The sequence below is a fragment of the Podarcis pityusensis genome, assembly GCF_964106645.2.
Source record: "Podarcis pityusensis genome assembly, chromosome: 5".
NCBI lineage: Eukaryota > Metazoa > Chordata > Lepidosauria > Squamata > Lacertidae > Podarcis > Podarcis pityusensis.
In genome coordinates this window covers 85,004,397-85,147,392 of record NC_138032.1, presented here as the reverse complement: position 1 = coordinate 85,147,392, position 142,996 = coordinate 85,004,397, and the positions used below count along the sequence as shown (strand labels likewise).

General features: G+C 43.8%; 2 protein-coding genes and 2 long non-coding RNA genes across 9 annotated transcripts; 2 read left to right on the top strand and 2 right to left on the bottom strand.

Annotated features, from left to right (window-relative positions):
• The first annotated feature begins 80,995 nt into the window (after nt 1-80,995).
• On the top strand, nt 80,996-101,895 carry VDAC2 (voltage dependent anion channel 2). Of its 3 annotated transcripts, XM_081007678.1 has the most exons (10): nt 85,754-85,911; nt 87,136-87,194; nt 89,602-89,673; nt 92,110-92,159; nt 93,597-93,749; nt 93,838-93,890; nt 94,953-95,180; nt 97,737-97,887; nt 99,903-99,960; nt 101,329-101,895. In XM_081007678.1, the coding sequence occupies exons 2-10, from the start codon at nt 87,161-87,163 to the stop codon at nt 101,418-101,420; spliced, it is 891 nt and encodes a 296-aa protein (XP_080863804.1). In that variant the 5' UTR covers nt 85,754-85,911; nt 87,136-87,160; the 3' UTR covers nt 101,421-101,895. The 3 variants fall into 3 exon arrangements, with proteins under 3 accessions (XP_080863803.1, XP_080863804.1, XP_080863805.1); XM_081007677.1 differs by lacking the exons at nt 85,754-85,911; nt 87,136-87,194 and adding an exon at nt 80,996-81,137; XM_081007679.1 differs by lacking the exon at nt 87,136-87,194.
• LOC308478246 lies at nt 92,583-111,757 on the bottom strand. Of its 4 annotated transcripts, none has more exons than XR_013986958.1 (4): nt 111,573-111,757; nt 104,552-104,949; nt 102,935-103,903; nt 92,583-93,486 (listed from the first exon to the last, which is right to left on the bottom strand). It is a non-coding gene; the product is annotated as an uncharacterized lncRNA (long non-coding RNA). The 4 variants fall into 4 exon arrangements; XR_013986959.1 differs by lacking the exon at nt 102,935-103,903 and adding an exon at nt 96,373-96,647 and having other exon boundaries at nt 111,573-111,722; XR_013986960.1 differs by lacking the exon at nt 102,935-103,903 and having other exon boundaries at nt 111,573-111,722.
• Nucleotides 111,758-117,997: 6,240 nt separating this feature from the next.
• Nucleotides 117,998-129,803, bottom strand: COMTD1 (catechol-O-methyltransferase domain containing 1). The gene is made up of 7 exons (XM_081007681.1): nt 129,600-129,803; nt 127,419-127,546; nt 125,845-125,950; nt 123,726-123,844; nt 120,240-120,294; nt 119,818-119,951; nt 117,998-118,264 (listed from the first exon to the last, which is right to left on the bottom strand). The coding sequence occupies exons 1-7, from the start codon at nt 129,679-129,681 to the stop codon at nt 118,112-118,114; spliced, it is 777 nt and encodes a 258-aa protein (XP_080863807.1). The 5' UTR covers nt 129,682-129,803; the 3' UTR covers nt 117,998-118,111.
• On the top strand, nt 120,301-125,661 carry LOC308478279. Its single transcript, XR_013987014.1, has 2 exons — nt 120,301-120,582; nt 124,951-125,661. It is a non-coding gene; the product is annotated as an uncharacterized lncRNA (long non-coding RNA).
• Nucleotides 129,804-142,996: the final 13,193 nt, after the last annotated feature.

The window sequence follows — 142,996 nt, the reverse complement described above, 5'->3', positions numbered from 1 at the left end:
TGAAAAAATCCCTAAGCCCCGGGGGTCACAATTTCATCAAAAATCTGACTTTCGGCAATTCACTCAGAAATGGTGCCAAACGGTTGCAAGTGCTCCCCTGAGAGGTTTGGCGGTCGAAACAGAAGGCTTTTTATCACAGGAAAAGAAATCAGCCCTCGACACCTTAACCGGCAGAAAAAGATTTTTTTGAAAAAATCCCTAAGCCCCGGGGTCACAATTTCATCAAAAATCTGACTTTCGGCAATTCACTCAGAAATGGTGCCAAACGGTTGCAAATGCTCCCCTGAGAGGTTTGGCGGTCGAAACAGAAGGCTTTTTATCACAGGACAAGAAATCAGCCCTCAACAACTTAACCGGCAGAAATTTTTTTTTTTGAAAAAATCCCTAAGCCCCGGGGTCACAATTTCATCAAAAATCTGACTTTCGGCAATTCACTCAGAAATGGTGCCAAACCGTTGCAAATGCTCCCCTGAGAGGTTTGGCGGTCGAAACAGAAGGCTTTTTATCACAGGAAAAGAAATCAGCCCTCGATAACTTAAACGGCAGAAAAAGATTTTTTTGAAAAAATCCCTAAGCCCCGGGGTCACAATTTCATCAAAAATCTGACTTTCGGCAATTCACTCAGAAATGGTGCCAAACGGTTGCAAATGCTCCCCTGAGAGGTTTGGCGGTCGAAACAGAAGGCTTTTTATCACAGGAAAAGAAATCAGCCCTCGACAACTTAACCGGCAGAAAAAGATTTTTTTGGAAAAAATCCCTAAGCCCCGGGGTCACAATTTCATCAAAAATCTCACGTTCTCTAATTCACTCAGAAATGGTCCCAAACGGTTGCAAAAGCTCACCTGAGAGTTTTGGCGGTCGAAACAGAAGGCAGTTTATCACAGGAAAAGAAATCAGCCCTCAACATCTTAACTGGCAGAAAAATATTTTTTTGAAAAAATCCCTAAGCCCCGGGGTCACAATTTAATCAAAAATCTGACTTTCGGCAATTCACTCAGAAATGGTGCCAAACGGTTGCAAATGCTCCCCTGACAGGTTTGGCGGTCGAAACAGAAGGCTTTTTATCACAGGACAAGAAATCAGCCCTCAACAACTTAACCGGCAGAAATTTTTTTTTTTGAAAAAATCCCTAAGCCCCGGGGTCACAATTTCATCAAAAATCTGACTTTCGGCAATTCACTCAGAAATGGTGCCAAACGGTTGCAAATGCTCCCCTGAGAGGTTTGGCGGTCGAAACAGAAGGCTTTTTATCACAGGAAAAGAAATCAGCCCTCGACAACTTAACCGGCAGAAAAAGATTTTTTTTGAAAAAATCCCTAAGCCCCGGGGTCACAATTTCATCAAAAATCTCACGTTCTCTAATTCACTCAGAAATGGTGCCAAACGGTTGCAAAAGCTCCCCTGAGAGGTTTGGCGGTCGAAACAGAAGGCAGTTTATCACAGGAAAAGAAATCAGCCCTCGACATCTTAACCGGCAGAAAAAGATTTTTTTGAAAAAATCCCTAAGCCCCGGGGTCACAATTTCATCAAAAATCTGACTTTCGGCAATTCACTCAGAAATGGTGCCAAACGGTTGCAAATGCTCCCCTGAGAGGTTTGGCGGTCGAAACAGAAGGCTTTTTATCACAGGAAAAGAAATCAGCCCTCGACAACTTAACCGGCAGAAATTTTTTTTTTTGAAAAAATCCCTAAGCCCCGGGGTCACAATTTCATCAAAAATCTCACGTTCTCTCATTCACTCAAAAATGGTGCCACACGGTTGCAAATGCTCCCCTGAGAGGTTTGGCGGTCGAAACAGAAAGCTATTTATCACAGGAAAAGAAATCAGCCCTCGACACCTTAACCGGCAGAAAAAGATTTTTTTGAAAAAATCCCTAAGCCCCGGGGTCACAATTTCATCAAAAATCTCACGTTCTCTCATTCACTCAAAAATGGTGCCTCACGGTTGCAAATGCTCCCCTGAGAGGTTTGGCGGTCGAAACAGAAGGCTATTTATCACAGGAAAAGAAATCAGCCCTCGACACCTTAACCGAAGAAAAATATTTTTTTGAAAAAATCCCTAAGCCCCGAGGTCACAATTTCATCAAAAATCTGACTTTCGGCAATTCACTCAGAAATGGTGCCAAACGGTTGCAAATGCTCCCCTGAGAGGTTTGGCGGTCGAAACAGAAGTCTTTTTATCACAGGACAAGAAATCAGCCCTCAACAACTTAACCGGCAGAAATTTTTTTTTTTGAAAAAATCCCTAAGCCCCGGGGTCACAATTTCATCAAAAATCTGACTTTCGGCAATTCACTCAGAAATGGTGCCAAACGGTTGAAAAACCTCCCCTGAGAGGTTTGGCGGTCGAAACAGAAGGCTTTTTATCACAGGAAAAGAAATCAGCCCTCGACAACTTAACCGGCAGAAAAAGATTTTTTTTGAAAAAATCCCTAAGCCCCGGGGTCACAATTTCATCAAAAATCTCACGTTCTCTAATTCACTCAGAAATGGTGCCAAACGGTTGCAAAAGCTCCCCTGAGAGGTTTGGCGGTCGAAACAGAAGGCAGTTTATCACAGGAAAAGAAATCAGCCCTCGACACCTTAACCGGCAGAAAAAGATTTTTTTGAAAAAATCCCTAAGCCCCGGGGTCACAATTTCATCAAAAATCTGACTTTCGGCAATTCACTCAGAAATGGTGCCAAACGGTTGCAAATGCTCCCCTGAGAGGTTTGGCGGTCGAAACAGAAGGCTATTTATCACAGGAAAAGAAATCAGCGCTCGACACCTTAACCGACAGAAAAAGATTTTTTTGAAAAAATCCCTAAGCCCCGGGGTGACAATTTCATCAAAAATGTGACTTTCGGCAATTCACTCAGAAATGGTGCCAAACGGTTGCAAATGCTCCCCTGAGAGGTTTGGCGGTCGAAACAGAAGGCTTTTTATCACAGGAAAAGAAATCAGCCCTCGACAACTTAACCGGCAGAAAATTTTTTTTTTGAAAAAATCCCTAAGCCCCGGGGTCACAATTTCATCAAAAATCTCACGTTCTCTCATTCACTCAGAAATGGTGCCACACGGTTGCAAATGCTCCCCTGAGAGGTTTGGCGGTCGAAACAGAAGGCTATTTATCACAGGAAAAGAAATCAGCCCTCGACACCTTAACCGGCAGAAAAAGATTTTTTTGAAAAAATCCCTAAGCCCCGGGGTCACAATTTCATCAAAAATCTGACTTTCGGCAATTCACTCAGAAATGGTGCCAAACGGTTGCAAATGCTCCCCTGAGAGGTTTCGCGGTCGAAACAGAAGGCTTTTTATCACAGGAAAAGAAATCAGCCCTCGACAACTTAACCAGCAGAAAAAGATTTTTTTGAAAAAATCCCTAAGCCCCGGGGTCACAATTTCATCAAAAATCTGACTTTCGGCAATTCACTCCGAAATGGTGCCAAACGGTTGCAAATGCTCCCCTGAGAGGTTTGGCGGTCGAAACAGAAGGCTTTTTATCACAGGAAAAGAAATCAGCCCTCGACACCTTAACCGGCAGAAAAAGATTTTTTTGAAAAAATCCCTAAGCCCCGGGGGTCACAATTTCATCAAAAATCTGACTTTCGGCAATTCACTCAGAAATGGTGCCAAACGGTTGCAAGTGCTCCCCTGAGAGGTTTGGCAGTCGAAACAGAAGGCTTTTTATCACAGGACAAGAAATCAGCCCTCGACACCTTAACCGGCAGAAAAAGATTTTTTTGAAAAAATCCCTAAGCCCCGGGGTCACAATTTCATCAAAAATCTGACTTTCGGCAATTCACTCAGAAATGGTGCCAAACGGTTGCAAATGCTCCCCTGACAGGTTTGGCGGTCGAAACAGAAGGCTTTTTATCACAGGACAAGAAATCAGCCCTCAACAACTTAACCGGCAGAAATTTTTTTTTTTGAAAAAATCCCTAAGCCCCGGGGTCACAATTTCATCAAAAATCTGACTTTCGGCAATTCACTCAGAAATGGTGCCAAACGGTTGCAAATGCTCCCCTGAGAGGTTTGGCGGTCGAAACAGAAGGCTTTTTATCACAGGAAAAGAAATCAGCCCTCGACAACTTAACCGGCAGAAAAAGATTTTTTTTGAAAAAATCCCTAAGCCCCGGGGTCACAATTTCATCAAAAATCTCACGTTCTCTAATTCACTCAGAAATGGTGCCAAACGGTTGCAAAAGCTCCCCTGAGAGGTTTGGCGGTCGAAACAGAAGGCAGTTTATCACAGGAAAAGAAATCAGCCCTCGACATCTTAACCGGCAGAAAAAGATTTTTTTGAAAAAATCCCTAAGCCCCGGGGTCACAATTTCATCAAAAATCTGACTTTCGGCAATTCACTCAGAAATGGTGCCAAACGGTTGCAAATGCTCCCCTGAGAGGTTTGGCGGTCGAAACAGAAGGCTTTTTATCACAGGAAAAGAAATCAGCCCTCGACAACTTAACCGGCAGAAATTTTTTTTTTTGAAAAAATCCCTAAGCCCCGGGGTCACAATTTCATCAAAAATCTCACGTTCTCTCATTCACTCAAAAATGGTGCCACACGGTTGCAAATGCTCCCCTGAGAGGTTTGGCGGTCGAAACAGAAAGCTATTTATCACAGGAAAAGAAATCAGCCCTCGACACCTTAACCGGCAGAAAAAGATTTTTTTGAAAAAATCCCTAAGCCCCGGGGTCACAATTTCATCAAAAATCTCACGTTCTCTCATTCACTCAAAAATGGTGCCTCACGGTTGCAAATGCTCCCCTGAGAGGTTTGGCGGTCGAAACAGAAGGCTATTTATCACAGGAAAAGAAATCAGCCCTCGACACCTTAACCGAAGAAAAATATTTTTTTGAAAAAATCCCTAAGCCCCGAGGTCACAATTTCATCAAAAATCTGACTTTCGGCAATTCACTCAGAAATGGTGCCAAACGGTTGCAAATGCTCCCCTGAGAGGTTTGGCGGTCGAAACAGAAGTCTTTTTATCACAGGACAAGAAATCAGCCCTCAACAACTTAACCGGCAGAAATTTTTTTTTTTGAAAAAATCCCTAAGCCCCGGGGTCACAATTTCATCAAAAATCTGACTTTCGGCAATTCACTCAGAAATGGTGCCAAACCGTTGCAAATGCTCCCCTGACAGGTTTGGCGGTCGAAACAGAAGGCTTTTTATCACAGGAAAAGAAATCAGCCCTCGATAACTTAAACGGCAGAAAAAGATTTTTTTGAAAAAATCCCTAAGCCCCGGGGTCACAATTTCATCAAAAATCTGACTTTCGGCAATTCACTCAGAAATGGTGCCAAACGGTTGAAAAACCTCCCCTGAGAGGTTTGGCGGTCGAAACAGAAGGCTTTTTATCACAGGAAAAGAAATCAGCCCTCGACAACTTAACCGGCAGAAAAAGATTTTTTTTGAAAAAATCCCTAAGCCCCGGGGTCACAATTTCATCAAAAATCTCACGTTCTCTAATTCACTCAGAAATGGTGCCAAACGGTTGCAAAAGCTCCCCTGAGAGGTTTGGCGGTCGAAACAGAAGGCAGTTTATCACAGGAAAAGAAATCAGCCCTCGACACCTTAACCGGCAGAAAAAGATTTTTTTGAAAAAATCCCTAAGCCCCGGGGTCACAATTTCATCAAAAATCTGACTTTCGGCAATTCACTCAGAAATGGTGCCAAACGGTTGCAAATGCTCCCCTGAGAGGTTTGGCGGTCGAAACAGAAGGCTATTTATCACAGGAAAAGAAATCAGCCCTCGACACCTTAACCGACAGAAAAAGATTTTTTTGAAAAAATCCCTAAGCCCCGGGGTGACAATTTCATCAAAAATGTGACTTTCGGCAATTCACTCAGAAATGGTGCCAAACGGTTGCAAATGCTCCCCTGAGAGGTTTGGCGGTCGAAACAGAAGGCTTTTTATCACAGGAAAAGAAATCAGCCCTCGACAACTTAACCGGCAGAAAATTTTTTTTTTGAAAACATCCCTAAGCCCCGGGGTCACAATTTCATCAAAAATCTCACGTTCTCTCATTCACTCAGAAATGGTGCCACACGGTTGCAAATGCTCCCCTGAGAGGTTTGGCGGTCGAAACAGAAGGCTATTTATCACAGGAAAAGAAATCAGCCCTCGACACCTTAACCGGCAGAAAAAGATTTTTTTGAAAAAATCCCTAAGCCCCGGGGTCACAATTTCATCAAAAATCTGACTTTCGGCAATTCACTCAGAAATGGTGCCAAACGGTTGCAAATGCTCCCCTGAGAGGTTTCGCGGTCGAAACAGAAGGCTTTTTATCACAGGAAAAGAAATCAGCCCTCGACAACTTAACCAGCAGAAAAAGATTTTTTTGAAAAAATCCCTAAGCCCCGGGGTCACAATTTCATCAAAAATCTGACTTTCGGCAATTCACTCCGAAATGGTGCCAAACGGTTGCAAATGCTCCCCTGAGAGGTTTGGCGGTCGAAACAGAAGGCTTTTTATCACAGGAAAAGAAATCAGCCCTCGACACCTTAACCGGCAGAAAAAGATTTTTTTGAAAAAATCCCTAAGCCCCGGGGGTCACAATTTCATCAAAAATCTGACTTTCGGCAATTCACTCAGAAATGGTGCCAAACGGTTGCAAGTGCTCCCCTGAGAGGTTTGGCAGTCGAAACAGAAGGCTTTTTATCACAGGACAAGAAATCAGCCCTCGACACCTTAACCGGCAGAAAAAGATTTTTTTGAAAAAATCCCTAAGCCCCGGGGTCACAATTTCATCAAAAATCTGACTTTCGGCAATTCACTCAGAAATGGTGCCAAACGGTTGCAAATGCTCCCCTGAGAGGTTTGGCGGTCGAAACAGAAGGCTATTTATTACAGGAAAAGAAATCAGCCCTCGACACCTTAACCGGCAGAAAAAGATTTTTTTGAAAAAATCCCTAAGCCCCGGGGTCACAATTTCATCAAAAATCTGACTTTCGGCAATTCACTCAGAAATGGTGCCAAACGGTTGCAAATGCTCCCTTGAGAGGTTTGGCGGTCGAAACAGAAGGCTTTTTATCACAGGAAAAATAATTAGCCCTCGACACCGTAACCGGCAGAAAAAGATTTTTTTGAAAAAATCCCTAAGGCCCGGGGTCACAATTTCATCAAAAATCTGACTTTCGGCAATTCACTCCGAAATGGTGCCAAACGGTTGCAAATGCTCCCCTGAGAGGTTTGGCGGTCGAAACAGAAGGCTTTTTATCACAGGAAAAGAAATCAACCCTCGACAACTTAACCGGAAAAAAAAGATTTTTTTGAAAAAACCCCTAAGCCCCGGGGTCACAATTTCATCAAAAATCTGACTTTCGGCAATTCACTCAGAAATCTTGCCAAACGGTTGCAAATGCTCCCCTGAGAGGTTTGGCGGTCGAAACAGAAGGCTTTTTATCACAGGACAAGAAATCAGCCCTCGACAACTTAACCGGCAGAAAACGATTTTTTTGAAAAAATCCCTAAGGCCCGGGGTCACAATTTCATCAAAAATCTCACGTTCTCTAATTCACTCAGAAATGGTGCCAAACGGTTGCAAAAGCTCCCCTGAGAGGTTTGGCGGTCGAAACAGAAGGCAGTTTATCACAGGAAAAGAAATCAGCCCTCGACACCTTAACCGGCAGAAAAAGATTTTTTTGAAAAAATCCCTAAGCCCCGGGGTGACAATTTCATCAAAAATCTGACTTTCGGCAATTCACTCAGAAATGGTGCCAAACGGTTGCAAATGCTCCCCTGAGAGGTTTGGCGGTCGAAACAGAAGGCTTTTTATCACAGGAAAAGAAATCAGCCCTCGACAACTTAACCGGCAGAAAATTTTTTTTTTGAAAAAATCCCTAAGCCCCGGGGTCACAATTTCATCAAAAATCTCACGTTCTCTCATTCACTCAGAAATGGTGCCACACGGTTGCAAATGCTCCCCTGAGAGGTTTGGCGGTCGAAACAGAAGGCTATTTATCACAGGAAAAGAAATCAGCCCTCGACACCTTAACCGGCAGAAAAAGATTTTTTTGAAAAAATCCCTAAGCCCCGGGGTCACAATTTCATCAAAAATCTGACTTTCGGCAATTCACTCAGAAATGGTGCCAAACGGTTGCAAATGCTCCCCTGAGAGGTTTCGCGGTCGAAACAGAAGGCTTTTTATCACAGGAAAAGAAATCAGCCCTCGACAACTTAACCAGCAGAAAAAGATTTTTTTGAAAAAATCCCTAAGCCCCGGGGTCACAATTTCATCAAAAATCTGACTTTCGGCAATTCACTCAGAAATGGTGCCAAACGGTTGCAAATGCTCCCCTGAGAGGTTTGGCGGTCGAAACAGAAGGCTTTTTATCACAGGAAAAGAAATCAGCCCTCGACACCTTAACCGGCAGAAAATGATTTTTTTGAAAAAATCCCTAAGCCCCGGGGGTCACAATTTCATCAAAAATCTGACTTTCGGCAATTCACTCAGAAATGGTGCCAAACGGTTGCAAGTGCTCCCCTGAGAGGTTTGGCGGTCGAAACAGAAGGCTTTTTATCACAGGACAAGAAATCAGCCCTCGACACCTTAACCGGCAGAAAAAGATTTTTTTTTAAAATCCCTAAGCCCCGGGGTCACAATTTCATAAAAAATCTGACTTTCGGCAATTCACTCAGAAATGGTGCCAAACGGTTGCAAATGCTCCCCTGAGAGGTTTGGCGGTCGAAACAGAAGGCTTTTTATCACAGGACAAGAAATCAGCCCTCGACAACTTAACCGGCAGAAAAAGATTTTTTTGAAAAAATCCCTAAGGCCCGAGGTCACAATTTCATCAAAAATCTGACTTTCGGCAATTCACTCCGAAATGGTGCCAAACGGTTGCAAATGCTCCCCTGAAAGGTTTGGCGGTCGAAACAGAAGGCTTTTTATCACAGGAAAAGAAATCAACCCTCGACACCTTAACCGGAAGAAAAAGATTTTTTTGAAAAAATCCCTAAGCCCCGGGGTCACAATTTCATCAAAAATCTGACTTTCGGCAATTCACTCAGAAATGGTGGCAAACGGTTGCAAATGCTCCCCTGAGAGGTTTGGCGGTCGAAACAGAAGGCTTTTTATCACAGGACAAGAAATCAGCCCTCGACAACTTACCCGGCAGAAAAAGATTTTTTTGAAAAAATCCCTAAGGCCTGAGGTCCCAATTTCATCAAAAATCTGACTTTCGGCAATTCACTCAGAAATGGTGCCAAACGGTTGCAAATGCTCCCCTGAGAGGTTTGGCGGTCGAAACAGAAGGCTTTTTATCACAGGAAAAGAAATCAGCCCTCGACAACTTAACCGGCAGAAAATTTTTTTTTTTGAAAAAATCCCTAAGCCCCGGGGTCACAATTTCATCAAATATCTCACGTTCTCTAATTCACTCAGATATTGTGCCAAACGGTTGCAAATGCTCCCCTGAGAGGTTTGGCGGTCGAAACAGAAGGCTTTTTATCACAGGAAAAGAAATCAGCCCTCGACAACTTAACCGGCAGAAAAATATTTTTTTGAAAAAATCCCTAAGCCCTGGGGTCACAATTTCATCAAAAATCTGACTTTCGGCAATTCACTCAGAAATGGTGCCAAACGGTTGCAAATGCTCCCCTGAGAGGTATTTCGGTCGAAACAGATGGCTATGTATCACAGGAAAAGAAATCAGCCCTCGACACCTTAACCGGCAGAAAAAGATTTTTTTTAAAAAATCCCTAAGCCCCGGGGTCACAATTTCATCAAAAATCTGACTTTCGGCAATTCACTCAGAAATTGTGCCAAACGGTTGCAAATGCTCCCCTGAGAGGTTTGGCGGTCGAAACAGAAGGCTATTTATCACAGGAAAAGAAATCAGCCCTCGACATCTTAACCGGCAGAAAAATATTTTTTTGAAAAAAACCCTAAGCCCCGGGGTCACAATTTCATCAAAAATCTGACTTTCGGCAATTCACTCAGAAATTGTGCCAAACGGTTGCAAATGCTCCCCTGAGAGGTTTGACGGTCGAAACAGAAGGCTATTTATCACAGGAAAAGAAATCAGCCCTCGACACCTTAACCGGCAGAAAAAGATTTTTTTGAACCCGGGGTCACAATTTCATCAAAAATCTGACTTTCGGCAATTCACTCAGAAATGGTGCCAAACGGTTGCAAATGTTCCCCTGAGAGGTTTGACGGTCGAAACAGAAGGCTATTTATCACAGGAAAAGAAATCAGCCCTCGACAACTTAACCGGCAGAAAAAGGTTTTTTTTGAAAAAATCCCTAAGCCCCGGGGTCACAATTTCATCAAATATCTCACGTTCTCTAATTCACTCAGATATTGTGCCAAACGGTTGCAAATGCTCCCCTGAGAGGTTTGGCGGTCGAAACAGAAGGCTTTTTATCACAGGAAAAGAAATCAGCCCTCGACAACTTAACCGGCAGAAAAAGGTTTTTTTTGAAGAAATCCCTAAGCCCCGGGGTCACAATTTCATCAAAAATCTGACTTTCGGCAATTCACTCCGAAATGGTGCCAAACGGTTGCAAATGCTCCCCTGAAATGTTTGGCGGTCGAAACAGAAGGCTTTTTATCACAGGAAAAGAAATCAACCCTCGACACCTTAACCGGCAGAAAAATATTTTTTTGAAAAAATCCCTAAGCCCTGGGGTCACAATTTCATCAAAAATCTGACTTTCGGCAATTCACTCAGAAATGGTGCCAAACGGTTGCAAATGCTCCCCTGAGAGGTATTTCGGTCGAAACAGATGGCTATGTATCACAGGAAAAGAAATCAGCCCTCGACACCTTAACCGGCAGAAAAAGATTTTTTTGAAAAAATCCCTAAGCCCCGGGGTCACAATTTCATCAAAAATCTGACTTTCGGCAATTCACTCAGAAATTGTGCCAAACCGTTGCAAATGCTCCCCTGAGAGGTTTGGCGGTCGAAACAGAAGGCTTTTTATCACAGGAAAAGAAATCAGCCCTCGATAACTTAAACGGCAGAAAAAGATTTTTTTGAAAAAATCCCTAAGCCCCGGGGTCACAATTTCATCAAAAATCTGACTTTCGGCAATTCACTCAGAAATGGTGCCAAACGGTTGCAAATCGTCCCCTGAGAGGTTTGGCGGTCGAAACAGAAGGCTTTTTATCACAGGAAAAGAAATCAGCCCTCGACAACTTAACCGGCAGAAAAAGATTTTTTTGGAAAAAATCCCTAAGCCCCGGGGTCACAATTTCATCAAAAATCTCACGTTCTCTAATTCACTCAGAAATGGTGCCAAACGGTTGCAAATGTTCCCCTGAGAGGTTTGGCGGTCGAAACAGAAGGCTTTTTATCACAGGAAAAGAAATCAGCCCTCGACAACTTAACCGGCAGAAAAAGATTTTTTTTAAAAAATCCCTAAGCCCCGGGGTCACAATTTCATCAAAAATCTGACTTTCGGCAATTCACTCAGAAATTGTGCGAAACGGTTGCAAATGCTCCCCTGAGAGGTTTGGCGGTCGAAACAGAAGGCTATTTATCACAGGAAAAGAAATCAGCCCTCGACATCTTAACCGGCAGAAAAAAAATTTTTTGAAAAAAACCCTAAGCCCCGGGGTCACAATTTCATCAAAAATCTGACTTTCGGCAATTCACTCAGAAATGGTGCCAAACGGTTGCAAATGTTCCCCTGAGAGGTTTGACGGTCGAAACAGAAGGCTATTTATCACAGGAAAAGAAATCAGCCCTCGACACCTTAACCGGCAGAAAAATATTTTTTTGAAAAAATCCCTAAGCCCCGGGGTCACAATTTCATCAAAAATCTGACTTTCGGCAATTCACTCAGAAATGGTGCCAAACGGTTGCAAATGCTCCCCTGAGAGGTTTGGCGGTCGAAACAGAAGGCTTTTTATCACAGGACAAGAAATCAGCCCTCAACAACTTAACCGGCAGAAATTTTTTTTTTTGAAAAAATCCCTAAGCCCCGGGGTCACAATTTCATCAAAAATCTGACTTTCGGCAATTCACTCAGAAATGGTGCCAAACCGTTGCAAATGCTCCCCTGAGAGGTTTGGCGGTCGAAACAGAAGGCTTTTTATCACAGGAAAAGAAATCAGCCCTCGATAACTTAAACGGCAGAAAAAGATTTTTTTGAAAAAATCCCTAAGCCCCGGGGTCACAATTTCATCAAAAATCTGACTTTCGGCAATTCACTCAGAAATGGTGCCAAACGGTTGCAAATGGTCCCCTGAGAGGTTTGGCGGTCGAAACAGAAGGCTTTTTATCACAGGAAAAGAAATCAGCCCTCGACAACTTAACCGGCAGAAAAAGATTTTTTTGGAAAAAATCCCTAAGCCCCGGGGTCACAATTTCATCAAAAATCTCACGTTCTCTAATTCACTCAGAAATGGTGCCAAACGGTTGCAAAAGCTCACCTGAGAGTTTTGGCGGTCGAAACAGAAGGCAGTTTATCACAGGAAAAGAAATCAGCCCTCGACACCTTAACCGGCAGAAAAAGATTTTTTTGAAAAAATCCCTCAGCCCCGGGGTGACAATTTCATCAAAAATCTGACTTTCGGCAATTCACTCAGAAATGGTGCCAAACCGTTACAAATGCTCCCCTGAGAGGTTTGGCGGTCGAAACAGAAGGCTTTTTATCACAGGAAAAGAAATCAGCCCTCAACATCTTAACCGGCAGAAAAATATTTTTTTGAAAAAATCCCTAAGCCCCGGGGTCACAATTTAATCAAAAATCTGACTTTCGGCAATTCACTCAGAAATGGTGCCAAACGGTTGCAAATGCTCCCCTGAGAGGTTTGGCGGTCGAAACAGAAGGCTTTTTATCACAGGACAAGAAATCAGCCCTCAACAACTTAACCGGCAGAAATTTTTTTTTTTGAAAAAATCCCTAAGCCCCGGGGTCACAATTTCATCAAAAATCTGACTTTCGGCAATTCACTCAGAAATGGTGCCAAACGGTTGCAAATGCTCCCCTGAGAGGTTTGGCGGTCGAAACAGAAGGCTTTTTATCACAGGAAAAGAAATCAGCCCTCGACAACTTAACCGGCAGAAAAAGATTTTTTTTGAAAAAATCCCTAAGCCCCGGGGTCACAATTTCATCAAAAATCTCACGTTCTCTAATTCACTCAGAAATGGTGCCAAACGGTTGCAAAAGCTCCCCTGAGAGGTTTGGCGGTCGAAACAGAAGGCAGTTTATCACAGGAAAAGAAATCAGCCCTCGACATCTTAACCGGCAGAAAAAGATTTTTTTGAAAAAATCCCTAAGCCCCGGGGTCACAATTTCATCAAAAATCTGACTTTCGGCAATTCACTCAGAAATGGTGCCAAACGGTTGCAAATGCTCCCCTGAGAGGTTTGGCGGTCGAAACAGAAGGCTTTTTATCACAGGAAAAGAAATCAGCCCTCGACAACTTAACCGGCAGAAAATTTTTTTTTTGAAAAAATCCCTAAGCCCCGGGGTCACAATTTCATCAAAAATCTCACGTTCTCTCATTCACTCAAAAATGGTGCCACACGGTTGCAAATGCTCCCCTGAGAGGTTTGGCGGTCGAAACAGAAAGCTATTTATCACAGGAAAAGAAATCAGCCCTCGACACCTTAACCGGCAGAAAAAGATTTTTTTGAAAAAATCCCTAAGCCCCGGGGTCACAATTTCATCAAAAATCTCACGTTCTCTAATTCACTCAGAAATGGTGCCAAACGGTTGCAAAAGCTCACCTGAGAGTTTTGGCGGTCGAAACAGAAGGCAGTTTATCACAGGAAAAGAAATCAGCCCTCGACACCTTAACCGGCAGAAAAAGATTTTTTTGAAAAAATCCCTCAGCCCCGGGGTGACAATTTCATCAAAAATCTGACTTTCGGCAATTCACTCAGAAATGGTGCCAAACCGTTACAAATGCTCCCCTGAGAGGTTTGGCGGTCGAAACAGAAGGCTTTTTATCACAGGAAAAGAAATCAGCCCTCAACATCTTAACCGGCAGAAAAATATTTTTTTGAAAAAATCCCTAAGCCCCGGGGTCACAATTTAATCAAAAATCTGACTTTCGGCAATTCACTCAGAAATGGTGCCAAACGGTTGCAAATGCTCCCCTGAGAGGTTTGGCGGTCGAAACAGAAGGCTTTTTATCACAGGACAAGAAATCAGCCCTCAACAACTTAACCGGCAGAAATTTTTTTTTTTGAAAAAATCCCTAAGCCCCGGGGTCACAATTTCATCAAAAATCTGACTTTCGGCAATTCACTCAGAAATGGTGCCAAACGGTTGCAAATGCTCCCCTGAGAGGTTTGGCGGTCGAAACAGAAGGCTTTTTATCACAGGAAAAGAAATCAGCCCTCGACAACTTAACCGGCAGAAAAAGATTTTTTTTGAAAAAATCCCTAAGCCCCGGGGTCACAATTTCATCAAAAATCTCACGTTCTCTAATTCACTCAGAAATGGTGCCAAACGGTTGCAAAAGCTCCCCTGAGAGGTTTGGCGGTCGAAACAGAAGGCAGTTTATCACAGGAAAAGAAATCAGCCCTCGACATCTTAACCGGCAGAAAAAGATTTTTTTGAAAAAATCCCTAAGCCCCGGGGTCACAATTTCATCAAAAATCTGACTTTCGGCAATTCACTCAGAAATGGTGCCAAACGGTTGCAAATGCTCCCCTGAGAGGTTTGGCGGTCGAAACAGAAGGCTTTTTATCACAGGAAAAGAAATCAGCCCTCGACAACTTAACCGGCAGAAAATTTTTTTTTTGAAAAAATCCCTAAGCCCCGGGGTCACAATTTCATCAAAAATCTCACGTTCTCTCATTCACTCAAAAATGGTGCCACACGGTTGCAAATGCTCCCCTGAGAGGTTTGGCGGTCGAAACAGAAAGCTATTTATCACAGGAAAAGAAATCAGCCCTCGACACCTTAACCGGCAGAAAAAGATTTTTTTGAAAAAATCCCTAAGCCCCGGGGTCACAATTTCATCAAAAATCTCACGTTCTCTAATTCACTCAGAAATGGTGCCAAACGGTTGCAAAAGCTCACCTGAGAGTTTTGGCGGTCGAAACAGAAGGCAGTTTATCACAGGAAAAGAAATCAGCCCTCGACACCTTAACCGGCAGAAAAAGATTTTTTTGAAAAAATCCCTCAGCCCCGGGGTGACAATTTCATCAAAAATCTGACTTTCGGCAATTCACTCAGAAATGGTGCCAAACCGTTACAAATGCTCCCCTGAGAGGTTTGGCGGTCGAAACAGAAGGCTTTTTATCACAGGAAAAGAAATCAGCCCTCAACATCTTAACCGGCAGAAAAATATTTTTTTGAAAAAATCCCTAAGCCCCGGGGTCACAATTTAATCAAAAATCTGACTTTCGGCAATTCACTCAGAAATGGTGCCAAACGGTTGCAAATGCTCCCCTGAGAGGTTTGGCGGTCGAAACAGAAGGCTTTTTATCACAGGACAAGAAATCAGCCCTCAACAACTTAACCGGCAGAAATTTTTTTTTTTGAAAAAATCCCTAAGCCCCGGGGTCACAATTTCATCAAAAATCTGACTTTCGGCAATTCACTCAGAAATGGTGCCAAACGGTTGCAAATGCTCCCCTGAGAGGTTTGGCGGTCGAAACAGAAGGCTTTTTATCACAGGAAAAGAAATCAGCCCTCGACAACTTAACCGGCAGAAAAAGATTTTTTTTGAAAAAATCCCTAAGCCCCGGGGTCACAATTTCATCAAAAATCTCACGTTCTCTAATTCACTCAGAAATGGTGCCAAACGGTTGCAAAAGCTCCCCTGAGAGGTTTGGCGGTCGAAACAGAAGGCAGTTTATCACAGGAAAAGAAATCAGCCCTCGACATCTTAACCGGCAGAAAAAGATTTTTTTGAAAAAATCCCTAAGCCCCGGGGTCACAATTTCATCAAAAATCTGACTTTCGGCAATTCACTCAGAAATGGTGCCAAACGGTTGCAAATGCTCCCCTGAGAGGTTTGGCGGTCGAAACAGAAGGCTTTTTATCACAGGAAAAGAAATCAGCCCTCGACAACTTAACCGGCAGAAAATTTTTTTTTTGAAAAAATCCCTAAGCCCCGGGGTCACAATTTCATCAAAAATCTCACGTTCTCTCATTCACTCAAAAATGGTGCCACACGGTTGCAAATGCTCCCCTGAGAGGTTTGGCGGTCGAAACAGAAAGCTATTTATCACAGGAAAAGAAATCAGCCCTCGACACCTTAACCGGCAGAAAAAGATTTTTTTGAAAAAATCCCTAAGCCCCGGGGTCACAATTTCATCAAAAATCTCACGTTCTCTCATTCACTCAAAAATGGTGCCACACGGTTGCAAATGCTCCCCTGAGAGGTTTGGCGGTCGAAACAGAAGGCTATTTATCACAGGAAAAGAAATCAGCCCTCGACACCTTAACCGAAGAAAAATATTTTTTTGAAAAAATCCCTAAGCCCCGAGGTCACAATTTCATCAAAAATCTGACTTTCGGCAATTCACTCAGAAATGGTGCCAAACGGTTGCAAATGCTCCCCTGAGAGGTTTGGCGGTCGAAACAGAAGGCTTTTTATCACAGGACAAGAAATCAGCCCTCAACAACTTAACCGGCAGAAATTTTTTTTTTTGAAAAAATCCCTAAGCCCCGGGGTCACAATTTAATCAAAAATCTGACTTTCGGCAATTCACTCAGAAATGGTGCCAAACGGTTGCAAATGCTCCCCTGAGAGGTTTGGCGGTCGAAACAGAAGGCTTTTTATCACAGGAAAAGAAATCAGCCCTCAACATCTTAACCGGCAGAAAAATATTTTTTTGAAAAAATCCCTAAGCCCCGGGGTCACAATTTAATCAAAAATCTGACTTTCGGCAATTCACTCAGAAATGGTGCCAAACGGTTGCAAATGCTCCCCTGAGAGGTTTGGCGGTCGAAACAGAAGGCTTTTTATCACAGGACAAGAAATCAGCCCTCAACAACTTAACCGGCAGAAATTTTTTTTTTTGAAAAAATCCCTAAGCCCCGGGGTCACAATTTCATCAAAAATCTGACTTTCGGCAATTCACTCAGAAATGGTGCCAAACGGTTGCAAATGCTCCCCTGAGAGGTTTGGCGGTCGAAACAGAAGGCTTTTTATCACAGGAAAAGAAATCAGCCCTCGACAACTTAACCGGCAGAAAAAGATTTTTTTTGAAAAAATCCCTAAGCCCCGGGGTCACAATTTCATCAAAAATCTCACGTTCTCTAATTCACTCAGAAATGGTGCCAAACGGTTGCAAAAGCTCCCCTGAGAGGTTTGGCGGTCGAAACAGAAGGCAGTTTATCACAGGAAAAGAAATCAGCCCTCGACATCTTAACCGGCAGAAAAAGATTTTTTTGAAAAAATCCCTAAGCCCCGGGGTCACAATTTCATCAAAAATCTGACTTTCGGCAATTCACTCAGAAATGGTGCCAAACGGTTGCAAATGCTCCCCTGAGAGGTTTGGCGGTCGAAACAGAAGGCTTTTTATCACAGGAAAAGAAATCAGCCCTCGACAACTTAACCGGCAGAAAATTTTTTTTTTGAAAAAATCCCTAAGCCCCGGGGTCACAATTTCATCAAAAATCTCACGTTCTCTCATTCACTCAAAAATGGTGCCACACGGTTGCAAATGCTCCCCTGAGAGGTTTGGCGGTCGAAACAGAAAGCTATTTATCACAGGAAAAGAAATCAGCCCTCGACACCTTAACCGGCAGAAAAAGATTTTTTTGAAAAAATCCCTAAGCCCCGGGGTCACAATTTCATCAAAAATCTCACGTTCTCTCATTCACTCAAAAATGGTGCCACACGGTTGCAAATGCTCCCCTGAGAGGTTTGGCGGTCGAAACAGAAGGCTATTTATCACAGGAAAAGAAATCAGCCCTCGACACCTTAACCGAAGAAAAATATTTTTTTGAAAAAATCCCTAAGCCCCGAGGTCACAATTTCATCAAAAATCTGACTTTCGGCAATTCACTCAGAAATGGTGCCAAACGGTTGCAAATGCTCCCCTGAGAGGTTTGGCGGTCGAAACAGAAGGCTTTTTATCACAGGACAAGAAATCAGCCCTCAACAACTTAACCGGCAGAAATTTTTTTTTTTGAAAAAATCCCTAAGCCCCGGGGTCACAATTTCATCAAAAATCTGACTTTCGGCAATTCACTCAGAAATGGTGCCAAACCGTTGCAAATGCTCCCCTGACAGGTTTGGCGGTCGAAACAGAAGGCTTTTTATCACAGGAAAAGAAATCAGCCCTCGATAACTTAAACGGCAGAAAAAGATTTTTTTGAAAAAATCCCTAAGCCCCGGGGTCACAATTTCATCAAAAATCTGACTTTCGGCAATTCACTCAGAAATGGTGCCAAACGGTTGCAAATGCTCCCCTGAGAGGTTTGGCGGTCGAAACAGAAGGCTTTTTATCACAGGAAAAGAAATCAGCCCTCGACAACTTAACCGGCAGAAAAAGATTTTTTTTGAAAAAATCCCTAAGCCCCGGGGTCACAATTTCATCAAAAATCTCACGTTCTCTAATTCACTCAGAAATGGTGCCAAACGGTTGCAAAAGCTCCCCTGAGAGGTTTGGCGGTCGAAACAGAAGGCAGTTTATCACAGGAAAAGTTGCAAAATTTGGCACCATTCTGAGTGAATTAGAGAACGTGAGATTTTTTGATAAAGACCCCGGGGTCACAATTTCATCAAAAATCTGACTTTCGGCAATTCACTCAGAAATGGTGCCAAACGGTTGCAAATGCTCCCCTGAGAGGTTTGGCGGTCGAAACAGAAGGCTATTTATCACAGGAAAAGAAATCAGCCCTCGACAACTTAACCGGCAGAAAATTTTTTTTTTGAAAAAATCCCTAAGCCCCGGGGTCACAATTTCATCAAAAATCTCACGTTCTCTCATTCACTCAGAAATGGTGCCACACGGTTGCAAATGCTCCCCTGAGAGGTTTGGCGGTCGAAACAGAAGGCTATTTATCACAGGAAAAGAAATCAGCCCTCGACACCTTAACCGGCAGAAAAAGATTTTTTTGAAAAAATCCCTAAGCCCCGGTGTGACAATTTCATCAAAAATGTGACTTTCGGCAATTCACTCAGAAATGGTGCCAAACGGTTGCAAATGCTCCCCTGAGAGGTTTGGCGGTCGAAACAGAAGGCTTTTTATCACAGGAAAAGAAATCAGCCCTCGACAACTTAACCGGCAGAAAATTTTTTTTTTGAAAAAATCCCTAAGCCCCGGGGTCACAATTTCATCAAAAATCTCACGTTCTCTCATTCACACAAAAATTGTGCCACACGGTTGCAAATGCTCCCCTGAGAGGTTTGGCGGTCGAAACAGAAAGCTATTTATCACAGGAAAAGAAATCAGCCCTCGACACCTTAACCGGCAGAAAAAGATTTTTTTGAAAAAATCCCTAAGCCCCGGGGTCACAATTTCATCAAAAATCTCACGTTCTCTAATTCACTCAGAAATGGTGCCAAACGGTTGCAAAAGCTCACCTGAGAGTTTTGGCGGTCGAAACAGAAGGCAGTTTATCACAGGAAAAGAAATCAGCCCTCGACACCTTAACCGGCAGAAAAAGATTTTTTTGAAAAAATCCCTCAGCCCCGGGGTGACAATTTCATCAAAAATCTGACTTTCGGCAATTCACTCAGAAATGGTGCCAAACCGTTACAAATGCTCCCCTGAGAGGTTTGGCGGTCGAAACAGAAGGCTTTTTATCACAGGAAAAGAAATCAGCCCTCAACATCTTAACCGGCAGAAAAATATTTTTTTGAAAAAATCCCTAAGCCCCGGGGTCACAATTTAATCAAAAATCTGACTTTCGGCAATTCACTCAGAAATGGTGCCAAACGGTTGCAAATGCTCCCCTGAGAGGTTTGGCGGTCGAAACAGAAGGCTTTTTATCACAGGACAAGAAATCAGCCCTCAACAACTTAACCGGCAGAAATTTTTTTTTTTGAAAAAATCCCTAAGCCCCGGGGTCACAATTTCATCAAAAATCTGACTTTCGGCAATTCACTCAGAAATGGTGCCAAACGGTTGCAAATGCTCCCCTGAGAGGTTTGGCGGTCGAAACAGAAGGCTTTTTATCACAGGAAAAGAAATCAGCCCTCGACAACTTAACCGGCAGAAAAAGATTTTTTTTGAAAAAATCCCTAAGCCCCGGGGTCACAATTTCATCAAAAATCTCACGTTCTCTAATTCACTCAGAAATGGTGCCAAACGGTTGCAAAAGCTCCCCTGAGAGGTTTGGCGGTCGAAACAGAAGGCAGTTTATCACAGGAAAAGAAATCAGCCCTCGACATCTTAACCGGCAGAAAAAGATTTTTTTGAAAAAATCCCTAAGCCCCGGGGTCACAATTTCATCAAAAATCTGACTTTCGGCAATTCACTCAGAAATGGTGCCAAACGGTTGCAAATGCTCCCCTGAGAGGTTTGGCGGTCGAAACAGAAGGCTTTTTATCACAGGAAAAGAAATCAGCCCTCGACAACTTAACCGGCAGAAAATTTTTTTTTTGAAAAAATCCCTAAGCCCCGGGGTCACAATTTCATCAAAAATCTCACGTTCTCTCATTCACTCAAAAATGGTGCCACACGGTTGCAAATGCTCCCCTGAGAGGTTTGGCGGTCGAAACAGAAAGCTATTTATCACAGGAAAAGAAATCAGCCCTCGACACCTTAACCGGCAGAAAAAGATTTTTTTGAAAAAATCCCTAAGCCCCGGGGTCACAATTTCATCAAAAATCTCACGTTCTCTCATTCACTCAAAAATGGTGCCACACGGTTGCAAATGCTCCCCTGAGAGGTTTGGCGGTCGAAACAGAAGGCTATTTATCACAGGAAAAGAAATCAGCCCTCGACACCTTAACCGAAGAAAAATATTTTTTTGAAAAAATCCCTAAGCCCCGAGGTCACAATTTCATCAAAAATCTGACTTTCGGCAATTCACTCAGAAATGGTGCCAAACGGTTGCAAATGCTCCCCTGAGAGGTTTGGCGGTCGAAACAGAAGGCTTTTTATCACAGGACAAGAAATCAGCCCTCAACAACTTAACCGGCAGAAATTTTTTTTTTTGAAAAAATCCCTAAGCCCCGGGGTCACAATTTAATCAAAAATCTGACTTTCGGCAATTCACTCAGAAATGGTGCCAAACGGTTGCAAATGCTCCCCTGAGAGGTTTGGCGGTCGAAACAGAAGGCTTTTTATCACAGGAAAAGAAATCAGCCCTCAACATCTTAACCGGCAGAAAAATATTTTTTTGAAAAAATCCCTAAGCCCCGGGGTCACAATTTAATCAAAAATCTGACTTTCGGCAATTCACTCAGAAATGGTGCCAAACGGTTGCAAATGCTCCCCTGAGAGGTTTGGCGGTCGAAACAGAAGGCTTTTTATCACAGGACAAGAAATCAGCCCTCAACAACTTAACCGGCAGAAATTTTTTTTTTTGAAAAAATCCCTAAGCCCCGGGGTCACAATTTCATCAAAAATCTGACTTTCGGCAATTCACTCAGAAATGGTGCCAAACGGTTGCAAATGCTCCCCTGAGAGGTTTGGCGGTCGAAACAGAAGGCTTTTTATCACAGGAAAAGAAATCAGCCCTCGACAACTTAACCGGCAGAAAAAGATTTTTTTTGAAAAAATCCCTAAGCCCCGGGGTCACAATTTCATCAAAAATCTCACGTTCTCTAATTCACTCAGAAATGGTGCCAAACGGTTGCAAAAGCTCCCCTGAGAGGTTTGGCGGTCGAAACAGAAGGCAGTTTATCACAGGAAAAGAAATCAGCCCTCGACATCTTAACCGGCAGAAAAAGATTTTTTTGAAAAAATCCCTAAGCCCCGGGGTCACAATTTCATCAAAAATCTGACTTTCGGCAATTCACTCAGAAATGGTGCCAAACGGTTGCAAATGCTCCCCTGAGAGGTTTGGCGGTCGAAACAGAAGGCTTTTTATCACAGGAAAAGAAATCAGCCCTCGACAACTTAACCGGCAGAAAATTTTTTTTTTGAAAAAATCCCTAAGCCCCGGGGTCACAATTTCATCAAAAATCTCACGTTCTCTCATTCACTCAAAAATGGTGCCACACGGTTGCAAATGCTCCCCTGAGAGGTTTGGCGGTCGAAACAGAAAGCTATTTATCACAGGAAAAGAAATCAGCCCTCGACACCTTAACCGGCAGAAAAAGATTTTTTTGAAAAAATCCCTAAGCCCCGGGGTCACAATTTCATCAAAAATCTCACGTTCTCTCATTCACTCAAAAATGGTGCCACACGGTTGCAAATGCTCCCCTGAGAGGTTTGGCGGTCGAAACAGAAGGCTATTTATCACAGGAAAAGAAATCAGCCCTCGACACCTTAACCGAAGAAAAATATTTTTTTGAAAAAATCCCTAAGCCCCGAGGTCACAATTTCATCAAAAATCTGACTTTCGGCAATTCACTCAGAAATGGTGCCAAACGGTTGCAAATGCTCCCCTGAGAGGTTTGGCGGTCGAAACAGAAGGCTTTTTATCACAGGACAAGAAATCAGCCCTCAACAACTTAACCGGCAGAAATTTTTTTTTTTGAAAAAATCCCTAAGCCCCGGGGTCACAATTTCATCAAAAATCTGACTTTCGGCAATTCACTCAGAAATGGTGCCAAACCGTTGCAAATGCTCCCCTGACAGGTTTGGCGGTCGAAACAGAAGGCTTTTTATCACAGGAAAAGAAATCAGCCCTCGATAACTTAAACGGCAGAAAAAGATTTTTTTGAAAAAATCCCTAAGCCCCGGGGTCACAATTTCATCAAAAATCTGACTTTCGGCAATTCACTCAGAAATGGTGCCAAACGGTTGCAAATGCTCCCCTGAGAGGTTTGGCGGTCGAAACAGAAGGCTTTTTATCACAGGAAAAGAAATCAGCCCTCGACAACTTAACCGGCAGAAAAAGATTTTTTTTGAAAAAATCCCTAAGCCCCGGGGTCACAATTTCATCAAAAATCTCACGTTCTCTAATTCACTCAGAAATGGTGCCAAACGGTTGCAAAAGCTCCCCTGAGAGGTTTGGCGGTCGAAACAGAAGGCAGTTTATCACAGGAAAAGAAATCAGCCCTCGACACCTTAACCGGCAGAAAAAGATTTTTTTGAAAAAATCCCTAAGCCCCGGGGTCACAATTTCATCAAAAATCTGACTTTCGGCAATTCACTCAGAAATGGTGCCAAACGGTTGCAAATGCTCCCCTGAGAGGTTTGGCGGTCGAAACAGAAGGCTATTTATCACAGGAAAAGAAATCAGCCCTCGACAACTTAACCGGCAGAAAATTTTTTTTTTGAAAAAATCCCTAAGCCCCGGGGTCACAATTTCATCAAAAATCTCACGTTCTCTCATTCACTCAGAAATGGTGCCACACGGTTGCAAATGCTCCCCTGAGAGGTTTGGCGGTCGAAACAGAAGGCTATTTATCACAGGAAAAGAAATCAGCCCTCGACACCTTAACCGGCAGAAAAAGATTTTTTTGAAAAAATCCCTAAGCCCCGGTGTGACAATTTCATCAAAAATGTGACTTTCGGCAATTCACTCAGAAATGGTGCCAAACGGTTGCAAATGCTCCCCTGAGAGGTTTGGCGGTCGAAACAGAAGGCTTTTTATCACAGGAAAAGAAATCAGCCCTCGACAACTTAACCGGCAGAAAATTTTTTTTTTGAAAAAATCCCTAAGCCCCGGGGTCACAATTTCATCAAAAATCTCACGTTCTCTCATTCACACAAAAATTGTGCCACACGGTTGCAAATGCTCCCCTGAGAGGTTTGGCGGTCGAAACAGAAGGCTATTTATCACAGGAAAAGAAATCAGCCCTCGACACCTTAACCGGCAGAAAAAGATTTTTTTGAAAAAATCCCTAAGCCCCGGGGTGACAATTTCATCAAAAATCTCACGTTCTCTCATTCACTCAAAAATGGTGCCACACGGTTGCAAATGCTCCCCTGAGAGGTTTGGCGGTCGAAACAGAAGGCTATTTATCACCGGAAAAGAAATCAGCCCTCGACACCTTAACCGGCAGAAAAAGATTTTTTTGAAAAAATCCCTAAGCCCCGGGGTCACAATTTCATCAAAAATCTCACGTTCTCTAATTCACTCAGAAATGGTGCCAAACGGTTGCAAAAGCTCCCCTGAGAGGTTTGGCGGTCGAAACAGAAGGCTATTTATCACAGGAAAAGAAATCAGCCCTCGACACCTTAACCGGCAGAAAAAGATTTTTTTGAAAAAATCCCTAAGCCCCGGGGTCACAATTTCATCAAAAATCTGATTTTCGGCAATTCACTCAGAAATGGTGCCAAACGGTTGCAAATGCTCCCCTGAGAGGTTTGGCGGTCGAAACAGAAGGCTTTTTATCACAGGAAAAGAAATCAGCCCTCGACAACTTAACCGGCAGAAAATTTTTTTTTTGAAAAAATCCCTAAGCCCCGGGGTCACAATTTCATCAAAAATCTCACGTTCTCTAATTCACTCAGAAATTGTGCCAAACGGTTGCAAATGGTCCCCTGAGAGGTTTGGCGGTCGAAACAGAAGGCTTTTTATCACAGGAAAAGAAATCAGCCCTCGACAACTTAACCGGCAGAAAAAGATTTTTTTGAAAAAATCCCTAAGCCCCGGGGTCACAATTTCATCAAAAATCTGACTTTCGGCAATTCACTCCGAAATGGTGCCAAAGGGTTGCAAATGCTCCCCTGAGAGGTTTGGCGGTCGAAACAGAAGGCTTTTTATCACAGGAAAAGAAATCAGCCCTCGACAACTTAACCGGCAGACAAATTTATTTTGGGAAAAAATCCCTAAGCCCCGGGGTCACAATTTCATCAAAAATCTCACGTTCTCTAATTCACTCAGAAATTGTGCCAAACGGTTGCAAAAGCTCCCCTGAGAGGTTTGGCGGTCGAAACAGAAGGCTATTTATCACAGGACAAGAAATCAGCCCTCGACACCTTAACCGGCAGAAAAAGATTTTTTTGAAAAAATCCCTAAGCCCCGGGGTCACAATTTCATCAAAAATCTGACTTTCGGCAATTCACTCAGAAATGGTGCCAAACGGTTGCAAATGCTCCCCTGAGAGGTTTGGCGGTCGAAACAGAAGGCTTTTTATCACAGGAAAAGAAATCAGCCCTCGACAACTTAACCGGCAGAAAATTTTTTTTTTGTTAAAATCCCTAAGCCCCGGGGTCACAATTTCATCAAAAATCTCACGTTCTCTAATTCACTCAGAAATTGTGCCAAACGGTTGCAAAACCTCCCCTGAGAGGTTTGGCGGTCGAAACAGAAGGCAGTTTATCACAGGAAAAGAAATCAGCCCTCGACACCTTAACCGGCAGAAAAAGATTTTTTTGAAAAAATCCCTAAGCCCCGGGGTCACAATTTCATCAAAAATCTCACGTTCTCTCATTCACTCAAAAATGGTGCCAAACGGTTGCAAATGCTCCCCTGAGAGGTTTGGCGGTCGAAACAGAAGGCTTTTTATCACAGGACGAGAAATCAGCCCTCGACAACTTAACCGGCAGAAAAAGATTTTTTTGAAAAAATCCCTAAGCCCCGGGGTCACAATTTCATCAAAAATCTCACGTTCTCTAATTCACTCAGAAATGGTGCCAAACGGTTGCAAAAGCTCCCCTGAGAGGTTTGGCGGTCGAAACAGAAGGCTATTTATCACAGGACAAGAAATCAGCCCTCGACACCTTAACCGGCAGAAAAAGTTTTTTTGAAAAAATCCCTAAGCCCCGGGGTCACAATTTCATCAAAAATCTGACTTTCGGCAATTCACTCAGAAATGGTGCCAAACGGTTGCAAATGCTCCCCTGAGAGGTTTGGCGGTCGAAACAGAAGGCTTTTTATCACAGGAAAAGAAATCAGCCCTCGACAACTTAACCGGCAGAAATTTTTTTTTTTTGAAAAAATCCCTAAGCCCCGGGGTCACAATTTCATCAAAAATCTCACGTTCTCTAATTCACTCAGAAATGGTGCCAAACGGTTGCAAAACCTCCCCTGAGAGGTTTGGCGGTCGAAACAGAAGGCAGTTTATCACAGGAAAAGAAATCAGCCCTCGACACCTTAACCGGCAGAAAAAGATTTTTTTGAAAAAATCCCTAAGCCCCGGGGTCACAATTTCATCAAAAATCTCACGTTCTCTCATTCACTCAGAAATGGTGCCAAACGGTTGCAAATGCTCCCCTGAGAGGTTTGGCGGTCGAAACAGAAGGCTTTTTATCACAGGACGAGAAATCAGCCCTCGACACCTTAACCGGCAGAAAAATTTTTTTTTGAAAAAATCCCTAAGCCCCGGGGTCACAATTTCATCAAAAATCTCACGTTCTCTAATTCACTCAGAAATTGTGCCAAACGGTTGCAAATGGTCCCCTGAGAGGTTTGGCGGTCGAAACAGAAGGCTTTGTATCACAGGAAAAGAAATCTGCCCTCGACAACTTAACCGGCAGAAAAAGATTTTTTTGAAAAAATCCCTAAGCCCCGGGGTCACAATTTCATCAAAAATCTGACTTTCGGCAATTCACTCAGAAATGGTGCCAAGCGGTTGCAAATGCTCCCCTGAGAGGTTTGGCGGTCGAAACAGAAGGCTTTTTATCACAGGAAAAGAAATCAGCCCTCGACAACTTAACCGGCAGAAAAAAATTTTTTTTGAAAAAATCCCTAAGCCCCGGGGTCACAATTTCATAAAAAATCTCACGTTCTCTAATTCACTCAGAAATGGAGCCAAACGATGGCAAAACCTCCCCTGAGAGGTTTGGCGGTCGAAACAGAAGGCAGTTTATCACAGGAAAAGAAATCAGCCCTCGACACCTTAACCGGCAGAAAAAGATTTTTTTGAAAAAATCCCTAAGCCCCGGGGTCACAATTTCATCAAAAATCTCACGTTCTCTCATTCACTCAGAAATGGTGCCAAACGGTTGCAAATGCTCCCCTGAGAGGTTTGGCGGTTGAAAAAGAAGGCTTTTTATCACAGGACGAGAAATCAGCCCTCGACAACTTAACCGGCAGAAAAAGATTTTTTTGAAAAAATCCCTAAGCCCCGGGGTCACAATTTCATCAAAAATCTCACGTTCTCTAATTCACTCAGAGATGGTGCCACACGGTTGCAAAAGCTCCCCTGAGAGGTTTGGCGGTCGAAACAGAAGGCTATTTATCACAGGAAAAGAAATCAGCCCTCGACACCTTAACCGGCAGAAAAAGATTTTTTTGAAAAAATCCCTAAGCCCCGGGGTCACAATTTCATCAAAAATCTGACTTTCGGCAATTCACTCAGAAATCGTGCCAAACGGTTGCAAATGCTCCCCTGAGAGGTTTGGCGGTCGAAACAGAAGGCTTTTTATCACACGAAAAAAAATCAGCCCTCGACAACTTAACCGGCAGAAAAAGATTTTTTTGAAAAAATCCCTAAGCCCCGGGGTCACAATTTCATCAAAAATCTGACTTTCGGCAATTCACTCAGAAATGGTGCCAAGCGGTTGCAAATGCTCCCCTGAGAGGTTTGGCGGTCGAAACAGAAGGCTTTTTATCACAGGAAAAGAAATCAGCCCTCGACAACTTAACCGGCAGAAAATTTTTTTTTTTGAAAAAATCCCTAAGCCCCGGGGTCACAATTTCATCAAAAATCTCACGTTCTCTAATTCACTCAGAAATGGTGCCAAACGGTTGCAAAACCTCCCCTGAGAGGTTTGGCGGTCGAAACAGAAGGCAGTTTATCACAGGAAAAGAAATCAGCCCTCGACACCTTAACCGGCAGAAAAAGATTTTTTTGAAAAAATCCCTAAGCCCCGGGGTCACAATTTCATCAAAAATCTCACGTTCTCTCATTCACTCAGAAATGGTGCCAAACGGTTGCAAATGCTCCCCTGAGAGGTTTGGCGGTCGAAACAGAAGGCTTTTTATCACAGGACGAGAAATCAGCCCTCGACACCTTAACCGGCAGAAAAAGATTTTTTTGAAAAAATCCCTAAGCCCCGGGGTCACAATTTCATCAAAAATCTGACTTTCGGCAATTCACTCAGAAATGGTGCCAAACGGTTGCAAATGCTCCCCTGAGACGTTTGGCGGTCGAAACAGAAGGCTTTTTATCACACGAAAAAAAATCAGCCCTCGACACCTTAACCGGCAGAAAAAGATTTTTTTGAAAAAATCCCTAAGCCCCGGGGTCACAATTTCATCAAAAATCTGACTTTCGGCAATTCACTCAGAAATGGTGCCAAACGGTTGCAAAAGCTCCCCTGAGAGGTTTGGCGGTCGAAACAGAAGGCTTTTTATCACAGGAAAAGAAATCAGCCCTCGACAACTTAACCGGCAGAAAAAGATTTTTTTGAAAAAATCCCTAAGCCCCGGGGTCACAATTTCATCAAAAATCTGACTTTCGGCAATTCACTCAGAAATGGTGCCAAGCGGTTGCAAAAGCTCCCCTGAGAGGTTTGGCGGTCGAAACAGAAGGCTTTTTATCACAGGAAAAGAAATCAGCCCTCGACAACTTAACCGGCAGAAATTTTTTTTTTTGAAAAAATCCCTAAGCCCCGGGGTCACAATTTCATCAAAAATCTCACGTTCTCTCATTCACTCAGAAATGGTGCCAAACGGTTGCAAAACCTCCCCTGAGAGGTTTGGCAGTCGAAACAGAAGGCAGTTTATCACAGGAAAAGAAATCAGCCCTCGACACCTTAATCGGCAGAAAAAGATTTTTTTGAAAAAATCCCTAAGCCCCGGGGTCACAATTTCATCAAAAATCTCACGTTCTCTCATTCACTCAGAAATGGTGCCAAACGGTTGCAAATGCTCCCCTGAGAGGTTTGGCGGTCGAAACAGAAGGCTTTTTATCACAGGACGAGAAATCAGCCCTCGACACCTTAACCGGCAGAAAAAGATTTTTTTGAAAAAATCCCTAAGCCCCGGGGTCACAATTTCATCAAAAATCTGACTTTCGGCAATTCACTCAGAAATGGTGCCAAACGGTTGCAAATGCTCCCCTGAGAGGTTTGGCGGTCGAAACAGAAGGCTTTTTATCACAGGAAAAGAAATCAGCCCTCGACAACTTAACCGGCAGAAAAAAATTTTTTTGAAAAAATCCCTAAGCCCCGGGGTCACAATTTCATCAAAAATCTCACGTTCTCTAATTCACTCAGAAATTGTGCCAAACGGTTGCAAATGCTCCCCTGAGAGGTTTGGCGGTCGAAACAGAAGGCTTTTTATCACAGGAAAAGAAATCTGCCCTCGACAACTTAACCGGCAGAAAAAGATTTTTTTGAAAAAATCCGTAAGCCCCGGGGTCACAATTTCATCAAAAATCTCACGTTCTCTAATTCACTCAGAAATGGTGCCAAACGGTTGCAAAACCTCCCCTGAGAGGTTTGGCGGTCGAAACAGAAGGCTTTTTATCACAGGACGAGAAATCAGCCCTCGACAACTTAACCGGCAGAAAAAGATTTTTCTGAAAAAATCCGTAAGCCCCGGGGTCACAATTTCATCAAAAATCTCACGTTCTCTCATTCACTCAAAAATGGTGCCAAACGGTTGCAAATGCTCCCCTGAGAGGTTTGGCGGTCGAAACAGAAGGCTTTTTATCACAGGACGAGAAATCAGCCCTCGACAACTTAACCGGCAGAAAAAGATTTTTTTGAAAAAATCCCTAAGCCCCGGGGTCACAATTTCATCAAAAATCTCACGTTCTCTAATTCACTCAGAAATGGTGCCAAACGGTTGCAAAAGCTCCCCTGAGAGGTTTGGCGGTCGAAACAGAAGGCTATTTATCACAGGACAAGAAATCAGCCCTCGACACCTTAACCGGCAGAAAAAGATTTTTTTGAAAAAATCCCTAAGCCCCGGGGTCACAATTTCATCAAAAATCTGACTTTCGGCAATTCACTCAGAAATCGTGCCAAACGGTTGCAAATGCTCCCCTGAGAGGTTTGGCGGTCGAAACAGAAGGCTTTTTATCACAGGAAAAGAAATCTGCCCTCGACAACTTAACCGGCAGAAAAAGATTTTTTTGAAAAAATCCCTAAGCCCCGGGGTCACAATTTCATCAAAAATCTGACTTTCGGCAATTCACTCAGAAATGGTGCCAAGCGGTTGCAAATGCTCCCCTGAGAGGTTTGGCGGTCGAAACAGAAGGCTTTTTATCACAGGACAAGAAATCAGCCCTCGACAACTTAATCGGCAGAAAAATTTTTTTTTTGAAAAAATCCCTAAGCCCCGGGGTCACAATTTCATCAAAAATCTGACTTTCGGCAATTCACTCCGAAATGGTGCCAAACGGTTGCAAATGCTCCCCTGAGAGGTTTGGCGGTCGAAACAGAAGGCTTTTTATCACACGAAAAAAAATCAGCCCTCGACACCTTAACCGGCAGAAAAAGATTTTTTTGAAAAAATCCCTAAGCCCCGGGGTCACAATTTCATCAAAAATCTGACTTTCGCCAATTCACTCAGAAATGGTGCCAAACGGTTGCAAAAGCTCCCCTGAGAGGTTTGGCGGTCGAAACAGAAGGCTTTTTATCACAGGAAAAGAAATCAGCCCTCGACAACTTAACCGGCAGAAAAAGATTTTTTTGAAAAAATCCCTAAGCCCCGGGGTCACAATTTCATCAAAAATCTGACTTTCGGCAATTCACTCAGAAATGGTGCCAAGCGGTTGCAAAAGCTCCCCTGAGAGGTTTGGCAGTCGAAACAGAAGGCAGTTTATCACAGGAAAAGAAATCAGCCCTCGACACCTTAACCGGCAGAAAAAGATTTTTTTGAAAAAATCCCTAAGCCCCGGGGTCACAATTTCATCAAAAATCTCACGTTCTCTCATTCACTCAAAAATGGTGCCAAACGGTTGCAAATGCTCCCCTGAGAGGTTTGGCGGTCGAAACAGAAGGCTTTTTATCACAGGACGAGAAATCAGCCCTCGACAACTTAACCGGCAGCAAAAGATTTTTTTGAAAAAATCCCTAAGCCCCGGGGTCACAATTTCATCAAAAATCTCACGTTCTCTAATTCACTCAGAAATGGTGCCAAACGGTTGCAAAAGCTCCCCTGAGAGGTTTGGCGGTCGAAACAGAAGGCTATTTATCACAGGACAAGAAATCAGCCCTCGACACCTTAACCGGCACAAAAAGATTTTTTTGAAAAAATCCCTAAGCCCCGGGGTCACAATTTCATCAAAAATCTGACTTTCGGCAATTCACTCAGAAATCGTGCCAAACGGTTGCAAATGCTCCCCTGAGAGGTTTGGCGGTCGAAACAGAAGGCTTTTTATCACAGGAAAAGAAATCAGCCCTCGACAACTTAACCGGCAGAAAAAGATTTTTTTGAAAAAATCCCTAAGCCCCGGGGTCACAATTTCATCAAAAATCACACGTTCTCTAATTCACTCAGAAATGGTGCCAAACGGTTGCAAAACCTCCCCTGAGAGGTTTGGCGGTCGAAACAGAAGGCAGTTTATCACAGGAAAAGAAATCAGCCCTCGACAACTTAACCGGCAGAAAAAAATTTTTTTGAAAAAATCCCTAAGCCCCGGGGTCACAATTTCATCAAAAATCTCACGTTCTCTAATTCACTCAGAAATTGTGCCAAACGGTTGCAAATGGTCCCCTGAGAGGTTTGGCGGTCGAAACAGAAGGCTTTTTATCACAGGAAAAGAAATCTGCCCTCGACAACTTAACCGGCAGAAAAAGATTTTTTTGAAAAAATCCCTAAGCCCCGGGGTCACAATTTCATCAAAAATCTGACTTTCGCCAATTCACTCAGAAATGGTGCCAAGCGGTTGCAAATGCTCCCCTGAGAGGTTTGGCGGTCGAAACAGAAGGCTTTTTTATCACAGGAAAAGAAATCAGCCCTCGACAACTTAACCGGCAGAAAATTTTTTTTTTGAAAAAATCCCTAAGCCCCGGGGTCACAATTTCATCAAAAATCTCACGTTCTCTAATTCACTCAGAAATGGTGCCAAACGGTTGCAAAACCTCCCCTGAGAGGTTTGGCGGTCGAAACAGAAGGCAGTTTATCACAGGAAAAGAAATCAGCCCTCGACACCTTAACCGGCAGAAAAAGATTTTTTTGAAAAAATCCCTAAGCCCCGGGGTCACAATTTCATCAAAAATCTCACGTTCTCTCATTCACTCAAAAATGGTGCCAAACGGTTGCAAATGCTCCCCTGAGACGTTTGGCGGTCGAAACAGAAGGCTTTTTATCACAGGACGAGAAATCAGCCCTCGACAACTTAACCGTCAGAAAAAGATTTTTTTGAAAAAATCCCTAAGCCCCGGGGTCACAATTTCATCAAAAATCTGACTTTCGGCAATTCACTCAGAAATGGTGCCAAACGGTTGCAAAAGCTCCCCTGAGAGGTTTGGCGGTCGAAACAGAAGGCTATTTATCACAGGAAAAGAAATCAGCCCTCGACACCTTAACCGGCAGAAAAAGATTTTTTTGAAAAAATCCCTAAGCCCCGGGGTCACAATTTCATCAAAAATCTGACTTTCGGCAATTCACTCAGAAATGGTGCCAAGCGGTTGCAAATGCTCCCCTGAGAGGTTTGGCGGTCGAAACAGAAGGCTTTTTATCACAGGAAAAGAAATCAGCCCTCGACAACTTAACCGGCAGAAATTTTTTTTTTTGAAAAAATCCCTAAGCCCCGGGGTCACAATTTCATCAAAAATCTCACGTTCTCTAATTCACTCAGAAATGGTGCCAAACGGTTGAAAAACCTCCCCTGAGAGGTTTGGCAGTCGAAACAGAAGGCAGTTTATCACAGGAAAAGAAATCAGCCCTCGACACCTTAACCGGCAGAAAAAGATTTTTTTGAAAAAATCCCTAAGCCCCGGGGTCACAATTTAATCAAAAATCTCACGTTCTCCAATTGACTAAAAAAATGGTGCCAAACGGTTGCAAATGCTCCCCTGAGAGGTTTGGCGGTCGAAACAGAAGGCTTTTTATCACAGGAAAAGAAATCAGCCCTCGACAACTTAACCGGCAGAAAAAGATTTTTTTGAAAAAATCCCTAAGCCCCGGGGTCACAATTTCATCAAAAATCTCACGTTCTCTAATTCACTCAAAAATGGTGCCAAACTGTTGCAAATGCTCCCCTGAGAGGTTTGGCGGTCGAAACAGAAGGCTTTTTATCACAGGAAAAGAAATCAGCCCTCAACAACTTAACCGGCAGAAATTTTTTTTTTTGAAAAAATCCCTAAGCCCCGGGGTCACAATTTCATCAAAAATCTGACTTTCGCCAATTCACTCAGAAATGGTGCCAAGCGGTTGCAAATGCTCCCCTGAGAGGTTTGGCGGTCGAAACAGAAGGCTTTTTATCACAGGAAAAGAAATCAGCCCTCGACAACTTAACCGGCAGAAAATTTTTTTTTTGAAAAAATCCCTAAGCCCCGGGGTCACAATTTCATCAAAAATCTCACGTTCTCTAATTCACTCAGAAATGGTGCCAAACGGTTGCAAAACCTCCCCTGAGAGGTTTGGCGGTCGAAACAGAAGGCAGTTTATCACAGGAAAAGAAATCAGCCCTCGACACCTTAACCGGCAGAAAAAGATTTTTTTGAAAAAATCCCTAAGCCCCGGGGTCACAATTTCATCAAAAATCTGACTTTCGGCAATTCACTCAGAAATGGTGCCAAACGGTTGCAAATGCTCCCCTGAGACGTTTGGCGGTCGAAACAGAAGGCTTTTTATCACAGGACGAGAAATCAGCCCTCGACAACTTAACCGTCAGAAAAAGATTTTTTTGAAAAAATCCCTAAGCCCCGGGGTCACAATTTCATCAAAAATCTGACTTTCGGCAATTCACTCAGAAATGGTGCCAAACGGTTGCAAAAGCTCCCCTGAGAGGTTTGGCGGTCGAAACAGAAGGCTATTTATCACAGGAAAAGAAATCAGCCCTCGACACCTTAACCGGCAGAAAAAGATTTTTTTGAAAAAATCCCTAAGCCCCGGGGTCACAATTTCATCAAAAATCTGACTTTCGGCAATTCACTCAGAAATGGTGCCAAGCGGTTGCAAATGCTCCCCTGAGAGGTTTGGCGGTCGAAACAGAAGGCTTTTTATCACAGGAAAAGAAATCAGCCCTCGACAACTTAACCGGCAGAAATTTTTTTTTTTGAAAAAATCCCTAAGCCCCGGGGTCACAATTTCATCAAAAATCTCACGTTCTCTAATTCACTCAGAAATGGTGCCAAACGGTTGAAAAACCTCCCCTGAGAGGTTTGGCAGTCGAAACAGAAGGCAGTTTATCACAGGAAAAGAAATCAGCCCTCGACACCTTAACCGGCAGAAAAAGATTTTTTTGAAAAAATCCCTAAGCCCCGGGGTCACAATTTAATCAAAAATCTCACGTTCTCCAATTGACTAAAAAAATGGTGCCAAACGGTTGCAAATGCTCCCCTGAGAGGTTTGGCGGTCGAAACAGAAGGCAGTTTATCACAGGAAAAGAAATCAGCCCTCGACACCTTAACCGGCAGAAAAAGATTTTTTTGAAAAAATCCCTAAGCCCCGGGGTCACAATTTCATCAAAAATCTCACGTTCTCTCATTCACTCAAAAATGGTGCCAAACGGTTGCAAATGCTCCCCTGAGACGTTTGGCGGTCGAAACAGAAGGCTTTTTATCACAGGACGAGAAATCAGCCCTCGACAACTTAACCGTCAGAAAAAGATTTTTTTGAAAAAATCCCTAAGCCCCGGGGTCACAATTTCATCAAAAATCTGACTTTCGGCAATTCACTCAGAAATGGTGCCAAACGGTTGCAAAAGCTCCCCTGAGAGGTTTGGCGGTCGAAACAGAAGGCTATTTATCACAGGAAAAGAAATCAGCCCTCGACACCTTAACCGGCAGAAAAAGATTTTTTTGAAAAAATCCCTAAGCCCCGGGGTCACAATTTCATCAAAAATCTGACTTTCGGCAATTCACTCAGAAATGGTGCCAAGCGGTTGCAAATGCTCCCCTGAGAGGTTTGGCGGTCGAAACAGAAGGCTTTTTATCACAGGAAAAGAAATCAGCCCTCGACAACTTAACCGGCAGAAATTTTTTTTTTTGAAAAAATCCCTAAGCCCCGGGGTCACAATTTCATCAAAAATCTCACGTTCTCTAATTCACTCAGAAATGGTGCCAAACGGTTGAAAAACCTCCCCTGAGAGGTTTGGCAGTCGAAACAGAAGGCAGTTTATCACAGGAAAAGAAATCAGCCCTCGACACCTTAACCGGCAGAAAAAGATTTTTTTGAAAAAATCCCTAAGCCCCGGGGTCACAATTTAATCAAAAATCTCACGTTCTCCAATTGACTAAAAAAATGGTGCCAAACGGTTGCAAATGCTCCCCTGAGAGGTTTGGCGGTCGAAACAGAAGGCTTTTTGTCACAGGAAAAGAAATCAGCCCTCGACAACTTAACCGGCAGAAAAAGATTTTTTTTAAAAAATCCCTAAGCCCCGGGGTCACAATTTCATCAAAAATCTCACGTTCTCTAATTCACTCAAAAATGGTGCCAAACTGTTGCAAATGCTCCCCTGAGAGGTTTGGCGGTCGAAACAGAAGGCTTTTTATCACAGGAAAAGAAATCAGCCCTCAACAACTTAACCGGCAGAAATTTTTTTTTTTGAAAAAATCCCTAAGGCCCGGGGTCACAATTTCATCAAAAATCTCACGTTGTGCAATTGACGCAAAAATGGTGCCAAACGGATGCAAATGGTCCCCTGAGAGGTTTGGCGGTCGAAACAGAAGGCTTTTTATCACAGGAAAAGAAATCAGCCCTCGACAACTTAACCGGCAGAAAAAGATTTTTTTGAAAAAATCCCTAAGCCCCGGGGTCACAATTTCATCAAAAATCTCACGTTCTCCAATTGACTAAAAAAATGGTGCCAAACGGTTGCAAATGCTCCCCTGAGAGGTTTGGCGGTCGAAACAGAAGGCTATTTATCACAGGAAAAGAAATCAGCCCTCGACAACTTAACCGGCAGAAAAAGATTTTTTTGAAAAAATCCCTAAGCCCCGGGGTCACAATTTCATCAAAAATCTGACTTTCGGCTATTCACTCAGAAATGGTGCCAAACAGTTGAAAATGCTCCCCTGAGAGGTTTGGCGGTCGAAACAGAAGGCTTTTTATCACAGGACGAGAAATCAGCGCTCGACAACTTAACCGGCAGAAAAAGATTTTTTTGAAAAAATCCCTAAGCCCCGGGGTCACAATTTCATCAAAAATCTGACTTTCGGCAATTCACTCAGAAATGGTGCCAAACGGTTGCAAATGCTCCCCTGAGAGGTTTGGCGGTCGAAACAGAAGGCTATTTATCACAGGACAAGAAATCAACCCTCGAAACCTTAACCGGCAGAAAAAGATTTTTTTGAAAAAATCCCTAAGCCCCGGGGTCACAATTTCATCAAAAATCTCACGTTCTCCAATTGACGCAAAAATGGTGCGAAACGGATGTAAATGCTCCCCTGAGAGGTTTGGCGGTCGAAACAGAAGGCTATTTATCACAGGAAAAGAAATCAGCCCTCGACACCTTAACCAGCAGAAAAAGATTTTTTTGAAAAAATCCCTAAGCCCCGGGGTCACAATTTCATCAAAAATCTGACTTTCGGCAATTCATTCAGAAATGGTGCCAAACGGTTGCAAAACCTCCCCTGAGAGGTTTGGCGGTCGAAACAGAAGGCTTTTTATCACAGGACAAGAAATCAGCCCTCGACAACTTAACCGGCAGAAAAAGCTTTTTTTGAAAAAATCCCTAAGCCCCGGGGTCACAATTTCATCAAAAATCTCACGTTCTCTAATTCACTCAGAAATGGTGCCAAACGGTTGCAAAACCTCCCCTGAGAGGTTTGGCAGTCGAAACAGAAGGCAGTTTATCACAGGAAAAGAAATCAGCCCTCGACACCTTAACCGGCAGAAAAAGATTTTTTTGAAAAAATCCCTAAGCCCCGGGGTCACAATTTCATCAAAAATCTCACGTTCTCTCATTCACTCAAAAATGGTGCCAAACGGTTGCAAATGCTCCCCTGAGAGGTTTGGCGGTCGAAACAGAAGGCTTTTTATCACAGGACGAGAAATCAGCCCTCGACAACTTAACCGGCAGAAAAAGATTTTTTTGAAAAAATCCCTAAGCCCCGGGGTCACAATTTCATCAAAAATCTCACGTTCTCTAATTCACTCAGAAATGGTGCCAAACGGTTGCAAAAGCTCTCCTGAGAGGTTTGGCGGTCGAAACAGAAGGCTATTTATCACAGGAAAAGAAATCAGCCCTCGACACCTTAACCGGCAGAAAAAGATTTTTTTGAAAAAATCCCTAAGCCCCGGGATCACAATTTCATCAAAAATCTGACTTTCGGCAATTCACTCAGAAATGGTGCCAAAGGGTTGCAAATGCTCCCCTGAGAGGTTTGGCGGTCGAAACAGAAGGCTTTTTATCACAGGAAAAGAAATCAGCCCTCGACAACTTAACCGGCAGAAAAAAATTTTTTTGAAAAAATCCCTAAGCCCCGGGGTCACAATTTCATCAAAAATCTCACGTTCTCCAATTGACTAAAAAAATGGTGCCAAACGGTTGCAAATGCTCCCCTGAGAGGTTTGGCGGTCGAAACAGAAGGCTTTTTATCACAGGAAAAGAAATCAGCCCTCGACAACTTAACCGGCAGAAAAAGATTTTTTTGAAAAAATCCCTAAGCCCCGGGGTCACAATTTCATCAAAAATCTCACGTTCTCTAATTCACTCAAAAATGGTGCCAAACTGTTGCAAATGCTCCCCTGAGAGGTTTGGCGGTCGAAACAGAAGGCTTTTTATCACAGGAAAAGAAATCAGCCGTCAACAACTTAACCGGCAGAAATTTTTTTTTTTTGAAAAAATCCCTAAGCCCCGGGGTCACAATTTCATCAAAAATCTCACGTTCTCTAATTCACTCAGAAATTGTGCCAAACGGTTGCAAATGGTCCCCTGAGAGGTTTGGCGGTCGAAACAGAAGGCTTTTTATCACAGGAAAAGAAATCAGCCCTCGACAACTTAACCGGCAGAAAAAGATTTTTTTGAAAAAATCCCTAAGCCCCGGGGTCACAATTTCATCAAAAATCTCACGTTCTCTAATTCACTCAAAAATGGTGCCAAACGGTTGCAAATGCTCCCCTGAGAGGTTTGGCGGTCGAAACAGAAGGCTTTTTATCACAGGGGAAAAAATCAGCCCTCAACAACTTAACGGACAGAAAAAGATTTTTTTGAAAAAATCCCTAAGCCCCGGAATTTCATCAAAAATCTGACTTTCGGCAATTCACTCAGAAATGGTGCCAAACGGTTGCAAATGCTCCCCTGAGAGGTTTGGCGGTCGAAACAGAAGGCTTTTTATCACAGGAAAAGAAATCAGCCCTCGACAACTTAACCGGCAGAAAAAGATTTTTTTGAAAAAATCCCTAAGCCCCGGGGTCACAATTTCATCAAAAATCTCACGTTCTCCAATTGACTAAAAAAATGGTGCCAAACGGTTGCAAATGCTCCCCTGAGAGGTTTGGCGGTCGAAACAGAAGGCTATTTATCACAGGAAAAGAAATCAGCCCTCGACAACTTAACCGGCAGAAAAAGATTTTTTTGAAAAAATCCCTAAGCCCCGGGGTCACAATTTCATCAAAAATCTCACGTTCTCTAATTCACTCAGAAATTGTGCCAAACGGTTGCACATGCTCCCCTGAGAGGTTTGGCGGTCGAAACAGAAGGCTTTTTATCACAGGAAAAGAAATCAGCCCTCGACAACTTAACCGGCAGAAAAAGTTTTTTTGAAAAAACCTCTAAACCCCGGGGTTACAATTTCATCAAAAATCTTACTTTCGGCTATTCACTCAGAAATGGTGCCAAACAGTTGCAAATGCTCCCCTGAGAGGTTTGGCGGTCGAAACAGAAGGCTTTTTATCACAGGACGAGAAATCAGCCCTCGACAACTTAACCGGCAGAAAAAGATTTTTTTGAAAAAATCCCTAAGCCCCGGGGTCACAATTTCATCAAAAATCTGACTTTCGGCAATTCATTCAGAAATGGTGCCAAACGGTTGCAAAACCTCCCCTGAGAGGTTTGGCGGTCGAAACAGAAGGCTTTTTATCACAGGACAAGAAATCAGCCCTCGACAACTTAACCGGCAGAAAAAGCTTTTTTTGAAAAAATCCCTAAGCCCCGGTGTCACAATTTCATCAAAAATCTGACTTTCGGCAATTCACTCAGAAATGGTGCCAAACGGTTACAAATGCTCCCCTGAGAGGTTTGGCGGTCGAAACAGAAGGCTTTTTATCACAGGAAAAGAAATCAGCCCTCGACAACTTAACCGGCAGAAAAAGATTTTTTTGAAAAAATCCCTAAGCCCCGGGGTCACAATTTCATCAAAAATCAGACTTTCGGCAATTAACTCAGAAATGGTGCCAAACGGTTGCAAATGCTCCCCTGAGAGGTTTGGCGGTCGAAACAGAAGGATTTTTATCACAGGAAAAGAAATCAGCCCTCGACAACTTAACCGGCAGAAATTTTTTTTTCTGAAAAAATCCCTAAGCCCCAGGGTCACAATTTCATTAAGAATCTCACGTTCTCTAATTCACTCAGAAATTGTGCCAAACGGTTGCAAATGGTCCCCTGAGAGGTTTGGCGGTCGAAACAGAAGGCTTTTTATCACAGGAAAAGAAATCAGCTGTCGACAACTTAACCGGCAGAAAAAGATTTTTTTGAAAAAATGCCTAAGCCCCGGGGTCACAATTTCATCAAAAATCTCACGTTCTGCAATTGACGCAAAAATGGTGCCAAACGGATGCAAATGCTCCCCTGAGAGGTTTGGCGGTTGAAACAGAAGGCTATTTATCACAGGAAAAGAAATCAGCCCTCGACACCTTAACCGGCAGAAAAAGATTTTTTTGAAAATATCCCTAAGCCCCGGGTTCACAATTTCATCAAAAATCTGACTTTCGGCAATTCACTAAGAAATGGTGCCAAACGGTTGCAAATGCTCCCCTGAGAGGTTTGGCGGTCGAAACAGAAGGCTTTTTATCACAGGAAAAATAATCAGCCCTCCACACCGTAACCGGCAGAAAAAGATTTTTTTGAAAAAATCCCTAAGCCCCGAGGTCACAATTTCATCAAAAATCTGACTTTCGGTAATTCACTCAGAAATGGTGCCAAACGGTTGCAAATGATTCCCTGAGAGGTTTGGCGGTCGAAACAGAAGGCTTTTTATCACAGGAAAAGAAATCAGTCCTCGACAACTTAACCGGCAGAAATTTTTTTTTTTAAAAAAATCCCTAAGCCCCGGGGTCACAATTTCATCAAAAATCTCACGTTCTCTAATTCACTCAGATATTGTGCCAAACGGTTGCAAATGCCCCCCTGAGAGGTTTCGCGGTCGAAACAGAAGGCTTTTTATCACAGGAAAAGAAATCAGCCCTCGACAACTTAACCAGCAGAAAAAGATTTTTTTGAAAAAATCCCTAAGCCCCGGGGTCACAATTTCATCAAAAATCTGACTTTCGGCAATTCACTCCGAAATGGTGCCAAACGGTTGAAAAACCTCCCCTGAGAGGTTTGGCGGTCGAAACAGAAGGCTATTTATCACAGGAAAAGAAATCAGCCCTCGACACCTTAACCGGCAGAAAAAGATTTTTTTGAAAAACTCCCTAAGCCCCGGGGTCACAATTTCATCAAAAATCTGACTTTCGGCAATTCACTCAGAAATGGTGCCAAACGGTTGCAAATGCTCCCCTGAGAGGTTTGGCGGTCGAAACAGAAGGCTTTTTATCACAGGACAAGAAATCAGCCCTCGACAACTTAACCGGCAGAAAAAGATTTTTTTGAAAAAATCCCTAAGCCCCGGGGTCACAATTTCATCAAAAATCTGACTTTCGGCAATTCACTCAGAAATGGTGCCAAACGGTTGCCAATGCTCCCCTGAGAGGTTTGGCGGTCGAAACAGAAGGCTATTTATCACAGGAAAAGAAATCAGCCCTCGACAACTTAACCGGCAGAAAAAGATTTTTTTGAAAAAATCCCTAAGCCCCGGGGTCACAATTTCATCAAAAATTTGACTTTCGGCAATTCACTCAGAAATGGTGCCAAACGGTTGCAAATGCTCCCCTGAGAGGTTTGGCGGTCGAAACAGAAGGCTTTTTATCACAGGACAAGAAATCAGCCCTCGACAACTTAACCGGCAGAAAAAGATTTTTTTGAAAAAATCCCTAAGCCCCGGGGTCACAATTTCATCAAAAATCTGACTTTCGGCAATTCACTCAGAAATGGTGCCAAACGGTTGCAAATGCTCCCCTGAGAGGTTTGGCGGTCGAAACAGAAGGCTATTTATCACAGGAAAAGAAATCAGCCCTCGACAACTTAACCGGCAGAAAAAGATTTTTTTGAAAAAATCCCTAAGCCCCGGGGTCACAATTTCATCAAAAATCTGACTTTCGGCAATTCACTCAGAAATGGTGCCAAACGGTTGCAAATGCTCCCCTGAGAGGTTTGGCGGTCGAAACAGAAGGCTATTTATCACAGGAAAAGAAATCAGCCCTCGACAACTTAACCGGCAGAAAAAGATTTTTTTGAAAAAATCCCTAAGCCCCGGGGTCACAATTTCATCAAAAATCTGACTTTCGGCAATTCACTCAGAAATGGTGCCAAACCGTTGCAAATGCTCCCCTGAGAGGTTTGGCGGTCGAAACAGAAGGCTTTTTATCACAGGAAAAGAAATCAGCCCTCGACACCTTAACAGGCAGAAAAAGATTTCTTTGAAAAAATCCCTAAGCCCCGGGGTCACAATTTCATCAAAAATCTCACGTTCTCTAATTCACTCAGAAATGGTGCCAAACGGTTGCAAAACCTCCCCTGAGAGGTTTGGCGGTCGAAACAGAAGGCAGTTTATCACAGGAAAAGAAATCAGCCCTCGACACCTTAACCGGCAGAAAAAGATTTCTTTGAAAAAATCCCTAAGCCCCGGGGTCACAATTTCATCAAAAATCTCACGTTCTCTCATTCACTCAAAAATGGTGCCAAACGGTTGCAAATGCTCCCCTGAGAGGTTTGGCGGTCGAAACAGAAGGCTATTTATCACAGGAAAAGAAATCAGCCCTCGACAACTTAACCGGCAGAAAAAGATTTTTTTTAAAAAATCCCTAAGCCCCGGGGTCACAATTTCATCAAAAATCTGACTTTCAGCAATTCACTCAGAAATGGTGCCAAGCGGTTGCAAATGCTCCCCTGAGAGGTTTGGCGGTCGAAACAGAAGTCTATTTATCACAGGAAAAGAAATCAGCCCTCGACACCTTAACCGGCAGAAAAAGATTTTTTTGAAAAAATCCCTAAGCCCCGGGGTCACAATTTCATCAAAAATCTGACTTTCGGCAATTCACTCAGAAATGGTGCCAAACGGTTGCAAATGCTCCCCTGAGAGGTTTGGCGTTCGAAACAGAAGGCTTTTTATCACAGGACAAGAAATCAGCCCTCGACAACTTAACCGGCAGAAAAAGATTTTTTTGAAAAAATCCCTAAGCCCCGGGGTCACAATTTCATCAAAAATCTGACTTTCGGCAATTCACTCAGAAATGGTGCCAAACGGTTGCAAATGCTCCCCTGAAAGGTTTGGCGGTCGAAACAGAAGGCTATTTATCACAGGAAAAGAAATCAGCCCTCGACAACTTAACCGGCAGAAAAAGATTTTTTTGAAAAAATCCCTAAGCCCCGGGGTCACAATTTCATCAAAAATCTGACTTTCGGCAATTCACTCAGTATTGGTGCCAAACGGTTGCAAATGCTCCCCTGAGAGGTTTGGCGGTCGAAACAGAAGGCTTTTTATCACAGGAAAAGAAATCAGCCCAAGACACCTTAACAGGCAGAAAAAGATTTCTTTGAAAAAATCCCTAAGCCCCGGGGTCACAATTTCATCAAAAATCTCACGTTCTCTAATTCACTCAGAAATGGTGCCAAACGGTTGAAAAACCTCCCCTGAGAGGTTTGGCGGTCGAAACAGAAGGCAGTTTATCACAGGAAAAGAAATCAGCCCTCGACACCTTAACCGGCAGAAAAAGATTTCTTTGAAAAAATCCCTAAGCCCCGGGGTCACAATTTCAACAAAAATCTCACGTTCTCTCATTCACTCAAAAATGGTGCCAAACGGTTGCAAATGCTCCCCTGAGAGGTTTGGCGGTCGAAACAGAAGGCTATTTATCACAGGAAAAGAAATCAGCCCTCGACAACTTAACCGGCAGAAAAAGATTTTTTTTAAAAAATCCCTAAGCCCCGGGGTCACAATTTCATCAAAAATCTCACGTTCTCTAATTCAATCAGAAATGGTGCCAAACGGTTGCAAATGCTCCCCTGAGAGGTTTGGCGGTCGAAACAGAAGGCTTTTTATCACAGGAAAAGAAATCAGCCCTCGACAACTTAACCGGCAGAAAAAGATTTTTTTTCAAAAAATCCCTAAGCCCCGGGGTCACAATTTCATCAAAAATCTGACTTTCAGCAATTCACTCAGAAATGGTGCCAAGCGGTTGCAAATGCTCCCCTGAGAGGTTTGGCGGTTGAAACAGAAGGCTATTTATCACAGGAAAAGAAATCAGCCCTCGACACCTTAACCGGCAGAAAAAGATTTTTTTGAAAAAATCCCTAAGCCCCGGGGTCACAATTTCATCAAAAATCTGACTTTCGGCAATTCACTCAGAAATGGTGCCAAACGGTTGCAAATGCTCCCCTGAGAGGTTTGGCGGTCGAAACAGAAGGCTGTTTATCACAGGACAAGAAATAAGCCCTCGACACCTTAACCGGCAGAAAAAGATTTTTTTGAAAAAATCCCTAAGCCCCGGGGTCACAATTTCATCAAAAATCAGACTTTCGGCAATTCACTCAGAAATGGTGCCAAACGGTTGCAAATGCTCCCCTGAGAGGTTTGGCGGTCGAAACAGAAGGCTATTTATCACAGGAAAAGAAATCAGCCCTCGACAACTTAACCGGCAGAAAAAAATTTTTTTTGAAAAAATCCCTAAGCCCCGGGGTCACAATTTCATCAAAAATCTCACGTTCTCTAATTCACTCAGAAATTGTGCCAAACGGTTGCAAATGCTCCCCTGAGAGGTTTGGCGGTCGAAACAGAAGGCTTTTTATCACAGGACAAAAAATCAGCCCTCGACAACTTAACCGGCAGAAAAAGATTTTTTTGAAAAAATCCCTAAGCCCCGGGGTCACAATTTCATCAAAAATCTGACTTTCGGCAATTCACTCTGAAATGGTGCCAAACGGTTGCAAATGCTCCCCTGAGAGGTTTGGCGGTCGAAACAGAAGGCTATTTATCACAGGAAAAGAAATCAGCCCTCGACACCTTAACCGGCAGAAAAAGATTTTTTTGAAAAAATCCCTAAGCCCCGGGGTCACAATTTCATCAAAAATCTGACTTTCGGCAATTCACTCAGAAATGGTGCCAAACGGTTGCAAATGCTCCCCTGAGAGGTTTGGCGGTCGAAACAGAAGGCTTTTTATCACAGGAAAAGAAATCAGCCCTCGACAACTTAACCGGTAGAAAAAGATTTTTTTGAAAAAATCCCTAAGCCCCGGGGTCACAATTTCATCAAAAATCTGACTTTCGGCAATTCACTCAGAAATGGTGCCAAACGGTTGCAAATGCTCCCCTGAGAGGTTTGGCGGTCGAAACAGAAGGCTATTTATCACAGGAAAAGAAATCAGCCCTCGACACCTTAACACGCAGAAAAAGATTTTTTGGAAAAAATCCCTAAGCCCCGGGGTCACAATTTCATCAAAAATCTGACTTTCGGCAATTCACTCAGAAATGGTGCCAAACGGTTGCAAATGCTCCCCTGAGAGGTTTGGCGGTCGAAACAGAAGGCTTTTTATCACAGGAAAAGAAATCAGCCCTCGACAACTTAACGGGCAGAAAAAGATTTTTTTGAAAAAATCCCTAAGCCCCGGGGTCACAGTTTCATCAAAAATCTGACTTTCGGCAATTCACTCAGAAATGGTGCCAAACGGTTGCAAATGCTCCCCTGAGAGGTTTGGCGGTCGAAACAGAAGGCTTTTTATCACAGGAAAAGAAATCAGCCCTCGACACCTTAACCGGCAGAAAAAGGTTTTTTTGAAAAAATCCCTAAGCCTCGGGGTCACAATTTCATCAAAAATCTCACGTTCTCTAATTCACTCAGAAATTGTGCCAAACGATTGCAAATGGTCCCCTGAGAGGTTTGGCGGTCGAAACAGAAGGCTTTTTATCACAGGAAAAGAAATCAGCCCTCGACAACTTAACCGGCAGAAAAAGATTTTTTTGAAAAAATCCCTAAGCCCCGGGGTCACAATTTCATCAAAAATCTGACTTTCGGCAATTCACTCAGAAATGGTGCCAAACGGATGCAAATGCTCCCCTGAGAGGTTTGGCGGTCGAAACAGAAGGCTATTTATCACAGGAAAAGAAATCAGCCCTCGACACCTTAACCGGCAGAAAAAGATTTTTTTGAAAAAATCCCTAAGCCCCGGGGTCAAAATTTCATCAAAAATCTGACTTTCGGCAATTCACTCAGAAAGGGTGCCAAACGCTTGAAAATGCTCCCCTGAGAGGTTTGGCGGTCGAAACAGAAGGCTATTTATCACAGGACAAGAAATTAACCCTCGACACCTTAACCAGCAGAAAAATATTTTTTTGAAAAAATCCCTAAGCCCCGGGGTCACAATTTCACCAAAAATCTCACGTTCTCCAATTGACGCAAAAATGGTGCCAAACGGTTGCGAATGCTCCTCTGAGAGGTTTGGCGGTCGAAACAGAAGGCTATTTATCACAGGAAAAGAAATCAGCCCTCGACACCTTACCCGGCAGAAAAAGATTTTTTTGAAAATATCCCTAAGCCCCGGGGTCACAATTTCATCAAAAATCTGACTTTCGGCAATTCACTCAGAAATGGTGCCAAACGGTTGCAAATGCTCCCCTGAGAGGTTTGGCGGTCGAAACAGAAGGCTATTTATCACAGGAAAAGAAATCAGCCCTCGGCACCTTAACCAGCAGAAAAAGATTTTTTTGAAAAAATCCCTAAGCCCCGGGGTCAAAATTTCATCAAAAATCTGACTTTCCGCAATTCACTCAGAAATGGTGCCAAACGGTTGCAAATGCTCCCCTGAGAGGTTTGGCGGTCGAAACAGAAGGATTTTTATCACAGGAAAAGAAATCAGCCTTCGACAACTTAACCGGCAGAATTTTTTTTTTTTGAAAAAATCCCTAAGCCCCGGGGTCACAATTTCATCAAAAATCTCACGTTCCCTAATTCACTCAGAAATTGTGCCAAACGGTTGCAAATGGTCCCCTGAGAGGTTTGGCGGTCGAAACAGAAGGCTTTTTATCACAGGAAAAGAAATCAGCCGTCGACAACTTAACCGGCAGAAAAAGATTTTTTTGAAAAAATCCCTAAGCCCGGGGGTCACAATTTCATCAAAAATCTCACGTTCTCCAATTGACGCAAAAATGGTGCCAAACGGATGCAAATGCTCCCCTGAGAGGTTTGGCGGTCGAAACAGAAGGCTATTTATCACAGGAAAAGAAATCAGCCCTCGACACCTTAACCGGCAGAAAAAGATTTTTTTGAAAAAATCCCTAAGCCCCGGGGTCACAATTTCATCAAAAATCTGACTTTCGGCAATTCATTCAGAAATGGTGCCAAACGGTTGCAAATGCTCCCCTGAGAGGTTTGGCGGTCGAAACAGAAGGCTTTTTATCACAGGAAAAGAAATCAGCCCTCGACAACTTAACCGGCAGAAAATTTTTTTTTTGAAAAAATCCCTAAGCCCCGGGGTCACAATTTCATCAAAAATCTCACGTTCTCTAATTCACTCAGAAATGGTGCCAAACGGTTGCAAAACCTCCCCTGAGAGGTTTGGCGGTCGAAACAGAAGGCAGTTTATCACAGGAAAAGAAATCAGCCCTCGACACCTTAACCGGCAGAAAAAGATTTTTTTGAAAAAATCCCTAAGCCCCGGGGTCACAATTTCATCAAAAATCTCACGTTCTCTAATTCACTCAGAAATTGTGCCAAACGGTTGCAAATGCTCCCCTGAGAGGTTTGGAGGTCGAAACAGAAGGCTTTTTATCACAGGACAAAAAATCAGCCTTCGACCACTTAACCGGCAGAAAAAGATTTTTTTGAAAAAATCCCTAAGCCCCGGGGTCACAATTTCATCAAAAATCTGACTTTCGGCAATTCACTCTGAAATGGTGCCAAACGGTTGCAAATGCTCCCCTGAGAGGTTTGGCGGTCGAAACAGAAGGCTATTTATCACAGGAAAAGAAATCAGCCCTCGACACCTTAACCGGCAGAAAAAGATTTTTTTGAAAAAATCCCTAAACCCCGGGGTCACAATTTCATCAAAAATCTGACTTTCGGCAATTCACTCAGAAATGGTGCCAAACGGTTGCAAATGCTCCCCTGAGAGGTTTGGCGGTCGAAACAGAAGGCTTTTTATCACAGGAAAAGAAATCAGCCCTCGACAACTTAACCGGCAGAAAAAGATTTTTTTGAAAAAATCCCTAAGCCCCGGGGTCACAATTTCATCAAAAATCTGACTTTCGGCAATTCACTCAGAAATGGTGCCAAACGGTTGCAAATGCTCCCCTGAGAGGTTTGGCGGTCGAAACAGAAGGCTATTTATCACAGGAAAAGAAATCAGCCCTCGACACCTTAACACGCAGAAAAAGATTTTTTGGAAAATATCCCTAAGCCCCGGGGTCACAATTTCATCAAAAATCTGACTTTCGGCAATTCACTCAGAAATGGTGCCAAACGGTTGCAAATGCTCCCCTGAGAGGTTTGGCGGTCGAAACAGAAGGCTTTCTATCACAGGAAAAGAAATCAGCCCTCGACAACTTAACGGGCAGAAAAAGATTTTTTTGAAAAAATCCCTAAGCCCCGGGGTCACAGTTCCATCAAAAATCTGACTTTCGGCAATTCACTCAGAAATGGTGCCAAACGGTTGCAAATGCTCCCCTGAGAGGTTTGGCGGTCGAAACAGAAGGCTTTTTATCACAGGAAAATAAATCAGCCCTCGACACCTTAACCGGCAGAAAAAGGTTTTTTTGAAAAAATCCCTAAGCCTCGGGGTCACAATTTCATCAAAAATCTCACGTTCTCTAATTCACTCAGAAATTGTGCCAAACGATTGCAAATGGTCCCCTGAGAGGTTTGGCGGTCGAAACAGAAGGCTTTTTATCACAGGAAAAGAAATCAGCCCTCGACAACTTAACCGGCAGAAAAAGATTTTTTTGAAAAAATCCCTAAGCCCCGGGGTCACAATTTCATCAAAAATCTGACTTTCGGCAATTCACTCAGAAATGGTGCCAAACGGTTACAAATGCTCCCCTGAGAGGTTTGGCGGTCGAAACAGAAGGCTTTTTATCACAGGACAAGAAATCAGCCCTCGACAACTTAATCGGCAGAAAAAGATTTTTTTGAAAAAATCCCTAAGCCCCGGGGTCACAATTTCATCAAAAATCTCACGTTGTGCAATTGACGCAAAAATGGTGCCAAACGGATGCAAATGCTCCCCTGAGAGGTTTGGCGGTCGAAACAGAAGGCTATTTATCACAGGAAAAGAAATCAGCCCTCGACACCTTAACCGGCAGAAAAAGATTTTTTTGAAAAAATCCCTAAGCCCCGGGGTCACAATTTCATCAAAAATCTCACGTTCTCCAATTGACGCAAAAATGGTGCCAAACGGATGCAAATGCTCCCCTGAGAGGTTTGGCGGTCGAAACAGAAGGCTATTTATCACAGGAAAAGAAATCAGCCCTCGACACCTTAACCGGCAGAAAAAGATTTTTTTGAAAAAATCCCTAAGCCCCGGGGTCACAATTTCATCAAAAATCTGACTTTCGGCAATTCATTCAGAAATGGTGCCAAACGGTTGCAAATGCTCCCCTGAGAGGTTTGGCGGTCGAAACAGAAGGCTTTTTATCACAGGAAAAGAAATCAGCCCTCAACAACTTAACCGGCAGAAATTTTTTTTTTTGAAAAAATCCCTAAGCCCCGGGGTCACAATTACATCAAAAATCTCACGTTCTCTAATTCACTCAGAAATTGTGCCAAACGGTTGCAAATGCTCCCCTGAGAGGTTTGGCGGTCGAAACAGAAGGCTTTTTATCACAGGAAAAGAAATCAGCCCTCGACACCTTAACCGGTAGAAAAAGATTTTTTTGAAAAAACCTCTAAACCCCGGGGTTACAATTTCATCAAAAATCTGACTTTCGGCTATTCACTCAGAAATGGTGCCAAACAGTTGCAAATGCTCCCCTGAGAGGTTTGGCGGTCGAAACAGAAGGCTTTTTATCACAGGACGAGAAATCAACCCTCGACACCTTAACCGGCAGAAAAAGATTTTTTTGAAAAAATCCCTAAGCCCCGGGGTCACAATTTCATCAAAAATCTCACGTTCTCTAATTCACTCAGAAATTGTGCCAAACGGTTGCAAATGCTCCCCTGAGAGGTTTGGCGGTCGAAACAGAAGGCTATTTATCACAGGAAAAGAAATCAGCCCTCGACACCTTAACCAGCAGAAAAAGATTTTTTTTTAAAAATCCCTAAGCCCCGGGGTCACAATCTCATCAAAAATTTGACTTTTGGCAATTCACTCAGAAATGGTGCCAAACGGTTGCAAATGCTCCCCTGAGAGGCTTGGCGGTTGAAACAGAAGGCTTTTTATCACAGGAAAAGAAATCAGCCCTCGACAACTTAACCGGCAGAAAAAGATTTTTTTTGAAAAAATCCCTAAGCCCCGGGGTCACAATTTCATCAAAAATCTGACTTTCGGCAATTCACTCAGAAATGGTGTGAAACGGTTGCAAATACTCCCCTGAGAGGTTTGTCGGTCGAAACAGAAGGATTTTTTTCACACGACAAGAAATCTGCCCTCGACGACTTAACCCGCAGAAAAAGATTTTTTTGAAAAAATCCCTAAGCCCCGGGGTCACAATTTCATCAAAAATCTTACTTTGGGCAATTCACTCAGAAATGGTGCCAAACGGTTGCAAATGCTCCCCTGAGAGGTTTGTCGGTTGAAAGAGAAGGCTTCTTATCACAGGACAAAAAATCAGCCCTCGACAACTTAACCGGTAGAAAAAGATTTCTTTGACAAAATCCCTAAGCCTCGGGGTCACAATTTCATCAAAAATCTGACTTTTGGCAATTCACTCAGAAATGGTGCCAAACGGTTGGAAATACTCCCCTGAGAGCTTTGTCGGTCGAAACAGAAGGCTTTTTATCACAGGACAAGAAATCAACCCTCGATAACTTAACCGGCAGAAAATGATTTTTTTGAAAAAATCCCTAAGCCCCGGGGTCACAATTTCATCAAAAATCTCACTTTCTCCAATTCTCTCAAAAAATGGAGCCAAACCGTTGCAAATGCTCCCCTGAGAGGTTTGTCGGTCGAAACAGAAAGCTTTTTGTCACAGGACAAGAAATCAGCCCTCGACAACTTAACCGGCAGAAAAAGATTTTTTTAAAAAAACCCCTACGTCCCGGGGTCACAATTTCATCAAAAATCTCACGTTCTCCAATTCTCTCAAAAATGGAGCCAAACGGTTGCAAATGCTCCCCTGAAAGGTTTGGCGGTCGAAAAAGAAGGCTTCTTATCACAGGAAAAGAAATCAGCTCTCGACAACTTAACCGGCAGGAAAAGATTTTTTTGAAAAAATCCCTAAGCCCCGGGGTCACAATTTCATCAAAAATCTGACTTTCGGCAATTCACTCAGAAATGGTGTGAAACGGTTGCAAATACTCCCCTCAGAGGCTTGGCGGTCGAAACAGAAGGCTTTTTATCACAGGAAAAGAAATCAGCCCTCGACAACTTAACCGGCAGAAAAAGATTTTTTTGAAAAAATCCCTAAGCCCCGGGGTCACAATTTCATCAAAAATCTGACTTTCAGCAATTCACTCAGAAATGGTGCCAAACGGTTGCAAATGCTCCCCTGAGAGGTTTGTCGGTTGAAAGAGAAGGCTTTTTATCACAGGACAAAAAATCAGCCCTCGACAACTTAACCGGTAGAAAAAGATTTTTTTGACAAAATCCCTAAGCCTCGGGGTCACAATTTCATCAAAAATCTCACTTTCTCCAATTCTCTCAAAAATGGAGCCAAACCGTTGCAAATGCTCCCCTGATAGGTTTGTCGGTCGAAACAGAAGGCTTTTTATCACACCACAAGAAATCAGCCCTCGACAACTTAACCGGCAGAAAAAGATTTTTTTGAAAAAATCCCTAAGCCCGGCGTCACAATATCATCAAAAATCTCACGTTCTCCAATTCTCTCAAAAATGGTGCCAAACGGTTGCAAATGCTCCCCTGAAAGGTTTGGCGGTCGAAACAGAAGGCTTTTTATCACAGGACAAGAAATCAGCACTCGACAACTTAACCGGCAGAAAAAGATTTTTTTGAAAAAATCCCTAATTTCAGGGTCACAATTTCATCAAAAATCTCACTTTCTCCAATTCTCTCAAAAATGGAGCCAAACGGCTGCAAATGCTCCCCTGAAAGGTTTGTCGGTCGAAACAGAAAGCGTTTTGTCACAGGACGAGAAATCCGCCCTCGACAACTTAACCGGCAGAAAGAGATTTTTTTGAAAAAATCCCTAAGCCCCGGGGTCACAATTTCATAAGAAATCTGACTTTCAGCAATTCACTCAAAAGTGGTGCCAAACGGTTCCAAATGCTCCCCTAAGATGTTTGGCGGTGGAAACAGAAGTCCTTATATAACAGGAAAAGAAATCAGCCCTCGACAACTTAACCGGCAGAAAAACATTTCTTTGAAAAAATCCCTAAGCCCCGGGGTCACAATTTCATCAAAAATCTGACTTTCGGCAATTCACTCAAAAATGATGCCAAACGGTTGCAAATGCTCCCCTGAGAGTTTTGGCGGTCGAAACAGAAGGCCGTTTATCACAGGACAAGAAATCAGCACTCGACAACTTAACCGGCAGAAAAAGATTTTTTTGAAAAAATCCCTAAGCCCCGGGGTCACAATTTCATAAAAAATCTGACTTTTGGCAATTCACTCAGAAATGGTGCCAAACGGTTGGAAATGCTCCCCTGAGAGGTTTGTTGGTCGAAACAGAAGGCTTTTTATCACAGGACAAGAAATCAGCCCTTGACAACTTAACCGGCAGAAAATGATTTTTTTGAAAAAATCCCTAAGCCCCGGCGTCACAATTTCATCAAAAATCTCACGTTCTCCAATTCTCTCAAAAATGTAGCCAAACGGTTGCAAATGCTCCCCTGAAAGGTTTGTCGGTCGAAACAGAAAGCTTTTTGTCGCAGGACAAGAAATCAGCCCTCGACAACTTAACCGGCAGAAAAAGATTTTTTTAAAAAAATCCCTAAGCCCCGGGGTCACAATTCCATCAAAAATCTCACGTTCTCCAATTCTCTCAAAAATGGAGCCAAACGGTTGCAAATGCTCCCCTGAAAGGTTTGGCGGTCGAAAAAGAAGGCTTCTTATCACAGGAAAAGAAATCAGCTCTCGACATCTTAACCGGCAGAAAAAGATTTTTTTGAAAAAATCCCTAAGCCCCGGGACCACAATTTCATCAAAAATCTCACGTTCTCCAGTTCTCTCAAAAATGGAGCCAAACGGATGGAAATGCTCCCCTGAGAGGTTTGGCGGTCGAAACAGAAAGCTTTTTGTCACAGGACAAGAAATCAGCCCTCGACAACTTAACCGGCAGAAAAAGATTTTTTTGAAAAAATCCCTAAGCCCCGGGACCACAATTTCATCAAAAATCTCACGTTCTCCAGTTCTCTCAAAAATGGAGCCAAACGGATGGAAATGCTCCCCTGAGAGGTTTGTCGGTCGAAACAGAAGGCTTTTTATCACAGGACAAGAAATCAACCCTCGACAACTTAACCGGCAGAAAAAGATTTTTTTGAAAAAATCCCTAAGCCCCGGGGTCACAATTTCATCAAAAATCTCACGTTCTCCAATTCTCTCAAAAATGGAGCTAAACGGTTGCAAATGCTCCACTGAGAGGTTTGGCGGTCGAAACAGAAAGCTTTTTGTCACAGGACAAGAAATCAGCCCTCGACAACTTAACCGGCAGAAAAAGATTTTTTTGAAAAAATCCCTAAGCCCCGGGGTCACAATTTCATCAAAAATCTGACTTTCGGCAATTAACTCAGAAATGGTGCCAAACGGTTGCAAATACTACCCTGAGAGGTTTGGCGTTCGGAACAGAAGGCTTTTTATCACAGGAAAAGAAATCAGTCCTCGACAACTTAATTGCCAGAAAAAGATTTTTTTGAAAAAATCCCTAAGCCCCGGGGTCACAATTTCATCAAAAATCTCACGTTCTCCAATTCTCTCAAAAATGAAGCCAAACGGTTGCAAATGCTCCCCTGAAAGGTTTAGCGGTCGAAACAGAAGGCTTTTTATCACAGGACAGAAAATCAGCCCTCGACAACTTAACCGGCAGAAAATGATTTTTTTGAAAAAATCCCTAAGCCCCGGCGTCACAATTTCATCAAAAATCTCACGTTCTCCAATTCTCTCAAAAATGTAGCCAAACGGTTGCAAATGCTCCCCTGAAAGGTTTGTCGGTCGAAACAGAAAGCTTTTTGTCGCAGGACAAGAAATCAGCCCTCGACAACTTAACCGGCAGAAAAAGATTTTTTTAAAAAAATCCCTAAGCCCCGGGGTCACAATTCCATCAAAAATCTCACGTTCTCCAATTCTCTCAAAAATGGAGCCAAACGGTTGCAAATGCTCCCCTGAAAGGTTTGGCGGTCGAAAAAGAAGGCTTCTTATCACAGGAAAAGAAATCAGCTCTCGACATCTTAACCGGCAGAAAAAGATTTTTTTGAAAAAATCCCTAAGCCCCGGGACCACAATTTCATCAAAAATCTCACGTTCTCCAGTTCTCTCAAAAATGGAGCCAAACGGATGGAAATGCTCCCCTGAGAGGTTTGGCGGTCGAAACAGAAAGCTTTTTGTCACAGGACAAGAAATCAGCCCTCGACAACTTAACCGGCAGAAAAAGATTTTTTTGAAAAAATCCCTAAGCCCCGGGACCACAATTTCATCAAAAATCTCACGTTCTCCAGTTCTCTCAAAAATGGAGCCAAACGGATGGAAATGCTCCCCTGAGAGGTTTGTCGGTCGAAACAGAAGGCTTTTTATCACAGGACAAGAAATCAACCCTCGACAACTTAACCGGCAGAAAAAGATTTTTTTGAAAAAATCCCTAAGCCCCGGGGTCACAATTTCATCAAAAATCTCACGTTCTCCAATTCTCTCAAAAATGGAGCTAAACGGTTGCAAATGCTCCACTGAGAGGTTTGGCGGTCGAAACAGAAAGCTTTTTGTCACAGGACAAGAAATCAGCCCTCGACAACTTAACCGGCAGAAAAAGATTTTTTTGAAAAAATCCCTAAGCCCCGGGGTCACAATTTCATCAAAAATCTGACTTTCGGCAATTAACTCAGAAATGGTGCCAAACGGTTGCAAATACTACCCTGAGAGGTTTGGCGTTCGGAACAGAAGGCTTTTTATCACAGGAAAAGAAATCAGTCCTCGACAACTTAATTGCCAGAAAAAGATTTTTTTGAAAAAATCCCTAAGCCCCGGGGTCACAATTTCATCAAAAATCTCACGTTCTCCAATTCTCTCAAAAATGAAGCCAAACGGTTGCAAATGCTCCCCTGAAAGGTTTAGCGGTCGAAACAGAAGGCTTTTTATCACAGGACAGAAAATCAGCCCTCGACAACTTAACCGGCAGAAAAAGATTTTTTTGAAAAAATCCCTAATTTCAGGGTCACAATTTCATCAAAAATCTCACTTTCTCCAATTCTCTCAAAAATGGAGCCAAACGGCTGCAAATGCTCCCCTGAAAGGTTTGTCGGTCGAAACAGAAAGCGTTTTGTCACAGGACGAGAAATCCGCCCTCGACAACTTAACCGGCAGAAAGAGATTTTTTTGAAAAAATCCCTAAGCCCCGGGGTCAGAATTTCATAAGAAATCTGACTTTCAGCAATTCACTCAAAAGTGGTGTCAAACGGTTCCAAATGCTCCCCTAAGATGTTTGGCGGTGGAAACAGAAGTCCTTATATAACAGGAAAAGAAATCAGCCCTCGACAACTTAACCGGCAGAAAAACATTTCTTTGAAAAAATCCCTAAGCCCCGGGGTCACAATTTCATCAAAAATCTGACTTTCGGCAATTCACTCAAAAATGATGCCAAACGGTTGCAAATGCTCCCCTGAGAGTTTTGGCGGTCGAAACAGAAGGCCGTTTATCACAGGAAAAGAAAGCAGCCCTCGACAACTTAACCGGCAGAAAAAGATTTTTTTGAAAAAATCCCTATGCCCTTGGGTCACAATTACATGAAAAATCTTACTTTCGGCAATACACTCAGAAATGGTGCCAGACGGTTGGAAATGCTCCCCTGAGAGGTTTTGCGGTCGAAACAAAAGCCTTTTTATTAAAGGAAAAGAAATCAGCCCTCGACAATTTAACCAGTAGAAAAAGATTTTTATGAATAAATCCCTAAGCCCCGGGGTCACAATTTCATGAAAAATCTTACTTTCAGCAATTCACTCAGAAATGGAGCCAAACGGTTGCAAATGCTCCCCTGAGAGGTTTCGTGGTCGAAGCAGAAGGCTTTTTATCAGAGGAAAAGAAATCAGCCCTCGACAACTTAACCGGTAGAAAAAAATTTTTTTGAAAAAATCCCTAAGCGCCGTCTCCCCCTGCAAACACTCCCCTGAGAGTTTGGGTGGTCGAAACAGAAGGCTTTTTATCACAGGATAAGAAATCAGCCCTCAACAACTTAACCAGCAGAAAAGGATTTTTTTGAAAAAATCTTTAAACCCCGGGGTCATAATTTCATCAAAAATCTGACTTTCGGCAAGTCACTCAAAAATGGTGCCAAACGGTTGCAAATGCTCCGTTGCAAGGTTTGGCGGTCGAAGCAGAAGGCTTTTTATCACAGGAAAAGAAATCAGCCCTCGACAACTTAACCGGCAGAAAGAGATTTTTTTGAGAAAATCCCTAAGCCCCGGGGTCACAATTTCATAAAAAATCTGACTTTCGGCAATTCACTCAGAAATGGTGCCAAACGGTTGCAAATGCTCCCCTGAGAGGTTTGGCGGTCGAATCACAAGGCATTTTATTACAGGAAAATAAATCAGCCCTCAACAACTTAACCGGCAGAAAGAGATTTTTTTGAAAAAATCCCTAAGGCCCGGGGTCACAATTTCATCAAAAATCTCACGTTCTCCAATTCACTCAAAAATGGTGCCAAACGGTTGCAAATGCTCCCCTGAGAGGTTTGGCGGTCGAAACAGAAGGCTTTTTATTAAAGGAAAAGAAATCAGCCCTCGACAATTTAACCGGCAGAAAAAGATTTTTATGAATAAATCCCTAAGCCCCGGGGTCACAATTTCATGAAAAATCTTACTTTCAGCAATTCACTCAGAAATGGTGACAAACGGTTGCAAATGCTCCCCTGAGAGGTTTGAGGGTCGAAACAGAAGGCATTTTATCACAGGACAAGAAATCAGCCCTCGACAACTTAACCAGCAGAAAAAGATTTTTTTGAAAAAATCCCTAAGCCCCGGGGTCACAATTTCATCAAAAGTCTCACGTTCTCCAATTCTCTCAAAAATGGAGCCAAACGGTTGCAAATGCTCCCCTGAGAGGTTTGGCGGTCGAAAGAGAAGGCTTTTTATCACAGGAAAAGAAATCAGTCCTCGACAACTTAATTGGCAGAAAAAGATTTTTTTGAAAAAATCCCTAACCCCCGGGGTCACAATTTCATCAAAAATCTGACTTTCGGCAATTCACTCAAAAATGGTGCCAAACGGTTGCAAACGCTCCCCTGAGCGGTTTGGCGGTTGAAACAGAAGGCTTTTTATCACAGGAAAAGAAATCAGCCCTCGACAACTCAACCGTCAGAAAGAGATTTTTTTGAAAAAATCCCTAAGCCCCGGTGTCACAATTTCATCAAATATTTGACTTTGGCAATTCACTCAAAAATGGTGCCAAACGGTTGCAAATCCTCCCCTGAGAGGTTTGTCGGTCGAAACAGAACGCCTTATATAACAGGAAAATAAATCAGCCCTCAACAACTTAACCGGCAGAAAAAGATTTTTTTTGAAAAAAAACCTAAGCCCCGGGGTCACAATTTCATCAAAAATCTGACGTTCTCCAATTGACTCAAAAATGGTGCAAAACGGTTGCAAATGCTCCCCTGAGAGGTTTGGCGGTCGAAACAGAAGGCCTTTTATCACAGGACCAGAAATCAGCCCTCGACAACTTAACCAGCAGAAAAAGATTTTTATGAATAAATCCCTAAGCCCCGGGGTCACAATTTCATCAAAAATCTGACTTTCGGCAATTCACTCAAAAATGATGCCAAACGGTTGCAAATGCTCCCCTGAGAGTTTTGGCGGTCGAAACAGAAGGCCGTTTATCACAGGACAAGAAATCAGCACTCGACAACTTAACCGGCAGAAAAAGATTTTTTTGAAAAAATCCCTAAGCCCCGGGGTCACAATTTCATAAAAAATCTGACTTTTGGCAATTCACTCAGAAATGGTGCCAAACGGTTGGAAATGCTCCCCTGAGAGGTTTGTCGGTCGAAACAGAAGGCTTTTTATCACAGGACAAGAAATCAGCCCTTGACAACTTAACCGGCAGAAAAAGATTTTTTTGAAAAAATCCCTAAGCCCCGGCGTCACAATTTCATCAAAAATCTCACGTTCTCCAATTCTCTCAAAAATGTAGCCAAACGGTTGCAAATGCTCCCCTGAAAGGTTTGTCGGTCGAAACAGAAAGCTTTTTGTCGCAGGACAAGAAATCAGCCCTCGACAACTTAACCGGCAGAAAAAGATTTTTTTAAAAAAATCCCTAAGCCCCGGGGTCACAATTCCATCAAAAATCTCACGTTCTCCAATTCTCTCAAAAATGGAGCCAAACGGTTGCAAATGCTCCCCTGAAAGGTTTGGCGGTCGAAAAAGAAGGCTTCTTATCACAGGAAAAGAAATCAGCTCTCGACATCTTAACCGGCAGAAAAAGATTTTTTTGAAAAAATCCCTAAGCCCCGGGACCACAATTTCATCAAAAATCTCACGTTCTCCAGTTCTCTCAAAAATGGAGCCAAACGGATGGAAATGCTCCCCTGAGAGGTTTGGCGGTCGAAACAGAAAGCTTTTTGTCACAGGACAAGAAATCAGCCCTCGACAACTTAACCGGCAGAAAAAGATTTTTTTGAAAAAATCCCTAAGCCCCGGGACCACAATTTCATCAAAAATCTCACGTTCTCCAGTTCTCTCAAAAATGGAGCCAAACGGATGGAAATGCTCCCCTGAGAGGTTTGTCGGTCGAAACAGAAGGCTTTTTATCACAGGACAAGAAATCAACCCTCGACAACTTAACCGGCAGAAAAAGATTTTTTTGAAAAAATCCCTAAGCCCCGGGGTCACAATTTCATCAAAAATCTCACGTTCTCCAATTCTCTCAAAAATGGAGCTAAACGGTTGCAAATGCTCCACTGAGAGGTTTGGCGGTCGAAACAGAAAGCTTTTTGTCACAGGACAAGAAATCAGCCCTCGACAACTTAACCGGCAGAAAAAGATTTTTTTGAAAAAATCCCTAAGCCCCGGGGTCACAATTTCATCAAAAATCTGACTTTCGGCAATTAACTCAGAAATGGTGCCAAACGGTTGCAAATACTACCCTGAGAGGTTTGGCGTTCGGAACAGAAGGCTTTTTATCACAGGAAAAGAAATCAATCCTCGACAACTTAATTGCCAGAAAAAGATTTTTTTGAAAAAATCCCTATGCCCCGGGGTCACAATTTCATCAAAAATCTGACTTTCGGCAATTAACTCAGAAATGGTGCGAAACGTTTGCAAATACTAGCCTGAGAGGTTTGGCGGTCGAAACAGAAGGCTTTTTATCACAGGAAAAGAAATCAGTCCTCGACAACTTAACGGGCAGAAAAAGATTTTTTTGAAAAAATCCCTAAGCCCCGGGGTCACAATTTCATCAAAAATCTCACGTTCTCCAATTCTCTCAAAAATGAAGCCAAACGGTTGCAAATGCTCCCCTGAAAGGTTTAGCGGTCGAAACAGAAGGCTTTTTATCACAGGACAGAAAATCAGCCCTCGACAACTTAACCGGCAGAAAAAGATTTTTTTGAAAAAATCCCTAATTTCAGGGTCACAATTTCATCAAAAATCTCACTTTCTCCAATTCTCTCAAAAATGGAGCCAAACGGCTGCAAATGCTCCCCTGAAAGGTTTGTCGGTCGAAACAGAAAGCGTTTTGTCACAGGACGAGAAATCCGCCCTCGACAACTTAACCGGCAGAAAGAGATTTTTTTGAAAAAATCCCTAAGCCCCGGGGTCAGAATTTCATAAGAAATCTGACTTTCAGCAATTCACTCAAAAGTGGTGTCAAACGGTTCCAAATGCTCCCCTAAGATGTTTGGCGGTGGAAACAGAAGTCCTTATATAACAGGAAAAGAAATCAGCCCTCGACAACTTAACCGGCAGAAAAACATTTCTTTGAAAAAATCCCTAAGCCCCGGGGTCACAATTTCATCAAAAATCTGACTTTCGGCAATTCACTCAAAAATGATGCCAAACGGTTGCAAATGCTCCCCTGAGAGTTTTGGCGGTCGAAACAGAAGGCCGTTTATCACAGGAAAAGAAAGCAGCCCTCGACAACTTAACCGGCAGAAAAAGATTTTTTTGAAAAAATCCCTATGCCCTTGGGTCACAATTACATGAAAAATCTTACTTTCGGCAATACACTCAGAAATGGTGCCAGACGGTTGGAAATGCTCCCCTGAGAGGTTTTGCGGTCGAAACAAAAGCCTTTTTATTAAAGGAAAAGAAATCAGCCCTCGACAATTTAACCAGTAGAAAAAGATTTTTATGAATAAATCCCTAAGCCCCGGGGTCACAATTTCATGAAAAATCTTACTTTCAGCAATTCACTCAGAAATGGTGACAAACGGTTGCAAATGCTCCCCTGAGAGGTTTGACGGTCGAAACAGAAGGCATTTTATCACAGGACAAGAAATCAGCCCTCGACAACTTAACCGGCAGAAAAAGATTTTTTTGAAAAAATCCCTAAGCCCCGGGGTCACAATTTCATCAAAACTCTCACGTTCTCCAATTCTCTCAAAAATGGAGCCAAACGGTTGCAAATGCTCCCCTGAGAGGTTTCGTGGTCGAAGCAGAAGGCTTTTTATCAGAGGAAAAGAAATCAGCCCTCGACAACTTAACCGGTAGAAAAATTTTTTTTTGAAAAAATCCCTAAGCGCCGTCTCCCCCTGCAAACACTCCCCTGAGAGTTTTGGTGGTCGAAACAGAAGGCTTTTTATCACAGGATAAGAAATCAGCCCTCAACAACTTAACCAGCAGAAAAGGATTTTTTTGAAAAAATCTTTAAACCCCGGGGTCATAATTTCATCAAAAATCTGACTTTCGGCAAGTCACTCAAAAATGGTGCCAAACGGTTGCAAATGCTCCGTTGCAAGGTTTGGCGGTCGAAGCAGAAGGCTTTTTATCACAGGAAAAGAAATCAGCCCTCGACAACTTAACCGGCAGAAAGAGATTTTTTTGAGAAAATCCCTAAGCCCCGGGGTCACAATTTCATAAAAAATCTGACTTTCGGCAATTCACTCAGAAATGGTGCCAAACGGTTGCAAATGCTCCCCTGAGAGGTTTGGCGGTCGAATCACAAGGCATTTTATTACAGGAAAATAAATCAGCCCTCAACAACTTAACCGGCAGAAAGAGATTTTTTTGAAAAAATCCCTAAGGCCCGGGGTCACAATTTCATCAAAAATCTCACGTTCTCCAGTTCACTCAAAAATGGTGCCAAACGGTTGCAAATGCTCCCCTGAGAGGTTTGGCGGTCGAAACAGAAGGCTTTTTATTAAAGGAAAAGAAATCAGCCCTCGACAATTTAACCGGCAGAAAAAGATTTTTATGAATAAATCCCTAAGCCCCGGGGTCACAATTTCATGAAAAATCTTACTTTCAGCAATTCACTCAGAAATGGTGACAAACGGTTGCAAATGCTCCCCTGAGAGGTTTGAGGGTCGAAACAGAAGGCATTTTATCACAGGACAAGAAATCAGCCCTCGACAACTTAACCAGCAGAAAAAGATTTTTTTGAAAAAATCCCTAAGCCCCGGGGTCACAATTTCATCAAAAGTCTCACGTTCTCCAATTCTCTCAAAAATGGAGCCAAACGGTTGCAAATGCTCCCCTGAGAGGTTTGGCGGTCGAAAGAGAAGGCTTTTTATCACAGGAAAAGAAATCAGTCCTCGACAACTTAATTGGCAGAAAAAGATTTTTTTGAAAAAATCCCTAACCCCCGGGGTCACAATTTCATCAAAAATCTGACTTTCGGCAATTCACTCAAAAATGGTGCCAAACGGTTGCAAACGCTCCCCTGAGCGGTTTGGCGGTTGAAACAGAAGGCTTTTTATCACAGGAAAAGAAATCAGCCCTCGACAACTCAACCGTCAGAAAGAGATTTTTTTGAAAAAATCCCTAAGCCCCGGTGTCACAATTTCATCAAATATTTGACTTTGGCAATTCACTCAAAAATGGTGCCAAACGGTTGCAAATCCTCCCCTGAGAGGTTTGTCGGTCGAAACAGAACGCCTTATATAACAGGAAAATAAATCAGCCCTCAACAACTTAACCGGCAGAAAAAGATTTTTTTTGAAAAAAAACCTAAGCCCCGGGGTCACAATTTCATCAAAAATCTGACGTTCTCCAATTGACTCAAAAATGGTGCAAAACGGTTGCAAATGCTCCCCTGAGAGGTTTGGCGGTCGAAACAGAAGGCCTTTTATCACAGGACCAGAAATCAGCCCTCGACAACTTAACCAGCAGAAAAAGATTTTTTTGAAAAAATCCCTAAGCCCCGGGGTCACAATTTCATCAAAAATCTGACTTTCAGCAATTCACTCAGAAATGGTGCCAAACGGTTGCAAATGCTCCCCTGAGAGGTTTGTCGGTCGAAACAGAAGGCTTTTTATCACAGGACCAGAAATCAGCCCTCGACAACTTAACCGGCAGAAAAAGATTTTTTTGAAAAAATCCCTAATCCCCGGCGTTACAATTTCATCAAAAATCTGACGGTTCTCCAATTGACTCAAAAATGGTGCCAAACGGTTGCAAATGCTCCCCTGAGCGGTTTGGCGGTCGATACAGAAGGCCTTTTATTACAGGAAAAGAAATCAGCCCTCGACAACTTAACCGGCAGAAAAAGATTTTTTTGAAAAAACCCTTAAACCCCGGGGTCACAATTTCATCAAAAATCTGACTTTCGGCAAGTCAATCAAAAATGGTGCCAAACGGTTGCAAATGCTCCGCTGCAAGGTTTGGCAGTCGAAACAGAAGGCTTTTTATCACAGGAAAAGAAATCAGCCCTCGACAACTTAACCGGTAGAAAAAGATTTTTTTGAAAAAATCCCTAAGCCCCGGGGTCACAATTTCATCAAAAGTCTCACGTTCTCCAATTCTCTCAAAAATCGAGCCAAACGGTTGCAAATGCTCCCCTGAGAGGTTTGGCGGTCGAAAGAGAAGGCTTTTTATCACAGGAAAAGAAATCAGTCCTCGACAACTTAATTGGCAGAAAAAGATTTTTTTGAAAAAATCCCTAACCCCCGGGGTCACAATTTCATCAAAAATCTGACTTTCGGCAATTCACTCAAAAATGGTGCCAAACGGTTGCAAATGCTCCCCTGAGAGGTTTGGCGGTTGAAACAGAAGGCTTTTTATCACAGGAAAAGAAATCAGCCCTCGACAACTCAACCGTCAGAAAGAGATTTTTTTGAAAAAATCCCTAAGCCCCGGTGTCACAATTTCATCAAATATTTGACTTTGGCAATTCACTCAAAAATGGTGCCAAACGGTTGCAAATCCTCCCCTGAGAGGTTTGTCGGTCGAAACAGAACGCCTTATATAACAGGAAAATAAATCAGCCCTCAACAACTTAACCGGCAGAAAAAGATTTTTTTTGAAAAAAAACCTAAGCCCCGGGGTCACAATTTCATCAAAAATCTGACGTTCTCCAATTGACTCAAAAATGGTGCAAAACGGTTGCAAATGCTCCCCTGAGAGGTTTGGCGGTCGAAACAGAAGGCCTTTTATCACAGGACCAGAAATCAGCCCTCGACAACTTAACCAGCAGAAAAAGATTTTTTTGAAAAAATCCCTAAGCCCCGGGGTCACAATTTCATCAAAAATCTGACTTTCAGCAATTCACTCAGAAATGGTGCCAAACGGTTGCAAATGCTCCCCTGAGAGGTTTGTCGGTCGAAACAGAAGGCTTTTTATCACAGGACCAGAAATCAGCCCTCGACAACTTAACCGGCAGAAAAAGATTTTTTTGAAAAAATCCCTAATCCCCGGCGTTACAATTTCATCAAAAATCTGACGGTTCTCCAATTGACTCAAAAATGGTGCCAAACGGTTGCAAATGCTCCCCTGAGCGGTTTGGCGGTCGATACAGAAGGCCTTTTATTACAGGAAAAGAAATCAGCCCTCGACAACTTAACTGGCAGAAAAAGATTTTTTTGAAAAAACCCTTAAACCCCGGGGTCACAATTTCATCAAAAATCTGACTTTCGGCAAGTCAATCAAAAATGGTGCCAAACGGTTGCAAATGCTCCGCTGCAAGGTTTGGCAGTCGAAACAGAAGGCTTTTTATCACAGGAAAAGAAATCAGCCCTCGACAACTTAACCGGTAGAAAAATTTTTTTTTGAAAAAACCCCTACTCCCCGGGGTCACAATTACATGAAATTTCTTACTTTCGGCAATACACTCAGAAATGGTGCCAGACGGTTGGAAATGCTCCCCTGAGAGGTTTTGCGGTCGAAACAAAAGCCTTTTTTTTAAAGGAAAAGAAATCAGCCCTCGACACCTTAACCGGCAGAAAAAGATTTTTTTGAAAAAATCCCTAAGCCCCGGGGTCACAATTTTATCAAAAATCTGACTTTCGGCAATTCACTCAAAAATGGTGCCAAACGGTTGCCAATTCTCCCCTGAGAGGTTTGACGGTCGAAACAGAAGGGCTTTTATCAAAGGAAAAGAAATCAGCCCTCGACAACTTAACCGGCTGAAAAAGATTTTTTTGAAAAAATCCCTAAGCCCCGGGGTCACAATTTCATCAAAAATCGGACTTTCGGCAATTCACTCAAAAGTGATGCCAAGCGCTTGCAAATGCTCCCCTGAGAGGTTTGGCGGTCGAAACAAAAGGCTTTTTATTACAGGAAAAGAAATCAGCCCTCGACAACTTAACCGGCAGAAAAAGATTTTTTTGAAAAAATCCCTAAGCCCCGGGGTCACAATTTCATCAAAAATCTGACGTTCTCCAATTCACTCAAAAATGGTGCCAAACTGTTGCAAACGCTCCCCTGAGAGGTTTTTCTGTGGAAACAGATGGGTTTTTATCATCGGAAATAGAATTAGCCCTTGATGTCTGAACATGCGGAAAAACCTTTTTTAAAAAAAAATCCCTAAGCCGCGCGTTTACAATTTCAGCCAAAATGTGACGTGCTGCAATTCACTCAGAAATGGTGCCAAACTGTTGACAATGCTCCCCTGAAAGGTTTTTCGGTTGAAACAGATGGGTTTTTATCAGCGGAAACAGAATTAGCCCTCGGCGTCTGAACTTACAGAAATTTTTTTTCTAGAAAAAATCCCTAAGACGCGCAGTCACAATTTCACAAAAATCTGACGTTCTGCAATTTACTCAAAAATGGTGCTAAACTGTTGCAAATGCTCCCCTAAAAGTTTTTTTTGTTTTTTCCATGCTGTTTGGAACCAGACGATGCCGGTTGCAATGGATCGAACCCGGTTGGAACCGCTTTAGGCCAGTTTGTACCGGTCGAAGAAGGTTGGAGCCGATCTAAACCGCTTGGAACCAGTTTAGGCCACTTGGAACCGGTTTAGGCTAGTTTGAACCAGTCAAAGCTGCTTGGGACCAGTCCAGATCAGTTGGAACTGGTCCAGACCAGTTTGCAGTGGTTCAACCCGGTTGGACCCGGTCCAGACCAGTTGGAACTGGTTTAGGCCAGTTTGAACCGGTGCAAGCCAGTTGGAACCGGTTCAGATTGGTTGGAACCGGTTTAGTCCAGTTTGAACTGGTCCAAACCGCTTTGAACCACTTTAGGCCGGTTTGAACCAGTTTAGGCTAGTTTGAACTGGTCAAAGCCAGTTGGAACAGGTTTAGGCCAGTATGAAATGGTAAAAGCCGGTTGAAATCGGTTTAGGCCAGTTTAAACCTTCAAAGCTGTTTGGGATCGGTTTAGGCCCGTTTGAATCATTCCAAGCCGGTTGGAACTGGTTCATACCAGTTGCAACCAGTTTAAGCCAGTTTGAACTGGTCCAAGCCGGTTGGAACCGGTCCAAACCAGTTTGAACCAGTTTAGACAAGTTTGAACTGGTCAAAGCCAGTTTGAACCAGTTGAAGCCCATTTGAACCAGTTTTGGCTAGTTTGAAACGGTCAAACTGGTTGGGACCGGTCTCGATCAGTTGGAACTGGTCCAGACCAGATTGCACTGGTCCAAGCCGGTTGGAAGAGGTTTAGGCCAGTTTAAACCGGTCCAAGCCGGATGGAACCGGTTGAGACTGGTTGGAACTGGTTTAGGCCAGTTTGAAACGGTCGAAGCTGGTTGGCACCACTTCAGGCCAGTTTGAACCGGTTTAGGCCAGATTGAAACGGTCAAAGCCGGTTGGAACCGGTCCAGACCGGTTTGAACCGGTTTAGGCCAGTTTGATCCCGTCGAAACCGGTTTGAACCGGTTTAGGCCAGTTTTAACCGGTCCAAGCCGGATGGAACTGGTTTAGTCCAATTTGAACCTCTATAGGCCAGTTTGAACCGGTTTAGGCTAGTTTGAACCAGTCAAAGCCAGTTTGAACCAGTTGAAGCTGGTTTGAACCGGTTTAGGCTAGTTTGAAGCGGTCAAAGCTGGTTGGGAAGGGTCTAGACCGGTCTGAAACGCTTTAGGCCTGTTTGAACAGGTCCAAGCTTGTTGGAACTAGTTCAGACCATTTTTGAACCGGTTTAGGGTAGTTTGAACTGGTTTAGGCTAGTTTGAACCGGTCGAAGCTGGTTTGAAATGCTTTAGGCCAGTTTGAACCTGTCGAAGCCGGTTAGAACCGGTTTAGGGCAGTTTGAACTGGTCCAAGCCAGTTGGAACCGATTCAGACCGGTTGGAACCAGTTTAATCCAATTTGAACCGGTCCAAGCCAGTTGGAACCGGTTTAGTCCAATTTGAACCGCTTTAGGCCATTTTGAACTCGTTTAGGCTAGTTAGAACCGGTCAAAGCCGGTTGGAACTGGTTTAGGGCAATTTGATCCCGTTGAAACCAGTTTGAACCGGTTTAGGCCAGTTTTAACTGGTCCAAGCTGGATGGAACCGGTTCAGACCACTTTGAACCAGTTTAGGGCTGTTTGAACCGGTTTAGGCTAGTTTGAACCGGTTAAAGCCAGTTTGAACCGGTTTAGGCTAGTTTGAAGCAGTCAAAGCTGGTTGGGAACGGTCTAGACCGGTTTGAAATGCTTTAGGCCAGTTTGAACAGGTCCAAGCCGGTTTGAACCGGTTCAGACCGGTTTGAACCGGTTTAGGGCAGTTTGAACTGGTTTAGGCTAGTTTGAACCGGTCAAAGCCGGTTTGAAACACTTTAGGCCAGTTTGAACAGGTCCAAGCCAGTTGGAACCGCTTCAGACCGGTTGGAACCAGTTTAGACCAGTTTGAACCGGTTTAGGCTAATTTGAACCGGTCAAAGCTGGTTGGGACCGGTCCAGATCAGTTGGAACTGCTCCATGCCATTTGGAATCGTACGAAGCTGGTTGGAATGGGTCGAAGCCTCTTGGAACCGGTTTAGGCCAGTTTGCACTGGTCCAAGCCGGTTGGAACCAGTCCAGACCAGTTTGAACCGGTTTAGAGCAGTTTCAACTGGTCCAAGCTGGTTGGAACCGGTTCAGACCGGTTGGAACCAGTTTAGGCCAGTTTGAACTGGTTTAGGCCAGTTTGAATCGGTCCAAGCTGGTTGGGACTGGTCCAGATCATTTGGAACTGGTCCAGATCAATTTTCAATGGTTCAAGCCTGTTGAACCTGATCCAGACCAGTTGGAACCGATTTAGGCCAGTTTGAACCAGTCCAAGCCGGTTGGAACTGGTTCAGACTGCTTTGAACCAGTTTAGGTCAGTTTGAACCGGTTTAGGCTAGTTTGAACTGGTCAAAGCTGGTTGGAACCTGTCCAGAACGGTTGGAACAGGTCCATGCCGTTTGGAACCGGACGAAGCCTGTTGGAATAGGTTGAAGCCGGTTGGAACCGTTTTAGGCTAGTTTGAACCGGTCGAAGCCGGTTGGAACCGGTTTAGGCCAGTTTGAAATGGTCTAAGCCGGTTGGAGCCGATCCAAACCGGTTGGAACCGGTTTAGGCCACTTGGAACCGGTTTAGGCTAGTTTGAACCAGTCAAAGCTGGTTGGGACCAGTCCAGATCAGTTGGAACTGGTTTAGGCCAGTTTGATCCGGTCGAAACCGTTTTTAACCAGTTTAGGCCAGTTTTAAGCGGTCCAAGCCGGTTGGAACCGGTTCAGACCGCTTAGAACTGGTTTAGGCCAGTTTGAACTGGTTTAGTCTAGTTTGAACCGGTAAAAGCCAGTTTAAACCGGTTGAAGCCGGTTTGAATTGGTTTAGGCCAGTTTGAACCAGTTTAGGCTAGTTTGAACCGGTCAAAGCTGGTTGGAACCTGTCCAGAACATTTGGAACCCGTCCATGCCGTTTGGAACCCGTCCATGCCGTTTGGAACCGGACGAAGCTGGTTAGAATGGGTTGAAGCTGGTTTCAACCGGTTTAGGCCACTTTGAACTGGTCAAATCTGGTTGGAACCGGTCCAGACCAGTTTGAACAATTCCAGGCCAGTTTGATCCGGTCCAGACCGGTTGGAACTGGTTTAGGCCAGTTTGAACCAATTCAAGCCAGTTGGAACCGGTTCAGACCGGTTTGAACCAGTTTTGGCTAGTTTGCACCGGTTTAGGCCAGTTTGAACCGGTCCAAGCCGGTTGGATCCGGTTCAGACTGGTTGGAACCGGTTTAGGCCAGTTTAAACCGGTCCAAGCTGGTTGGAACCGGTTTAGGCCAGTTTAAACCAGTCAAAGCCAGTTGGAACCAGTTGAAGCCGGTTTGAACCAGTCAAAGCTGGTTGGGACCAGTCCAGATCAGTTGGAACTGCACCAGACCAGTTTGCACTGGTCTAAGCCGGTTGGACCTGGTCCAGACCAGTTGGAACCGGTTTAGGTCATTTTGAACTGCTTTAGGCTAGTTTGAACCGGTAAAAGCCAGTTTGAACCAGGTGAAGCCAGTCTGAGCCGGTTTAGGCCAGTTTGAGCTGGTTTAGGCCAGTTTGAACCGGTTTAGGCTAGTTTGAAACAGTCAAAGCTGTTTGGAACCCGTCCAGAATGGTTGGAACCGGTTTAGGCCAGTTTGATCCGGTCAAAACCGGTTTTAACCTGTTTAGGCCAGTTTTAAGCAGTCCAAGCCGGTTGGAACTGGTTCAGACCGCTTAGAACTGGTTTAGGCCAGTTTGAACTGGTTTAGTCTAGTTTGAACTGGTAAAAGCCAGTTTAAACCGGTTGAAGCCGGTTTGAATTGGTTTAGGCCAGTTTGAACCGGTTTAGGCTAGTTTGAACCGGTCAAAGCTGGTTGGAAGCCGTCCATGCCGTTTGGAACCCGTCCATGCCGTTTGGAATCGGACGAAGCTGGTTGGAATGGGTTGAAGCTGGTTTCAACCAGTTTAGGCCACTTTGAACTGGTCAAATCTGGTTGGAACCGGTCCAGACCAGTTTGAACAGTTCTAGGCCAGTTTGATCCGGTCCAGACCGGTTGGAACTGGTTTAGGCCAGTTTGAACCGATTCAAGCCGGTTGGAACCGGTTCAGATCGGTTTGAACCAGTTTGGGCTAGTTTGAACCGGTTTAGGCCAGTTTGAACCAGTCCAAGCCAGTTGGATCCGATTCAGACTGGTTGGAAACGGTTTAGGCCAGTTTAAACCGGTCAAAGCCAGTTGGAACCGGTTGAGACCGGTTTGAACCGGTTGAGGACCTGTTTGAACAGGTTTAGACCAGTTTGAACTGGTTTAGGCCAGTTTGAACCGGTTCAAGCTGGTTGGAACCGGTTTAATCCGGTTTCAACCGGTTTCTGTTAGTTTGAAACTGGTTTCTGCTAGTTTGAACTGGACAAAGCCGGTTTGAACTGGTTTGGCCAGTTGGAACCGGTTTAGGCTAGTTTGAACTGGTCCAAGCTGGTTTGAACCCGTCCAGAATGGTTGGAACTGGTCCATGCTGTTTGGAACCGGACGAAGCCGGTTGGAATGGGTCGAGGCCGGTTGGAACCGGTTTAGGTTAGTTTGAACCAGTCAAAGCCGGTTGGAGCCGGTCCAGACCGCTTGGAACCGTTTTAGGCCAGTTTGAACTGGTTTAGGCTAGTTTGAACCGGTCAAACTGCTTGGGACCAGTCCAGATCAGTTGGAACTGGTCCAGACCAGTTTGCACTGGTCCAAGCCGGTTGGACCCGGTCCAGACCAGTTGGAACTGGTTTAGGCCAGTTTGAACCGGTGCAAGCCAGTTGGAACCGGTTCAGATTGGTTGAAACCGGTTTAGGCCAGTTTGAACCGGTCAAAGCCGGTTGGAAATGGTTTAGGCCAGTTTAAACCGGTCCAAGCCAATTGGAACCGGTATAGGCCAGTTTAACCCGGTCAAAGCCGGTTGGAACTGGTTTAGGCCCGTTTGAACCGTTCCAAGCAGGTTGGAACTGGTGCATACCAGTTGAATCCAGTTTAAGCCAGTTTCAACTGGTTCATACCAGTTGCAACCAGTTTAAGCCAGTTTGCACTGGTCCAAGCCAGTTGGGACCAGTCCAGATCAGTTGGAACTGGTCCAGACCAGTTTGCACTGGTCCAAGCCGGTTGGAACTGGTCGAAGCCAGTTTGAACTGGTTTAGGCCAGTTTGAACCGGTTGGAAGCGGTTCAGACCGGTTTGAACCGGTTTAGGCCAGTTTGAACCTGTCCAAGCCCGTTGGAACCGGTTTATTCCAATTTGGTCCGCTTTAAGCCAGTTTGAACTGGTTTAGGCTAGTTTGAACCTGTCAAAGCTGGTTGGAACTGGTTTAGGGCAGTTTGAACTGGTCCAAGCTGGTTGGAACCGGTTCAGACCGGTTGGAACCGGTTTAGGCCAGTTTGAACCTGTTTAGGCTAGTTTGAACTGGTCAAAGCCAGTTTGAACCGGTTTAGGCCAGTTTGAACCGTTCAATGCCAGTTGGAACCGATTGAGACCGGTTTGAACCGGTTTAGGGCTGTTTGAGCCAGTCCAAGCCGGTTGGAACTGGTTTAGGCCAGTTTGAACAGCTTTAGGCCAGTTTGAACCTGTTTAGGCTAGTTTGAACCGGTCAAAGCCAGTTTGAACCGGTTGAAGCCGGTTTGAACCGGTTTAGGCCGGTTTGAACCAGTTTGAACCGGTCAAAGCTGGTTGGGACCAGTCCAGATCAGTTGGAACTGCACTAGACGAGTTAGCACTGGTCTAAGCCGGTTGGACCTGGTCCAGACCAGTTGGAACCGGTTTAGGTCAGTTTGAACCGCTTTAGGCCAGTTTGTACCGGTATAGTCGAATTTGAACCGCTTTAGGCCACTTTAAACCAGTCAAAGCCGGTTGCAACCGGTTCAGACTGGTTTGAACCTGTTTAGGCCAGTTTGAACCGTTTCAAGCTGGTTGGAACCGGTTTGGGCCAATTTGAACCGCTTTAGGCTAGTTTGAACCGATCGAAGCTGGTTGGAACCGGCTTAGGACAGTTTGAACTGGTCCAAGCCGGTTGGAACCGGTTCAGATCGGTTGGAACCGGTTTAGGCCAGTTCGAACCGATTCAAGCCGGTTGGAACCAGTTCAGACCGGTTGGAACTGGTGTAGGCCAGTTTGAACCGGTTCAAGCCAGTTTGAACCGGTTAGGGCTAGTTTGAACTGGTCAAAGCTGGTTGGTACCGGTGCAGATCAGATGGAACTGGTCCAGACCAGTTTGCACTGGTCCATGCTGGTTGGAACCGGTCAAAGCCAGTTGGAACTGGTTTAGGCCAGTTTTAACCAGTCCAAGACAGTTGGAACTGGTCTAGACTGGTTGGAACTGGTTCAGACCGGTTGGAACCGGTCGAAGCCAGTTGGAACCAGTCTAGACCGGTTGGAACCAGTCCAAGCTGATTGGAACAAGTCTTGACTGGTAGGAACCGGTCCAAGTTGGTTGGAACCGGTCTAGAATGGTTTGAACTGGTTCAAGCTGGTTGGAACCGGTCCAGACTGGTTTGAACCAGTTGAAGCCTGTTTGAACCGGTTGAAGCTGGTTTGAACCGCTCTGACTTGTGCTCTACCAGCTGAGCTATTTGTGCATGCAGTAGTAGTTGAGAAGAGATGCTTTATTAACAAGCAAACACCCTTAAAGGTGCAATGTCCATCACAGGCAGTGGGTACCTATACAGAACCCACTCAGGAATTAATCCAGGAATGTGCTTTGATAGATCAGATGAGGGAGGAGGTTGTTGCTGGACCTCGGGTGGCAGAGATGGAGGGAGCTGTGGCCCAGCAGGAACATGAGTTGTTGGATTTGACGAAGGAACCTGGAAAAAGTCAGATTTGGAGAGATGGAGTCCAGTTTGGCTTGGAGATGGGGGGCTGGATAGACCCCCCCATGCAGGGATGTTTTGACCTTTCAAGTCTGGTTTTGGGCCAGGGGGAGCTCGGAGTTGTGGGGGCCTTTAACTTTGGAGGGACCTTGAAACATGCCTTTAAATATCACATGGATTTCAGTGTTGACTATGGAAAAGGGGCTGACTTGTCGAGAAGGGACAAAAATATTGTCAAGCTGGAGTCTTCCCGAGTGAAAGGAGCAGAAGACAAAGTAAAGTACAGGTATAAATATGAAGAAGACCTGCGGAAGGGACATGGAAAAGACTTAAGAGCCTCGGATATAAGGTCACCAGGTTGAGGGACTAGATGGATGGGATAGAAAGGACTGACAAAACCCGAGACCAGGAAGAAGACACAATGGATGAAGATTGGAAGAAAGTTTTAAAAATTTATTTAGAAAAGTATCATAAAATTAATGAGTATTAGAAAAATGAAATTATTTGGCTTTAGCAGAAATGTTAAAAAGAATTATGTAAGAATATGTTATGGTTAAGAGAATTTGGTATAAATAAGATTTAAGTTTTAAGTTTTAGGTTTTTTTATGGTAAGATAAGGTTAAAATAGATTAAGGCAATTTAATGACAGAATATTGTGAAAGATGGAAAGGATTTGCTGAGATAATTAACAACTAGAATGCAATAAAGGGAGGTGTGAGGAGGTCGATGAAATAAGGTAATGACAGTTAAGGATCTGGGAATATTGGATTTGTTTTTAAATTTTTTGTTTATTTTTGCTTTTTGATTTTGATGTATTGTGTGTTTTGTTTTTTCTTTTTGACTTTGGTTTTTACTGATTTGTATTGTTTAATTGTTACTTTTATCTACTTTTTTTTCTTTTTCTTTTTCTCTTGTTTTTTCCTTCTTTTTTCTTTGTAACCTTAAAATTCTCAATAAATATCATTTAAAAAAATAAAAATAAAGGTGCAATGTCCATCAACTGAACTTTACAGCATCTGACTGAATAAGCTAACTGAAAACCTTCCTCTGAAGGTGCTATTCGTCTTAAAGATGCAGAAACATATATTAGCAGGGTGTGTGTGATCAAAAGGGGAGCAGAATAAAAGAGAGGAGGAGGTGGAAGAAGAAAGGGGTGCTTAGTAGCTGCAATATGTAGGAAGAGGAAGATGCAGGAGGTTACCATGGGAGATGTTTGTGCGGAGAAGTGTCTACTGCCCATAGAAAAAAGGCAGATATCCAGAATTGTAGTCTAACTGTGAATGTGCTGGAATGCATCCCAAAACATGGAGTGTCAATGAAGACAGAAAATTATTATTTCATTCCAGACTCTTTTTTTCAATTGGAAAAAAGGCTAGCTACCTCCCAGAACACATTTTCTTCTTCTTTGGCGATCACTCATAGCTGAGTAAGATTGTCTTCCATAAACACGGTTTTAACAATGAGTCCGTAAGTGACTGTGGAGGCCAATTCTGGATCCACACGTCCTTCCACTGTGGAGACATACTGTATTTTTCGCCCTATAGGACGCACTTTTTCCCTTCCAAAAATGAAGGGGAAATGTGTGTGCGTCCTATGGGGCGAATGCAGGCTTTCGCTGAAGCCTGGAGAGCGAGAGGCGTCGGTGCGCACCGACCCCTCTCACTCTCCAGGCTTCAGGAAGCTATCCGCAAGCCTTGGGAGCCCAGCGGGAGTGCCCGCCAGGCTCCCAAGGCTTGCGGGTAGCAGCCTGCAGCCTGAAGCACGGGGCGCTCCAGAGCACACCCCGGGCTTCAGGCAGATGTCCACAAGCCTTGCGAGCCCGGCGGGAGTTCCCGGCGGAGACCCGTTCTGGGGGCTGGGGTCGGGGGAATCTCGGGCTTCCCCCGCCCCCAGCCCCGCAAGCTCCGGGAACCCCCAGCCCCAAGGCTAAAAACAAAGCCAAGACAGCTAGCGGGATCCATCCCGCTCGCTGTCATGGCTTCTTTGCTCTTTGGGGCTCGGGGGGGGGTATTTTTTTTTCTTTATTCCCCCCCCCCAAAAAAGTGCGCCCTATAGGGCGAAAAATACGATAGGTTTCTGGGCAGGAGTTGATCATGGTGAGGGTTTGCTAAGCGTGCCTTCCTCTTGGCTCATTTCTCCCTTTCATCCTGAGTTTGAGTGTCTTCAAAACCCATGACACCTTTGGTGAAAGCCGTTCTCCAATTGGCACGCTTGCTGGCCAGTGTTTCCCAGTTGTTGGTGTTTATCCTACATTTTTAAAGATTTGCCTTGAGAGAGTTTTTGAACCTCTTTGGTTGACCACCAGCACCATACTTTCCATTTTTAAGTTTGGAATAGAGTAGTTGCTTTGGAAGATGATAACCAGGCATCCGCACAACATAACCAGTCCAACGAAGTTGATGTTGAAGAATCATTGCTTCAACACTGGTGATCTTTGCTTCTTCCAATACACTGGCATTAGTTTGCCTGTCTTCCCAAGTGGTGTGTAAAACTTTTTGGAGACACCATTGATGGAATCTTTTGAGGAGCTGGAGCTGGTGTTTATAAGCGGTCCATGTTTCACAAACATACAGTAAGGTTGGTAGTACAATAGCATTGTAAACAAGCAAAGCATCTTAAAAATGACCGTACCAAGTCCAATTAAATCCTCATACTCATGTTGTAGCTCACTGAGGATGGAGGGTGCTATGGTTGAGAAAGAATGAGTTAGCTCAGTCCTGCAAAACAGCTCTGCATGGTTATACCTTGTGATTTAGACCTTATCTTGCAAACCCCCCTAAGACCTGCAGTTATTGGGCGGTATACACAGTTAAATAGTAGTAGTTGAAGTCAAATGGGCCTTAGAAAGCACTGCTAATAACAAGGCCAGTGGAAGTGATGGTATTCCAGCTGAACTATTTAAAATTTTAAAAGATGATGCTCTTAAGGTGCTACACTCAAATATGCCAGCAAGTTTGGAAAACTCAGCAGTGGCCAGAGGATTGGAGAAGATCAGTCTACATCCCAATCCCAAAGAAGGGCAGTGCCAAATAATGCTCCAACTACCGCACAATTGCACTCATTTCACACACTAGCAAGGTTATGCTTAAAATTCTACAAGGAAGGCTTAAGCAGTATGTGGATCGAGAACTCCCAGAAGTGCAAGCTGGATTTCGAAGGGGCAGAGGAACCAGAGACCAAATTGCAAACATGCGCTGGATTATGGAGAAAGCTAGAGAGTTCCAGAAAGACATCTACTTCTGCTTCATTGACTATGCAAAAGCCTTTGACTGTGTCGACCACAGCAAACTATGGCAAGTTCTTAAAGAAATGGGAGTGCCGCCTGGCGTGCTCTGGTCCATGGGGTCACGAAGAGTCGGACACAACTAAACGACTAAACAACAACAACAAAGTAGTAATAGCAGTAGTAGTAGCAGTAGTAGTAGTAGTAATAATAATAATAATAATAATAATAATATCTGTATCATTGCAAGGAGGGGTGGCTGCAGTCCAGTGTTATTATTCTGCCTCCTGGCAAAGGCAGTTGGGAAATGCACCTGGGAGCAGCTGTGAAGTTTATTGCAGAAGCAGAGCACATGGAGTTGTGATTCATTGTTTCCCCACTCATGGCGGTAGAGGGGGGAGAGAGCAGTGAGACTCTTGTGGGTGGGTGGATCTGATCACCAAAATAGCCTGAAGATAAGTTGTTGGTCAGACCTCCCCTGGTGCTGCTTCTGCAAACAAATGGACTCCCTTCCCCTGCGTTTCCCTGGAAAACAAACACACCCTGTGCCACTTGAGCCACGGGGATGTGAAGCAGCATTTTAAAAGGTCGCAGTAAAAGTTGTTACTAGCTTGGATTTGGAAAAACAGCCATCTGACAAATTCCTGAAATGCTGGTTCGTCAGTGGCTATGAACCATGACAGAAGGAGGTGATGCTTGCAGGCCAGTTTATCCAAAACACCAGTTGCTGTGGAGCGGGCAAAGGCAGTGGCGTGCAGTCAGTGGACTAGGGGGACTAGGCTAGTCCCCTCAATTTTCCCCATAAATTAGAGTATCACGGCATTAACACTGCAAGAGGATCTTGCTTCTCCCCAGGCATAGGCTTGGGTTCAAACAGTAATCAACCATCGTGCTCTGATCCTCTCTCCAGCTTGCTGCCTTGACCAGCCCATAACGTTTTGTCCTCTAAGTCACATCACAGCCAACTCTCCCCTCTAAACTCTGTCTTTTGTCCTTCTAACTAACTCAGAGCTGGAGGAGGGGCCCCACCCATTTGTCATCCGGTACAGAACCCCTTTCCTTGGCTTTCTTAATGGTCCACTACCTGTCCTTTGTGCTGTTAATGGCCCATCTCCCAGACTATTTCCTGACCATGGGAAACTGGGTCCAGGACAGGGATTAGGAGTCTGGCATCCAGTTCAACACCCCAAGCCTTGCTTAAATTCTAACACCTACTGGACCCAGGAATTTAGGAGAGTCTGGCATCCACAAACTCACAACAATATGTTATTAGATACAGTGGTACCTCAGGTTAAGAACTTAATTCGTTCTGGAGGTCCGTTCTTAACCTGAAACTGTTCTTAACCTGAGGTATCACTTTAGCTAATGGGGCCTCCCACTGCCGCTGCACTGCCACAGCGCGATTTCTGTTCTCATCCTGAAGCAAAGTTCTTAACCCGAGGTACTATTTCTGGGTTAGTGGAGTCTGTAACCTGAAGTGTCTGTAACCCGAGGTACCACTGTACAATTCTAAAACATAATTCACACCTAGCAGCAACAGCTTAAACAAGTGTGTGCATGCAGAAAATTGGCAGCAGGGCATCTAAAATACAAAAACAGGGCAACTGTACAACAGTCTTCCCTTTATGCAAAAGCAGCTCTTAACTCCAGCCTGAACAGAAAATGGAGCTTTCATTTCCTCTCTCAGTCTCCCACTCTGGGAGATTTTCACTTTCCTGCTTTTGGGGGGATGCCATGACTATTAACATGGTATAAGACTGCTTTAAATGTATGATATGCATGTGATCTAAGTTTTCTGGAAGCACTATTTATTTGGCGAGCATCTTTTGGCTGACGATGACCAGAATGAATGGTCTGCATTTTGTTTTGATTCAGAGTCGTGTGTTTTTTTTCTACATCATTCTAGGCCCTTTACTAGCTAGACTGATCAATAGAGATACAGATATGTAAGTATTGTGATTATCGGTTGCTATTTGTTGCCCACCCCAAGGACAGGATCAGCTAAACCGTGTAAACAGTTATGTTTTCTATTTTATTTTGCCTGGTGCTTCCTTCATTTCTGTAGGAATTCCATGAGAATGACTCAACATCCTTTAGCCTGAAGCGGCATGGAAATTCAGGACAGATGGAAATTCCTGATGACTGGAAGGAAGTTGTTAACTCTGCCTCCAACTTGGGTTTGCTGAATTGAAGTAGGCAAAAGAGTAAATCTAGACTGAAGGAAAAGTCTTGAGCGAAAGATGATCTTGATTTTAAATAAAAAAACAACTTCAACACATATTGGGGATGACAGTAAGCCAGGGGAGCCTGCTGCTGGTCTCCTCCCACCCTGGTTCCTGAAGAAGATCTTTATTCCCCCTTGTTACTGAGGTAGATCGTCATTCATCGCTTCTTCCCTGGTGGGGCATGGGGGGGACGCCATTTTTGTGATTTGCCTCAGGTGCCCAAATATATTGAGCTAGCCCTGTCTGGAAGGGCCCTGCAGACCAAGTGGATGAACTAGAAGGGGCAACCTGTCTCCTCCCGTCTCTACAGGCTCTGATGGTGATGCAGATTTCACCGCCATTGCTGACCGAGTAATTAAAATGAAGCAGTACAATGCTTGGGGAATGGAAAGAGGCAAGGAAAAGGGGTTGATTTTTCTGATCCTTAGAATGACTAAGAAAAGGGTCCAAGTTCCTGAGTAGGTTGGCTAAGATTTATAAAAGAATCAGATACGTGTTGGAAGTGTAAAGAAGCAGAGGGAACATTCATCCACATGTGGTGGACATTTAAAAGGGTAAAAGGGTATTGGGAAATGACTTGTAATGAATCGAAAAAAATGTTTTAAACTACTTTCCCCAAAGTCCTTTTTCTTGGGGATAACCCAGACTGAAATTCCTAGGTGTCAGTAAAGGTTATTTACGTATGCAACAACTGTGGTCCGTGTTTTGTTAGCCCCAAAATGGTAAGTGAGTGAGGACCCAGCTAAAGAGGATTGACAACTTAAATTGACAGAATATGCAGAACTTGCAGATTTAACAAATAGAATAAGAGAGCAAGAAGAACACACATTTGAAGAAGACTGGAAAACATTTGTTGAATATATGGAAAATAACTGTATACAGCTGAAAATGGTGGCATAAAATTGATAAATTCAACAGAGTAAATAATAGTTGATGGATGTAAAAGTGGAAAACAGATTTGAATGGTTATAGTAAAATATGCAGGGATGTACGATATGTAAAATGAACCATGGAAAGAGAAGCAGGGAAGTCACTGGATATTTTAAAGTTTGTAAAATGTTTATTTGGAAATGTTAAATGTAAAATGGAATAAACAATATTATATATAAAAAAGAAAATGGTTCAAGTTCTTTCTGATTTATCTTGGAAACAACTCTGATAATTCCTGAGTCAGTCTGGGGCAGGTGGCAGACACTCCCATCTCTAGTCCACAATGCGGCGTCCATAATATGGAGCAAGTTTGGCTCTTTCACAGACATCAGAGGAAAATCCAGCATGAAATGAGAGCAAGCCAGAGTGTATCCCCATGTCGGGGATTGCTATATAAATAGAAGTGGGGGCATGACTCTCTGCATCTAAATCAAACTCAGCATGCCACATTGGTGGCAGGTTGTTGTTTAGTCATTTAGTCGTGTCTGACTCTTCGTGACTCCATGGACCAGAGCACGCCAGGCACTCCTGTCTTCCACTGCCTCCCACAGTTTGTTCATAGCTTCGAGAACACTGTCCAACCATCTCGTCTTCTGTCGTCCCCTTCTCCTTGTGCCCTCCATCTTTCCCAACATCAGGGTCTTTTCCAGGGAGTCTTCTCTTCTCATGAGGTGGCCAAAGTATTGGAGCCTCAGCTTCACGATCTGTCCTTCCAGTGAGCACTCAGGGCTGATTTCCTTCAGAATGGATAGGTTTGATCTTCTTGCAGTCCGTGGGACTCTCAAGAGTCTCCTCCAGCACCATAATTCAAAAGCATCAATTCTTCGATGATCAGCCTTCTTTATGGTCCAGCTCTCACTTCCATACATCACTACTGGGAAAACCATAGCTTTAACTATACGGACCTTTGTTGGCAAGGTGATGTCTCTGCTTTTTAAGATGCTGTCTAGGTTTGTCATCGCTTTTCTCCCAAGAAGTAGGCATCTTTTAATTTCGTGACTGCTATCACTCGGTGGTGGGTAGATTTGACTAAACAGTTCTCAAGTCAAAATGACTGTGGCTCTTAATTTCAAATGACAGATTTCAAACAGCAACTTTGAGGTGCATTTGCTGGAAGGTTGAGACAAACACAGAATAAGAAAATTCTTAATAGCCGGTGCATGTCTGCTAGCAAGAAACACAATGGCCTAACATTTAAGGGTGAAAGGATTACCTTCCAGGAAAAAAAAATATTAATTTGTTTAGCATTCTGCATTTTTATACTCCAGCCCAGTGCTCCCCCCCCCCAAAAAAAATGTTTAGGGGTACTCTCATTTTGACTCAAGAAAATCACCATTTTATAGTTCATATTGGGAAAAATAAATACAATAAATGGACAAAAGTACAAAGATTCACAAAATGTTTAGGGGTGTACAGACCCCTGCGTCTCCCCAGAAAAAAAAAAGCTCTGTTCCAGCCATATTTCTTAAAGGAAGAAAGAAACAAAACCGCAGCCCTTCACAATGTGTGACGGCAACAAACAGGTGTTTGCTAACTCTACAGGTAGAGTGATCAGGGAGCTGCAATAGCTGTAGCCCCTTTTGAGTGTATGTTCAGTGGCGTCCCAGGCTGGCAGCACATCATAGGCTCTTGGCAAAGGCGAAAGTAGCTTCTCCGCTGTGAGTCAGCTAGGGGAGTTTTTCGACACACATTCGCAATTTGTCCTTGCCACGTGGGGGCAGTATTGTGAAGCTGCTCAGACTCAGAAAATAAAATATTACAGTCGGATGTGAGAAATAAGGACGTGAATTTCACAGCATGCTTGCATTTTACTACGGACAGGTCTTTCTGTAGGAGATTAATTTCTTTATACCATTTTACAGTGCCCATTAACACAAAAAAAGAGAGACACACTCATGCAGTCTGGAACAGTTAAAACAGCATTAGCATAAAAGCAGTCGCAGAAAACAACCACCGTTCAAACCACTTAAAGGCACTGAAATGAAAAAGTTTGTGAGACAACAGAAATGTGTTTTTTTAAAAAATTATTTATTTGGTTTTTCAAATTACAGATTTACAATCACATATCCAACATACAATATGAAAACAAGATTCAAATGAATCTCCTGGATTTCCCTCCTCCCCTTTCCTCCTGCATCGTTTATACTAATTGAGATCTTTTACATCTCCATTATATCCAAAATTCACCATTAAACTACAAGTGTGATTCCAATCTTACTAAGAATTTTAACGGTTTACAATGGTTTTTAAGATAAATTATAAATTTTCCTCATTTTTGCCATTTTGGAATAATCCATCAACTTAATCTGCCACTCTTCTCTGGTCGGGACTTTATCTTCTTTCCATCTCTGGGCCAATAACATCCGTGCAACTGTGGTCACCTACATAAATAGTCTTTTCTGCTCCGTTGGGATTTTGGCACCTAGAATTCCTAAAAGAAAGGCTTCAGGGGTTTTTTTTTAGAAAAAAGTTATTTTAGACATTTTTTTCAGTTCATTATATATTATTTCCCAAAATTCTTTTAATACCTTACATGTCCACCAGATATGATAGAAGGTGCCATCGAGACAACAGAAACGTTTTCACCTGGTGCTAAAGAGGCCACAATGAAGGTGCCAGGCAAATCTTTGTAGGAAAGGCATTGCACCAACTAGGGTGCCACCACAGGAAAGACCTTCTACCTAGACAATAAAGTGGAACCAAACTATATCACATGTTTTGTGCATGTTTGCTCTGAAGGAAGTCTTACTAGGTTCAATAGGTAAGTGGGTTGGGATTGCAGCTTTGAAAATATGCCCCTCCCATTGATATATAAGTGGCAGGAAGTGATTATTTAGTCTTCCTTCATTTACAAGAGGTCCCTACAGCCCCTTTAAAGACAGAGATCCTTCTCCCTAGAAATAGGCAATGACAAAAGTAGTTTCGCCCCAGTGCTAAAGTCCACATCTTCTGCAAACAGAGTCTTGGATCGAGTCAGACTGCCTTCAAGGAAGCAAAAGGCTGAGACGGTTTTCACTTATGGCTGAAGAACCGCCTTTCTCTGTGCTGCAGGGGGAAATGGGGGAAATGAAGAAAGAGGAAAAGGTTGACAAGAAAGAGAAGAAAAAGAAAGGACATAAACGGTCGCATAAAGAGAAGCACAAATGTGAGTACAATCGTGGCCATCCTCCTCCTCATGGTTCAGGATTGATTCAGGGTGAAGATGTAGCAGTCAGGCGTTTTTGGGGCCCTAAGACTGGGAGGGGCTGGCCTCCCCACCGCTCTGTGGGGAGCAGAAAGCCAGGTGGAAATTCTTGTTTAGCACACACTATTGACTCTTCCAGTTTAAAGGAGAGTCTTCCTAGGAATCTCCATGATCCTCAAAATGGTAGTGCTGCTATAAACCTCCTTGTATCTCTTGTAGATCAGAAATGAACTAATTAGGGTTGTATGAAGATTACCTGTATACAATGTGCAAGCAGCCTGCAGGGGAAGGTGTACGAAGGTTAGTCTGTAATTAGGGTGTATTTTGGCTATAAGCTTCTAAGGCCTGCTCTTGGATATATTCAATATTCAGTTGCAAACAATCCCCCCATGTAGTCTTAGAATATTGATTGTGATTTGTCTCGTTGTGTATCTCATAATAACCAGAGGGAATAGCATCAGTGCTTCTTTTAAAGCAAAAGGATTTGGCATGTGTGCCTGTTACTAGGGCTGTTGTAACTGGCCGGCTGGATCTTACCTGGATTCTATCCATGTTACTTTTTTTGTTTGTTTGTCTGGATCTGGACCATTTTCAAGCAATCTAGAACCAAAGATAGGAGACAAAAATGTCTTTCTGATCATGCCTGCTCCTACCTTTCATTGTTCTAGGTCCATGTTGCCGTCCCTAAAGATAAAAAAGTTTGAGTGACACACCCATTGACTGAAGAAAGGGCTTGCTGGTTATTTTGAATCCAGTTGTTTGTCTTCCTTTACAACACTATCCATAGGGGATAGTGGGGAAATACCTAATTTTATTGTAGCTGTAAGAATGTAGTATTGCATGCACTCCTAAACAAAAGGCAGTTTCCATTCTCTTTCATGCTTTATAATGTACTTTTACTGTATGCAAATATTAAAGATTGATCGGAGGGGGGTGGGCTAAGAAACACATATTTTGCACATCTTAGCTGCTTGCCCCAGAACACAGGCAAAGGGTGCTTTCTTCTCCAGTATGAACATTGCTGTAACCCACCCTGGGACCAAACAAACAAAGAATGAGAAATTTGGGGTAGTTCTGTTCTTACTAGGTACCTCATTTGCTAGTTCCCTCTTTCCAGTGCCCTGGCATATTCATACGAGTCGGCATTTGGGGGTGCTCAAAGCAACAATTCTGCGGGGAACCCGGCTCTGTTGTAGATTTGGTAGACTTGAACTATGCTTCAGATCTTCTCTAATTTCACAACATCCCCCGTATTAAAAATTGGTTGCCAGCCAGGATCTCTGAATCTTTCTCTTGCCCTGGCAAAATTTTGAAGCAGGCTATCATTTTACTCTAAGCTCAGTGGTTTGCAGGCTAAATTCTAATTATTTTGGTGAACTCTTGCTCTGGCCTATTCTCATTCTTCCCCTCTCCCCCTATTCTGTAAGCACTTATCTCTTATCTGCAATGTCCTATGTTATCCTGCCTTCTGAAGTAAGGGTATTAGCAAAGAGGCTGCATGGGCGTAAGCAGGAGTTTTGTTGGGGAAGGCAGGCCTTTGGGGGGGGGGGGGCGCAGAACCTCAGTTAGCTATGCAGTATTATTTATTTTTATTGGTTTAGTCTGCCTCCCCCCCCGGCTACGCCCATGGCTGCAGCAGCTTCTTTTGTTAAAACTTGAGGCTCTTGCTTTTATTCTCACAACCGATATGGTTGTACTTATCACAGAATAGTTACAGCTGAAGCAGCAACATCTACTACCTAGATAAGAGGGAGAGGAGTGAAATGGTTCGCTGGCAACTTGTTTAGATAACCACGAAAGAATTAATTGAGTCACAACCAGGCTTTGTTCCCAAGAGCAAAAAAACTGGGGGTGGTGAAGTTGGAAAAACATAGTTGCCCTGCTCTATGTGAAACCATGGCAATTGTTCAAAATGAATTCCAGCGGTTGTGATTCGAATCCCTGTGACAGAGTGAGCTCCCGTTGCTCTGTCCCAGCTCCTGCCAACCTAGCAGTTTGGCTTCATTGAAGGGCAGTATTTCAATATGAGTAGGAAAATGAGAGTACCCCTTAACATTTTTTTGGGGGGTGGAAAGCATTGGGTGAATTAATTGTCTAAACCACTGAGCCTCTTGGGCTTGCGGATCAGAAGGTTGGCGGTTCGAATCCCTGTAACAGAGTGAGCTCCTGTTGCTCTGTCCCAGCTCCTGCCAACCTAGCAATTCAAAAGCATGCCAATGCAAGTAAATAGGTACCCCTGCGACGGGAAGGTAAACGGTGTTTCCGTGCGCTCTAGTTTCCATCACGGAGTCCCGTTGCGCCAGAAGCAGTTTAGTCATGCTGGTCACATGACCTGGAAAGCTGTCTGTGGACAAACGCCATCTCCCTTGACCTGAAAGCAAGATGAGCGCCACAACCCATAGGCACCTTTGACTAGACTTAACCGTCCAGGGGTCCTTTATCTTTTTTACCTTACCATATTGTATTGAACACACCGACCATTTGTTTGGAAACGCGGGATATAAATTATTCTGACAAATAAATGCTAAGATAAAAACGTATCTATTTATTTTACAAACTACTTCTAGGGGCATGGGGGGCATGTAAAGCCTTGGGTATAGCAACTTTATTGCAGAACTACGCGACACTAAATATTTTATTTCAGAACTGGAAGAGGGAAATGGAGGATGGCCTGTACATAAGAGACAGTCCACAGTTAATACGCTATGCCTCAATACAACATGACTATCCTCTCCTTTTCATATAAGCATTGGTGGAATTTGATCCAGCTAAGTCAAGTCTTTATTAGCGCTGCTCTTGGTTAAGTTGTTCCACTTGGAAACTGTGTTTTAAGTACTGTATTTGTTCAGATTTGGACAATGGCTTTTCTTAACAATTTTGCCTATTTTTAAGCTATCCTTTGCGATGTGGCTTAACCAAATAATGATGTGCACCAAAAGGCAGATAATGTGGGCAAAAATGGTCCATTGTTTGCTTTGGACAGGTACCAGGAAAAAAGGAACCGATCCCAGAAGCGTTTGGTTACGGTGTGGTTAGGGCTGCAAAATCCCATAGCATCGTTGAGAAAAGTGGGATTTGCTTCTGAGAATCAGTGTGTAGCAGGCTGCTGCTGAGCTAAGAATCCAGAAATCCATTTTCAAATTCTCCTCTGCTGTGCACTGATTAGGTGATCTTAGGCAAACAATTTCCTAATTCCTGAATAGAGCATGGATTCAATTGTTGGACTAACCAGGACAGCCTAGGAACAGCTCACTAAGGCGGAACCTACATACGTATAAAAAAAAACGCTGTGAAAATGCTATTTTAAAAAATGTTTTGAAAAATACTCGCCCCAAAATGGAAAGAAGCAGAAGTCCCAGCAAAGGAAGAATGGATACAAAAACTTGTGGAATATGCGGAAATGGCAAAACTTAACGGCAGAATAACAAAGCAAGACAATAAACCTTTTTTTATAAAAAAATGGAAATGATTTATTGAATATTTACAGATAAATTGTAAACAGATAAGAACATTGGCAGGATCATTGCAATAATCCGCAGTTTTATAAGAGTATATATTTAAAGCAGATGAATAAATGAGCAAATTAATTTGGATATGCAGAAGACATTAAAAATAAATTTAAGTAACCGCAGAAAGAGGGGGATGGAAGTCAAGTTTTGAAATGTTAAAATGATTGCAAAATCAGGGAAATGTATACATCTGAAAAGCATAAATTATATATATAGAGAGAGAAAAAACCAAATAATATATATGTTGCATTATATGCAATTGCATTTACCATATATCCCCTCTCAGCCAGCAGACCATGAGGTGTTTCATCTCACAGCCCCTTTCAATATTTCTGTGATTTTATATCTATAGAATATATCGTAAAAAAAAAAAAATTGTGTGTTTGTTTATAGATCTCTCCTTATCTATATCTAAACATATGTATATATTAAAAACCGGGAATACTTTTTTTTCACTGCAACAAATGCTATATTCAGACACACAACCCACTAGCAAATGGATTTGCTAGTAGGCTGTGTGTCTGGATACAGCATCTGTTGCAGTGAAAAAAACGGAATTGCTAGTAGAATAAACTTAAGCGCTCCTACTCTTGTTCGGAAGGCGGGGTTCAGGCTCCAGTTCCGCGCATGCTCAGCTCAAAAGCAACTCCGCCCTGAGCTCCCCGCGGCTTCTTGCCCGGCAAAGCGCAGGCGCAGCCTCCCAGCACCATCGAAACCCGTGAGTCTCGTTCGCTCGCACTGCGCATGTGTGCTCGGCTGCCCCGTAGCAGCCCGCCCTTCTCCTCCCTCCGGAGCCCCGCCCCATCCTCCTCAAGCCGAGGACCCCGCCGGCCCGCGGAATCTCCTCGGCAGGACTGTCTACTCCAGCGCCTGCGTGGGCCGCGAGACTCCCCGCGCCAGTCCCCGCTCTCTCTGCATCCCTCCCTCTGCATTTTGCCGCAAAGGGTCTCCTCGGCGCTCGCTTGCTCGCCGCCGGCCCGTCTCCTTAAGCGTCCCCGGGGCCGCTCCAACTTAGGCGCCCGCCTCGGGCAGCCCGTCTGTCGTTGCGCGCCCGAGTCGCGGAGGGGGTCCTTGCGCGCAGGCGGGCGGCGAGCGCGAGGTGTCTCCTTCACTTCGCCCTCCAGCGCGGCCTTCACGCGGGTAGAAGAGGGAGGGGCGGCGGAGGCGCGCGCGGGTCTCTCTGGGTCTCGGAAAGAAGCACGTCCCTTTCCCCCCCGACTGGGCAGGTAAGGGCCGTGGCGGGGTTACCATGACAACGCGGGGTGGGGTGGGGGGTTCCTTTTGCCCGGGGGTGATGGCGCGGGAGAGGAAAGGAGTTGAAAAGGAAGCATCGCTCCCCGCTCTCGTTTCCCCACAACAACAGCGCGGCGAGGTTGGCTCGGCCTCAGATCCCTCTTGCGGGGCTTAATAGGGAATTTATTCTGTTCGTGGTGTTTCTCCACGCGCTCTTTCCGTCAAGGTTTTCCGTGGGTGGGGGGATCCCGAGTGGGGTGTCCCCCCCCCCACGTCCTCCCTTGCCCTTCCTCCTGCCTTTCTCCCTTGTGAGGTATTTGGCGCAGGCTCTCCTCTCCCCAGTTTCCTGTTGGGGCTTTCCTCTTGGCTTGCTTTTTCAATCAGTCAATCAATCAATCATTTTGTTTGTATGCCGCCTTTCCGAAGTTAAAACTATGCTCGAGGCAGCTTACAATGTATATAAGAAAACCACATAACTACAAACATAAAAGCAATTATAAATAATAAAACTTCAAAAAGTACACAAGCAAATCGAACAATTTCCACGTACTTCCAAAATAAAGATACGAACAACATGTCACTTGCTTTATTGTTTGGGGGTCAAGTACCCTTGGCGTCTAGTTAAGTTGAGCATCAAGGTGGCTCCCTCTCCCTTTCCTCTGCAGTTTCTGGATGGTTCACCCTTGCAAGTTTTTGGCTTGGCTCCCGTTTGCAAACTGTCCCCTTTGCAAAAAAGGAGCTGGCATTCTTCTATACTCCCCTTTTCGATCCTAGTTTTCGGGTTCAGATCTGCTTCTTCCTTGATTTGTAGCTTTGTGACGTTTGCAAAGAGGAGAGGAGGATGTGCTTTTCTGGTGGGCTGTACTTAGGCTGGCGATGCAGGGAAGGGGTCAGGACTTCCTCCCTAAGATGGCCGCAAGGAAGAATTCACATTGCAGTAGCAGGGAAAAAGTTATTTTATCTTCTCTCTCTCCACCACTCCTTCTTTCTCCCCAGTAGCTGCCACACCCAAGGTCGTCTCCTTTATGTGGGACAGAGGCAGCCTCCATGAGTAAAGGGACACTTCCGTTCAGAAGGGAAACTGCAGAAATTTTCTGTTATCTTTGTGTGCAGCATCCCTCCCCAAAGTCATGACATGAGAGTTATCTGAATACCACGAGAGTTCTTAATTCTAAAATCTCTGTAATTTATTTTTAATGTAATTTTCCATTTTATAGATTCTCTAAATTGGACTAGATAGCTATGTCTTTTAATCCAGCATGTCAGCGTCCAAGACGTAAGTAGGGAGATGAAGTAAGGATGTTGAAGTAACCTAACTAACAGATTTGTAAGTTACAGTAAGAGTGAGCTTTGACGATGAGACTAATACCTAACCCACCATATAATCCACAGTCAGAAAAAGTCAAAATAAGTATTTGAAATCTAGGGGGCTAAGCTGCTTAAATATGTGTTTAAATGAAATATTTCTACTGTCTGTTATGGGTGTGTCTGCCTGGACTGCTTAATATGTTAATATGTTGGGAGTTGCAGATATTTGCAAAGCCTTGGGGATGTGCTTTGTGATAAGGGTGTGGAGGTGTTTGAAATAATAACTTGAGGGAAAGGTGCAGCATAATTATGTAATCTTCATAACTTGTGGTTTAATCATCATACATTGGGCTGCTCTTAGCAAGGGTTTTGCAAATATTTTCTCTCCTTGATCGTCTGTCCCTAGGGCTCAGTACATAACTGGAATTAGGAAGTGCAATTACTTTCTAAAATTCATTATTAAGAAGTTGTTACATAGCTGCCACCTTATTCTTAATGGTATTGACTTGGAATCCCCCCCCCATTGGTTTCAATGGGCCTTAAACACTTAACTGTTCAAATTGGCAGGCCTTGTGCTTTTTCTTTGCAAATGTATGTTCTGATAAAATTGTCAACATTTTTTGAAATTGGGAGAAAGTGATATTTAGAATGCCTATTAAAACTTTGCCTCGTGCTCTACCGATTGAGCTACCCAGAAGTGCCCCATTGAGAGTGCAGGGTAGTGGACCTTTCCTATCCCCCAAAGTGAGTTGCTTCAGCTACCACCAGCTGAATTGGCAGCTGAGGAGAGGTGAAGAAATGGGTGGTCTGGGGTGGGGGTTCAATTTGCTGATCCTACTGGATAGGAAAGGAGAAGTTGGCTTTCATTGAGCCCATGCTATCCCAGTTGACAAAACTACCGTAGATAGTACAAACCCACACAACTGCATTTCTCTAATATGCAAGTGAAACATAATTACTATTGCGTTCTTGTCATATTTTTATACCCAGCACAGCAGAGAGATGGAAACACAGGCCTTTGTTGTAGGATAAACATTTATTTATACATTAGTACATGCGGAAATGTACTAATGTTATCCTTCATGCCTCAAATGTGCACTAATACATTTTGACTTGGAAATATTACATATTGATGTTTGGTTCAAACCATTCATTGAATTCTAACTTTCTCCCAAAATGAAAGATCCATCATCTGAGCAGGAGTTCATCAGATTGTGACTAGGGTTGCCAGCTGACCAAAAATAATGGGTTTGGCCTGCTTTTGTGCTTTAACAGCAGCATAAGTGTGCAGAAATCTGAAACCGAAGCTCTTCACAACATTATATCTGCCTGTCAATATTTTGAACATATTAATAACAAATACTGTTAACCAAGTTTTAACAAGTATTTTGTTCAGTGATATGCAAGTTAAATGTGGTGTCTGATTCATGGTACACGTTTTGCCGATTGGAAAGTTGGCGGTTCGAATCCATGCATTGTGGCAAGCTCCTGTTGCTCTGTCCCAGCTTCTGCCAACCTAGCAGTTCTAAAGCACACCAGTGTGAGTAAATAGGTACCACTGTGGCGGGAAGGTAAACGGTGTTTCCGTGTGCTCCGGCTTCCATCACAGTCCTCCATGCGCCAGTAGCAGTTTAGTCATGCTGGCCACATGGCCCGGAAAGCTGTCTGTGGACAAACGTCGGCTCCCTCGGCCTGAAGGGAGATGAGCGCCGCAACCCCAGAGTCGCCTTTGGCTGGACTTAACCGTCCAGGGGTCCTTTACCTTTTTTACATGTTTCATGCAGTTTGTGTTATATGGGGTGTGCGTGTGTCTGTCCTCAGTTGTCACAGGATTCTCCATATTCTGCATGAGCAAAGCTGTATTACAGATTAAAACAGATTTGTGTGGAAACAGTTTAATAAGTAAAGAGGATATTGGGTTTTACTTCCACTATGTCAATAGATTTGCAGCTGTTACTGAGTGGCTGTTGGCATTATTGGATGTGAACATCTGCTTTGTAGGACTTTCATGCATGGAATGGGGGAGGAGGCATTTTGTAAAATGCACCAACAATTGTTTGCTTGTTATAATGTATTTTAAATATTGGTATATATTTGAAATATTCGCCCTTGCTGTTGTAAAAGTGCACCCGGATCCCCCCTAAAAACATCTAGAGGTACGTTAGTTTGTCATCTTAACTTTGTAATTCCTTTTAGTACAGTACTGCATTGCCATACTAAATATATCACCTTTTGTCAAATTACTTAAAAATATGCAGCAGCACTGGCTAACCACCTCATCATGAATTGTTATTTGACTTCACAGCAGACAGAACTCATTACTGCTTACATTTTGTTCTTGCAGTACTAACATTCCCATTATTTTGTCTTCCTAGCTCCAATGGCTATCCCGCCACCATATGCGGACCTTGGCAAGTCTGCCAGAGACGTCTTCAACAAAGGATTTGGTATGAAAACATTTGTAAAGAATATAGTATTGTTTGGAAGCGGACACAACATTTACTGCTGCTCTCAGCAAACCCAAACTATGCTACATAGTTGCTGTCTTCCACCTTTCCCCCACTTTATTGAGCAAATTATTGCTAGAAGTGGAATGTTTATCACCAGAATGTTTGGCATGCCATTAGACATAACTGTAACTTGCTGCTGAATATTTTCACCGTTTAGTTTAGTTTCTCTTTGGACATATAAAGATTGGCACTGCCAAGTACAGTGGAGCCTACTGTATCGGGAGACTAGTAAAAGTATTAAATATACTGCTTAGGGAACACTTAGAAGGTAGCTCAGATCAAAAGTTTCTTACGATAGGCCTTAGCACTACGATTTTCAAACAGGCGTAGATGTCGCAAAGGGAATTTACTATGGTTATAGCAAAGTGAGAACTCACCCGTCTACCCTGGGTGCTGTTTTTTTTCCTGACAGGAGCAAGAGGTGGGAGTTGAATTAACAATATTCCCCCCTACTAGTGCTGGTAGCTGATTTCCAGCGAGGGAAACCTTAGTTTTCAAACTGTGGGATGGTTCTTCCTTGGGGGTTGCAGGGCACCAGGAGCAGGGTGGGAGTTTATGAGGTTATTGGGAGGGATAAGGTCCTGAGGCAGTTAAAAATTTCACTCACCAGCAGCTGAGAACCTGATGGGTTGAATGCCCCTGAACAGAAAGCACTGATGGATGCATTTTTGCGTTTGTGGAAATAAACAATGTACTGGGAAAAGGGGGATTCTGAAAGAGCTGCTGCTTTTTTCCTTGTGTTAATTTGTGTATTGTTTTATAACGGTGTCAAAGATTCTGCTCTGTTTCTCTTCTAATGTCAGCGCAGAATTGCATGTTCACTGACATTAGAAGAAACACTTAAAACCACTTTGAGGTTGCTGGTTTTACTTTGTTTTGTTATAATCAAGCTGTACAGTAAGTTTTATTAACCAAATGAATGAATGAACCATTTGAAACAGTTAGGGATTCCCCAAAGAATCCTGGGTACAGTAGGATAATCCCAGTCTTCTCAAGGAGCTACAGTTCCCAGCGGGGCTTAACTATAGTCCCCTTCCCATAGAACTCTGTGTATACTTCCTCAGAAGAGGAATGGGGACTCCTATCAGCTCTTAGCATACTTAACTATTTAAAGTGCTATGATACTGCTTTAAATGTATAATGCAAATGGGGCATACACCCCCCCCCCCCCGGGCAAAACAGCTTGCTAGGAGAGAGCCTTGCTGGGGGAATGCAAGGAGAATTGATTTCTTGTTTCTGGGTTCTAAATTGAGCAATGACTGCTTTCATGAAACTATTTACATATTCATATTCCATACTAACTACTGTGGGGTGCATCTAAGTAAATATCTCCCAGGTAAATATTGGGTTCTGCTCTGCTGAGCTTTGGCAAAGAACAAAATGATTTCATTCCGCATTGCCAAAGCTTCAAGGGGATCATGGAAGCCATAAATGGATTTTTAGATTGCTTTTGGTCTAGCAAAGGTCTGTTGAGTTTTCTTTGGTCCAACAGTGAATCTTTCAGAAGGGTGTGGGGTGAGATAGATGCAGTCCCTGGCTCCCTAAGGTAGGCAAAGACGCTTTAGAGTTGGTTAGGAACCCATCGGAAAGTAGCATGTCCTGGGCCTCCTCTGTAAAATGCTTTTGCTCCCACTAAAAGCTTGGTGTGAATTCTTTTGGGGGTGGGTCCTTGTTCTAATATTTCAGTTTTTAAAAGCCTTTCCCCCATCTGTTCTGGGAACTAGCATGTGCAGTATATGCAATAAATGAACTTTTTTCTTGATGTTGCTAGAGAAATTGATTAGATCCATGTAGATGGTCATTTCAGTTGTAGAATGCTTTACTATCACTGTAGTTAAATAAAAGCAATGCTTTAGTGAAAGAGCCCTTGCTCATTCATCAGAGATGTAGATGTCCTAAGATCAGAATTTTGTTACAGTTACAGCGATGCAACCAGGAAGAGAGCAGCGTACAGTGGTGCCTCGCAAGACGAAATTAATCCGTTCCGCGAGTCTCTTCGTCTAGCGGCTTTTTCGTCTTGTGACTTAGCGGCTTAGCGCTATTAGCGGTTTAGCGGCTATTAAAGGCTTAGCAGCTTAGCGGCTAAAAGGCTATTAGCGGCTTGGAAAAAGGGGGGGGAGCGAAAAAAATCTCAAGACTAGCAAGACATTTTCGTCTTGCGAAACAAGCCCATAGGGAAATTCGACCTGCGAAGCGCATCGAAAAACGGAAAACCCTTTTGTCTAGCGGGTTTTTCGTCTTGCGGGGCTCCACTGTAATGTTTTCTTATGACTCTGCCTGGAATTTTATTCAAGCTTGGCTATAGTGTTAACTTCTTGAAAAACTGGCATGTTGTATAAAAGGGCAGTAGTAATTCCAGTTTTGTCTGTCAAGGTTTTGGTCTGGTGAAATTGGATGTGAAAACGAAATCTGCAAGTGGCGTGGTAAGTGCATTTTGGTGTAATATTAAACAGTAGCTCATAACCTCTGAAATGTGGTGGTGAGGGCTCCAGACCCTTCTCAGCCTTCCCACACTCCCTTTCTCCCCTCCCCAGGCAGCAGCAGCAGCAGCAGCAGCAGCAGCAGTAGTAGTAGTAGTAGTAGTAATAGTAGTAATCTGCCCTTCATCACATGGTGCCAAGGTGACAAGAATATTAAAATCATTGAAAACATCTTAACAAGCAAAAGGCCATGGGTTAAACTTGTCTCCATGAGGCATTATTATTATTTACCCTCCCTTCATCTTAAGGTCCCAGGGAAGGTCTCAGCAATTTAAAATGCAACATTAAAAACAGTTCAAAACAAATTCAATTCCAAATTGTTATGTTGTAAGCTCCCCCCCCCATAAGATTTCAAGCACATAGAAATGAAGGAGAAAGTGATTTTATTTCCTTTCCTCTTTCTCTTTTCTTTTAAGGGAATCTTTCTAGTCTAATTGCAAACTAAGTTGACTTTGTTTAACATGCAGTGTTCTGATGTGACAGCTGAATGGGGAATCTGCCATGGACTCATTTCTCTTCCTTCCCTTGCAAGCTCCTTGCCTCTCCCTTTTCTCATCTGTAATAATCATAGTTTGTTCTGAAGTCCAAGCTGGGCAAACTAATGCTAATCTCAAAGCTATAGTTTCAGATGGGTTTGCAAGCCACAATTTCAGTATTAACAGTATTAGCATAGATGCTCAATTTGGATCCCTATAATGAAGGAGGGAGCATTTTTTCTGATCTTCCAAATCATGGTTTGTACGATTGCCTGAACTGAGAAATTACATTTCTTTTTGGTCATTGTGTGATTCCTTTTAAAGTACAGGTTAATAATACCTCAGGCCCCATAATTAAGTAGCTTGATCACCAGGGTCTTTCATGCATAACGTGTTAAACAAGAATGACCAGGTTTGTGTACTTTGTTCTCGCCCTTCCTCTTCTCTATATTCATAGTAAAATTTGGAACTTGTGGTGCTTTCTTCAAATTTTGCCCAAAGAAGTAACATATAGTTTGCTACAGACCAGTTTGTCATAAATGGACCAGGAGTTTCTGGTTGCTCTGAGTGTTGTTTGAGGTTTTTATAACACAAGTTGCAGTGACACTTTGAGCATAATCGCAATTGTAGCAGAGATATACAGATTGTCCGATTCTTCAGAATTTCAGTAAGTCATTGTCAATGGCATTGAAACTCAAAGGTCCATCCAATTAGTTACGTCAGAAACTTACAGAAAGCTGCAGGGTTTTTTGGTAAAACAAGTTCTTATTTTTATCTGTAAGCTGCCTTGAGTCCTGTCAAGAAAAAAGAAGGGATATTATAATAGTCGTAGTAGTAATTACTCCTCTCTGTATTCCCCTTCGGTTTGTTAAACCTTTTCTTCCCACCTGCATTGTCCTGCTAGGAGTTCGCAACAGCTGGTTCATCAAACACAGACACAGGAAAAGTGAATGGGAGCTTGGAGACAAAATACAAGTGGTCTGAGTATGGTGTCACTTTCACAGAAAAATGGAACACGGATAACACTCTGGGAACAGAAATGGCAATTGAAGATCAGGTAATTGAATTTCGATTTGCTGAAAAGTTAAGTGGAAGTCACTTTTTACATCTGCTAATTCATAACTTTTTCCCCCTCTCTAAACTAGCTTGCCAAAGGTTTGAAGTTGACATTTGACACAACTTTCTCACCAAACACCGGGTAAGTTCTTTCCCTCTTAAGTCTTGGCATGTTCCACGTTGATTACACTGAAAGTGAGAGATGGGTTAATGAATGCTACTGAAGAAGACTTCAGTGGCTGGACACATACTGTGGTCTTTAAAAACAAAAAAACACAAATGTACAAAATGAATTCACACCACACATAATACTTACTTTAATTTGTCTTAATTTTATAATACATCTCAGGCAGATACATGGTGCCTCATGCCCATGGTTCAAGGAATAATTCTATAAAATCTCAGTGAATTCAAGCAGATGATCCCAAAAACATGTGACAGAGGAAAAGCAGCCAAACGTACAGTAATGGCTATTCATCTGACCTGGCAAAAGACACTTTTCTGTCTCCAAATGCCAGTTATAACCAGAGCAGACAGTATGAAGCTGTTTTTTAGTTGGTGTCACAGAATCCAGACTTCTCTTCATAAAATGTAGTAGCAGATATTGTTATCAAATAGATAGTAGTAAGTGGGGAAAGCCTCCATTAACTTGTGTTTGAACTGCCTCAGTTCCTAAATTCTGAATAAAACAACTTAAACTGCTGAATCAGTTTATCTGCTCTGCAAGGGCAAGAGTTACTGATTGTCTTAGGCTTGGCTTCTGCCTGGCTCATGGGGAAGAATGATAGGCAAATATTTGTATACATGAGTGGCATATAATAAACTTACTAATTTCCCTTTACCCCATGATATGCTTCTAGTTAACCACTTAACACCAAGTGAGGCCATAGGTCCGATTCCCAGCAGCTCCCCATGATTTTCCTGCCCTACCTAGAGGTGCCAGGAATTTGACGTTGAACAAGTTTCCTACTGTAGAGTTGAATTACTAATTTCAAGGAAAGTCATTCTACAAACTCTGTTGCCCCTTAAACATACAGATCTCCTTCTTGTAACCACAGGTCAGCTCTGTGGCTCTTGATCTAGTGAATACTCACATTTTGGACTACGTGGACATCTTTAATTTATCTGCTTAAGATGAGAATCAGTATAACTTGTGCATTCCAGGGGAAGAGCGGGTTTTTTTCTTACATATTTCTTTTTCCAGAAAGAAAAGTGGAAAAATCAAATCTGCTTATAAGCGTGAATGTATAAACCTCGGTTGTGATGTTGACTTTGATTTTGCTGGACCTGCCATCCATGGTACAGTTGTCTTGGGTTATGAGGGCTGGCTTGCCGGCTACCAAATGACCTTTGATAGTGCCAAATCCAAGTTGACAAGGAATAACTTCTCTGTGGGATACAAGACTGGAGACTTCCAGTTGCACACCAATGTGTAAGTATCAGAAGCTAACACGATTGCAGTTAATGAAGGTATCCAGAAATCTTGAAAACTAGGTGAAATAATTTCATTGTTGGAGCTGTAGTAGCACTGAATATGCCTACATTCTGAATAGATTTTTTGCTAGGTGATTAATTATCAAAATAAATTTTGAAGGTCTACAATAGCAGAAGTACTTTTTAAGCATTGTTCTAAAGTATATTAGTTGTTTTTAAAAAGTATTTTTTAAAAGTTCATGCATGCATTTTTTTAAAAAAATGGGCTACCTTCCCAACTTAGGTTTCATGCTCCAGTGAGTAGTTTTATTTCACACAACTTCAACTGGATATGATCTAGTACAAATTGGTATGACAACTTGCAGTTTCTCATTGATAAATACTGCATTAGAGTGTGTTGGAGTTTTCAACTTCCGATTTCAAAAAATGAGGGGTGCTAAAAAAAATTGTAACATGGCTTGTAAATTCAAAATATATTTTTGTTAAATTAATATAATTTAGTTTTGCTAGGTAAGTAAAATGTGTAAAATTGCATAGGAATCATTAAAAATCATTGTCAAGTACTTGCAGTTATGTTATATATTAATAGTGTTTAGTTAATTGAATATTATTATTAAATTAAGTTTCGCCCCTAAAACTGCATGGAACATCTTGATTAGTTGGAAGACTACAGTACCTTTTTAACTAGGCAAGTTGAATTAACAGAGACAAGGCAACCTGAGTTGCATTGAAAGCCCAACAGAAAATTGAGGTTTCAGTTACTTAAAAGAAATGGTGGTTTGCAATTGTAGTGTGATATGGAAGGCTTTCTGAGAGGCTGTATTCTAAACTGTTAGCTTTAACAACAAGCTATAATCTAAACTAAAGAACTGTAAAATAAGCAAGGAAGTACAAGCGTTTGAGAAAAATGTATTTCATACCTTTTAGTACTGATTTTTGTGTGTGCGTTCTGAAGTTTCCAACTACATGGCATCAGTTTGTATGCGGCTGTCTCTTTTTGAGGGCCAGAAAACAAGTGTTTGCAGAGCCATATCCCTTTTTCCAGCCTCTGAGAAACCTTGGGCTGGATTGGACAATACTTCTCCCTTGTGTTTGCCCTGCCCCATTCCTGGATGCCTGTTTGAATACTACCTCTACATGCACGCCTGTTTTGTGCAATTAAATTTTCCAGTCCTAATCCAGCAACTGACCTTTGTTCAATCTGGGCCTCCAAATGACAATCTTACATGTGCATTCTCCCATTTTTTAATATTGTCCTGCCATTGTGCCCCCATCCCATTGTGGACATCCTGGGGACACTGGAGATGGGGCAAAGCGTAGAACAGGTGGGAAGAACGGGTGTACTCTTGCTCCTCTCCATATAACTAGAAAGAGATGGTTGTGTATTTGTTGGAGGCAGACATTGGGTCTCTTCTCTCCCATTCTTGGGAACATGGGAAGCTCCCTTATGCTGAGGCAAGATAGCCTGCAAAAGAGAACCATAAAACAAATATAAAACAGATCAAAAACATCAGAAACAAAAGCAATTATCATAGCAACTGTAAAAATACAAAAAAGCAGTAGATAACAAATCAGTTCTGCATTTCCTGAGCTCCAGCTTCTTCTCTTGAGTAGCAGCAGGAAGGAGTGCCTTGAGGAAATCTTCCTACTTGAAAAGTTACTGGTGGGCCTGCTGCTGTAGTTCAGCTGCGATGCGGGTGGCACTGTGGTCTAAACCACTGAGCCTCTTGGGCTTGCCGATCAGAAGGTTGGCGGTTCAAATCCCCGCAACAGGGTGAGCTCCTGTTGCTCTGTCCCAGCTCCTGCCAACCTAGCAGGTTGAAAGCATAGCAGTGCAGGTAGATAGGTACCGCTGCAGCGGGAAGGTAAACGGCATTTCCATGCGCTCTGGCACTCGTTGCAGTGTCCCATCGCGCCAGAAGTGGTTTAGTCATGCTGGCCAAATGACCCGGAAAGCTGTCTGTGGACAAATGCCGGCTCCCTTGGCCTGCAAGCGAGATGAGCGCCACAACCCCATAGTCGCCTTTGAGTGGACTTAACCATCCAGGGGTCCTTTACCTTTTTTACCTTTTAGTTCAGTTGGCAGTTAGTGCATAGATCAGTCGGGCCTGGAACGCTAATGTACTACAGGGTATTTGGTGAGGTGGAAGAGAACTGAATATTCATGAACAGAGCAAAAGAATCTGTTGTGGCTTACCATCGTTGTAGCCTTTTACTTAACCAGCAGTGTCTTAAGCCACTTTTCACAGCACTTTCATAAACATAACGACTGCAAAGGAAAAAATTGACGAAATCTATTATTCTTGCCAGTGTGACTTCAGGGTCACAAGTTACTATAATGCCTTTCAAAGGGAAATGGAAGACTGCCTAAATGTTTGCATTTTGTATTATGTTTGCACTTTCTGTAGGGTGAGCCAGGGTTTTTATCTCCCACTACCACCCTCAAATGCAGTCACTTACTATGTCACAGGGAAGCCTCAATGCTCTTCTTCATTTGAAGCTTTTCTTTATTTTATCACTTGAATAAAAAAACCATTTCAAAACTATTTTTCAGCAACGATGGGTCGGAGTTCGGTGGCTCAATTTACCAAAAAGTCAGCGACAACCTTGAGACTGCTGTAAACCTTAACTGGGCAGCGGGCAGCAATAGCACTCGTTTTGGAATTGCAGCAAAGTACCTGTTGGATCCTACCGCTTCTATTTCCGTAAGTAGAACTATAGAAGAAAATGCCATAGCTGTCTTGGTCCACAAAACTATACATAGAAAACTTCTATATCCCTTACCATGAGAAGCCCCCCTCCCCATCCTAGCTTGAATGAGCATCTCCTAACTGGCCTTTGTTCGTGCCTGAGTTTACCTTTGTGAGCAGCCTAACTCCAACTTTGGCATGGACAACTTTTCTTAATGGCTTCATAGTCTGAATGAAACAGTGCGGACTCTCAGTAGCACCATTTTCTCCAAGTGAGATCTAGCCCGGCAAAATGGTTAAGAACATAACCGAAGCCACCTTGTGCAAGGACAGATAATTTGTCTACCTCAGTATCATCCACATTGATGGGCAGCATCTATTTGGAGTTTTTGAGGGGTCAGGGTCATTCCCACCCCTGTTTCGTAAGTTTACACAGATGAATTGCTTTGTGTGTAGCAGAAAAAGCTGTGTACAGTCATACCTCGGCTCCTGAACGCCTTGGGAGTCGAATGTTCTGGCTCCTGAACGATCAAAACCCAGAAGTGAGTGTTATAGTTTTCGAACTGTTTTTGGACGCCAACGTCCGATGGAGCTTCCGTAGCTTCAGACTGGTTGCAGGAGTTGCGTTTTGGAAGTCAAATGTTTCAGAAGTCGAACGGACTTCCAGAACGGATTCTGTTTGACTTCCAAGGTATGACTGTATGTTCTAAGAATTCTGGTAAGGTTCACTCATGAATGGAAATGAGGTCTAATTACATAGCAGGGACTTGATTGCATTGGGGCAAGGTTTCCCACAGCTGTGTTTTGAGCTGTAAATTTGACTGTAGGTGTGCCATTATCTTTTACCCCCATCAGTAAAATTAGGAATAAACGACCTGAAGGGAACGGTTGTAAAGTTAAGATAAAACAGTATAAAGCATCCTACTGCATGTTTAAAGTGCTTTACAGATATTTGATGGAGATTATAACAGTCCAATATTGTAGTGAATAGCACTACTTCTGAGGCTTTTGCCTGGTATGGCTGTAATGGGTTCCTTTGACCTGTGGCCTCATTCTTTGCTAAGACTCACGTACATAGATGGCAGTATATAAATACTAACCCATCTCTTATTTCCATTGCGCATGACAAGATTGGAAGCTCTGTCATAGTAGAAACAGGCTTTAAAGCAAAAGAAAAGGGAAGAAAACCCTAGTTGCATAGATCTCCTGGTTGGAACAGTCCTCAGTTGCATAGATCTCCTGGTTGGAACAGTCCTGAGGACTAGTGATTATCTTCTGCCTACAAATTCTGGCAGCCCTTGGTAGCCAACAAAAAATGTTTGGTTGTCAGGACATGCTCCTACTCCCGTGAGCCATGTCCCTGGTCTCGTGATAACATCACTGGAATGCAGGAGAAGGTCAGGGACAAGCAGAAGTGTGAATCCGTCACCCAGTTCTGAGCTAGAGAAGGGCTGCAGAAGCACGCTGCCTCTCTTCCTTTATACCTGCTGGACAGCGGAAGTTTTAACCACTTGGCAGAACCAGAGATGATACAACATGACCTCTTCATTCTCCTCTGGTGAGGGGCAGCAGGGGTGTGTCTCTGCCGCGACTGGGCCGTTGCAACTCCAGCAGCCCAGTTGTGTACAAAGACAAGGCTCTGTGCTCTTGTGCTCTCCCTCCAGCTTGAGGGAGTGTGGGGAAGCACAGTTGCATTCATCATTACTTGGCTAAAGCCAATTTGTGAGCTTTTGGGGCTGGTACTCATCTTGCCCACCTCGCTCATCCTTTAGGAGGAAGCCCTGGGTTTGGTGTTGCCATGGCGAGGGGATGAGAGAGAGATTATTTGAAGCCTGGTCATCATAAGTTGAAAAAGCAGTTTGAAGAAAGCTTATCCTAGATTACACTCCGGTTGCGAGTGCTGCCTTCTTCCTCTAGTTGGGCACTATATTCTTTGGAGCAGGGCAAAGGGATGTTAAAATTAGGGCACAACATATTGTGACACACAAAGGATTGATAAAAATGTCATCTTGCTTCTCGTTGTTTTGCAGGCAAAAGTGAACAACTCTAGTCTAGTTGGAGTTGGGTACACCCAGACCCTGAGGCCAGGTAAATAATTTTGATAAGAATGTAAGAGATATTGAAGCTTTTGATTAATATGTAGGTTAATGGTGGCTGGAGTCTGTTGTTAACATGTTCTTGGAAGTTGGTAGTTCTCCATTCAAGGTTCGAAAGAGACTTAATATATAACGATGAGAAAACACTGTCAAAAATGTATAAAATCTTATTAGAATGGTCAGTGAAGGACAAGGAGGTAAAAATCAGCCATGGTAAAATGGGCAAGAGATCTAGGTCATAACATACAACTCTCAGAATGGCAAAAATTAAGTTCACAGCATGTGTTATTCTAGTAAGGAAAATTACATGAAGGCTATCTATCGTTGGTATATAACACCAAGGAAATTAGCGATAGTGTACAAAAATAATTCAGACCGATGTTGGAAATGTAAGGAGGCGGTGGGATCAATGTACCATGTCTGTTGGACTTGTAAAAGAATGAGGGAATTTTGGGATTCAGTCTATAACGAGTTGAAAAAGATCTTCAAAATTTCATTTCCCAAAACCCCTGAGGCATTTCTTTTAGGGATTATCGGGAGGGAGATTCCTAGAAATTTAAAGAAATTATGTATGCCACCACGGCAGCGAGAGTTTTGATTGCACAGAATTGGAAAAGTGAGATGATACCATCAAAAAAAGATTGGCTGATTAAACTAATGGAATGCACCAAGATGGATAAACTGACAGGACAGATAAGGGATCAAGTGAAACAAAAATTTAATAAAGACTGGAATATATTTAAACAATACCTGAAAGACCACTGCGGAGAATTAAATTTTTTGACTGGTTTAGATTAACTCTTGTAATGAGAATCATCAAAAAGTAGTGAAAAAATGGTTACCAATAAACTAGATTTATTATGATACGCATTCAGCCAAGAACTCTAAAGGACCCAAGTAAAAAGGGGAGGGAAGTCAGAAGTAATTAGAATATTAATGTGTTGAATGAGTAAGAATATATCTTTGTTTTTCTTTATTATGATTTAGAAACACATGCACATTAACAGGAAACTGAAACTTTATACAGTACTGTGATTTTACGTTAAGAAAGCATTTTTTGTTAAAAGCAATAAAGATGAATTGCAAAAAAAAGTTGACATTTCTCAGAGTAGCAGAACTTGCCTCTTCAAAAAGGATTTACTTTGAAAGTTTGAAACATTCCTTTTTAAGTGTCTCTGCAACTTAACTGGTACGTAGGCACCTTTGTGTGAAGCATGATGCTTCTAATCCCACTGGCGTCGGCATCCATGTGTGTTTCAATATAATTTACTACCTTTGAGCACTGAAGAATGTTAGCAGCAACTGATGTGTTCAGTGGACCTTGCTTTCTCTAAAACCCTTTGGTTCTATTGATCTGCAGGTGTGAAGCTCACTCTGTCTGCCCTAATCGATGGGAAGAACATCAATGCTGGTGGACACAAACTTGGTCTTGGCCTAGAATTGGAGGCTTAAGAAGTGTGAAGAAAGCTGCCGCAGGAAATGGGATATCAGAAGAATATGGCCTTAAAAATGTATTTCCAGTGTGACCCGGGGGGCTTTTTTTCCTACTCAGATGGATGGCCTAGAACAAGAGCTGTATTCAGAGTATTTAGGCAGTTACTTGTTAGCTGGTTTTTAGTTAAATTGGTTACCTATCTAGTTCTCAATTCTGCATTAGTGCAGTCACTACATAATACATTATTTAAATGTATTTAACTGTTGAATGCGCTACCCACAAATAATGAAATAGACTTTATGAAAACCTGTACACATGTGTGCATGTTATGTTTCTTTTAACACGTGATAATAGCCATTGAAATAACAGAATGGATCAGTGGATGTTCTGAAAAGTAAGGTCAACGGTTTTGTTAAAATCACCTTAACTAGAAATACTTTTGGTATCCCAAGGCAATTCGAAAATTATGAATAAAACAAATACACACACATACTTGTGCCTCCAGATATGTTGAAGTTATTGATAGGGAGGGCTGAGGTCCGCCTTAATTTTGCTTTAAAAAAAGCTGCCTGTTGTTCCAGGTGCCCTTTCTCTTCGGCGTTCTGGAGCATTTGCTATGACTCCAGTTTGCCGAAGCAGTTAAATGTCCAATCTGGGGATTTCTTGAGTTTGGCCATGGCTTAGCGAGATCTTTTGAGTGGAGTACTACTCTTGGGTCAGTCGTTTAGTGCTGCCACAGAGCCTAGGACTTGCCGATCAGAAGGTCGGCGGTTTGAATCTGCTCAATGGGGTGAGCTCCCGTTGCTTGGTCCCTGCTCCTGCCAGCCTAGCAGTTCGAAAGCATGTCAGAGTGCAAGTAGATAAATAGGTACCACTCCGGTGGGAAGGTAAACGGCATTTCCGTGCGCTGCTCTGGTTCGCCAGAAGCGGCTTAGTCATGCTGGCCACATGACCCGGAAGCTGTACGCCGGCTCCCTTGGCCAATAAAGCGAGATGAGCGCCGCAACCCCAGAGTCGGCCACGACTGGACCTAATGATCAAGGGTCCCTTTACCTTTAAGGAATCATAGAATTGTAGAGTTGGAAGGGACCTCGAGGGTCATCCAAGCCGCTGAAATGCAGGAATCATGCCCTCAGTTGTCCATGGGTGGGCTTGAACCACCCAAGGGCTGCTTCTCTTCTTGCCTATTAACAAAATATGCCAGCAATATGAAATGGAAGCGGCTTTGGGAGGAAGAGGTACAGAGATTGCCCCCTCGCTTGCCCTCCTTAGGTGCTGTGCCCCTCAACATGGAGATTGGAAGAGTTGAGATGTATTAGCTCTGTCCCTGCCCCCCTCTACATGTTGGAGGGCAAACATCTGCTGTGGGGAGTCTGCTCTACTTGCATAGGCTCCCCACAGAATTTAGAAACCCCGAGACAATGAAAGTGGCAGAGCTAGCGTGCTTGCCTGCACCCTGCCTCATACAGTCCTAATTACATGAGGGAAAGACATTCCTGAATAGTGTTTCATAGCTGCATTGGGTACATACATTTATTTTGACACATTGTAGAATGCGCCCATGCTTGGTTCATGCGTGAAACTGTTCTCGGTGCCTGTTGGCTTCGGGAGCTATTGGTTGCAGCGTCTGGGGTTTTTTAAAGCACCTCCATCAATTGCTTTCTCACAGATGTTGAGAATAGCTTGCTACACATCCTAGCCCTGTATTACCCCTAAATGGTGGGTCTACAAGAGATAGTAAAAGGTTTGTTCCTCTGCGTTTTTTTAAAAAATATGGTTATTTATTAAATTTGTGTACTGCTTTTCATCCATAGATCTCAGGGCGGTTCACAACATAAAAATAAGAGGTAAAAAAAAATACAACAAGAAAAACAAACCAATAGCCCCCCTACCTCCCACAAACACATTTAAAAGGATATCGGATGTTAACCAGGCAAAGGCCTGGTTGAAGAGAAACCTTTTGCCTAGTGCCTAAAGGTGTATAATGAAGGCACCAGCCAAACCTCCCTGGGGAAAGCATTCCACAGATGGAGCCACTGCAGAACAGGCCCATTCTCATATTGCTACTCTCCAGACCTGGAGGGGCAATGGATGCCCCCTTCCTGATTTAGATCATTGGGATTATTGAAAAGGGGCAAATGGGGCTTGTCAACCTGGGAAGGCAGCCCATCTGGGAGAAGGAGCATTCTGATCCTAAAGCTCCACTGCCTTGCAGATATCTTCGGGAGAAGAAAAGGATAAGGAGTTAAGCCCTACACAGATCAGGAGTGGAGTCCCTAAGGTGGTTGGATGCTTCCTTGTCCGCCTCCTGGCAACTCCTGCAACCCAGCTGGTGCCAAACTTACTGCTCTGCTTTCCTTTGACCATGTCAGCGAGGCCGAGGGGGTGGGTCTTGTGGTCTGGGCAGCCCAGGACCTCCATAGACACTGCCCAGGCTTGTGCCCCGGGGAGGTCACTTCATTTATTTGACTTCACCCCCGGAGGTTCACTGTATTGTTTCCTGAGACAGATGGATGCAAAGCAATCATTTTAAAAGCCCCAATCTTGCTCAACAGGACATTGGAGACTTACTAATATTGAAATATGTGGGATCTAGAAAAGGTTTTCTACAGGACTGGACTCGCCTAGCCTTCAAGATTACAGGGACTGTTCTTTCCATCCAGGAAGCATTTACTGTCTCCTTTACCCAGCAGTTGGCGAGTGGCACTGTGGGTTAAACCACAGAGCCTAGGACTTGCTGATCAGAAGGTCGCCGGTTCAAATCCCCGCGACGGGGTGAGCTCCCGTTGCTCGGTCCCTGCTCCTGCTAACCTAGCAGTTCGAAAGCATGTCAAAGTGCAAGTAGATAAATAGGTACCGCTCCGGCGGGAAGGTAAAGGGTGTTTCTGTGCACTGCTCTGGTTCGCCAGAAGCGGCTTTGTCATGCTGGCCACATGACCTGGAAGCTGTACATCGGCTCCCTCGGCCAATAAAGCGAGATGAGTATCGCAACCCCAGAGTCATCCATGACTGGACCTAATGGTCAGGGGTCCCTTTACCTTTACCCAGCAGTTGAGCCCCCTTTGTTCTGGTGGCTCTATTTAGCTCAGCAAGGCAAAGCTCAAGTGTGCAAATGATATGCAGATTTCGGGTCTTCCAAGTAACTTACCAATGTCCTTGGGCTGCCATAACCCCAAGCAAATGTGGCAATGAGGAGACGGCAAGGACGTTCATAGCACAGCAAGTAATGTGACACCCAAGTTAAAGCTGAGATACGAGCGAGATTATCTGCAAAGTGATTCGCAAGCGGGTCACAAAGGTTTACCAAGTGTTCCTCATGTGTAAATTAAAGTCTGTAGAGATGGAGAGAGAAATTGATTTAGAACATCCTGGAGTCAGTGCTTGGGAAGTTCATTTTAGAAAGGAATTAGTTGCAGTTCACATTCACCCCCTCCAGAAGAGAACTAACTCTGTTTCCAGTTCGATTCGCAGCTCATTATGTAATTGATTCACGTGGTCCTTGGCTTCTGCTCCCCTCCAGCCTTCAGAATTTTACAAGCTGCACTGCTGGAGTATAAAATAGACACAAGAAACCATCAAAACACACAGTGTAATGTGAACAACTGTTTCATTTATTTCCCCCAACAATTAGGACCTTCAAACTTAACACAGCAGCATTACTTTTTAGTGGCCACAAACCCAGAATTAAGTGTGACGAAGCTCCTATACATATACAAATGATTGAAATGCAATTAAATTGAATTAAAATTGCCCCAAGCCCCACTGCAAAAGGAACTTCATTTGCTTTTCAGTTCCCCCCAAAATTATAAGGAATGGCTTCCAGGTGCCATTCAGTGCCATTTTTGAATCTGTTTATAGTGAATTAATTTGTCTGATCAGAACTAGACCCGAGTGGCTGAAAAAAACAAGCAAAATAAGGTTGAGCTAATAAGTTGGAGTAACTTGGGAGAAAGGTTTAAGCAACTTTCCGTCTCCAGAGTTTCATGCAAATAGCCTTGAATGGGAGACAGGGCATGTGAACTTTGACCTCTCTGGAGTGAGGAACTGTGTGCACATTGGATGCAACTTGCATATTGCCAAAATAAGGGGAAACAGCCACCAAAAAAAGAGGATTCAGATTCACATATAGTCTTCATATGTTACCATACATATATGTGTGCAAATATATAGACTCGATTGCTATAATTTAAACAGAAATACAATACGGAAAAGCTGCTCTGGTAATCTGTGTCTGCCTCCTCAGTTCTGCTGCCCAGATACAAACAATGGATGGGCAGCTTCAAACCACCAGCAGCACTCCTCTTTTGGGGGGGTTTCTTAATCTTTAAATTGGACTTGGACAGGACAGCCCTTCAGATTAAGTCTGGCCCATCCATGAGGCAGACGCCTCGGGTGGCGGAATCCCCGGGATGGCTTTCCATCCCTCCTGCTAGAAAAGAGAGGCAAAGTGCTGGCGGCTTCCAGCGAGATCTCTCAAACGGGATCTCGCTGGAACTTGGGAATTGCTGCCACACTGCCCCGATCCGCAAGACTTCAGGGAGGCAAGGCCTCTTCCCTCTTCACCTCCAATGGCCAAACGTAACATGCCGTCCCTGCTTTGGATAGAAGACTGTCTTCTGTCAAGTATGGTAAAAGATAAAGGTAAAGTCCAGTCAAAGGTGAATATGGGGTACAGCGCTCATCTCGCATTCGGGCCGAGGGAGCCGGAGTTTGTCTACAGACAGCTTTCCGGGTCATGTGGCCAGCATGACTAAACCACTTCTGGTAAAACGGGACACTGTGACGGAAACCAGAGCGCACGAAAACGCCGTTTACCTTCCCGCCGCAGCAGTACCTACTTGCACTGGCATGCTTTCGAACTGCTAGGTTGGCAGGAGCTGGGACAGAGCAACAGGAGCTCACCCCGTTGCGGGGAGTTGAACCGCTGACCTAAATTGGCAAGTCCAAGAGGCTCAGTGGTTTAGACCACAGTGCCACCCACGTCCCATGCTGTCACGTAGGAGGCATAGCCAGCAGATGAGAGAGACACCTACAAGATGTTTCTCTCTGTGTGTGAGAGAGAGTCAGAGCCTTCTCCCGTTTCTAAACTCTACCATCTCAGCCCCGCAAGCTACTGGCGACTCTTCTTCAGCAGGCAAAAAGTTCCCTGCACATAGGGTTGCCATATTTCAAAAAAGTAAAATTCCTGACACCCACATAATTGTTGAACTTTCTTTTTGGGGAACAAACCCAAACTGTTGAGCATTTTTTGGGAAAACTCCACACCCCAAATAGTTGTTTTAAGCTTTTTGAGCTGTTTCCACTGCTTTTTCCATCGCGTTGCCTGCTGAAGAAGAGTCGCCAGTAGCTTGCAGGGCTGAGATGGTAGAGTTTAGAAATGGGAGAAGGCCAGTCTGATGTGGAGCAATTGCACCATCTGCTGGCAATCCAGAGCAAAACAAAACCAAACCAAACTAAGGAGGAGAGATTTATGGAATGCTACTTAATAAATAGCTGGAGCCTAAACCCTAACCGCTGGTGGTCTGGCTAAATCTATAACTAAATCTATAACTATATAAATATATAGTTGCAGAGTCTCCAAGTGTCCCTATTTTCCAAGGACGTTCCTGATTTAGAGAAGCGGTTCCGGTTTCTGATTTGATCCAGGAATGTCCTGCTTTTCCTTAGGACGTCCCAATTTTCATGGGAGAAATTTTGGAGGTTATGGTAAGATGTCCCACTTTTCATCAGAGAAATGTTGGAGGGTTTGGAGTTGCAGTTTCACATGGTAAGCTTTCCTTTGACTTAATACTGTGTGTGTGTGAGAGAGAGAGAGAAGAAGAAGAAGAGTTTGGATTTGATATCCCACTCTATCACTACCCTAAGGAGTCTCAAAGCGGCGAACATTCTCCTTTCCCTTCCTCCTCCACAACAAACACTCTGTGAGGTGAGTGGGGCTGAGAGACTTCAGAGAAGTGTGACCAGCCCAAGGTCACCCAGCAGCTGCATGTGGAGGAGCGGAGACGCGAACCTGGTTCCCCAGATTACAAGACTACCGCTCTTAACCACTACACCACACTGGAGAGAGAGATGGGGGGGGGGTTGTATGTGAATGCTTAGTACAGGCTTCCTCATCAACCTTGGCCCTCCAGATGTTTTTGGCCTACAACTCCCATGATCCCTAGCTAGCAGGACCAGTGGTCAGGGATGATGGGAATTGTGGTCTCAAAACATCTGGAGGGCCGAGGTTGAGGAAGCCTGGCTTAGTACTTCCTCACCCCACAATCCTTGCATGTAGAAAACCAGCATGTCAGAAGGAAAGTTCACCCTTCTCCATGATGTGCTAGCTTTCTAAGTAAAGGAATATGTGGGGTTGGTTTTTTTAAATGATGCATTCAACACATAACCCTCTCACATTTCATTTCATCTTGTTTAATATATTTCCATGCTTCTTTTCACTCACATGTATCACAAAGCGGCTCGCAAGCGATAAATAACAATAACAGAACAGCACATCACAGTTACAACTTAAATCATATAGAAAAATGAACAAATTGCCAGTAGCAATTGCAAATCATCGGTAAAACAACCACCTTCGGTAAAACACCTGAAGGAGTGTCTCCACCCCCATCGTTCTGCCCAGACACTGAGGTCCAGCGCTGAGGGCCTTCTGGCGGTTCCCTTGCTGTTACAGGGAACCAGGCAGAGGGCCTTCTCGGTAGTGGCACCTGCCCTGTGGAACGCCCTCCCACCAGATGTCAAGGAGATAAGTAATTCTATAACCTTTAGAATATAGCCGAAGGCAGACTTCCGGGTTGGTGCCTCTGGCAATGGCGGATTTCCTCCGATCGGGAGGAATCCGCTCCGTGGAAAACAGGGTCTGAACCGCCACGGTGAGGCGGAGACCTATCAAAAACCACAGGCGGGAGAAGCCTGTGGACGTGGGATTCGGCCGGCACCTTTGCGCCCCCCCTACCCGCGGGGAACCCTGGTTTCGGGGTTCCGGAGCGACATGGGGGTGAGTGGCGTGGTGCTTTGAATCGACTGCTTCTTTCACGGAGTGAAGCCGCATTGCTGTTGCCGGAGAGCGCTGACTTTTTCCTGTGGACAATTGGATAACTGCCCGTGAGTAGAACGGAAAATTGGATTAAGAAATTTGTTTCAATTTGGCACTGAAGCGGGAAGGTCTAAACAGGAAGTCCGCCTTCCGCTTTTGTAGATAAATTAAAGCAAAGACACGGCAAGCTAGAGTTTAGAAAGTCGTCTGTAAAGGATCAAATTTTCATCATTTAAAATTACTGAACCCCCCTTGGAAGCAGGAGAAGAGGGGGGAACCTTTTTTAGACTGAGAGAGTAAAGAAAGGCAATTTTCCACCGTCTTGAACCTGGGAGCGGGGTGTCAGGACAGACGTTCTGGGGAAGTTCATTGACTATGGACAAACGTTTTTGACAGATAGTTAAAAGAAGAGAAACATATTGATTCCATTGTTCCCCTTCGCATTTAAAAGGAACAAAATATTGACAAAATATCTGAAAAAGGAAAACTTTGTTGCTAGATCTGCTTTAAAAAAGAAAGAAAAGAAAAGATGGATACAAATAGAAATTGTTTCCCCTAGAGGGAGCTTGTGAAACTGTTATTGAAACCGAACTGGGGAGCTTTGCAGCTGCAGTAGATTAAGATCGTGGGACCAGACTTCGACCTTGAACAAGAATGTACTTGGAGGCTCTGGTGCTTGCCTTTTGCAAGACAAGTGCTTTATTGGAACAGTTACATGAGAAGATGGATTTGATGACTGTTGCGATCGGAAATTTTGGACAGGCAGTGGGTACCTATATAAAACCCACTCAGGAATTAATCCAGGAATGTGCTTTGACAGATCAGATGAGTGAGGAGGTTGTTGCTGGACCTCGGGTGGCAGAGATGGAGGGAGCTGTGGCCCAGCAGGAATATGAGTTGTTGGATTTGACGAACGAACCTGGAAAAAGTCAGATTTGGAGAGATGGAGTCCAGTTTGGCATGGAGATGGGGGGCTGGATAGATGCAGGGATGTTTTGACCCTTCAAGTCTGGCTTTGGGCCGGGGGGAGCTTGGAGTTGTGGGGGCCTTTAACTTTGGAGGGACCTTGAAACATGCCTTTAAATACCACATGGATTTCAGTGTTGACTATGGAAAAGGGGCTGACTTGTCGAGAAGGGACAAAAATATTGTCAACCTGGAGTCTCCCCGAGTGAAAGGAGCAGAAGACAAAGTAAAGTACAGGTATAAATATGAAGAAGACCTGCGGAAGGGACATGGAAGAGACTTAAGAGCCTCGGACATAAGGTCACCAGGTTGATGGACTAGATGGATGGGATAGAAAGGACTGACAAAACCCGAGACCAGGAAGAAGAGACGATGGATGAAGACTGGAAGAAAGTTTTTAAAATTCATTTAGAAAAGTATCATAAAATTAATGAGTATTAGAAAAATGTTGGAATGAAATTATTGGGCTTTAGCAGAAATGTTAAAAAGAATTATGTAAGAATATGTTATGGTTAAGAGAATTTGGTATAAATAAGATTTAAGTTTTAAGTTTTGGGGTTTTTTATGGTAAGACAAGTTTAAAATAGATTAAGGCAATTTAATGACAAAATATTGTGAAAGATGGAAAGGATTTGCTGACATAATTAACAACTAGAATACAATAAAGGGAGGTGTGAGGAGGTCGATGAAATAAGGTAATGACAGTTAAGGATCTGGGAATATTGGATTTGTTTTTAAATTTTTTGTTTATTTTTGCTTTTTGATTTTGATGTATTGTGTCTTTTGTTTTTTCTTTTTGACTTTGGTTTTTATTGATTTGTATTGTTTAATTGTTACTTTTATCTACTTTTTTCTTTTTTCCTCTTTCTCTTGTTTTTTCCTTTTTTTTTCTTTTTAATCTTAAAATTCTCAATAAATATCATTAAAAAAAAAAAAAAGAATATATCCGAAGGCAGCCCTGTCTAGGTTTTAAGGTTTAAGGTTTTGTGATTTTTTTATATATGTTGGAAGTCACCCAGAGTTGCTGGGGCAACCCAACCAGATAGGCAGTGTACAAATAAAAATAAAAATAAAAATAATGAATATATTATTTATATATATCCCGCCCACCCGGCTGGATTTCCCCAGTCACTCTGGGCAGCTTCCAACAAAAGATTAAAAATACATTAAAACATCAGTCATTAAAAACTTCCCTAAACAGGGCTGCCTTCAGATGTCTTCTAAAAGTCAGGTAGTTGTTTATCTCCTTGACATCTGATGGGAGGCTGTTCCACAGAGTGGGCGCCACCACCGAGAAGGCCCTCTGCCTGGTTCTCTGTAACTTTGCTTCTTGCAGTGACGGAACTGCCAGAAGGCCCTCGGCGCTAGACCTCAATGTCCATGTTGAATGATGGGGAGGGAGACGCTCCTTCAGGTATACTGGGCTGAGGCTGTTTAGGGCTTTAAAGGTCAGCACCAACACTTTGAATTATGCTCGGAAATGTACTGGGAGCCAATGTAGGTCTTTCAAGACCGGTGTTATATGGTCTCGGTGGCCGCTCCCAGTCACCAGTCTAGCTGCCGCATTCTGGATTAGCTGTAGTTTCCGGGTCACCTTCAAAGGTAGCCCCACGTAGAACGCATTGCAGTAGTCCAAGCGGGAGATAACTAGAGCATGCACCACTCTGGTGAGACAGTCCGCGGGCAGGTAGGGTCTTAGCCTGCATACCAGATGGAGCTGGTAGACAGCTGCCCTGGATACAGAATTGACCTGCACCTCCATGGACAGCTATGAGTCCAAAATGACTCCCAGGCTGCGCACGTGGTCCTTCAGGGGCACAGTTACCCCATTCAGGACCGGGAGTCCTCCACATCAGCCTGCCCCTTTCCCCAAAGAACAGTACTTCTGTCTTGTCAGGATTCAACCCCAATCCATTAGCCGCCATCCATCCTCCAACCGCCTCCAGGCACCCACACAGGACGTTCACTGCCTGTTATCTATTATCACCGCCTATTATGTGCCTAATGTAGGAGAGTCCAGGTCAAGTTCTACTGGGCAATTCAGCTCCCCATGCAACAAGCCCAGAGCCCCATGAGGACTCAAGAACAGCTGAGATAGTTGGGTATGTTTAGTTAGGAGGATATAAAGTATGGGGTGGGAGGGGACATGTTGCGGGTCTTCAAATACCTGAAGGGTTGTCACCCAGAAGATGGAGCAGACAGTTGTTGAGAGGGGTTAGGAGGCTCCTATTCCCCTCACAGAGCTAGATTTCTCAAGAGTTCCCCGGGGAGAGGGATTGACTGTTAAACCTCCATGGGAATTCTAGCTATGCAAGGGGAACAAAGGTCTCCTAGCAACTCTCAGCACCCTTAACAAACTATACTTCACAGGATTCTCGGGGGGGGGGGGGAGCCGTGATTATTTAAAGCAGCGCCATACTGCTTTCAGGGCATAGCACTGATGGGACCTAAGAGAGGAGCTGAAGCGAATTAGCCCCCAATACTGCTGTGGTGATGCATGAATAGGTCTAAAACCCCAGCTGAAATGGGCTTAGCCCCCTGAGTTGCGGTAATAATAATAATAATAATTTATTATCTATATATACCCCGCCCATCTGGCTGGGTTTCCCCAGCCACTCTGGGCAGCTTCCAACAAAAGATTAAAAATACATCAAAACGTCAGTCATTAAAAACTTCCCTAAACAGGGCTGCCTTTAGATGTCTTCTAAAAGTCAGGTAGTTGTTTATCTCCTTGACATCTGATGGGAGGGCTTTCCACAGTGTGGGCACCACCACCGAGAAGGCCCTCTGCCTGGTTCTCTGTAACTTTGCTTTTCGCAGTGAGGGAACTGCCAGAAGGCCCTCGGAGCTGGACCTCAATGTCCACGTTGAATGATGGGGAGGGAGACGCTCCTTCAGGTATACTGGGCCGAGGCTGTTTAGGGCTTTAATGGTCAGTGCCAACACTTTGAATTGTGCTCAGAACATACTGGTTGTCACGAGGTTATCTCTGCACTTGGATGGGCTGCCTGTTTCCCAGCACTGCACCAGAAAAGTTGTTTCTCTCTCCCTGCCCTGCCCCACCCCAATGGTAGCTATCAGACTGCATTTCACGTGCTTGGTTTAGAATTGACAGCTGGACTTGTGAACTTGCAGTTCTGCATAGGCAGCTTATACAGTTCATTTTCCTGGGATTTGCACCCCGCCCCCGAATTACTTTCTTCTTTGAAAGGAGGACGAGCACTGCAGCGTGACTCTTCCCACTTCTGACACCACGTGGCGTTCACAGAGAGCCAGGACGCCAGCTTGGGCTGAAACCCCAACCCGGCTTTAGTTTCCTGGCCTCTTCTCTCCTTGCGCTGGCGTTTATGTGGCTCAGACCGCACAGCCTCCCTTCCCCTTCCAGGGAAATTGATTTAAAATTAGAGTGTCAGAATAAAGATATGTACAGATCCATGAATGACTGAATGCAGAAATACCTGCACACGTGCTCAGAATGGGGAAAGGCAGGTGAGAGACATAAGAATATTAAAAAAACAAACCACACCCTAGCTACATTTATGGGTGTAGATGGCAAGCAATGGAACAACAGGGAATACTGTGAAAAAACGGGAAGATGTGGAAATTGATACAGATGTGAGAAATGGCACTGCCAATTTTACCCCTCCCCTATGAAGCAAACCTCGTTCCATTCAACGCTTTTTGTATTAAAAGAGTCAAAGCGAACCCATTCCGTGGTAAGAGACTCTATTCCACTTAGTAGGAACATATAGCTCAGTTGGTAGATTGTGAGACTTTTAATCTCACGGTTGTGGGTTCGAGTCCCAAGCCAGGCAGAATATGGGGTTGGACTAGAAGACCCTTGGGACCCTTCCAATTCTTTGACTCTTAAGTTTTTACAAACTGGCCCCTGCTCCCTGCTCATGTCATGTCATTCATTTTTAAAAATTTGTTTTTATTAAATATTTTATCGGGTTACCAAAGTACAAAAATATGGAAAGCTTCACAAATTTTCTTTCATTCGTTTCTTCCTTGCTGTATTATTTTATGGGTCAAAACCCCCAATACAGTATAAATGTTTGCAGCTGTTTGGCATTTATTTCCAAAACTGACAGCGAGGCCCGAACATGAATTATTTTTAGTAACTCTGGTGTGGCGCTATCAGTAAATGTTGTGAATATTCAGCTTCCCCCAGGAGCCTTAGCAGTGTAGGAGGTTGCTGTGTTTAGCGTGTCAATGAAAGGAAACTTAGAAGCCTTTAAAGAATGATTCATCGCCACCTCACCCCCTTTGCAGTAAAGCGCTAGTCAATCAATAGCCTTGCCGCTAACTCTGGGGAGGGTTTTTATTTTATTTTTTTAGTTGCCTTCATAAAATATTTTAATTATCTCAAAATCATAAAATATAAGTAGGAACAATTTGCTTGGAACTCAGGAGGGTAATATGAACGAGAGGAAGAGATAAATGTTTGCGTTTCCACAAACTTAAATCAACCTCTATAATATGAAAGCTAACGCAGAGCGAAACCAATGAGTTATTGGCAATATTTAACTTCCCAATAATAGGAATAAATATTACAGCAGCCAGTTTATGTACTCGCTGTTATGGAAAAGAGAGAGAAATAAATACATTGTTCAGAACTGTGCATTAATCCCTCCCTTTGGCATGTTTCTCACCACCACAATTGTTCATTTATTCTTTCCAACTGTTTTACAACTGTGCATTCCTTGGCTGGATCTAGACGCATCAAAGAAGTGTTTCAGTCTAAAGCACTGTAAATTTAAACAGGGAAATCTGGTAGGGAAAAACGGGACTCCACGTTGCCATCTGGTGGCACACAACGTTATATCACACATACAATGCACATAAATTGCTTTTTCTTTAGCAGTCTAGCTGAATCCCTTCTTTCTGAAGCCCAGCTTTATAGAAGTTACTCTTATTGTATTATTATATTAATGCAATAGATGACAGAGGCTGTGAGCACCTGCGAAGGGTCACTGTGTGACAGCCATGCTTGTGTGTCGATGGGGCCTTCCGATGGGGGCAGCCCTCACATCAGCAGGGTTAAATTTGGTGAGAGGGGGGGACTTGGTCTCACCTTCTCTGCCCCGGGGCAGACAAGCGGCAACACCGTGCGCTGGAATGGCCCCCTCTTGCCCAAACTTGCCAATTCCCTCTTCTGTGCAAATGTTAAAGCTGCAAGAACCCTGTCCTCTCTTTTACTGGTTACCCTACATCACTGACAGTGCTCACAGTGTGAGGCAGCTGCAGAGTGTTGCAAACTCTTCTCCCACCCTCGCTGCCCCAAATTTCCTGGGTTTCCTAAGTTAGCTTGCCATGGACACGCTACCGTATTTTTCACTCCATAAGGCGCACCTAACCATACTTTTTTTGGGGGGGGGGGGATTCAAGAAAAAAAATATTATTTAATGCATCCCAGGCTCTGCTAAGCGCTCCCTTTCATGAGCAGCGTGGAGCGTGTGTGCAGCACTTGCGGGCTTTTCCCCTTCTCCCTCCTCGGGGAAAAGCCCCCCAAAGCCCCCCACACACTCCGCACAGCTCTTTAAAGGGAGCGTGGCTCTTGGGGGCTTTTGTGGGAGGTAGGGGGAGTGAAAGAGCCGCACTCTGTCCCTTCCCCCACCTCCCGCAAAAGCCAGGGATAGCCGTGTGAAGCCTCCCCAGGGCAGCGGGATGAAGGCTCCCCACTGCCCTGCAGAGGCTTCGTGGGCTACCCCAGAGCTGCTCAGGTGCTTGTGGGGCTGGCGGGGAAGCTCGGGTTCCCCCCCCCAGCCCCAAAAAGCAGCTTGGGGAGCAGCGGAAAGTGGGGGTGGCAGTGGGGGATGCCCGGGTCCCCCCCCCAGCCCCAGGGAGCACACATTCGCTCCATAAGACGCACAGACATTTCCCCTTAGATTTTAAGAGGAAAAAAGTGCGTCTTATGGAGCGAAAAATACAGTAATTTGGCCCACAGGGCATTGCTGCTGAGGCAACCAGGAAATGTACCTTTGTATCGGGATATTCATTTAAGTGTGAATGGAGTTCCTGGGCCCCACATTGCATCTGGTGGCAGACACTGCCCAAATGAAGAGCAGGGCATTGAGGCAATTCTCTTAAAAAATAATTATTATACGAATTTTCATTTATAACAAACATTTCAACTCTAATTCTCACATTTCAAACTTGGACTTCCCTCCCTCTCTTTCTGTGGTTCCTTAGATTTATTTACATCTTTCCCCACATATCCCAACCATCTCTACTTATTCCTTTATTCGTCTGTTTTCATAGATGTTTTTGAAACTGCAGGTTTCTACACTAATCCTGCCAATGTCCTAATCTGTTTGCAGTTTGTAGATATTCAACGAACCATTTCCATTCCTTAATAAAATGCTTGCTGTCTTGATTTCTTATTCTTCTGACATGTTTTGCCATTTCTGCATGGTCCATTAATTTCTGTAGCCATTCTTCTCTCGTTGGGACTTCTTCTTGGGCATTGAAACAATTCAACTTTTCTAGCAGGGTTGAGCTCTCTTTCTCCTGCTTCCAACACAGATGGGGGACGGGGACGACACACCACTGTCTGCGAAGAGGCAGGGAAGAATGCACAAGAGAGTTCCATGTTTTTGCACCTCCAAAATCGGTTTTGCAGCATAGATTAAATTCCACACACACACACACACAAATACCTAGAGTAGGTAGGCATAAAGCCTTCATGATGGAGAAGTGTGATTATATTACTGGGGAAGAGTCGGCAGAAAACATATCCAAACATGCCTGCCACAGCTTTCCTGAAACTCCTCAGGCTGACTCACAACCATGATATCTGGAGTGGGTTGGTATGGAGAGCAGATTAAAATGCCGTTAGCATCAAAGAAAGAATCAAGGAATATTTAGTAGTCATGAATGCAAGACAACCAGGGACAAGTTGCTCAAGATTCACCCACGCTTTGAGGAAATGGGAGGCGGCGTAATATATTCTCGGTATTCAGTTCCACCCTGCTTCCTTCTTAACTTTTGCAGCAAGTTTACAGATGGTTCATCGATTGGTGGCCTAGCCGGGCATTGCGGGTCTTTCCTGATGGCAGCTATGGGATCAGAAAAGAGGCACCTTTCATGAACGTGCTCTCTCTGCGTCTTTAATGTAGAAGACAAGCAAGGATCATTGTAGGAGAGAAGTGGCCCCACACTGGTGGCGCTGTGGTCTAAACCACTGAGCCTCTTGGGCTTGCTGATCAGAAGGTCAGCAGTTTGAATCCCTGTGACGGAGTGAACTCCCGTTGCTCTGTCCCAGCTCCTGCCAACCTAGCAGTTCGAAAGCACACCAGTGCAAGTAGATAAATAGGTACAGCTGCGGCAAGAAGGTAAATAGCATTTCCATGCGCTCTGGCACTCATCACAGTGTCCTGTTGTGGCAGAAGCGGTTTAGTCATGCTGGCCACATGACCTGGAAAGCTGTCTGCAGACAAACGCTGGCTCCCTCAGCCTGAAAGTGAGATGAGTGCTGCAACGCCATGGTTGCCTTTGACTGGACTTAACCATCCAGGGGTCCTTTACTTTTACCTTTTATCCCAATGCCATCCATGGGTAAGGGTTCGTCTGCCGTGAGGCAGCCTGCCAAGCTCATGTTGGGGATCGCTGTGGGTCCTCAGCCATGGACAGCGTTGGAGAGAAGCTAGTTCAGACACAACACTAAGGCACAAAGCCTGGTTTGTTTCCTCTTCGGCGAGCCAGGAGGAGGAGGGCAGTGAAGGAGTGGTTTTCTTGTGAATGCAGTAAACCATGGTCAATCTTATGTATATAAAATCCACCACACAAAGAAAATAAAAAATGAGGTGCCAAAATCCCAAAGAAAAGACTATTTATGTATGCGACCCACAGCTGCACGGATGTTACCGGCCCGGAGATGGAAAGAAGATAAAGTCCCTACCAGAGAAGAATGGCAGATGAAGTTAATGGACTATGCTGAAATGGCTAAAATGACTGGAAGAGTTAGAAATCAGGAAGATCAAAATTTGAAGAAGGAAAGGGGAAAATTTATGAACAGTTAAAATCGTTAGTAGGATTGGAATATCACTTGTAGTTTAAGGTTGATTCTGGATATAATGGAAGAGGTAAAGGGTTTGGATTAACATAAAAGATGTGGAAGGAAATGAATAAGAGGACCCACAAAGGGGAGGATGGAAGTCCAAGAGATTCCTTGGAATCTTGTTTTTATGATTTATGTTTGATATATCTCTGTAAAATTTTAAGTTGAAGAACCAAATAAATAATTTAAACAACAACAACATCATCATCATCATACTGGGGAGACTAGTCTACAACTCCTCCCGAACATGCAATTTTCTATGCTTCAGAGCTTTCAACCATATGAAGACCGAAGCAGTTCACCCACCTCCCAACATGAACTGCTTGTTTAAGCAACTGGTGTCCAATGTGTCCTAGAAAACACCTTGGGTATTTTGAAGCTTATTTTCATTGTATGATTTTGCATGTGAAAATAGGAATTTTTGGTTTTCCTCCCACTGAGAACATGCAAAATACAGTTTTCCTGCGCCCTCCATGATTTTCAGCCGTGACTGCGATAGAGAAAAGAAGGAACTTGTCTATGTCAGTTGCTGATTTCAAGTCTAGGCTATTTTATTGAGACAAGTTCAGAAATATACATCATTTCATCTTCAATGTTCCCATGATTAGAGGGCCCAGCCCATCTACAGCATCTGGGCTTCTCTTCTACAGCTTAAATGCCAACGTCACCCCATCGCCAATGGTGAGCATGCTAATATTCACTCGAGGATCACGGAAGATCTTCTCATTCAACTGATGGAGGTGCTGGCCATCTAGGTCATCTTTGGCTGGCTTAAGGACTCTCCCCGACCACAAAACCTATTAGAAAGGGTGGGGAGGGCAGGGGAGAGAAAATGTATACTTATTTTTACAAGAAAAACACAGCACAGCGCACCTTTTATATTTACATATGTTTCATTCTGTTTTATCAATATTTATTTCCATATATGCCTAGGGCCTGACATTGGAGTCTGACCAATGTACCACCAGATTTGAAACAAACAACCCATTTACCAAAATACTCCTTGAAAAGTGTAGTCTGCAGCTCTGAAAATCAGATTTAAGCCATCTAATGATGACGACGACATATTTATATCCCACCCATCAGACTGGGTTTCCCCAGCCACTCTGGGCGGCTCCCAACAGAATATTAAAACACGATAAAACATCAAACATTAAAAACTTCCCTGAACAGGGCTGCCATCAGATGTCTTCTAAAAGTCAGATAGTTGTTTATTTCCTTGACATCTGATGGGAGGGCGTTCCACAGGGCGGGCGCCACCACCGAGAAGGCCCTCTATATTTCAATCTTTGCTCATAAGTTGAGTCAAGCAGCCTTACTCCCAAACAAGGGACTGTACTTTAGTCTTTTCCCCCCAGTACAAATTGACTAATAGTAACTGAGATTTTTTTAAGATACAAGAGATAATTCCCTTCCCAACAAAGTTCCAAATGCTTTCCCCCTTCTCCTCCTTTCCTTCCTGTTAGTAAAGGCATAATATGTGCCCTCTGTCCGCCACCGCCAGTATTTTCCCCGTAAAACATACTCATGTGACTGAGGGCCTATCACTTTAAAGCTGTCACCCAAAAATAAAGGAGTGGCTTCTATGACTTCCCTTGATCTGGACGCTATGCATCAACAAAAGTCTAGTGTCCAGATCAAGGGAAGTCATAGTCCTGCTCTACTCTGCCACACCTGGAGTCAGGCCACACTGGAATAATGTGTCTAGTTCTGGGCACCACAATGTAAGAATACTGACAAGCTGGAACGTGTGCAGAGGAGACCAAGATGATCAAGGGTCTGGAAGCCAAGCCTTATGAGGAATGGTTGAAGGAATTGGGAATGTTCCAGCTTGGTGAAGAGGAAACTGAGAAAAGATATGATAGCCATCTCCAAATATCTAAAGGGCTGTTACATGGAAGATGGAACAAGCTAGCTTCCTTGTGCTCTGGAGGCCAGGGCCTTTAGCAATGGCTTCAAGTTACAAGAAAGGAGATTTTGACTAAACACCAGGAAGAGCTTTCTGACAGTAAGAGCTGTTTTGACAGTTGAGCGGACTTCTACGAGGTTGTGGGCTCTTCTTCCTTGGTGGTTTCTAAGCAGAGGATGGAAGGCCCTCTGTCATGGATGCTTTAGTAGAGATTCCTGCATCACAGGGGGTTGGACTAGATGACCCTGGGTGCCCCTCTTCGAAAACTCTACAATTCAATGATTCTATAGTGTTCATATAATCGAATTATCTGTTGGAATTCTTTGAAATGATTTAGTATTTGATTGTTAAACGGGCTCCACCAGTACCTATGTTCCAATGAATTTGTTAAGAACTTTTAATTTGCCACGAGACTTTCTTGAGGAAGCATGCTGTGCTTACATTATCAATTGCTATTATTCCTCCTTTTCTCACGAGCTGTAAGCATCTTTCATAGTAATCGTTGTAGCCATCTTTGTTAGCATCTATGAAAGCAAAGTCAAACGTCCCAGCTTCGCCATTTGCCAGAAGTTCATCTAGACATTAAAAAAAAAGGACGATTTCATTTCAAATAGGAAACATCTGTAGGACAGTTCAGTTTCAGTGAAATTAGCAGGAGTTTGATTTTGTGTAAGTTGACATTTCAGAGGTGAGGGGCCTACCAAAAAGCAAACTATCCTTTATGAAAAAACAACACTTTTTAAGCCACTCTCCTGACACACCACTAAACTGGTAAACCCATTTTGTTATCTACTCTTCTCAACCAGTATGACATGTCACAACTCAGCTGCACATTCTATAATTTCCAGGCATTATTGACATACCTAGTGTTTGGATGGCCGGCTTTATCCTTAGGTCAATTTTGTGATCCACTCTTGCCTGAAGTGAGAGAGGGGTAAAAGGTTATTTCCTAGGAAAGGCATACAGTTGTACATTGGAAGTCGAACGGAATCCGTTCCAGAAGTCAGTTTAACTTCCAAAACATTTGAAAACCAAATCATGGCTTCTGATTGGCTGCAGGAAGCTCTTGCAGCCAATCAGAAGCCACGGAAGTCCCATCAGATGTTTGGGTTCCAAAAGAACATTCGCAAACTGGAACAACGACTTCCGGGTTTGAGGCGTTTGGCAGCCAAAACGTCCCGAGTTCCAGGGCATTTAGGATCCAAGGTACGACTGCACTATAGGTGATTTTGAGACAGAAGGCCTGACAAAATCAATGTCTTTTCATATGTAATTTCTCCATTTCATTGGATATCATTTGCTCTGCTTGAAGGCCAAGGTTAAGAGGTCTTCATCTGGACTGTGAATTGGAGTACTGGGAAGATTACGTGGAACATTAAACCACTCTCCACAAGAGTTACTAACCCAAAGCAAGCTTTATGGGCCACCTATATACATCATTTGTGGCCTAAAAAACCCAACTTCTGCAAAGTTTCCTTTTTGCCACAACTGACCAGGTGGGTGGTTGTTTACAGCATACACTAAATCCCTGGATTTGGGAAATCGGAGTTGAGAGGAAAAACAGAGAGATGGTGGAAATAAAAGCTGAGTGGTTCAGCCGTGGCTTAGCTGTGGGCTACAAACCATCACCTCCTCGGTCCTTTCTCCAGCCATCTTAGGCAAACCGCCAAAGTCACAAATTCTGAAATCACTTTGTTTCAGGGCTGAACGTGAAAACACAGAGAATGCTGCCAAATGGAAGCCAGTTGGCTGATACTTGATATAAGTCATATCCACATTTCCCCTTACAAAAAAATTTGTGGGGCATGACAGGGCAAGGAAATGGCGCACCCTTTTTTCTTTGCTTTTTAATTTCTACTTATTTAATTATTGGAGGAGGAGGAGGAGTAAGAGGCCACTAACTCCTCTGATGAGATAAGCAGGTTTTTTTATTTCTTTGCCTGTTACAAGATGGGAATGCTCAGCTTTCAGAACACAATAAAATCTACAAAAATAGCGCCATGTCAGAGGCAATGCCCTGTGGCAGATATTGATGAACTACAAGTCCCAGCATCCCTGAGAATTGCCCTCATGGCAGAAGGTGCTGGAATTTAACAGGATCTGAGTGGCGCCAGCTTGGCCACTCCTGCCCTCTTAGGCACCTATGCCATGCAACCATATGCCGTGGATACACTTGGCAGTGGGTGAGAACCTGTTTCAGATAAAAAATATTGCACTATGTATGTGCAGAAAAGGGGAGAAAGTCCTCATATTTCGAGAAAAGCATCAAGCATATGTTTCAATCTCTTCCACTGAAGTTAAGAGGGAGGATTTAAAACAGGATTTGACATCCGGCAAGATCGTGTCGAATGCCCTAAGACGGAATGCAACATTTGGACGCGGGTGGCGCTGTGGTCTAAACCACTGAGCCTCTTGGGCTAGCTGATCAGAAAGTCGGCGGTTCGAATCCCTGCAATGGAGTGAGCTCCTGTTGCTCTGTCCCAGTTCCTGCCAACTTAGCAATTTGAATGCATGCCAGTGCAAGTAGATAAATAGATACTGCTGCGGTGGGAAGATAAACGGCATTTCCGTGCGCTCTGGTTTCTGTCACAGTGTCCCGTTGCACCAGAAGCAGTTTAGTCATGCTGGCCACATGACCCGGAAAGCTCTCTATGGACAAATACTGGCTCCCTTGGCCTGAAAGCGAGATGAGCGCCACAACCCCATAGTCGCCTTTGAGTGGACTTAACCGTCCAGGGGTCCTTTACCTTTACTAGCTAGAGCAAAGATTTCAAAACAATGTGTCACAGCGGCATCACTTATGGAGCATAAAGATGCTTTGGCACTTGTAAAATGGTGACCGCAGACATTCTGTACTTTGTGGGACGCTAATGGTGCCAGCATCAGTTACTGGTAATGTAGCCATTATTGCTAGGGAGTGGCTGCAACATTATTTCGCAAGCAGTTACCTGAGTAAGTGCCAAATAACACTTCGGCGGTTGTATTTCTACAGGGCCAATAGCAGATTGCCGGGGGGTGGGGAGGAGAAGATTTAGCTCTGTTGTTCCCAATGTGGGACACATGCCCCACAGGGGGGCAACTTGATTTTTAAGGGGGGCAATTCGAGAATGAGTTATTAGCAGTGATTTTTTTATATATATTTTTTGCATTTCTTATGATTCTAGGGGCCTCATACACGGTATATAAAGATATTTTGTGAAATAAACATTTTTAAAATTAAAATTGGCATGTACACGGCAGTCAGCTGGTGGCAATGGAGAGATTATCTAAACAGAAAAGGTTATCTAAACAGAAAACACATTGGGCGCATTCAGGGGGAGTAGTGCTCTGGGAGCACTCAGTCAACAGTTGTGGAATTTCCCCCTGCTCTGAGCACTGGTGATCAGCAGGAATTCAGATACCTCAGGAAATTCGTGATTTATCCATAGTAAGAATTAACGTATTTTTTGCTCTATAAGACTCACTTTGTCCCTCCTAAAAAGTAAGGGGAAATGTGTGTGCGTCTTATGGAGCGAATGCAGGCTGTGCAGCTATCCCAGAAGCTAGAACAGAAAGAGGGATTGCTGCTTTCACTGCACAGCGATCCCTCTTGCTCTTCTGGCTTCTGAGATTCAGAATTTTTTTTTATTGTTTTCCTCCTCCAAAAACTAGGTGCGTCTTGTGGTCTGGTGCGTCTTATAGAGCGAAAAATACAGTATATGTCACGGGGGGGGGGGGGCAGAATCAGGATTTTAGAGATGCTTAGATGGGGCATGGCCAAAAAAAGGCTGGGAACCACTGATTTAGATACAGTGGTGCCCCGCAAGACGAATGCCTCGCAAGACGGAAAACTCGCTAGACGAAAGAGTTTTCCGTTTTGGAGGTGCTTCGCAAAACGAAGCTCCTATGGGCTTGCTTCGCAAGACGAAAATGTCTTGCGAGTTCCTGCGGTTTTTTTCCCCTTCCCCCCCCTTTTTCTAAGCCGTTAAGCCGCTTATCTGCTTATCCGATAAGCTGATAAGCCGCTAAAAGCCGCTAAAAGCCGCTAATAGCGCTAATAGCGCTAATCCGCTAATCCGTCAATGGGCTTGCTTCGCAAGACGAAAAAACCGCTAGACGAAGAGACTCACAGAACGGATTCTTTTCGTCTTGCGAGGCACCACTGTAGAAGGAAACAGCATCAAGGGGAGAGGTTTATATACTCTTATAAGCCCAGCTGCGCCAACCAAATCCGTACTTCCCTGCATTTGATTCAGAGTTAAAAACTTAGACAACCAATGCCTGAAATGACAGATCTCCCATGTAATATGTTGCTTAGCTCCGGTTCTCAGGTCTCCCAATCCCCAGGTGTGCCGGCGCAGCTCATTTACCTCTTTCCACACTGGCTTTCCGATATTGGCATAATCTTCGCTTATATCGCAGGCGACGACTCTGCCATCCTCGGGTATGACCAGAGCCATGTTTAAGGCATTGTACCCTGTAAAGACACCTGAAACACACCAGGAATTACGGGCAGTTGTCGGAGCCTGGTTCCTATTTCTGCGACACAGAGAGTTCCACGAGTTCTAGATCCCATTAACTGGTATCTTAACACAACCTCGTCCAGGCATGAGAGACTGTGGATGTCTTCAGTACTTGTTTTCAGAGAGAGAAAAATATTAAAAATAATATCCTGGCCTCTTGGGTGGGTTATTCCAATCCTACTAACGATTTTAACTGTTTACAATGGTTTTTAAGATAAATTATAAAATTTCCCCATTCCTTATTAAAATTTTGGTCTTCCCAATTTCTGATTCTTCTGATCATTTTGGCCATTTCAGCATAATCCACCAACTTGATCTGCCATTCTTATCTGGTAGGGTTTTGAATAATAATAATAATAATAATAATAATAATAATTTATTATTTATACCCCGCCCATCTGGCTGGGCTTCCCCAGCCATTCTGGGCAGCTTCCAAAAAAATATTAAAATACTATAATACATCAAACATTAAAAGGTTCCCTAAACAGGGCTGCCTTCAGGTATCTTCTAAAAGTCTGGTAGTAGTTGTTCTCTTTGACATCTGGTGGGAGGGCGTTCCACAGGAATAATAATGATTTATTATTTATACCTATATTCTATATTTTAGAATATTATCATGTCCCATTTGGAGAATGCCATTGCATCATGAGACAGCTACAGCAGGGGGGTGGGGAGCAGCAGGCTCCACAAATCTCTTGGTCCTTTTCCCAATGACCCACCCTGCACGGATGCTTGGGATGTCTCTGCAAAACCCACAAATTGCTCTCCTCTGCCCCACCCCGAATTATCTCGCAGTCTCTAGTAACTAATGCAGAAGTGGAGATGGTGGCAGAGGCGGCCCAACTGATACTTGTGTGCCAAGTGTTTTTTTTCCACCCATGCAGCCCGTGAGATGTTGCTTGTCTCACATTTGGCCCTGCCGTGCCCTTCCTGTAAGCAGCTCAGACTGGTGCTCTTGACCGTGGATTAAGCCCTGAAATGCAATTATTCAATGCTTACTTATTTATAGTGTTTGCCCTTGCGACTTCACAATGCTCAGAGCAATCTAACCGCAGCCAATGTATATTTGCAGGAGCTGTGGCAAGTTTGGGACTACAATATGGTCTGGGACGCAGCGCAGTTCGGAAGCCACTTCCTGGAAAAATAAAACTTCTCAGAATGGTTGGCCTAAGAGGTTGAAGCCTGCTCAATGCTAGGCTTCCATTCAACATTGCCCTGGCCAGCTCAGCCCCAATAAGCTAGGATAATTCAGACAGGGTTCAGACAGGAGACAGCGTTCTTTGGAGAAACCAACGCAATGTTTTAAGGTGGAGGGCCAGGGATTGAATGCTGAGAAAGCCACAGAAATTCTAAAAGAACAAACGTTTGTTGCAGAATTGGGAGTATTTGTTCCTATGCCTCAGTCCACAGCCTGAAAAGAACACGGGGATCCTTAGAGTCAAGCCAAAGAACAGAAACTAGAAAGTGGTTGGATGCTAAGCAAAGTAACGGGCTATGTTGAATCAGCCAAGCTAACAGCTAAAATATGATAATCTAATGATAACTGGTGTTTTTTTATTTTGACGAATGGAAACCTTTTTCAGATTATTTGAAGAAATACTATAGCACGAAGAACCCGCCAGCAGGTTTCAAACTATGAGCAACAGAAAGAATGAAATATTTAACTACGTTAAAAAAGAGGGAAGACAGGTTACAGCACAGGGGAGATAAGAAAAACGTCATGGAAAATAGGATGGGATGTTGACACTCTCTAACGCACTGGAATTTTTATGTGGATTTTTTTTTTAATTCAATGAATTTTTTTTTAAAAAAAGAAAGAAAGTGACTGGATGCCAGACTTCCAGTGGACATAAGGTAACTTCTCTTCCAGATGTGATTAGCAGGCAACAGCCACATGACCCACAGATCCTGCAATTCAGCCTACAGATCATTCTGGAGCCATCCCTGCATAAACAGAATGACTTACCTACTTCAATGACCTTCTTTGCTTTGATCAGCCTCGCCAGGTTGGCCAAAAGCTGGGCCTCGTCAATAGACACCATCATATTTTTATTGGGAAGGTTCCAAGTAACCTAGAAAAGAACATCTGCTTATTACAAGTTGCTAACTTACTGATCAGTAACCAGTGCTATAAGTTATTATAGGGTGTGGGGGCTATTTGTGCATGTGAACACAATTTGCCTTTGGCTGATTTCTCCATCTGCATGACCAGAGAAATGACAATAACCTTCTGCACAGTGCTATTTTTCTTTCAAGAAAAAGAGGTGCCGGGACTCTCCATGAATGCCACGCCTGTTCTCTTAGAATGGCAATGGCGGCCACCTGAGTTCGAGCAAGTTCCGGCTAAAAAAAAGCCCTGCTTCTGCATAAAGTCTTTGGCTGTAAGTCATTTGAGTTGCCTTTAGCAAAGAAAAAGCAACCGATAACTCTGACGAATAATAATAATAATAACCACAATAATAATTGTAAAGGCTATACACTGAATAGCAGGGGAGCAGGGAAACTATTGATCCACGACTGAACAGACAGGTAACACAGCGATACACATTTTCAAAACTGTTACGTGCAGTGGAGGAGCTTCATGCTCCGGCACCAGGGGGCGGAGAGCAGGGCAGGGCACCCTGGGGGCATAGCACACCCAGCGCGGACTCGGGGGCAGCCGCAATGGCGCCCCACCGGGATCGCACTGCCGGGGGGGGTGCGCCCCCCCACACCCCTCTTCCTCCGCCAGTGGTTACGTGAATTAATATTCACTACAATGAGAGGTTCAGCTGTCGCAAGCTCCTAGAAAGTACCTATAGGTCAGCCTTGTTGCATTTGTTGTTGTTTAGTCGTTTAGTCGTGTCCGACTCTTCGTGACCCCATGGACCAGAGCACGCCAGGCACTCTTGTTGCATTAAATAGGGCTATTTAGAATTGCAAGGGTATTTAGAACTGAGTTCACAGAGGCAAGGGGAAAGGAGAGTCCACACCATGATACGACCTACTTCTCACTGCGGCTTAGCAGTACCACTTCAGAGGAACACAGCCTGGTGTTCACATGATGCAAAGTTCTCTCAGGAAAGCAAAAGCAAAATTCCTCCACAAACAAGACTAGCAGGTTGGGGAGAAACCTAACTGAGCACCTCTCTCTCTTGTCTTGAGTCAGCCACCGTGGGCCTCCACTTGCAATGGAACCCAGCATGGCCACATTTACAGGGGGAAAGGTGGGTCCTGGTCTTTACTGATATTCTATTGTTTTTTAGAAGGCTATATGGGAATTATCTGGTGAAAACAGCACAGAAACATGGGGCGGAGCTTGTGGGTTTCACTGTGGGCCCCATATACCTTTTCCTTGAGACAACACGGTTCTGATGCGAAATGAAACCATTGCAGAAAATAAACAACCATATATTTTTTCTGGGATGTCTATCCTTATCATCTCATGGAGAAGACAAAACCCAGTTCTGGGCACGAGCAAGTTCCTAAGTGGACTCTGAACGGGGCACTTATGTGAGAGCTGAAGTCGGGAAGATAGACCCAGTAGAAAGACTTACTTACCAATCTTAGCTTCTTCAAAGCCGGGTGCTCCCTCAAGGAGTGATCCAGTACGTACTGCAGTAATGGGCTGTTTTTCCCTTGGAAACGGCTTTTGGGAGTTCCAAAGGGAAGGCCTGAATATCTTCTGCCTTTTGGGAAAGAAATAAGACAACCCGTAAGCTTCCAAAGATTTCTGGTGGGGCTGCATGCACACATCACTCCCTTGCACCTAAGGGTTTCCCCGTTCACTTCAATGGTGGAAGCAGATCTGCCTATTTACAGGCCTGTCTTCTTCATGGAAGTTAACAGTAAAGCTCATCCCAAACTCAATGTGTACATCAAAGCACAAGAGCCCTAGGACAGGGGTAGTAGAGATCAAGGCTGTGCCCCACCCTCTTCCCTATAGAAGGGCATCACAGGACTGGGAGCATGCAGATTGCCACAACGTGAATTTTCCACAGCCCCCCAAACCGAACAGTGCACCATAACACTACAGTGAACTCTGCTATCATGTCCTTTTCCCAGGCTCCATCCAGACTTGAACAGGAGGGCTGTTACACTAAACAGTGGTACCTTGGTTCTCGAACTTAATCTGTTCCGGGAGTCTGTTCGACTCCCAAAACCATTTGAAAACCAAGGAGTGTCTTCTAATTGGCTGCAGGAGCTTCCTGCACTCAATTGGAAGCTGCGTCAGACGTTCGGCTTCAAAAAAACGTTCATTCGAGAATACAAGGGATGTGGGTGGCGCTGTGGTCTAAACCACTGAAGAAGAAGAAGAGGAGTTTGGATTTGATATCCCGCCTTTCACTCCCTTTAAGGAGTCTCAAAGCGGCTAACATTCTCCTTTCCCTTGCTCCCCCACAACAAACACTCTGTGAGGTGAGTGGGGCTGAGAGACTTCAGAGAAGTGTGACTAGCCCAAGGTCACCCAGCAGCTGCATGTGGAGGAGCGGAGACGCGAACCCGGTTCCCCAGATTATGAGACTACCGCTCTTAACCACTACACCACACTGAGCCTCTTGGACCTGCCAGTCAGAAGATTGGCGGTTCAAATCCCCGTGATGGGGTGAGCTCCTGTTGCTCTGTCCCAGCTCCTGCTAACCTAGCAGTTTGAAAGCATGCCAGTGAACTTCATAACCAGACACTGGAGAGACCTGTCAGGAGTAAGCATGGACCAATGGTACCAAATAGTATGGGAAACAGCCTTACTAGAAAAATTAACCAATAAACTGAAACTGACATGGGGACAAATAGAAGAAGAGGCCTTCACCCCGGTATGGCTCCCCTTTATCACACACACAGCCCAACAAGACAATGACAAAACTGCACCAACAGCATACAAATCAATATGGCTAACCTGATCCAAAACACCCACCCACCCCACTCACACATGAAAACAAAGATCACCACAGCCAATCACAAACAAACAACCGCACCCTAGGCCAACCCCAACCTCTCTCACCACAAGTGAACAGCAGAGAACCTGCACAAGCGACCCTAACACAAAACCCCACATATATTAAGTAAAATAGAAACATTGCCACCTGACCCCACCCCCACTCACCTTTCCCCCCTCCACCTCTTTCCCCTACTGATCTGTAAAAAATGTTACTTGAAAAAAGAGACATTGCACATACTTTTGTAAACCAAGAAAATATTTAATAAAAATACATTTAAAAAAAAGAAAGCATGCCACTGCAAGTAGATAAATAGGTACCGCTATGGCGGGAAGGTAAATGGCGTTTCCATGCGCTCTGGTTTCCGTCACGGTGTCCTGATGTGCCAGAAGTGGTTTAGTCATGCTGGCCACATGACCTGGAAAGCTGTCTGTGGACAAACGCTGGCTCCTTCAGCCTGAAAGCGAGATGAGCGCCATACCCCGTAGTCACCTTTGACTGGACTTAACCATCCAGGGGTCCTTTACCTTTTTCTTTTTTCTTTTGAGCGTCACATATTGTCAGCATCCTGAACTCCCTCAGTTTGTCCTGTTAAAGGGAGACTGGGGCTTGCCCCAACCCTAAACCCATGAGCTCATTAGGGTTTGGGTTGCCCCTCCTGCCACCCAGCCCACCCACGACTCCACCCTCGCCCGGGTCACGCGCGCAACAAGCCGTGGGGCCGCTGGCGAACGCGCAACAGGGCGGCGCCCACGCGGATCCTGCTTCCAAGACGGACAAAGGGATCTTAGTCTCAGGATCTTACCTATTAGGAATCCAGCAACAGCAACCATCCCCAGCGCTGCAGTCCCGACGACTGCTTCTTTGGAGAGGTTGAAAGCGGGCATTTTGGGGGTTTTATTTCTTGGGTTTTTCTTGGAAAGCGTGTCAGGGATAGAGGAGGTTTCCTGCAGCTTTGCACGCCGAAGTGTACTTTCTCCCCGCCGCGCTCACGTGATGCCCGCATGCTCTTGCTGTCGTCACGGGAAGGGAGAGGAAATTCCCGGTTTGGGCGCGCGCGCGCAGGGGCGAAACTGGGGGAAAGCCAACCGGTCTTGTGGGTAGAGCAACCGGGGCGTCGCAGGCTTGACCCCCGGCAGCTGCGAAAAGGCTGAAAGCCTGGACAATCGTAGAACGATCGAATTGTAGAGTTGGAAGAGGGGTACCCAGAGTCATCTAGTCCACCCCCCTGCGATGCAGGAATCTCGAACTCAAGCATCCAGGACAGATGGTCATCCAACCTCTGCGTCGAAACCTCCAAGGAAGGAGAGTCCGCAGCCTCACGAGGGTGTTTCTTCCGCTGTCGAACAACTTTTTTTTATTAAAAAAAAATCCTATTTTTTATTTTGACAAAGTAATCATATTTTTTATTTTGACAAAGTAATAATCACAAATAAGTAACAATAAAAATGTGCACCCCGCCACCGAGACCATTCCATTGTAACTATCCGACCTCCCAAAATGTCTGCTTCCTGGTGTTTAGTTGGAATCTCCTTGAAACCTTGTAACTTGGTACCTTGATACTGTGTTTTAATTTGTTGGAAGCCGCCCAGAGTTCCTGGGGTAACACCAGGCATAGGTGAACTCTGCCCTCCTCCACCTGTTTTTGGGCCTACAACTCCCATCATCCCTAGCTAACAGGACCAGTGGTCAGGGATGATGGGAATTGTAGTCCCAAAACATCTGGAGGGCCGAGTTTGCCTATGTTTGTTATAGGCCTATATAGAGATTTCCTCATAACGTCTGATGTAGAAGTGCAGTCTGGTTGCCCAACTTATGGTCTAGCTATTATTATTATTATTTCTATTTATATACCACCCTTTATCCAAAGATCACAGGACAGTGTACAATATTAAGAACCTAATTTACACATTTTGACCTCACCTCTGAAGACACACACCTCCATTGTCTTCCGACACAGACGGATGCCTATATATATGTATATGCCTTTTAGAAATGGGTGGGATGTTTTGAATGTATTCCTCCCCACCCCCAGCCTGGTTTTAATGTATCTATGGGGGTTTCAGGGTTGTAAATTGCTTTGGGTTGCCTTGGGCAGGGGTGGACTTTGGTAACATGGCAGCTAGAACGAGGACTAAAAATTAGCGCCCCCTGCAAATATTTCTTATTTTCACAATAATTCCTTTTGGTACAGTTGCCTTCTGATGGACCTTCTCAGTAGGTACCTATATTATTATTATTATTATTATTATTATTATTATGCCCTCCTTTGGCTCAGAGCCCTGTGTAGGCTAAGGTAAAGGTAAAGGGACCCCTGACCATTAGGTCCAGTTGTGACTGACTCTGGGGTTGCGACGCTCATCTCGCTTTATTGGCTGAGGGAGCTGGCGTTTGTCCGCAGACAGCTTCCGGGCCATGCGGCCAGCATGACTAAGCTGCTTCTGGTGAACCAGAGCAGCACATGGAAACGCTGTTTACCTTCCAGCCGGAGGGGTACCTATTTATTTACTTGAACTTTGACGTGCTTTTGAACTGCTAGGTTGGCAGGAGCAGGGACCAACCAACGGGAGCTCACCCCGTCGCGGGGATTCAAATCGCTGACCTTCTGATTGGCAAGTCCTAGGCTCTGTGGTTTAACCCACAGCGCCACCCGCGTCCCTAGGAGACAGGATAGCCACCTTCAAATATCTAAAGGGCTGTCCCATGGAGGATGCTTGGGAGGGTAAGGTAAAGGTAAAAAGGTAAAGGACCCCTGGACGGTCAAAGGTGGCTATGGGGTAGCGGTGCTCATCTCGCTTTCAGGCTGTGGGAGCCGGCGTTCGTCCACAGACAGCTTTCCGGGTCATGTGGCCAGCAGGACTAAACTGCTTCTAGAGCAATGGGACATTAAAAGCATTAAAGATAGTAAAATGTATAACCCCAATCAATATAAAGGACACTCTTTGAATGCATCCAATCTCACTCCGCCATTCACACAGCTACTACAATAAATCACTGCTTCCCAGAATCCTACAATCATACAGTTGGAAGGGACCATGAGGGTCATCTAGTCCAACCCTCTGCAGTGCAGGAATCTTTTTGCCCAACATGGGGCTCAAACCCACAACCCTGAGATTATGAGTCTCATGCTCTAAGGACTGACCTATACCACCCAACCACTTCTGCTCAACAGTATTACAACCCACAAATGAAAAGATCACTGCCTTTACATTTGATTTGCACCAGTCCAAATAACTGCAGAATGGATCCCGTTTCCGTTCCGTTGTAGGATTTAAAAAAGGATTTAAAAAGAAAGTTGGAGCGCAGCTTAAGGTGCCCTGTTGAATATCATAAATCAGATTAGTAACTATCTGCCTCCATCTAGTGGTCACTCTCAGTAACCACTTCCTATTATGTGGTTCCTATTATGCTTTCTAAAGTTTAGCATCATTGCTTTTATGGATCAAGTTCACGATAATTAAACAAGCATTGTTTTACTTCTGCTTATTTTGTTATGAAAGCTACTGCCAGGATTAACGTTTCAGTATCCGCTTCAAACTTATTTATCCCCCCCCCCCCCAAGCCTGTTAAGGGTGGTTTCAGCTTAGTTTTACCAAGAGGAAACAAATTGAAATTAATGAGTGGCATTCATTCATTTCAACGAGTCTACTCTTGAGCAAAACGTAGCTGAATACTACCCTAAGTGTTGAGATTGTTGGTTTTATGAAATTAAATTGTTTTTTGAGCATCGGTTTCCTCTGTTTTTGTGTATTCTGGCTATGTTACACTTTGACTTTATTGCTGAGAATAACAAAGGAGGGAACAAAAATTTCCTAAATAAAACAAACAAATAAAGCCCCTGGTTTGTACCAGACCCCTGTTCTGTATTCCACTCTTTCTCAGTCTTGCTTTCCCCTCCATAGGCAATGTGTAGGATAATAATATTGCTTTACCTTAGAGCAGGAGTCCCAAGCCTTTTTTTATTCTAAAAAAAATACATTTTATTTTTCAATTTTCAGTTTGACAACAACCACACGTAAATCAGTACATACTCAGTTTGACTCCCAACCCGTTCCGTGGTTTCGTATAAAATCATTTCCAAAAAGGCATTTCCCATTTTACACCTTTTACTTAGCTACTCTCTAGTTTCCTTTTAAATAAACTTTTTAACTATTTGCTTTTAGATTAATCCCGCTAATGTGTTTAGTTGTTTACAATAGTTTTTAAGATAGTCGACAATTTTTGTTGAAAATTCTTTCTTCTCGATTCCTTATTCTTCCCATTAATTTTGCCATTTCTGCATTAACTTGATCTGCCATTCTTCCTTGGTTGGGACACCCAAGCCCCCTACCCCCTTTTATTTGGACCCCAGGCACGTTTGGAAATCTAAGAAGCTGTCACAGAAATGTTGCCCCAAGGAAAGAAGAAAGCAATACAAAATGATGTCTCGTTGTTAAAATGGTCAACTATATTATCGTCAGAGACTCTTAGTTGCTTTAGCCATTTGGAAGCCCTGTTGAAGGCATGCAGTTTTATGTTGAATTGGCCACAATTTGGAGGATGTAAATATTGGGCTGACGTAAGCACTTATCTCTAGTGTCTTTGTGAATGGGACAATCAAGCAAGCGATGAAGGGGGTTTGCCACCACTTAACTTCAATAGATACTCTGGAGCCTAAACTCCTCTAGTTAAGACCGTTATGTATATTCCAATCTGCCGAAAGCATCACTCGAACCTTTACATTTCTCTCGCAGCCACGCTCACAACGCCTCCAACAGCCTGCTCTTTAAAGATGATGAGCTCACACAAACAAATTGCAGCTTGCTAAACGGTCGGCGGCTATGCCAAGGGCAAGGCGAGACGGCAGATCGGGTTGCCCATCCAAAAACGGCATGCTATAGAGAAAAGCACAAACTGAAACGATAACTTTCAGTTAATAGGCTCAAGCCAGCAAAAAGCACCGTTGGGCTGCCCTTCCCACCTGGGTTCAGAAGGGTCAGAGAACGAAGGCCGCAGCTGCCAAAACAGCCTCCTGCCCGTCCAAAAGGGCCCATTTGGTTTCTTGTCAACAGAGCAGATGTGGAAAACGGCATCTTCCTTTCAGCTGCGACCTCTTACAAGGGCAGCGAGAGCATCCAAGTCCAGTTTTGCTTGTTTTAAAAGGAGACGGTTGAAGAAGAGCCCGTCCGTGTGCGGATTCTGAGGCATCCAGTATATCTGAAGTATATTGGTCCAGTATATCTGAAGGAGCGTCTCCACCCTCATCGTTCTACCCGGACGCTGAGGTCCAGCACCGAGGGCCTTCTGGCAGTTCCCTCGCCGCGAGAAGCCAAGTTACAGGGAACAAGGCAGAGGGCCTTCTCGGTAGTGGCACCCGCCCTGTGGAACGCTCTCCCACCAGATGTCAAAGAGAAAAATAACTACCAAACTTTTAGAAGACATGTAAAGGCAGCCCTGTTTAGGGAAGCTCTTAATGTTTAATAGGTCATTGTATTTTAGTGTTTTGTTGGAAGCCGCCCAGAGTGGCTGGGGAAGCCCAGACAGATGGGTGGGGTATAAATAATAAATTATTATTATTATTATTATTAAGTTTCATTTTTAATTGGGAGTTGGAAATCCTTTCACCAGCGGCATTATTAGGGAGTGGTGGTTATGGGAGCTCCAGATTCTTTGCAATGGGTCCCAGTTCTCCTGCACCCCCTTTAAACATTTGATTTGCTTATAGGGCAGCTGGGCACACTGCACAGTGTAGTACCTCTGAGGCACTCAGCCACCCGAAGGCAGCTATGCATAGCCATTACCCTTATTATTAACAGGAGAAATGGAAAAAAATAAATCCTTGTTCAGGCATTCAGTGGCTGAAATATATTGTTCCCGGCAATCCTGGCATTATTAGAAGAGTTTGGATTTGATATTCCACTTTATCACTACCCAAAGGAGTCTCAAAGCAGCTAACAATCTCCTTTCCCTTCCTCCCCCACAACAAACACTCTGGAAGGTGAGTGGGGCTGAGAGACTTCAGAGAAGTGTGACTGGCCCAAGGTCACCCAGCAGCTGCATGTGGAGGAGCGGGGAAGCGAACCCGGTTCACCAGATTATGAGTCTACCTCTCTTAACCACTACACCACACTGGCTCTCTATTAGGTGTTTGAGATGAGCAACAATTGGCTGAGCTGCTGTCCGGGAACGAAATCAATTGCTAGGCATTGGAAAGCAGGGAGAGGGGTGCAGGGACTCCCCGAAGGATGCTGAGAAAGAAGAAGCAAAGTTCAAGGGGAAGAAGACAGGTGGGGCGAAGAAACACACAGTGGTCACAAACGAGACCTCATCCAAAATACACATTTCTGAGCCCATCCCTACCATTCGGTTGGGTGTCTCTCTGGTGGGCACCATTGCTATTACAGTGGTACCTCGGGTTACAGACGCTTCAGGTTACAGACGCTTCAGGTTACAGACTCTGCTAACCCAGAAATAGTACCTCGGGTTAAGAACTTTGCTTCAGGATGAGAACAGAAATCACGCGGCGGTGGCGTGGCGACAGCGGGAGGCCCCATTAGCTGAAGTGGTACCTCAGGTTAAGAATAGTTTCAGGTTAAGAATGGACCTCCAGAACAAATGAAGTTTTTAACGTGAGGTACCACTGTATAATAGAGGGACACCGGTGGTGCTGTGGGTTAAACCACAGAGCCTAGGACTTGCCGATCAGAAGGTCGGCGGTTCGAATCCCCACAACAGGGTGAGCTCCCGTTGCTCGGTCCCTGCTCCTGCCAACCTAGCAGTTCGAAAGCACATCAAAGTGCAAGTAGATAAATAGGTACCGCTCCGGCGGGAAGGTAAACAGTGTTTCCGTGTGCTGTTCTGGTTTGCCAGAAGCAGCTTAGTCATGCTGGCCACATGACCCGGAAGTTGTACGCCGGCTCCCTTGGCCAATAAAGCGAGATGAGCGCCGCAACCCCAGAGTCTGTCACAACTGGACCTAATGTTCAGGGGTCCCTTTACCTTTACCTTTGCCACTGTATAAGCGAACAAAGGAGATGTTCATGGGGAGGTCCAGCGCTCCCCCCCCAAAAAACATAGCATGCTTGGAGTGGCAAACATATGCCCAGTAGTGATCAAGAAACGGAAGATCAATTTGTGAATTGGGTGGCAGCTTGGCTCAGAAGGAGGACAATGTTACTGACCCCGTTTGGTTACAGGGGAAATGGCCTCTGCCTCCATCCAAGTGATGGGCCAACGAGGCAGTTCGGCAGGAAGGTTATATGGGCACACAGTAAAACCTCCCGTCCTCTGAGACAGGAGACCAGCTGCATCCTTCTGTGCTTTTTGGCACCCTTACCCTGGTCCTCTGGCTCTTGCTGCCGTTGCTCGGGTGAAAGAGGACCAAAGACAAAAAGAGAAGGAAAGGTCTCAGCGTGAGCAACACGCTCCTCTTGCCAGCTGGGCCTTGCTGAGATGGATGCAGACATCCCAGCAGGGTGATAACATGACGGTGTGCTTTCCAAAAGCTTCCTTGCTAATGTTATGGCTTTCAGCAGGCTGCTCAGCACCGCCGAAATGCGCACGAGCTAGGAAAATAGAAGATGGGGCTTGATCGATGCAGGGATGAAGGGGGCTCGATCCGTATTTGAAGCAGGAAGGACACCAAAAGGCACCACCAAAAATTAGGGGAGGAGGGGAGAAAAGAGGCTGCCAATTTTTCACATATGCTAATTGAGAGAGAGGAAGAGAATTTTAGAAATAACTACTGCAATTTAAATAGAGATACAATCACTATGAATTTCTTCTTTTTTATTTTTTAAAAAAGTTTAGTTTACATACTTTGCCATCAACAATATGTTTAAATTGATTGATTGATTGATTGATTGGGTTTGTATTCTGTCCTATACCCGGAGGTCCCAGGGCAGTTCACAGAAAAGATCACAATGTATATAATCAGAATAAAAACAACAACCCAATAACACCCTCCCAGAAAAGAGCCACATTTTAAAAGGGTATAGGATGTCAAACAGATCAACCAAAGGCCTGGTTAAAAAGGAATGTTTTTGCCCATTTATCCATTGACTTCCCACCTGTCTCAATGATATTCAATGTTTATTTTCAACGCTGCATATTTTAACTTATAACACTCCCTATATGCATCCTAATTTATTAGCCTTCGTGTCTTTCTGCTGTCGCTCATATTTCAAATCCTGCTCGTGTTTTCATGCCATGAGGATAGTTATTTAGATATTCCACAGAAGGTTTCCAGTCCACATTTGGATCTCTAATTTTCGTTGTGAGCTTTGCCAGTTCTGCCTACTCCCTTCGTTTCAATAAGCTGTTCTTCCTTCCTTAGATACATCTCACCTGCCGTCTATTGTGCAAGCTCCATGGAAACCAAAGAACCACAGAACTGTGGAGTTGGAAAGGATCCTGAGTACAGAAATCGTTTTGCCCAATGTGGGACTTGAACCCATGATCTTGAGAGTCTCGTGCTCTACCAGCTGAGCGATCCCATGAGCGCTACCCAGGGAGAGCAAGTGGGGTGCTCTTACTTGGTTCCCATTCATTTCAGTAGGTAAAGGTAAAGGACCCCTGGATGGTTAAGTCCAGCCAAAGGCAACTATGGGGTTGCAGCGCTCATCTCGCTTTAAGGCATTTGTCCACAGACAGCTTTCCGGGTCATATAGCCAGCATGACTAAATCACTTCTGGTGCAACGGGGCACTGTGACGGAAGCCAGAATACACGGAAATGCTGTTTACCTTCCCGCCAGAGCGGTACCTATTTATCTACTTGCACTGGTGTGCTTTCGAACTGCTAGGTTGGCAGGAGCTGGAACAGAGCAATGGGAGTTCATCCCGTTGCACAGATTCGAACTGATTGGCAAGCCCAAGAGGCTCAGTGGTTTAGACCACAGCACTACCTGCCAGGGGTGAAGGAAGGCGTTGTGACACCCGGGGTGGGGTCGCTACGTACAGCGCATGCGTGTGACGCTGCACATATGTTGTATAGCGGTTTGCTGGCAGCGCTGCTCCAGCGCCGTACGGACAGTGCCAGGATCCTCTGCTCGTGGCTGCAGCCGTGAACGAAGAATCCTCCACATGCAGCTGTGGTGGCGCAATGGCTGCTCATGCCACCGCGAGCCCCCCGAGGGTGACTTCTTGTCACCCCTGCAGACCGCTCCCCTATTACGACGCCACTGCTACCTGCACCCCTCATTTTCAGTAAGGCCTGGGCAGGAGGGTTTGCCCACTGGATCACGTTTCGTGGCTCTTCACACACACACACACACACACACACACACACACACACACCAGTAATACACTTAGGAGTGTAAAAGTGACATATGCAGAGTTGATGGAAGGCAAACAGGCTAGTTTTACAGCCTGCAGGGAAAACAACCCATCATATATTCTCCCGGTGACAAACAACCGAGAAAGTAATTGAGAGCCTCGCAGAAACCAATGTTGTTACTTCAGCATTATTGATTTTTCTCAGGCATCTTAATCTAGCACATGACAAAACTTTGGCCATCGCAGTAAGATATAGCTTTCAAGGAAAAATGGTATTTATAAAAGAAGTTTATGGTCCAAGTTAGAGATGCTTTTGAAGCCAGACCCAGGGTATAAATGAAGAAAAGAGGCAGGACTTTTCCATCAAGCTTCTTTCTTCTATTTTGTTGCTTTAAGAAAAACTACGGCGGACAACTTGGGTGATTAAAGTGTCCCATTCAACTTAAATTTAGGTTTGACAAATGCAAATGTTCCCGTTTGTGGCTGAAACCAGACTTTGCTGAGATGATTCTTCCTTTCTTCTTTCCAAGGTGCAAATTCAAGTTGGAGATGCAATGTAAGAATTAGGAGCATATTCCAATTTTTCCTTTGCAGCCAGAAGTCCATACTTTTAAAATAGGGCACGCTTTTCCTGCCACTGCGCAGGGCGATGGGATGTGGAGGGACCACTTTGGGTTCCCAACTACATCATGTTCAGTCACCCTTCCCTAGCGGGGTTACTGTAACATCATCCATTTCGACTGTCGGGAGGGGAGTCATGCGTCATCGAGATGCATGAACCCCGTCCTCTGCTTGCCAAGGACTGCAGGTCAGGGGGACATCGGGTAGAGGCCTAGGCACCTGGAGATTTATAGAACTGTTCCTGCAGTGGCAATTTGTACAATGCAAAAAGCGCATTAAGGGAATGAGAAAACATTCTCCAGTCGGGGGGAAAAAGCACCTACGTTGCGCTGCTTTAGAAAGCAAATTGGGAGCACCTAGACATCAGTCTTACCTGTCAGCTGCGCTGTTCCTTCTAAGACAAAGAGCTTAGCATCTGTGGCGCTAAACCAGGGGTAGGCAACCTAAGGCCTGGGGGCCGGATGTGGCCCATTCGCTTTCTCAATCTGGCCCATGGACGGTCTGGGAATCAGCGTGTTTTTACATGAGTAGAATGTGTCCTTTTATTTAAAATGCACCTCTGGGTTATTTGTGGGGCCTGCCTGGTGTTTTTACATGAGCAGAATGTGTGCTTTTATTTAAAATGCATCTCTGGGTTGGTTGTGGGGCATAGGAATTCGTTCATTCCCCCCCCCCAAAAAAAAAATATAGTCCGGCCCCCCACAAGGTCTGAGGGGCGGTGGACTGGCCCACGGCTGAAAAAGGTTGCTGACCCCTGCTCTAAACAGAGAGCCAAATGCCTTAACACTTTGAAACCAGCAGAGGTTTTTTGTTTGTTTGTTTGTTTGGTGTGTTTTTTTTGCAGAGGGAGAGAGAGGGAAGTGGGGGTGCCTTGCTGAGAATGATTTTTCCGGTCCAAAGTCCAGCAACAGATAACTTCGCATTATAGGTTTTGGAAGAGAAGTTTTAACGTGGCCCAGTGCTGCCACCGTCTGATTGTATTTCGAATAGCAAGACTTAACATTTCTGTACTTCGTAGCAGACCTGGGATTCCTTCAACCTCAGCTCGCAACCTCTTGTGTTTTTGAAATGAATGCGAGATATCAACAGGTAACAGTAGTACTGGCCCAAAAGGACAATACAGTGGTATCTCGGGTTACATACACTTCAGGTTACAGACACTTCAGGTTACAGACTCCGCTAACCCAGAAATATTACCTCGGGTTAAGAACTTTGCTTCAGGATGAGAACAGAAATCGTTCTCCAGCAGCACAGCAGCAGCAGGAGGCCCCATTAGCTAAAGTGGTGCTTCAGGTTAAGAACAGTTTCAGGTTAAGAACAGACCTCCAGAACGAATTAAGTTATTAACCCGAGGTACCACTGTACAAATGAATGAGGGTGTTATCATGTGCTGAAATGAGATTTAAAATAAGGATTATATTCCCCCCATCCCAAACTTATGTGTGCTGGTGTGGTATAAGACAGATAAAATGGCACTCAACGCTAAAGTTGAGAATGCTTTCAGGTGGCGCCGGCAGATGAGAGATGCTAGTTTCTCTTTTATTTGTATATAATTTTTATTAAATTTTCTGTTTTACAATTTAAAATACTCATTTTACGTCCTTATGATATCAATGACTTCCCTTCTTCTCTTTCCATGATTCATTTTACATATCATAAATCCCTGCATATTTTACAAAAACTATAGCATTCAGTATTCCATTATTGCATCCATCAAAACTTATTTACACTGTTGGATTTATCTTAATGCGGCCAGCGGTTTCAGCTGTACACAATTATTTCCCATATATTCAATAAACGTTTTCCAATCTTCTTTAAACGTTTGTTCTTCTTGTTCTCTTATTCTATATGTTAAGCCTGCAAGTTGTGCATATTCTGTCAACGTAACTTGCCATTTTTCTTTGGTTGAGACATTGCTTGTTTTCCATTTTGGGGCTATCAAAAAACAAGGCACAGTACAGTGGTACCTCAGGTTAAGTACTTAATTCGTTCCGGAGGTCCGTTCTTAACCTGAAACTGTTCTTAACCTGAAGGACCACTTTAGCTAATGGGGCCTCTTGCTGCTGCCGCGCCGCCGGAGCATGATTTCTGTTCTTATCCTGAAGCAAAGTTCTTAACCTGAAGCACTATTTTTGGGTTAGTGGAGTATGTAACCTGAAGCGTATATAACCTGAGGTACCACTGTAGTAGCATACATAAATAATGGGAATTTCAGTCTGAATTATCCCCAACAGAAATGACTTGGGTTTTTTTGGGGGGAAAGTACTTTTTTCCAATTCATTATGGATTATTTCCCAATACTCGTTTTTACCCCTTTACAGGTCCACCACATATGAAAAAACATTCCCTCCACCTCTTTGCATCTCCAGATGCTGGTTCTCCAGCTTCCAAGAGCTGACCTTGGGCATAGTTCATAGAATCATAGAATTGTAGAGTTGGAAGGGATCATGAGGGTCACCTAGTCCAACCCCCTGCAATGCAGGAAACTTTTGTCCAACATGGGGCTTGAACCCACAACCCTGAAATTAAGAGTCTCATGCTCTACTGATTGAGCTATCTGTTAGGGATAAGAAAACTCTGCCCCCTCCAAATTGTCAAAGGATCCCATACCTGGGAAGGAGGCAATCTTGTTTTTTCATATAGATGCAACAGGTAGACTCTTCTGAAAGTGAGGAAATCCTGCTGCTACTCCATATTGGCTGTTTTGGTTGGAGAACGGCATTGCAGAATTCAGAAAAGTTCTCATTAAAAAGGACAGCCTATGTATTGGTTCTAAAAGTGTGAATTATGTCAGTTCACCTTTTTTAAAAAAAAATTATGCTTTTCAGATTTATACATTTCACTAATTTTACAATCATTTTAACATTTTAAAACTTGACTTCCTTCCCCCTCTTTCTGCGGTTCGATTGGATTGGATTGATCTTTATTACGGCCATTGGCCCGTCACACGACAGTTTCCCATACCAACATAATGTACTTGAACCTCCAAATTTAAAACCGTCAAAACTTACAAAAAACAGACAAGAACCAAAGCAGAACAAAAACAAAAGCCCAACATCATACGTTGCAATAAATTTGTAACATAACCATCACCATCTGCTCACAAATCAATAGAAGACATCAATGGTGATTCACCTAGTTACATCCTAAAACATAGATCATGGTTTAAAGGGATTTTCCGAGCCACACAGGAGTCCGTTTCTCTTCTTTAGGGATAGGACACTGATCAAGAATCTGGCAACCGTGAGTGATCTTAGGGGGTCATCATCATTTAATAGATATCTCAGTTTGGCTTCATTCGTATCATCAGCAATTCCCTTTAGATATTGGGCAAGAAACTTGCTCCTGGCCGATGAGTGAAAAGCACAGTCAAAAATTATGTGATGCAACGATTCCGGTGCCCCACAATTACAATCACATAAGAGCGATATCTGTCCATTGGAGAATCTATTTCTCAGCATGTTCGATGGGAAGGTGTTGAATCTTGCCTTTACAAAGGCATATCTATGAGCCGAAGAAGTTAAGGAATTCAAATAGTTTGGGAGCCTTAAGAGGGGTGATAAACCAAGGTTTAGAGGTGAGCAGGTACCATTGCCCAAGACCATTTTCTGCTGCAAGTCCATCTCCTCTAGTTTACAGGTTACTGTTCTTTTAGCTGGAACTATGTCCTGCTCTAGTAATTTGGATGGGGAGATTCCCATTGCCGTTATTTTCAGCTGTAAATTTTTTACCCATGGGCTCTGGAAATCATCTCTCCACATACATTGTATCAAGTACAAGTTTGGGAGATTGTGCCATAGAGATAACCAGTGACAAAGTATGTGCTTCCACAGAGCGTTTTCCAGGGATACAGTATTAAGTTCCATGCGTAACGCTGTATTACTTACACAGTTGGGCAGTTTCAATATCCCTCTTAAAAACTGATTTTGAATAACCTCTAGGTGAGATAGATTGACAAAAGTCCCCCAAATTGAGATGGCATAGGCAATTGTCGGGATCACCTTGGCCTTGAAGACTTTCAATGCCGATGGGATATGAAGGGCCCCATCGGTGAAGAAGAATCGCAAGATCGCCAAGGAGATAGCTTTGGCTCTATTTGTAACATAGGCTACATGGGCCTTCCATCTAAGGTTATGTTGTAACCAAACTCCCAAGTATTGGAATCTATAGACTTGTTCGATGACTCTCCCATCAATTCTCCAATTATGGAGTTTCCGGCTCTTTGAGAAAATTAGGATCTTAGATTTTCCATAATTAATTGTAAGGGAATTTGCGTTACAGTACGATCCAAAAATTTTTAAGGCCCTCCTGAGACCTACTCTAGAAAA

Bases quoted from the DNA above. Each gene is read 5' to 3' on its own strand.
- VDAC2 (XM_081007677.1), top strand. From the start codon at position 81,011: ATGGCTGAAGAACCGCCTTTCTCTGTGCTGCAGGGGGAAATGGGGGAA. The intron at 95,181-97,736 runs GTAAGTATCAGA...ACTATTTTTCAG, and splicing joins TTCCAGTTGCACACCAATGT to CAACGATGGGTCGGAGTTCG. The intron at 97,888-99,902 runs GTAAGTAGAACT...GTTGTTTTGCAG, and splicing joins ATCCTACCGCTTCTATTTCC to GCAAAAGTGAACAACTCTAG.
- COMTD1 (XM_081007681.1), bottom strand. From the start codon at position 129,681: ATGCCCGCTTTCAACCTCTCCAAAGAAGCAGTCGTCGGGACTGCAGCG. The intron at 125,951-127,418 runs GTAAGTAAGTCT...GTTCTTTTCTAG, and splicing joins CTTTGAAGAAGCTAAGATTG to GTTACTTGGAACCTTCCCAA. The intron at 120,295-123,725 runs GTAAATGAGCTG...CTCTCACTTCAG, and splicing joins GAAAGCCAGTGTGGAAAGAG to GCAAGAGTGGATCACAAAAT.